Source organism: Equus asinus, chromosome 3 (genome assembly GCF_041296235.1).
Source record: "Equus asinus isolate D_3611 breed Donkey chromosome 3, EquAss-T2T_v2, whole genome shotgun sequence".
In the NCBI taxonomy this organism is placed as follows: Eukaryota; Metazoa; Chordata; class Mammalia; order Perissodactyla; family Equidae; genus Equus; species Equus asinus.
In genome coordinates this window covers 70295912-70440090 of record NC_091792.1, presented here as the reverse complement: position 1 = coordinate 70440090, position 144179 = coordinate 70295912, and positions in this window count along the sequence as shown.

Genomic DNA, 144179 nt, shown 5'->3' with positions numbered 1-144179 from the left:
GCTGAATTCAAAACCAAATGAGAGTTTCTGGAATCAGCCAGGTGAAGATATATCAAAACAGTGACACTATTACCGACAACGGCCAGGCTGGAGAATGTATCTCAATCAGCTTAGACCAGTTGGCTTGATATCATCCTACCCTGATGTTGATTATCCTCTCAGCCTCAGATGGCTCTGGAAATCAGGCCTTCTCTGTAAGCACACTGAGAGGAGGAGCTGAAAACAGCTGCTTCCTATGGGCAGGCTGGCCAGAGAAGGAGGAAGCCAGAGAAAGGGGAGGAGCCAGACGTGTTCTACGCCTTCTCCCAAACGCACCAATCACAGCCATCAGAGCATGAGACAGAGGTCCAGAGAACTCCCCTAATGGAAGAGCCTCCCCCTGGAACAGGACAAGTGGGGAATAAGCATCCTGTACCCAACACCTGACGTGTGTGTCCTTTACAGTTGATAAAGCACTGCAGGCCATTCAGAAGAAAGGTCTTTATAACAACCCTCCATGTGCTCCAGATTATGATTTTCCACCTCCTTCATCAATGAGAAAAACGAGGTTCAAAATGGTGAGTGAATTGACTCCCATCATTCAGTCAATACGTGGTGGAGCAGGAATCCAAACCAGATTTCTGAAAAAAATTTTTGAAACCAGGTTACAAAAAATATAAGAAACAGGTCGGTAAGACATTCTTGCAGCCAGAGTTGTTAATAACTACAGGGGAAGTGAACAAGCAGACTGAGTGAGTAGTACAGGTAGCCAGCCCGGGGAACGCTCTCTCATCTAACAAACACTCACCTCCTGCCTGCTGAAAGCTGTGCTGTTCACTGGGGACAGAGGTGCAAACAAGACAGACACAATCCCTGCCTGGTAGAGCTAGGGTCGCATAAGGAATTTTCTAGGACCCAAGGAGGCTCTTCAAGGTGGGAAGCATCTGCAGTCTGGGGCTCACGGGGATGCTACTGGGCTCACGTCCCAACAGGTCACTCCAGACTCAGGATCAGCACCAACTGAAATTGGCCTTGAGTGTGGGCTTTGAGAAAGCAGGGCTGGCCTTGGGGTCCAATGCAACTGAATGAAGGAGTTGAACCCTGAGTGCCCTTAGACGATGGTAGCCAGTATGGCCCGACCACAGTGAGATAAAGCTTCCTGCTCTGTTATTTCATCATTTCCTCATGTTCACATTTTTTCCTCTCTGGCTTATTTTATTTTTCTCTGCATCCCTTCATGAAGTTTATTCTCAAAAACCCCCAAATTTTATAGGATGAACCAAAATAAGGGAGAATTACCCATGCTCAGGCGAGGACTGCTAGAGAGGGACTGAGAAGTGAGATGCAGTGGTGGCCAAAGGCAAACCATGGAGACCCTGGGAGGACCAGTGCAGTGGGCAATTGTGTGGTACAACCCACAGAAAGGGGGATCCAGGACAGCACTCATGATTTCAATTCCCCTTGCTTGGTTTGAAAACCTACCTAAACCCAGAGCACTAGAACATAGGCACTTCCTTACAGGGCAGTCCAGGTCCTCCCCTTTTCAGGTTTGCTGAAAGAAAACAGTGACCAATGGCTGGAAACTACATACTGATGTCCAGGAAGGGAGGACTACAGAGCGGGCTTTGTCAGCATTTATCACTTTGTGCCATTTAGGGCACTGCTTTCCACTGGTGGAGCCTCACTGCTCAGTCATGTTTTTCTAGAGGCATGTGGTTTCCCCAGAGAGCAGAAGGAGCCTGCCTTCCCGTCTGCTTGACAGCGCTCTCCCACTGGGGCTGAGCAGCCATTTCACCATCAGCACTGTCCCGACTCTGTTCTATGGGTGATTGGCCACCTGGAGAGAGCACGGTGGGCTCAGCCCACGCCCAATGCAGAGGAGTGTTTGGCACAGGTATCTGATATCTTTTCAACGTTTAGTACCTATCACTCCTTTCAAGTCTTCCCTACTTGCCAAATCTGCCTTAGACTTGATAATAGTCATATGTGACTCCTGTTATCCTGATATCTCACATTTAAGGCTCTCTGGCTGGAGTTCTTTCCCCCACAAGATGTTTAATTTATGGACAATAAATACATCCAATCCATGGATACAGACCAATTAATTTTTTTAGCATCAGCTATTGTTACCTATTCAATAAGAATTACATAAGTAGCATGTGGAGTGAATCAACAAGTATGGATTTCCCTAAAGAGTGTATCTCTCGAGATATCCAGTATAATTAACCCCCTGTGTTTGCTATCAATTAATTAAAGGGGCTGGCCCAGTGGCCTAGTGGTTCAGTTCAGCGTGCTCCACTTATGTGGCCCAGGCTCAGTTCCTGGGCGCAGATGTACACTGCTTGGTGGCAGCCATGCTGTGGCAGCGACCCACAAACAAAACAGAGGAGGATTGGCACAGATGTTAGTTCAGGGTGAATCTTCCTCAGCAAAAATGAGCAAGATTAGCAACACATGATCTGGCCATTCCTCAGCAAAAAATAGATAAATAAATAATTAAAACCTCTCTATTATTTTATTTTTAGTTTCTCCAACAGCTTTATAGAGGAGTAATTGACATAAATAAACTGTACATATTTAAGTGAACCATCTGATAGGTGTCGACATATGGTACCTCCATGAAACCATCACCGTAATGCAAGAATGTTCTTGCACATGAACATAAATACCACCCCCTCCAAATTTTTCTCATTCCACTTTTCCTCTTACCTGTTCTCCTCATTCCACCACCACTATTCCCAAGGAACCCATGATCTGTCATTATAGATTAGGTTGTGTATTCTACAATTTTATTTAGGTAGGATTATACAGTATGTACTCTCTTTTGGTCTGTTTTTTTACTCTGCATAATTATTTTCAGATCGTCCATGTTGATGTTTTTATCAATAATTCACTTTTTTTTATAGCCCAGTAGTATTCTACTCTTTGGCTATACCACAGTTCAATTGTCCTTTCTCCTGTTGAATGATATTTAGATGGTTGCTCGTTTGCAGGCATTACAAATAGAGCTGCTGTGAACACTTATGTATAAATTTTTGTATGGATTTATGCCTTCTTTTCTCTTGGGCAAATATCTAGGAATGTAATGGCCAAATCATATGATATGCATATGTTTAATTTTTTTTTAAAAGTTGCTCAACTGTTTCCCAAAGTGATTGTAGCATTTTACATCCCGAACAACAATTTATGAGAGTTCAGTTTCTCCACATCCTCTCTAATACTTGGTAAGATCAATCTTTTTCATTTTAGCCATTTCAATAGGTATGCAGTGGCTTCTCATTGTGCTTTTAGTTCCCATTTCCCCAATAATTAATATTGCTTAGCAACTTTTCAGTTGCTTTTTTGCCATCTATATATCTCTTGGGTAAGGTGTCTATTCAAGTCCCTTGCCCATTTTTTTTTTTTAATTTGGATATTGGTTTTCTTACTATTGAGTTTGGAGAATACTTCCTATATTCCGAATACAAATGCTTTAACAGATATATACTTTGCAAATATTTTCTCCCAGCATGTGCCTTGTCTTTGCATTATTTTAACAGAGTCCTGCAAAGAATGGAAGTTTTTTATTTCAATGAAGTCCAATTTATCAAGTTATCCTTTTGGAACAAGTTTTTGGTGTCATACCTAAGAAATCTTTGCTTAACTGTATGTCACAAAGATTTTCCCTAGGTTTTCTTCTGGACGTTTAGCACTTTCAAGTTTTACAATCTAGGTGTATGATCCATTTTAAGTTCATTTATTATTATGGTAAGAGGTGTGTACAGATCAAAGTTTATTTTCTTGCATATGAATGTTGAACTGTTCCAGCACTATAGTTGAAAAGACTATCGGACTATCTTTTCTTACACACAATTTCCTTTGTACCTCAGTAAAAAATCAATAGTTCATATTTGTGTGGGTCTATTTCTGGGCTCTCTTTTCTAGCCAATTGAACTGTTTGTCTGTTTTTACACCCAAACCACGCTGTGTTGGTTACTGCAGCTTTCTAGTAAGTCTTGAAGTTACACAGTGCTAGTTCCTCAGCTTTTGCAAAGGTGTTTTGTCTCTTCCAGATACTCTGCATTTCCATGTGAATTTTTGAACAGGCTTTTCAGTTTCTGCCTAAAAACTTGTTAGGATTTTTATTTGGATTGCATTGTATCTATAGATCAATTTGGGGAGAGTTGGCATCTTAACAATATTGATCTGCCAATTTATGAACATGGTATTTCTCTTATTTATTTAGGACTTATTTAATTTCTCTCAGCAATGTTTTTTAGTTTTCAGTATATGGGAAATCTTTTGTCCAGTATTTTATATGTTTCATGGTATTATAAGTGCTATTTTTAAATTTTTAATTTCTGATTTTTAATTGCTAATATAGAAATACAATTGACTTTTGTACATAGATCTTATATCCTGCAACTTGCTAACTCCCTATTTCTAGTAGTATTTTATGTGTGTTTTCTATGTTCCATAGGATTTTCTAGATAGACATTCATATTGACATAGACACTCAAGTTGTCTGCATATAAAGAAAGTTTTACTTCTTCCTTTCTTCTTTTCCAGTTCTTTTTCTTGCTTTATTGCACTGGCTAGCACCTCCAGTTGTTGGCACCTCCAACTATTCAATGCTGAATAGTAGTGGTGAGAGTGCACATTTCTGATCTTAGGGGAAAAGGATTAAATATAATGTTAGCTTCAGGATTTTGTAAATTTCCATTAACAGGTTAAAGAAGTTGCCTTTTATTCCTAATTTGCTAAAAGATTTTATCAGGAATATATGTTAGATTTTGTTAAAGCATTATTGTAATTGCTCAAAATGAGTAATAAAGATTAAATATCTTAAAAATAGCCAAAGAAAAAGACACATTATGTACAGAGAGACAAAGATAAGGATAACAGCAGATTTCCCATCAGAAACAATGTAAGCACGAAGATAGTGGAGCAGCATCTTTTAAATACTGAAAGGATAAAACTGCAAACCTAGCAATCTATAACCTGGAAAAATAGCTTTCAAAAATGAAGGCAAAATAATGATCTTCAGACACGCAAAATCTGAAAGAATTCAGCACCAGCAGACTGACATTACAAGAAATGTAAAAAGAAAATAATACTAAATAGAAATACACTAAGGATGAAGAGTACAGAAAATGGTAGTTATATGAGTAAATACATGTGTATGTAATTTTTTCCTTTTTACTTAAATCACTTTAAAAGATAATCAATTGTTTAAAGCAAAAATATTAATAATGTAATGTGGTGTATACACGTGTAGAAGCGTAATATCTGACAGCAAAGAAACAAAGGAGAAATAGGCGTATACCATTGTAAGCGTCTAATACTACACATGAAGTAGTCCAGAATCACTTGAAGGTAGATTGCAATAAGTGACGGACGTGTCATGTAAACCCTGAAGCAACCGTTAAAATAACACATCAAAGATTAGAGCCAATAAGTCAACAAACGAGATAAAGTGGAATAATAAAAATTAGTTAATACAAAAGAAGATATAAAAAGGACAGATGGGGCAAATAGAAAAAAAATAGAATGGTGACAGATTTAAATCAAATCATATCAATAAGTGCATGAATTGTACGTTCGTCCAGATCAGGACTGTGACCTCTCCTCTTCCCCCGTGACACCTAGCACAGGTTACATGCATGGGCTTGCTGAATAATCACTATCTCATTTGGACTTTATAACATAAAATCGGCCTCCCCATTTTACTGAAGAGGCTGACGGTGAGGAGACGTTACTCACCAAGGTCACACAGAAAGCTGTAGCTGTTTATGACTATAACCTCCTCTCCAGATTCCAAGTCTGAGCTTTTCCTATGTTCCCAAAACTCCCTGTTGGGAGCAGCAGGAGGGCTGCAGAAATGGCATGGAGGAGAAGGAAGTAGGTGGCTCCGGAGGTGGCAGGCCCAAGGGGAGAAGCAGTCTCTGAGCTTCTTCTATTTGGCCTCCCAGCTCCCTGGAGCAGGAGTGTTCACCCCCACTCACCCCTCTGGCTTCTCCCTCTGTGCTCAGGGTGCTACATCGGCTCCTGCTGGCTCACTCCACAACATTTCCCGGGAGGTGAAATCTTCCCGGATCCACTTACAGAGCTATGCTTCCTCAGACAGGGCTGCGTGCACCTGGAGAATGGGAAGCGTTCTCCTAATTCACCCAGAGAGTCCCTCTGGGCTCGCGGTGGCTCTCCTATTCCCCGGCTCATCACTCAGTTGGGAACCCCATGAAAGTAGGAGCTGCTTAACTCCCTGCGCTCTCTCGCAGAGGGCTCTCAATCCAGGCCAGGTTCACTTCCGCGAGCCTTGCTGAACCCCATCTCAGTGCTGGGGAGGGTGCCTGGCGCTTCTCCTCTTGCCCGCCTTGGTGCACACACCTGCATGTGCACGAGCTGCTGTCGCCCATCACACCGCTGCTCTGCCTCTAGGATTGGGCTGTTTTCATCATTCCCTGACTTTCCCTCTCCTTCGACCTCCTCCCTCCCCCCAGGTTCGTGATCTCCCATCTTGAAGGGCGATCAGTGTTCCACCAGATGTGGCTTCTCGTATCCTTGACTTTATCTTAATAAATAATCCAACATATTTAGCAGAAATCATGGCATCTTTGTTTGGGGATTAGGGCTGGAGATGTATTTAAACCGTGCTGAGCTCTGGTAATCCTGACAGAGCTGAAGCAGTCCTGATAGCGCCACGGGGCCATGCAGTCTGTGCGCTCGCTCAGCTGCAGAGGTTATTAAAGCAGCTGTGTGCGCTCAGCACACGGCAGATAGGGGGAGATTAGTATGCGTGTGCACATACAGACAAAGGCTCACTCTGGTGGGAATGGGCGCATGCAAATACACCTGCCTGCATGCTCGAAATGCATGAACTTGTGTAATTATGCTCTCAAGCCTCTGAAAACTCACATGAACTTGGGTACACACAGGCATATGTGAAACATGTCTGTTCATGCACATGTGAGCACATATGCCCACTCATGCAATTTTGCAGGTAAATGTAAAGAAGTATCTATGCGTACACGCACACATGGCCACCCCCCTACATTTCTGCTGATACAGATATATAAACAAACATCTGCTCTGTAACCCTCCAGGAGAGGTGTGTTGCTGAGGACGTGAGTCCCTGAGCTCCAGATGTTTGCAAACAGCTCTGGGGCTGTCGTAGCTGTTTCGTCCTGCATTTGTGCGCAGCGGTCCCCTGGGTGTTTTGGCAGACGCTTTCTTGGCTGCCTTATGATGCCAGGAATTACCTGGAAACCCTACTAGAGCCAGATCAGTTCAGCTTCCCTTTGCCCAGGAGTGAGGATGCGAGGAGCTAGATGCACTAAGGCCCACAGTCTCCTATGAGGCTGCTGCCCCAACCTTTGGTAGCCTTGATGTTTGCTCCATTTATTCATGCATTCTCTCAACAGACGTTTCTTAGGCTTCTGCTGGGTGTCCTGTTCAATGAGTTGCACGGGATAGAAGCACGTATAAGGTCTATTTCTGTCTTTCAGGATCTTGTGGGAGGGGATACAAGGCCTACATACAAGAATTGGTTCTATAACAGTAAAATGCAGTTACATAATGATACAATCATGTTAAAGTTCCAAGTGAGCATGTGCAGGGGTCTCCAAGACCACATTTGGATATTCCCTAGGACTCCCAGGTCTTAGCACGTAATTGTAGTCACAGCTTATACTTCTTACAATGATATATGAAAGACGCACAGCCAGATCATTGGGGAAAAAGGTGCAGGCGGAGTCTGGAGGAATCCATGTCCAGGCTTCCTCACGCCCTCTCCCTCTCAAGACTGAGCACACACAGCACACTCCACCCCCGCAAGAAAAACGCAGCAACACGTGTGCAACGTGTCTGCCCAGAAAAGCCTATCAGAGGCTCAGTGCCCAAGGTCATTGTCAGGGCTGGTCACGTAGGCACAAACCCATGCCCGTGCCTCACACATACCAACTCCAGCCTCCTAGCAGGGAAGCACGTGTTCAACACAAACACAGTCTAGGCATAGCGCGCCACTCTTACCATTTAGAGAAAGTCTTCTCTGACTGTAGGGACCTGCTTACCAGCCACGTTCCCAGACCCCAGCCAAGGGCCCGCCTTGCAAACAGGCTGTCCTAAGGACAGCAGCCCAGAGATTTCTGTGCAGAGCAGAACGGGAGAGAAATACAAGCGTGAGCTGGGAAGCTTAACGGAGCAGAGGGCTCTTGAACTGGGTCTTTCAGGCTAGTTGAGATTTGAGCAGGCAGAGAGGAATAAAGGTGGAGAAGACGACCACACTCAGTCCCAGAGGAGAGCAGCAAGACAGCTGGGGAACGGGGCATGCGTCTCCACCTCTTCAGCAAGCTGGGGTGTCTGCTGGAAACTCCACTAGGCAGTGGGCTTTAGATCTGGCCTCAAAGAGCTACAAACGGCGAAGGGAAACAGACAAGCAGCCCAGCACTTTCAGTAGTGCGGCCAGAGGAGAAGACCCGGTCATGCCTTTGCAAGTCCTGGAGCACTCAAATCAAGCTGAGGCCTAAGGGACGAGTAAGGAGTGTGCAGGCGGACAAGAGGGAGAGCGCAGGGCCAAGATTGCCTGTGCAAGGCCTGGAGAAGAAAGAAGACAGTCCAACAGTGTCCTCGAACTACTGTCCCTGGCAGGCCAGGGTGCTATGGGTGCACTTTTTGCTAGTTTGCTTTGTTGCCAAAATAAGATCCCCTATCACAGGGCCAGGTTCACAGCTCTCTCGTTGTTCAATGCCCATCAACTATGTGACCATTTTATAGGCAAGACACCAGAGTTCCCAGCAGTTAGGGGCTTCCTTGTGGTTATCCTTGATGCTTCCTTTCTCTGACTCACGTCTTATCCCTCAGTGAGACCTGTTGTTTCTACTTCCACACACATCGGCAGCAGAACATCTCCTTCCGTCTGCACGGCTGCCACTGGAGTCCCAGTCACCAGCATCCCTTCCCTGATCTCCCTGCGGCAGCCAGAATGTTCCTTTAAAATGTAAGTCATATGTTTCTCTCCTGCCTGAAACCTTACACATGCTTACCATGGCATTTGGTGTAAAGTCCAAAGTGTTTACCACGGCCTAATACCACACAGAATGGCCCTTGCCCACCTGTCCACCCCCGGGGACCACTCTCCATGCTATTCACTGGACAACACTCACCCTGGCCTTCTTTCTGTCCCTGAAACACACCAACCTCATTCTTGCCCCAGGATCTTTGCACTTGCTGTTCCCTCTGCCTGGAACCCTCTTCCCAGACCACTAGGTTTATGGCTCCTTCTCATGATACACGTCTCTGCTGAGAGAGAACTCCGTCTCAAGTTCCCTCCCAATACCACCCCACCTCAATGACTTACTATTTGGTTCTCCATTGTTAGTTTTTTAATGTAACTATTGTAATTTGGATGTTTTTTTTCTTACTTGGAATTTGTTGTCTGTCTCCCCTCATTTTCAACATAAATTTCCTGATAACAGGGACCATGCCTATCTTGCTTATCCAGCACTTGAAAATATGCCTGGCATTGTGCTCAACAAATATTTGTGGGATGAACAAATTGTCACTTGGCTAGTGAATATCTGGACCAGAGCATTTCTAGAGCCCTGGGCTGGATCTTCTACCTGTGTTAGGACAGCACATTCAACCCCTCCGGCAGGGCAGATTGGAAGACACCTGGGGAGCGTGTCACAGGGAGGAGGCCTGGGCAGCCAGTGGACAGCAGGACAGTGGCCCTGAGGCAGCCTGTGGCCTCTCCACAGGCAGGACGGGTGTCTGTGGCCAGCGCCTCGATGAGGCAATGCCCAGGAGCTCAACTGGCCAAGCTGAGCAAAGGGACTTAAGAGGAAGGAGACGAGAGTTTGTGGAGTCCAGACAGGTGGTCGGAAAGACCGTCCAGGCTAACAGAACTTCTTGATGGGGAGGAAGACAGCAATGAGGGAAACTGAGTCAGGCAGGCACTGTCAGGTGTGGTAGCCTGGCACTAGCTGCTAGTCTGGACTTTAGGGTCAGAATGCTCTTTCCTGGGAGGACTGGCAAGAGCAGGCATGCCTGATCCAGGGGGAACCGTGGCACCCACCAGGGCGGCAGCTCAGAAGCCCATCTGCAAGGGGTGCCGTTGGTGGAATTAGGGGCATGGCCAAAGTTGGGGTGTTTGAGCTGGGGCTTGAAGGCAGCGGGCAAGGAGCAAAGGTGGTCTTGGCCTCAAGGCGCTCCAGGGTGAAGCCTGGGTGGGTCTCAGGGGCCAGGCGGCAGGACCCTGCACGTGGCAGTCCCGTGGCCACAGCTACAGCTGCTGGGAGGCAGCGTGGGGGCAGCAGGGAGTCAGGGCCCTCCCACCAGGGTGACAAGCACAACTTGGCTAGGTCATGCCTCTGCCAGCGCCAGCCCTGGACGGACTTTCTGGAACCAGCAAGAACGGAGGGTGGCATAGGGCTTCGGAAGCAGTTCCCTCTAGCAGGAGGGAGAGTCACACCAGCGGCCCTCCCCACCAGCTTCCGGCCAAGCTGCTCCCGTGAGGCTGGACCCTAGGGGGCTGCAGCGCTTCCATGGGCACTCTGCTCAGAGCCTGCGGAAGCAAAGACAACGTCCGCCTACATTTTGCGGCACACCATAGGTTTTCTCCAGCTCCAGAGGGTTAAATGGGGGAAGGAGGCGAGGGGGTTGGGTTCCAGGGCCTGTGGGCACAGCCCCTTCCTCAAGTGCAGTAAAATCTGATGGAAGAGCCCTGTCCGTCGCGTCTGGGGCCAGGTGGCCCGGCACCCCCACGCACTGACAGGGAGCGGTACTGCCCTGTTTGCGTGCCTGCAACTCCCCAGCAGACAGTGAATCAGACCTCGATGTCTCTGTGTGTGCTTTGTACCTTGTACTTGTTGGTAATGAATTTACAAATCCTTTAAGTACAGAAAACAGAGGCTTCCCACGAGCTGAACAGATGGGAAAGAAGGCTTTCAAAAGGCTTTTCAAAGTGGCCTTTTTTCCCCCCTCCAGGCTTAATCTCTCTCTATATCTACAAATGCTTTATTAGCTGAGGGTGAGGGGCAATGCGCTCTGCCTTCCTGTCTCTGGCTCTGTGGCAAACACTGGGCAGGCCTGCTCCAGCCAGGAAGCCATGAGTAAGACAGCACTGGGCCCTGGCCAGGAAACTTCGACATCCCCCATCCGGGAGGCACGTGCAACACAGTCCATGGAGGGAGGAAGGAAAGGGAGCGTCTTGCGAAGCTAATACTGATTTCTCTGGCAGGGTGAGAGCTCTGGACTCCTTCTGCACAGCAAGAGCAAGAGGGATTGAATGGGTTTGCTTGATTGCATTAATGGCCCCAGCGTGCTACCCTTCCCTGGTCCATACCCTCTGCCGTACCACTCTGCAGTGGGCTCCCACCTCGGATGGGGTCACATGCTTCCCATTGACTGGGAACTTGGTCATCTGATGCACTTTGGCCAATGGGATGTTAGCAGACCTGAGGCAAGAAAAGGCTTTAAATGGACTTGCCACCAAAGCTCCTTCTCTTGCTCCATGAGAAGGACATGCTGGGAAAGCTTGCTGCTTCCAAAGGAGGAGGAGACACACGGAGCTGGGCCAACCCCTGCCCACTGTGCGGGGACATGGGCCAAGACACACAAACCAGGTGCCGGTGGCTGCGAGACTAGAGGACAGTCTTACTTCCACCCTCCGGGTCCCCAGCAAGGAGCAGCCCACTTGGGGAACACAATAATTATGGAAATGTCTGCAGTTTAGTAAATGTACATTAAACAAAAGGGCAGTCACTACACTAGCCTCACAGAGTTGCTTTGAGGAAGCGGTGGGCACAGTCTTCAGCCCACGGCCAGCACTCAATCAATGTCAGTCAGCGCACCGTGTCTGCACACTGGCTTTGATCGTTAACGCGACCCGCAAAGTAATGTCGTCATCCCATTTACAGAGAGGGATGCTGAAGCATTCTACAGATAGGATGTTGAGTGACTTGGCCAAAATTACACAGCTGGATAAGTGGAAGAGCTGGGATCAAAACCCACTTCCATTCACACCTGGAAACGGTTCAAGAACAATGCAAACCAGGTACAGGATAAGTACACATCCAGAGTTAGAAGGCAAGAAAACGCTGAAAATGCCGCCAGGGAGAGGAGCCACAGTTCTCAAACCAGCACGACTGACAGTGGGGCTGGCTGACTCTGTTTTGGGGGCTGTCCTGTACATTGTGGGACGTGTAGCAGCATCCTGGACCTCCACCCACTCATGGCAGCACCCTCTTCCCCAAGTGGTCCCAACATGGCCCAACGTCCCCGAGGGGCCTAGTCAGCCCAGGTTGAGAAGCTGTGGCTTCGGATAACAGGGAAGGCTTCAGGGAGCGGTCAACTTACAGACGTCCGGCTAAGAGCCACATAGCAGAGCCCGGGCTGCAAATGTCAAAGACCAGGAGAAACTGAAGATAAATTAGGAGAGATCATTTCAGAGGGAAAGATAATCCTTTCTAGGAAAGTATTGCTGGCTATCTTAAACTAATATTCTAAGAAAGAAAATATACTTTTAAAAGTTTAGAACAGGAAACTTACAGAATACAATCTGGTTGTGAACTATACTGTATGTGTTTACTTTCTTGACAAACTTTACCAATTGTATATCTGTATTTATCAATAGAAGAGGAAACGTCCAAAAGTCCAACTTATTCTGGTACTTTCCTTTAGCTTTACAAAAAGTCCCCCAAATGGTCATCCTTGTCATTATTATCATTTCAGTTTCCCCAGAGACAGTGACAGCGTCCTGGGCTGCACCCAGCACGAGACCCGCCTTTGGCTGACGGCTGCCATGCCGGCCACAGTCCTCCATCTCTATCCTCACCTCATTTCTTGCTTCCCTTAATTTGGAAAAAAAGACATATGCTGACTTACAAGGTCTAATTCCTGTTTGAAAACTATCTTAGTCTCCTAGGTCTGCCATAAGAAAGGACACAAACTCGACGGCATAAAACAACAGGAATTTATTCTCTCACAGCTCCAGGGGCTAGAAGCCTGAGGTCACAGGTCAGCAGTGTTGGGTCTGTCCCGTGTCCCTCTCTGGGCTTCTGGTGGCTGCTGGCAATCCTTTACTCCTTGGCTTCTAGATGCTTCACTCCAACCTCAGTCTTGTCTTCACGTGGCACTTTCACTGTCTTTCTCCTCTTCTTATGAGGGCACCAATCATATTGAATTAAAGGCCCACCCTACTCCATTATCACCTCATCTTAACTAATTTTACCTGCAACAACCTTATTTCCAAATTAGGCCATGTTCTGAGGTACTAGAGGTTAGGATTTCAGTATCTTTCGGGGGGCACAGTTCAGCCCATAACAATAGCCTGTCCTGTGAGATCCACTTTTGGGCAATCTCCCCTTGGGTCAATCTACCCTCTTTATGAGCATCGCCCCTTCCAGTCCCTGAAGGGGTGGGGCCAACAGAGACCACTCTTCTGTAATCCTAGAACCCCCTACTCCTACATCCCTTCCATCCAGCCATGCCGCAGGGTTTTGTGGCCCCACTGCCCTATGCATTGGAGCTGTTCTCTGCAGCGGCAGGGGCGCTTGCCACTGCTCTCTCCACCCCTCCTCCTCAGACCCCCTCCTGAGCCTCTGTGATCTGTGATTGCAGAATGCTGACCAGAGAGGTAGGTTCCATCTGAGGCCATGAAGAGATTTTCCTTGGTTAGATGACAAGATCCTACAAGAAAATGCAACCTTTGTTCTGGCAGCGCAATGTGCTGTTTTTACCAGGTCCTTGGCCTTCCAGGAATCTCACACTCAAATTGGAAGGTTGCCCCAGTCACCAGGCGTGTAAAAGTTAGGACAGAATATAAAATGTCTAACTGGTAGGGAAAGAGGGGGAAGAGGAGGAATTGGAGGAGGCCCCAGGAAAGCAGTTTTGGGCAGGGAAGGTTAACCCCTCTGAAGAAAGAAACAGCAAGCCCAGGTAAAATCAAGGGGAGACACTTCTGAGGGCTTGGTGCTGAGAAAAACGGGATGAGGGCACATCAACGACACCTGCCTACAGCAGGGCACGCGCTGGCCCAGTGATGATGTCCCTGACGACACAGGAAGAAAAAGCACCAGCCTGTGCATCTGTAGCCCGGCTGGCAGGGACACAACTTAGCTCCCATCAATCTGCTGAATGCTGAGAGGAAAGACCCTGATAAGCACAGCTTAGTTCTCAGTTCTAGAATGTTTTATTGTGCCATGTCAAAATGGCCCAGTGACCAGGCAGACCCCTCCCAGGGAAATCCCAGTAGTCCTAACCAAGGGACACATCCAGGAGGAGTCAACGTTAGTGCACGTGGAGGAAATAGCCCTGGCTGGGTGGAGCAGCCTAGCTTGAGCCTCGCTGGCCTCATCTGTAAAGTGGGGACATGGAAAGACCTCTACGGTCCTCTCCCAGACACGGGGACCCTGCACAGGCCCAGGGACAGAAACAGAGCGGAGTCCCCTCCTTGTGCTCTCTCCGACCTGCTCCCCCTTCTGCTTCCTCCTAGATACCCTCCCACCTTGCAAACCAGCTGTGGGTTTCTTGTTAGAGCTCCAGCCTCATAAACGCCTCCATGGCCAGCCATTCATTTTCCACAAATGTCATATGCACACAAACTCAACATACAGAACCCACAACAATCCACTTCTTCCCCGCCCAAAATCTATTGTAAACATCTACATAAGACTACAATAGGGCTAAAGGCCCCATAATGAGGCCGTTGTGCCGAGTGAGCATCTGATTTGAGAGCGCCAGCGGTGCAGGGCCACACCTTCCCATCGGATCAGGCTGCGGCAGCAAGTACAGTGGCTCCCAGGAGGGCAGGGCACCGGAGGCACAGGCATCAGCCGGGCCAGTCGGACGGGCAGGGGCAGAAGCTGGGCTCACAAAGGAGGGGGCGCCCCTTATTCAGGCCCTCTTCTTTCTCCACCCCAAGGAGAATGGAAACTAAAGCTTGAGGACAGGGAGAGACTGAGAGAGAGTGTAAATAAAGCAGGCTGGAGAGCTAGCGCAGGGTGCAGGCAGGGGTTCCAGTGGGACGATGGGCTCTAAGGGAGGGAGTGTGGCTGGAGATGCGCAGGCTTGAGATCCGAGTCTTGTCTATAGGACCGACCTTGACCCTCTGCACGGCAGACCCTGGGAGGTCAGAACCTGCCTGATGTCCTCATCTGCAGGACAGGAGCCAGGCTCAGGGGCCGGGAATGGGCGTCAGCCGCATGGCTGGGTCTGCAAAGGAGCAGGGGTCCAGCGCAGGCATTCTCCACGTGGGGGGCTGCCTGAGCCGCCCCAGAGGCCTTCAAAGCCCAACACGCTGCCACCCTGCTTATCACTTTCCAAAATGCTCCTGCTACCTTACTCTTTCCAATACAACTTTTGGGCTACACTGAGCTCCCTACCTCGGTTCAGTTCTCTTCTCTAAAAAGCAGATGTTCCCAAGAGGAGTAACTCTCAAGATTCTAGGAGTGCCGGCACAGGGCGTGCTCAGGGGTGGAGGCACCAGAGGACACCTGCATCTTCAACTACGGACTCAGCACCTAGCAAGTGCAGACACTGAGGGAGGGGCGCACCTGCGTCCCTGTGGAACCCCGTCTAACAGGAAGGGGCCCCACACCAAGGGAGGGGTGCACCTGCGTCCCTGCAGAACCCCGTCTAATGGGAAGGGGCCCCATACTGAAGGAGGGGCGCATCCGCGTCCCTGCAGAACCCCGTCGAACAGGAAGGGGCCCCACAGTGAAGGATGGGTGCACCTGCGTCCCTGCAGAACCCCGTCGAACAGGAAGGGTCCCGCACCGAGGGAGGGAGCACCCACGTCGCCGAAGAACCCCGTCGAACAGGAAGGGGCCCCGCACCGAGGGAAGTGTCCAGGAACCCAGGGACCTGGTGGGAAGCAGAGTCAGGCCCACTCCTCAGAGGAGGAGGAGCCCCAGGCTGAGCCTTGAGGGATGGGTAAGACAGTGAAGCAAGGGCAGGGAGTGTCTGCTCTAGTAAGGAGCTCACAAAACGCAGATCGCAGAAGCCATGCCTGGCTCTTGGCACGGCTGGAACAGAACATGGCACCCAGAGAAGGAGCAAGAATTGAGAGGGAGCACGTGAGACAGACCAGGACTCGACCTGCCGCGACGACTGAACTTTCGGGGTGAGGGAAATGTCTTCCCTAGTCTAGGGGACAGTTTCCAGGGCCTCTTTGCCTAGGATTCCTTAGAATCGCAAAACTGCCCCCACCTTTTAGTCTTGGGCCGCTTACCTGCTGAGAGCCTTGCTCCCTCTCTCGAGGTGTCTTCCTCCTAGGGTTGGGACAATCAAGGGGGTCGACACTGGGCAAGCCACCTGAAGGCAGCTGGTGGCTCTCAAGATGGTTGAGGGCGTGAGGTGAGGAGGACGCTGGAAGGAGAGTGGCGGGGGTCCTCACTCTCCAGCCCCAATGCTGAGGGCTGTCCCAGCAGCATAGCGTGCGCACCGTGCAGTGTAGTGGATGGGCAGGCACACAGACTGCCCTGGAGCCGGTCACTCTAATCTCTGCTCCCCAGTTTCGCCCTCTGTGGAAAGGCCATCTCAGAACCTGGATTTGAGTGTTGTTGTGAAGATTAGATGAGAGAATGCATGTGATGCTTTCAGCCCGCCCCCTGGCTCAGAGCAAACTCTCAGATGGAAAAAATGCTAAGACCTTCCATGAAGACAACAGGACACAATGTCCTAATGAGGGCTTCCAGTCTGTATGGTGACACAAGTAACTACAACACAAAAGAAAATGCACGGTGCCTACAGAGATGGGGACACGTTTTGGACTGGCCTCAGAGGTGGCCATTGGCGGAATCACATCTGAAGGGTGAGAAAGCTTTGACAGGTGGTTTGAGGAGGAAGGGGCTCCCATAACAATAATGACCCTGACACGGCAGCGTGCACGGCCTTAGGTACTTACATTCGGGAGTCTTCCAAGCTGAATGTAGGCTCTGGGATCAGCACCTGAGTCCTCCATTTCTTTGTGTCCCTGGTGACCCTCCCTGCACCCTGCACATGAGGTGCTCAGGGAAAAATTGCCATGATGATGAGACACAGGGCTTGAGAGGAGAGCAAGCTCCTGTGAGAACCAGGAAGGGAGTCCGGTGCTCCAGGAAGGCCCCTAAAGATGCTCTCTGGCCTTAACAGCAGGCCAGGTTGCTGAGCAAATGGACCTGGATTGGAACCCTGACTTCTCTACCCCTTGGGCGTGTGGTCCTTCATCTGTAAGCTAGAGATAATGACTTAGCCCCTCGCCTGATGGGGTGCCAGGGGGATGAAATGAGATAATGCATGCCAAGTTCTTAGCACAGAATCTGGCACATAGACGTGCACAATAAATATTAGCCTAAAATAAAACGAAAATAAAAGCAAGTCAAACTCCTTAAAATGTTGCTGTTGCGCAGATCTGCTTTGAGATTGGTGCTAGAAGCTGGGGCCTCAGGCTTTTACTGATCTGCCTGGTGTCAGCCTGACTTCTGAGGAGAGGGCCGCTCAGCCCCTTGGGACCTTTCTCTTCCTGCTCAGTGAGGGCCGCTGATAAGAGACTTTCCCCGAAGCAGGCCTGAAGCAGGGAGGGAGATGACCAGGAACCTGCCGGAAGCCAGGGCAGGATTTACAAACTTTCCAACAGGAATCCAGCAACAACAAGCCCTTACCGGTGACAGGCATTTGACTTCTGGAAAAAACTCACAGCTCTATAAACAATTGTCAAAAAGTAGCCCTGGCCACTTGGGCCGGCCCAGCGGCTGAGTGGTTCAAGTTCCCCGCGCTCGGCTTTGGCGGTCCAGAGTTTGCTGTTCGGATCCCAGGCGCAGACCTACTCCACTCGTCAGCCATGCTGTGGAGGCATCCCACATGCAATGTAGGGGAAGACTGGCACAGATGTTGGCTCAGGGATGATCTTCCTCACACACACACGCAAAATGTAGGCCTGGCCAGTAACATTATTTCATTTTATTCACAATGAGGAAACTGAGGTTTGTAGGAAGCAGATTTTCCCTTATAACAAGTGGCCAATGAGGGACAGTAAGCCAGACCATCTAACTGTTGGTCTAGCCTCACTCCGCCTTCCATCTGGTTCCTGAAGTGTCCAGCAGGAGATGGAGGAGAACACAGGCCAGTGGCTAGCATGTGCCTGTGCTGCTGTTTGTGGCTAGGTGAGGGCACCGGGGAAGATCTGCCTTGGCCTGGTCAGAGCCCACTTGTGAGCACTGTTGGCACATCACACACTCAGTCTGTCTCCCAGTCAGAGCACACCCAGCACTCTCCAGACCCAAGTCAGCCCCCTCTGGGGCTGGTGCACTCGGCCTGGGGACAGGAGGATGGGTTTGAGGGCCTCTGGCAGTCAGCTGGGTTCTGAGTAAATCATCCTTGACTTTATGAGGAAGTTGTTGCTACTTCTTTAGCCAAAGGTGGTATTGACCATCACTGCTAGACCCCAAGGCTGAATAGTTTTCCGGGAGGGTCTCTGTTGAAGACCTCCATCACTCCCCTTCCTTCTCCTCCCCCCTGCTGTAGGTGGGGCCGCATGCTTTATCATCTACATGGGGATACTTTTAAGAGTGCTGCCTTGGACAGGATGCCAGGACAACAGGCATAAAATCAGCAGGCACCATCTGGGCAAACTGGACATATTGGTCCCCCAACTCAGCATCCCTCATATTTAATCCTGCTTCTTCTTGACCCTGCAGCTGAGACCCCTGTCTTGAGGGAGGAGGTCATCTGTGCCTTGATGCAATCACAGAAGAGCTGCTTCCACATGAGCAGCAATCAGCCAGGCTCGCAAGGGAACCGGCTCCCTGCCTGCATACATGTCCTCTCTCAGGAAAGAAAGAACCAAAGATGCCCATTTCAGAGACGGTGCTAGGGGGACAGGAGAGAAGAACAGTGCTTCTGAATAAAGGAAGCCTGCTCGGAAGGTGAAACACTCCAATGTTTGCCTCTCCTCTGCCCTCCAAATGGACAGGTTCTGCCCATCCTGCAAAGCCCAATTCACATTCCTCCTCCTCTGTGATGTCTGCCAGAGTCACCAGGCACCAGGGGCCCCTCCTCCTCAGATCTTTGTACATCTCACTCTCGAGACCAGAGGGCCTATGATCTCCCTGGTAATCTGCCTTGTCCAGGCCTCTAGTCGTTCATCCTTGAGTACGCCTTTTAGCATCCTAGGAGGACAGAGCAGTCTCAGAGCTACATTTTTGTAATATACATACACATGTGTATGTATACAAAATATATGTACTACATACTATCTATTTGTAAAAACATTTACTTTTGTATTACATATATTCCACTGTTTATATACATTCTACTAAACATATATACATGTAAAGATGTATGCGTACATATGTATGCATATATACATTTGTATATATAAATGAAAGAAAGAATGGATGTTTAGATGGAGAGGTGAACCTACTGAGTATAAATTTATCCCAAAATAATCAAAGGAAACGTCCCCAGAGAACAAGCAGTCACTTACCGGGCAGGGAGTGGCGGGGTTGCGCTGCGGGAGCTCAGGCGGAAGGCGGACGCATGGCTCTCCACCTCTGGACCTGTGGTTTGCCACCCGACAGTGAGAGGGTTTACCCAGGTGGTTTCCTAAGGCGTCTGACCTTGAGAGGTGGAAAAACACAGAAAGGAAGTAAAACCAGAGTCAGGGCCACTCTCAAGAGGACAGGCGGAGTGTGCCAGAACAGGTTGCTGACTCCTGCGACCAGTGTGAGCCATGTCCTTGGCACGTGGGCCATTAGAACTCACTCCTGAAGCTTCTCTTTATTGGCTTCTGTTGGGCTGCACCCCCTTTGCCAATCACTGCTTGAGACAGAAGACAGAGACTTGTTAACATTCCTTTCCAGATTCCTAAGATTCTGGGGATCCTTTTCTGGGTATCCCCTGTTCATTTAGGCAGATCTTTGTTTTTCAGGCTTCCTCCCTCCTCCTAAACTCCGTACATAGTGAGTGATGCCTATTCTTGTGTTTTTTTTTAAGATTGGCACCTGAGCTAACATCTGTTGCCAGTCTTCTTTATTTTCTTCTTCTTCTCTTCCCCAAAGCCCCCCAGTACATAGTTGTATATTCTAGTTGTAGGTCCTTCTGGTTGTGCTATGTGGGCCGCCACCTCAGCATGGCTTGATGAGCGGTGCTAGGTCCGTGCCCAGGATCCGAACAGGTGAAATCCCTGAGCTGCCGAAGAGGAGCATGTGAACATCACAGCTCAGCCATGCAGCCAGCCCCATAATGTCTATTCTTACATTCCCATCTCAAAGGCTTCTTTCCAAAATGAAGTTACTAATTAGAAATTATTTATACCCCCAAACATATGCATGTGTACTCTGCTCAGCACGTGGTTTTCATGAGCACCCTGGTGCACCCGCTGCTCTTTAAACTCCCCGTCACTCCAGCTCTCTGCACTGATGTCGGCAGGCGCCCTGCCCTCGAGTTCTCTGTCTGGACAGCGCTCATAATCAATGTGTGCCAGAGTCCGGTTACTTCGGCTCCATCCATCTTCCCAACATTGTTTGTCACTGGTCGGCGGCATGTTGGACAAAGTCATGATTGAGATGCCTTCCTCCACTCCCCGGGGAGGGGGAGCTGGCTCAGTGAGTGTGTGTGAGGATCCGTGTCAGGACGCCACAGAGACCCCAGCACTGGCACACACAGACACAGCCTCATCATAATCCAACAGAATTTTTAAAATTCTACCTGAGGATCTCCATGAGTCCAGGGGCTGGTAGGAGATCATAGGTTCTGATGCCCATGGTGTCTCAGCTCTAGTCTTTTGGGTGTGACTTACCCTCATTTAAAAGAACAGCTTTAATCAGTCATAAAACAAAAGCCAAGTAGGTGTGCCTGGAGTTTGGAACAAAGGGAGAAGTCTGACAGGTAATGTTGGAACCATTAAATCCACTGTTGCTCGTCTAATTTACAAATTGCAATCACCCGCTCAGGTGTAGGGCTCACTGCGCCCCTCCCCCCGCAGCCTGATGAGGGATTCCAGGCAACTGACAAGGGCTCCCTCCAGACGCGCAGGAAGTAAACTCCCTAATCTGCAAGCCAGTTCCCGCAGCAACTTCCCTAATAAAGCCTGAGGTGACACTGCCCCCATACATCTGGTTTTATCACAGATCTCCTGCACATCCCAGGAAAAGAGGAGCGGCAGAGGCCAGGCTGATCCCAATGTACTTGTCATATTTGTGTGAACGGGCTCAACGCTTAAGCCTTGGCCCCAACCACTCAGATGGTACCGAGGGCATAGCTGGGTTCTGATGTAGAACTAATTCTGAAATTGTTTAATTCATTTCTCGAGCAAACATTTACTGAGTGTGTACTCTGTGCCAAGCATTGGGTTAGACACTGAGGATGTTCACGTCTAGTGGGAAGAGAAGGTCGTGTGGACAGGTCATTACCACACACTACGGTAGGTACTTTAATAGAGGTGAGTGGCCAATTGCTGTGGGAATATGGGGAGGGCCTGACCATTTTAATCTAAGAAGGAGAGAAAGGAGGAGTCACAGAAAGCTCCAGAGTGGAGCAGTCTGGAAGTATAGAATTTGGGGGCCATATGAAATCTGAGAGGAAAACCTGGCTGGAGATGGATCAGCATATGACAGCTTCCCCTGCATTTTTCACGTGTAGTTACATGTCGGGTGGGGTGGCTCCTTTATTCTTCCCGGCTACCGGCTGAGGCTGGAGTGGTCTCATACCTGTTCCTGTAGTGTCATTTACCAACTGCTTAGACTCGACTCCAGGCCCCCTGAGTGCTTTGGAAACACTATTTTGCTTTAGTCAATGAGGATGGGACAGCCTGAGGAGCCTGAAGGACGTGGAGCCCAGCCGCAGGGGTGCTGTCTGTCAGCATACCCTTCTCCAGAGGGCTGCAGGCTGCGAACTGGGAACCACCCCCAGTTTCCCCGAAGTCTTCTGATTTCTAATTGTCCTCTCCTCCTAAATGAATGGTCTCTTAACACTCTTCATACCTTTTCAGATCAGAAACACCTAATACCCAGTATAATGTCTGGCATGTAATAGTACTCAATTGCTGTTTGTTAAAATTATTTATTACAATCATGTGCTCACAACCTCTAGGTCAGAGAGAGGTATATTTCCCTGAAAACTGTCACCTTCTATCTTCAGCAAGTACTTTGCACAAACACACAAATTATAATATTTACCTATAAGACTGTCCAGACATTAGAATATATACAATTATGTTCAATTCACTGTGCCGAGCCACAGAGATAAAAAGCCTGGCCCTATCCTTCTCTGGGAACTCACAGGCAAAATGATACTTGCATTCACGGCAACATTTTGCGCATTTTTCCTGATGGAGTGAGAAGATGAATCTTCCAGGGAAAGACACGCCCTGCCACTCCGCAAATCAAGAGCAAGGTCCAGCTGTTTTCCGGAAGGTGCCAGCATCTTCTAAGAACAAGGGAAATCTCTGGCCTTTCACATTCTCTTCCCTGGAAGGAGGCAGAATGGAAGTTCAGATACAGATGTGTTTAGTCATCTCGGATCCACTGGGCAACGAGAGGGAGAGAAACAGCCACATGAGGAGAACCTACCCTCCTCATACCTGGGTTTTGGCTTGAAGGACCGGACAAGACCATAGAGGCCTGGGGGAGACCCCAGTCTAGGGGGTAAGTGGCTCTCAGAGAAAGACAGCGCTAGTGGGAGAAGTTAGGTGAGGCCCCCTTACCTGCTCCCTGACCCTGTGCGGAATGGGAACGAGGACACTTGCAGGGTGGCGAGGGTTTTCCTGAAATGGCACAACAAGTCACTGCCCATTGCCAACCCTTAACTCCCCACCTGATGGGACCCTAAAAAATCTGCCCAAGATAGTATTACTGTCCTTCATCGTCTCATCATGGAGGTTGCCCGTCCCAAATACCCCAGATTCTAACTTATCTTCCTTTTGCACAAAACAGCTCCTTAATCATATTAAAAATATTTCACAAGGTTACTTTTATGAAAAATGGGTACAGAGGAAATGAAAAGAATCATAGAATTTTGCTCAATTATATGTATCTGAAAATCTGAAAAAATGCCTAATTTGCTAGAAAAATGTAAATTACCAAAATTGACCACAGTGGAGATAGACAATTTGAACAGATTAGCAAAGGAGAAATTTATTTGAATATATATATATAAATATACATACATATATCAAAAAGCTCCTGCAAGGACAAAAATAAAGCCAAAGAGTTTCACAGAATAATTCTGTCTAACATGGAAATAACACATCTCCAGTGCTATTTTAAACTACTCCAGAGCACAGAAGCAGAAGATCACTTCCAAATTATTTTTGTAAAGTTAGAACAGCATTGATAATAAAACTTGACAAATAAAATACAAAATAAACATGCAGATCAGTTCCCTCAATGAATACTAATACATAAATTCTGAATAAAATACTGGCATAAAGAACCGGGCAAAAGACAAAAAGAATAATTAACTATGACTAAGTGATGTTTAGTCCAAGAATGCAAGGATAGTTTGACTCTGTTGATATAATTGGCCATATTAAGAGATCAGAAGATAATCTCCAAAAGTGCAGAAAAGTTTGCAGATGAAAGTCAACAACCTTTCTGGGCCAGCTCTGGTGACCTAGTGGTTAAGTTCAGCGTGCTCTGCTTCCATGACCTGGGTTTAGTTCCTGTGTGCAGAGCTACACTGCTCTGTTAGCAGTCCTGCTGTGCTGGTGGACCACATATAAAAAAATAGATGAAGATTGGCACAGATGTTAGCTCAGGAGGAATCTTCCTCAGCAAAAAAAAAAAAAAAAAAAAAAAAAATTCAACATCCTTTCTTGACTTAAAAAGAGTTTTATGCAGACACAATCCCTCATTATGATAAAACTTCAGATATTTCAAACCAAAAGCTTTATGCTTAACGGAAAACCATATTATAAACATCACTATTAATGTCAGGAACTAAATAGTGATGTCTAATATTGCTACCGTCACTTAATATTGTTTTAAGGTATTATTCAATGCAACATAAAAATAAGAGTATAAACATAAAAGGAAAGTGTAAACTCTTCATGATTAGTAGAGTATATGACTGAACAACTGAAAGTTCCAGAAAATCTGTTATAAAAGAATTCCATGAGCTGTAGGGAGAGTAGGGCGTGGGGACAAAAAATCCGTATTCTTCTCATACAATTGCAAGTTATAGCAGATGAATAGATCTTATTTACAATAGCCACCCAGGAGATAATATACCCAGTATAAATGTAACAAATGTGTAAGAGCTGTGTGAAGAATAAAAAGGAACTTTAAACGCTAGGTGTAAACCAAAAGGAGACAAGAACAAATGGACAGACATACCTGTTCTCTCTTAGGAAGACTCAGTCTGATGAAGACGTCAGTTCTCTTCAAATCATCCTGTAACCTCAAAGCTTCCCCACCAAACGCAGGCACACCTTGTTTCACTGCTCTGCACTTTATTGCACTTCACAAATAGTGCATTTTATGCAAGACCTTCCACCAGCAAAAAGATTACAACTTGCTGAAGGCTCAGGATGGTTAGCATTTTTTAGCAATAAAACATTTTTTAATTAATGTATAATTGTAGACATAATGCTATAACACACTCAATAGACTACAGTAGAGTGCAAACGCAACTTTTATACACACTGAGAAACCCAAAAATCGTGTGACTCGCTCTCTTGCCACATTTGCGTGTTGTGGTGGTCCAGACCAAACCTGCACTATCTCTGAGGTATGCCTGTACACCAAATTTCAGAGGAGCTCAAGTTCACAACCAGCCAGTTCCGGGGGTCTAGAGGTTAAGACTCTTGCTCTCACTGCTACAGCCCGGGTTCGTGTCCTGGTCAGGGAACCACACCACCAGCTGTCATTCTGTGGTGGCTGCGTGTTGCTGTGATTCTGAGAGCTATGCCACTGGTATTTCAAACACCAGCAGGCCCACCCATGGTGGATAGGTTTCAGCAGAGCTTCTCAGACTACAACAGACTAGGAAGAAGGACCCGGCCACCCACTTAAAAAAAATTGGCCATGAAGACCCTGTGAATAGCAGTGGAGCGCTGTCTGAGGCAGCACCAGAAGGTGGGAAGATGGCATAGAAAGACCGGGCAAGGTTCCACTCTGCTGTGCACACAGTCGCTGGGCGTCAGAATTGACTCCGCAGCACTAACAATGACAAAATTTACAAGCAAGACAAAGTTAATAAATTATCAAGAAAAAGTAGAAAAACTCTTTTAAAATAACACAAAGAAAGATGAGGGGACTAATCCTGTCAGACGTGTTTCACTAAACGTATTGCAAAGCTACAGTAGCACACGCAGTATGATACTAAAAGTAAGTGCACCAACGAAACAGAGTGAAACCCAGAAATACAACCAAATACTACAGAACAATGTAGCACATAAAAGTTTACTACGTAAAAATGTAGTATGTGATAAATGTAATTTTGCATATTAGTGGGAAATAGATGGGTTAGTCAATAGATTTGATAGGGTAGCCATCTAAGAGAAAATTAAAGTTAGAATGCCTGCCTTACATTTTACAGATTGATCAACTCTTCAAATATAAAACATGGAAGCACCAATGCAGGGAAAGAGAAGAAGAGATTTTTTTTTTTAATAATATCAATTTTGAGAACCCATTTTAAAAAGATTCGACTACAATTTTAATTTATCAAGATAAATTTTGCTCCATAAATTTCCATTTTTTCTTAGTGACAAAAGTGCCATTAAAAAACCCAAAGAAAAATAACAAATGCAAACCTTTTCAATATTTAGCCAAACAAGTATATAAAGAACACTTGAGAATCAGTTAGAAAAAGACCAAAAACTCAATTTAAAAATAGGCAAAGATCAGGAACAATCAATTCACAAGAAAAAATTACAGAGATTCTAAACACTTCAAAAGATGTTCAGTCCTAAAGATGTTCACTGCCAGAAGGGGGGTGCGACGGAATTGCAATAATGTACCCTAGTTTACATATCATATTACCAACAAGTAAAAGATTTAATAGTGCTGTGTGCTGAGACTATAAGAAACCAGCTATTTTCATTCATTGTAAATCATTGTGCCACTTAGTACAACATTTTGAAGGGCAGTTGTACAATATCTATCAAAGTTAAAATGTATGCCTTTGAAACAGGATTCCATTACTAAGAACTCTCTGTGGATTAAGTTGCCCATGTAAAATCAATGGGTATATAGGATTATTTATTACAGCACCTTTTGTAATATGAAAATACTGGAAAAATCTAAATGTCCATCAGAAGGGCACTGTTTAAATACATTATAATATATACTTACCATGGAATACTATGCAGCCATTAAAAAGAATAAGGAGCTTTACATGTACTTATATGAAAAAACCCTCAAGATACAGTTTTAATTTTAAAAATCAAGGGGCAGCAAAAGATGCTTAATGTGCTACCTATTTATTTACAAAAAATGAAAAAAGAATAAATGGTCGTAAGTTTTATATATGCACAGAAATGCTCTAAGACATACAAGAAGTACAAAGGGATTACATCAGAGAGAGGAGGGGCGGCTGGGAGACAGGGCGCACATGAGACTCTCCCTTCTCTCCTACCATTTTCTACCTTGTTCATGTCACACTATGAACACGTGCCCTGTGTCCAGTCCTAAAGGCCCATGGATTCCTCATTCCAGAGGGACACTCATCTGTGTGGTGCTCTGTGTCATCTGGGCCAGCTCCAGCCTGGGATGCCCTGGCCCATCTGCACCGACTCCACTCCCATCAGAGCTCTCTATTCACTGATCCTCCCCACACCTCGTCTTTTCCCCTTCCTGTGCCCTTTCTGAAATTTTCTACCAACTGTAAGAGAGCATCTTGCCCCTCAACCCCACCACCACGGCTGCAGTCACACCCGCCCACGCCCGCAGGGCCCCTCCCTCTTCTGGATCCTTGGCCCTTCTGGGCTTGTTTCCTGTGCTGATCACACCTGCCCAGCTAGAACACGAGCGCCCTGAGGGCACAGACCTGTGGCACACGTGTCTGTAACCGCAGCGCCTCGAAGACGGCAGGTGCTCACCCAGCGAGGGGAGATCGATGATCTGCTGCTACTGCCCTTGTTGATCATCACACGCATCTAGCAGCTTCTGGGATGTGCTGTGAATCCAGACTCTGCAGGGAACCAAAGACCGGCTCTCTCTACCTGACCGGAGGGCTGACTGGCAGGGCTCACGTGCCTTCAAGCTTGCCCCTACTCTGGTTCCAGAGACCCCTTCCCAGAGCCTGTCTCACCCCTGCTCCCTCAGCCAGGAGCCACAGAGCCCTGGAACCCCAGGCTCTGCATCCCCGAAGAGTCAGAAATCCCTCTTTCTGCTGCATTAACGATGTATCCAAGATACACCACTGTCAGCCTTCAGGGTGTCAGGGGCTTCAGAGGGGAGAAGAGGAAAGAACACGCCCAGCAACATAACTGGATCCATCAGGTTGGTTTCAAAACTGCATGCACTTCCGGCTGGATGAGAGAGTGTGAAGATGCAGATGTGGAGGCTGGGGACCCAGGCCCCCAGTGTGGCGGTGGGATGCCTTTTCCTTCCTTAGTCACTGCTCCCACATCAAAGAGGCCTCCAAAAATGCCCAGGCGAGAACTGGATGACAGAGCAAGGTGTGGCAGAAAGTAACAGTGGGACAACGGTGGGCTTCAGGAGGCCAGAGCCTCTCCAGTTCACCCAGGCCAACACGCAGGGAGACGCCAGGGCCTGAAGAGGCCTCTCCCCTTCACGAGACCCAGTTCGCAGGTTGGAGGGTCAGTTGCTCATTTTGGGAGTGGATTCTGCTTCCTTTTCTTCCTGCCCCTCTTTGATCTCTTTTGGTGCAGTGCCGCTGTTAACAAAAAAATATAGTGTGTTTGAGACAAAGTGTGTGCAATTTCTCTTCCAGAAAGGAGGCCTTTGAAGAAAAGGCAAGTGATCAGAATAAAGAGAGGGAGCCAGGAGGGAGGGGTCAGCGGGAGGCAGGCGAGGAGGGGGTGTCTGGGCTGGGAGAGCCGGCTTTGATGTCCCAGCCTTCTGCAATTCCTTTATTTCCTCGTGGGGAGAGGGGACTCCTGCGAGGCTGGGGATTGAAGCGGCTGAGGAAGGGAGGGGAGGCCACCAGGCTTTCAAAGGACAGAATCAGATGTCAGTGACCTCTCCCACCCATCCCCAGAGGGCAGCATCTGGAGCCCCCTGGTAAGGGGTTGATGGGAAGAGGGGACTTCCCCAAAGACACACACACTCGCCCCTACTCACTCACACCTTCACATCCACACCCACACTCATGCACACAGTCAAACACTCACGCACACTCCCACCCATGCACTCACACTACCTCACCCATGTTCATACACACACACTCACACGCACACTCGTTCACACACTCTTACAGTCATACACACTGGCACACACACTCACACATTTACACCCACACTCACACCCGTGCACATGCTCACTGGCACGATCTCACACATATTCACACTCACACTCCCCACATCAGCTCAGGAGTACATACAATCACACATGGGTCAGCCTCGACAAGCCTGCGCATGCTTGATCAGCAGCAGCTCCTGCGATTCTCCTTCCCCGGAGCCTGTGGTCAAGGAAGGCTCGAGACCAGAAGTGATGCCTGGGTGGACTCTTAAAAGTTGAGTAGGAATTGTGGGAAGTAGGCGAGAGCAGAGGGAACGAAACATACACAGGTTAGGAGACGCGAAAACACAAGGAAAATTTCTCCAACTGTATGGACTTCCATATCGCTGAAAAGAACAGTACATATGGGGAAGAAGCAAGAGATGATTAAAGGGAGGAAAGAACCTTGTGCATCATGCTAAGGAGTTTAGATGTTCTCTCAGAGGGACCAAGAAGCCACAGAAGGATATTATGCAAGGGCCTGACATGATCAGATTTGTGGTTTAAAAAGATGACTCCTGCCGCAATGGAGAGGAGAGATGGAGTTGTGCTTGGGAAGTTGTGCAAGACTGAAGACCAGAGGACAGTCCACGAGGAGGGCATTCTAGTCATCATCCAAGCAAATGATGGGAAGTTGAGCTGGGCAGTGAGTCGGGAACAGGTGGGAGACACATTTAGAAGATGTAATTGACACGTCTGGGAAACTGATTCAGTGATGGGGTAAGAGGAAGGAGGGAACAGAAGGAAAAAGAAAGGGAGAGGGGAAATTCTAGATTTTTCATTTTGGTGACTGGATGGATGATAGTGACATTTGCTGAAAAGAAATATCCAGCAGGAGGAGCAGGTTTGCAGGGGAAGATGACAAGCTCACTTTCAGAGTGATTGAGTCTGAGGTGCCGGTGAGCCACACAAGAGGAGAAGCTGAGAAAGCAGCAAGGAGGCTCACAGGGGAGAGGCCAGTGCTTGAGCCAGGCTGGCAACACGGTGTCAGGTAAAGAGGTCCTGGAAGCTCTAAGGGAGGAAGAAGCTCGTCAGGCGAGTCCTTCCGTGGCCCCAAATCTGCAGCCATCATCCTCCTCTCAGCAAAGCTGCTGTAAGCTCAGCACTACCCAGAGTCCAGAAACCGGGATGGAGACCACCTTAGACAGAGCATCCATTCCCTCTCACTGCTGGGAGGAGGCAGCATCCCAGTGCTGGGAGATGAGCTCTTCCTCATACCTCACAGCTTGCCCCGCAGCCCAGACTTGCTTTCGGTTTCTACATCTGGCTGCTGCGCCGATCCCTGCAGCAAGTTCCAGATCTGATACACTGCCTCGTCTCCATAGGTTCTTAGGACTCTGATTAACCTTTGTGCACCATCTAATCTTGGCCCTGAGGTCCTGATCTGAGCCATCCAATGACTCTGCAAGCAACTCAGGAGGGTGTCTGGGCTAACCCGCCTGCAGTGTGACCATCTGGGCCTCACCTCTCCTGGAAGTGTGTTCCTAAGCTTCCTCCTTTCACAAGGCTGCCCCAGCAAAGTCTGCTTGCTTGACCAATGACAAGATGGCACCCTCATCAATGAATCCTAGGCTTGCCAGTGAGGTTGAAACTCCGTTCCTCCTCAGAATCTGGAGGCAGATGTCAAGCCTCTTTTTCTGCCCCTATTGTCTCCTCCGCCACAGGACCCAAAATCCTGCATAAGATAGTATCCGTCCATCTCTCTTTCATGCCTTTGTGTCTTTCCTTCTCTCCATCTGCTGCTGGACAGTCGCCATAGCACTGCCTTGATACGGGGCAGTCAATTAATAAGGTCCTGGGAAGGGGGTGATGGACACAGTGAGTGCTCAGTGATCCTGCTGAGGGACGGGCTCAGTTGGGAACGAGTCTGTGAAGTTGCCTTCCCTGCCCCAAGCTTCTTTCCTCCTTGGTTTCCTCCCTCTTTCCAACCTCTTAAAACAGCAAAATTCTATTCTCTCTTCTCCCTTTCTCTATTGAATCTGTTCTTAGAGCCTCTCTTGTCGTTAAACCACGAGATTGCCAACAGTCTAAATTGCTATCCAGCCAAGGAAACTGGCTGTGTGTGTGGGGATTCGTGGCTCAGTTCTTGCCCTCAAGAAGGTTGTGGTCCTGATGGGAGGCGGGGCTCAAGGTCTCCTGGGCGGTCAGAGGAGAGCCAGGCCTTGCTCTAAAGTCTGTGCTTTCAGCCACCTCACTGAAGGGCCTCTCCAGGGCAGGAAAGCAAAAATCTGCATGTATCAAGTACTTCCTGTGAGTACCAGGCCTTGCACAGGAGCTTGAACCAGGACTGTGTCTCATTTTGTCTTCAGGACAAGTCTACAAAGAAAGCATCAAAACCCCCATTTCCCAGATGAGGAAACAGCTGCGAAGACACAAGCAGGCAGGCTATGGGGACTTTGTGTGTGGAAGAGTGAGTTCAGTGCAGCGAGGGTGTTGGGGGGTTACTATGTAGGTTGGCAAAGTGCTTCCCCCTTCTGTCCTCAGTTTTCTCATTTGAGTGTCAGAGAGTTGGACTAAATGACCCCTGAGAACACTCTAGCTCCTTCTCTGCATCTCAGCATAATGCACGAGATTTGGAAAGCCATCCTCAGCTGGAGGAGGGTGCCCAACACATTCCTCTTGGGCCACATTCTCCCCGTGGGGAGGCAGCCCGGGTCTACTCTCCATGGCTGTCTAGTCTTCTCGCCCATAACGTGCTAGAATGCACTGAGATTCTAAGACAGGGTCCTGGAGGACCGGTGTCTTTATTATTGAATACCAGTTGAGAGGTATAACCTGTGTGCACCGCAGGACACTTGCTCGGGCTGCCTGCTCAAGTCTTGTGGGGTGGAGGTGGGGGAGAAAGCAAAACTGAGAGTGGGCTCGAGAGAACAATGAGTCAAATCACAGAGAAACGTGGAGAGCATTTCTTCTGGAGTTAGTTCTCTGTGGGCTGGGAGTGCAGGCAGTTCTTCTGTGCATCTTCCCACGAGAAAACATTTGCCATTCCTCTTTCAAGGAAGCACATGCAACAGCATTCAGAAAACCACAGATTTTGCTGTTTTTTTACCCTCACAGGAGGAGGCAGGATGATCCCTGCAGTGGTTTGCAAGCTGTTGCTTTGTCTGAGCAGTGGGACCCTCCAGACTCCGATATGTGGGAGGCGGGCAGCCACGTGTGAACTCTGTGTAGCAGGGCCCCAGGCGAGTGGCTCTGTCCTCCCCACTCCAGGCCCATTCACTCCCAACCTTGGCCCTGACGGAGCACTGAGGAGTCCCCAGGGTGAGTCAAGGACTGTTTGAAAGTGATAGATCAGCTCACTGCAAACAACAAAATAAAACACAGTCACACACCTCCACTCGTTTAAACCAGCAGAAATGTTAGGATCTTACCTAACGAGAAAACAAGAAATCCAAAGGTAGACAACTCCGTGGGCTCCACAACCTCATAAGGACCAGGTGTCTTTGTGTTTGTCTTTGATGCCCTGCCACATCCAGGATGCTCCGGACATAGACATTTTCTTTAGGTAAGTATGTCTCATGCAGCTGCCCTGGTGGCGAAGTAGTCAAGATTCGGCGCTCGCACCACCGAGCTCAGGTTCATTCCCATCAGGGGACCACACTACCTGTCTGTGGGTTGTCATCCTGTGGTGGCCGTGTGTTGCTGTGACGCTGAAAGCTATGCCTCTGGTATTTCAAATACCAGCAGGGTCACCCATGGTGAACAGGTTCCACTGGAACTCCCAGACTAAGACAGACTAGGAAGAAGGACCTGGCCGCCCACTTCTGAAAAAATTGGCGATGAAAACCCTGTGGAACAGCAGCGGAGCATTGTCTGATAGAGCACCGGAAGACGGGGGCATGGCGCAAAAAGACCGGACACGCTGTACACAGGGTCACTAGGAGTTGGAATCAACCCTACAACACTAATGACAACAACACGTGCCACGCAACATGTGATCATTCGACGTGCAGCAAATTATTTAGTCTCTTGGTTAATTCTCACCACAACACTTTGAGATGTCATTGCCCCATTTCACAGGCAATCAAACAGACGTGTTTAGTTCAAGTGGAATACATATCATTTCAATTCTAAGGCACACTTCTTTCACTTTTTAATATTTTTCCACCCCACCAGCCAATTAGTGAAGAGATAGGTGTTATTCAATCAGTGGTCTATGTTGCAACTGAGGACAAGTTAGCATTGTCATCTTCAGGAGCCGTCCACTGCTCACAAGGGGACCCAAACTCTGTCTGCCTGACTGCAAAGAGGATGCTATTTTCCTACGGCCATGTCACCTTGTCATTGCCTCCCTGTCGCACGAGGCGAAGACAGGTGTGGCTCTCAGGCTCAGGGCCCCTCCCAGGCCCTGGCTCAGATACCTTCAGCTGACCTAGGGCTAGTGTTCAACAGCAGCCGCTAGAACTGCTCCATCTGCTAGTGTCTGCTCTGATGGGTTGGCATCCACGCTGTACCAGTTATTCAACATTGTCAGTATCATCCGTGGCCCATCATTTTGCACCACCAAGTTGTCACCAGCAGATTCACATAGAAAATGAGCCCTACTGCACACACAGAATGGCACTAGGCTCTTAGACAGAGGAGGGAAGACAGAAAATCTGGATCCTGCTCTCAGAAAGCGCAATCCCATAGGCAAGGCCTGGTGTCTATTCACTAGGCACTTTGAAGGCAGCATGGTTCTTGCCTAGAGGGTTTAGACAGCAAGCTGACCTGAGACTGAGCGCCTCGCCTCAACGTGAGATGAAGACTTCCTCGCTCATTTCCATTTCTTAAAATAATAAGCAGAAAACACACCTCTGAGAGGCTGCATTCTACCAGGTGCTTTCATGTATTTCTCCTCGTTTAATGAGCAGTATTAATGCAGCGCACATTAAGTATCAAACAACGTGGAAGAATGAGCGGAGTGGGAAGAGTTCCAGGCGTGGGCTTTTGCTGTCAAGGAGTCGCAGGCATAAAGATTTGCCCGGGCGTGTCGTGCAGGAGCAGGAGAGCGCCTGGTTTGAGACCCACACTCACCCAAGCTAGTGTCCTGGCCTCGCCCCTCACAGTATGAGCGTGGGCAGGTCACAGCTCCTCTGAGCCTTGGCTAGTCCATGTGTAAAAGACAGGAAGCATGCTGCTGTCTGCCTGGGAGAACGTCTGAGGCTTCGGTGAGAGGAGGCACTTTAAGGCCCACCAGAGCCCCACACGCACCCGGCGCTCCAGACCCGCCGCCCGGCTGCGCTTGCATCTCCACAGGCATCATTTCCATTTGATGGGACTTTTATTCTGTCTATGATGACACATCTTTTCTTCTGTAATAGGCCTTTCCCGTGTTTTTTCAAAATAAACTTTTATTTTAGAACAGTTTTAGATTTACATAAAAGCGGCAGAGAGTACAGAATTCCCACTCACCCCACACTCAGGTTCCCTATTACTGAAATTCCACAGTACATTTGTCTTAACTAAGGAACCAAAGCCGCACTTTATTCAGATTACCCTAGATCTTACCTAACGACCTTTTTCTGTCCCAGGATTCCATCTTGGACACAATGTTACATCTAGTCCTCTTGTTGCCTTAGGCTCCTCTTGACAGTTTCCCAGATTGTCCTTGCTTTTGGCGACCTTGCTAGTTTCGAGGCACACCGGTCAGTGTTTCGTAGAACGGCCCACGGTTGGGATTCGTCTGATGATTTCCTTACGACTGGACCAGGATAGTGGGCTGTGGTGGAAAGACCACAGATGGAAAGTGCCTTCTCGTCACATCGTCGAGGGTTCCTGCTGTCAACTTGACTTGTCGCTGGTGTTGCTGACCTTTGTCACCTGGATGAGGCAGTGCTGCTCAGGTTTCTCCCCTGTAAATTTACTCCCAGCCCCCTTTCTCATTAGCTATTTAAAAAAATATCTTCTTGTGACACTGGGTGTGTGTGCTGGTCTGGGCTTTTCCCATCTGTCCAGGCTGCCGGTCATATGGCCCACGTCCCACTGTCCAGGGCTTCTTCACAGGATGGCAGCGCTTCTGCTTACACCACACTGTCAGGAGGTGACACTTAGGCTGTGGCGATCAACCATCTAAATGAATGGTGCAGACAGCAAGTGCTACGGGCTTTGAGCAATAGCCCAGGAAGCCCTGGGCACACGTGGAAAGGGCAGAACGACACTCCAAGAATCTCAGAGAGGGAGATGCAGAGAAGGCTAATGCCTGAGCCAGGGTGACCTTCCCTCATCCTCTGAGCACAGGCCTTTAGGAGCACCCAGGCCCACAGGCTGGAGCCCAAGGCCACAGAGGGGTCCTCTGCCAGGGTTTGTCTGACACAAAGCCAGGGACAGGAGGGCACTGCCCAGATAGGAGCCTTCTGGATGAATATCCAGTGAAGGGCCTGACTCTACCTTTGATGGCGGCCTAGGAAAGAAGTCCCGCTGACCTGAGCCTGGAGAGCTTATGGAATGGCAAAAGAGCGAGGGAGGACTGAGTGGACACCGCCACCATGGGACAGGATGTCAAGGCACAGATGAGTAAAGAGACTAGCCTTTGTCTCCATCCCCTTCATGGGCAGGGAGCCATGGGGCCGCTGTGGATCCCAGACAAGCGCAGCTGGCAGTGGGCTTCTCCTTCACAGCTGAGCATGCCTGAAGGTCAGCAGCTCAGAGTGAACACTCCAGCTGAGATCAGGGGCCAAGTGTGATGACTCAAAGGGACTCAGAAACAAGGAGGTGGATCTAAGGCAGATCTCGGGAAGTGAGGCTAAGGCTGGGGCAGAAGAGCCAGGGAGAGGAGAATGGAGAGACACGGGGAGTATGAACCGGCGAGAGACACTCTGGGAGAAGAGCTAAGGCAGACAGGACTGCCTCGGGCACTGCAGCCCTGGCCCCTGGTTGTGGTAACCAAAACCACCACACACATTACAAACTATTCCTGCGGGGATCCACAGCCAAACCCAGAGGACTCTGTTGATACAGTTACCACGCTCCACCACAGTGAGGTCCACACCACTGACCAAGCGCCCTGGGGCTGGCCTTTTCCCTGTGAACGTCAGCTCGTTGCCCTTTGATGCTTCCTGGCTCTCCACACTCTTACCTGTTTCCACCCGTCCAGCCTCCCCCGCTCCTTATCTTCAATGCACAGGCTCTTGCTGATGGAATAGCCCTCTTGCCTTTCCTGCGGACTGCGGACCTACGCCACAGCCACTGCTCACATGGTAGGGGCACCTGCTTAGCTCTTTGAGAAAAGGAACTGGAGGTCATTTTCTTCCTCAGTCCTGCCTCTCAGATCCTAGCGATTTCACAGGTGAGAAATTCTCTCTGAGCTCTATGTAAACAGACTTCTGATTAAACTGGGTAAGTTAGGAGATGAACACCAATACAAAGATTTTCATATTTTTTATTATAAATAGCCCAAATATTTGGTCTCATTTCCAGTTTAAATGGGTAAACCATAATATTGATGGTTTGCAACAGATATAAGATGGCTTGAGCTGCTCTCCCAGCTAGCTGAACCACTTTTAATGGAGAACATATCGAAGCTATAAATTCCTGCAGACAGGATTGCTATGCAATAGCATAATATATCTTCTATTCAATCTTTTATACATTATGTTTTGTCCTGCATTCCAGTGCATATATTTACGGATCTGGAGCTTTTCTGTGAAGCAGCACCAGGTACCACCTCTTTCCCTTCTTTCAGTGTTTCCACGGCCTCTGGAGATAGTCATCACTTGTTCATCTTCTCTATATGTGACCTGGGGTGTGGTCCTTTCATCCCTATGGGTGAGTTTCCTCTCTGGGAATGAGGTTTTGTGGCCCCAAACTTTCCCCGGCTCTTATTACTCAGTGGGAGGCAGAGGCACCAGAGAGAAAGCGTGATGCTTGTTCTGAGCAGAAGAGCCAGCCGCTGCTCTTTTGATAGCATCAGCCTCAGCAGATGGACCTCTGCTGCCATAATGCCCTTGTATTGTTGCCATGGCTTTCCCATCAGATACTAGGTCCTATAAACTAAGTAACTAAGTCTCTTGGTTACCACCCCCACTGCACCCACCCCAAACCTGCTCTGTGGGGCCAAAATATAGCCCCATTTTAAGGAAAAACAGCCCAACTGGGGTCAGCATCTTTGAGCTAGCTTGACCTGGGTCTGCCTCTCAGCTGTGCCACATCCTTCAAAATCTCAGTCATCTTCAGTACTGTTGTCAGAGGCAATAGTCCTTCCAGTGGAGTGCTGGTAAATATTTAACCAGCTTATTGTGTTGATTACCTTTGTTTGTGATGTGACTTATTTAATTGTAAGTTTGCTGCATTTTATTCTTAGTAACAGCTCTGTTCAACAACTGGCTCACTGGGTTTCTGAAAATTTAACAACCAGCTCTCAAGAGCTGTTAGGAAGGATCCGGCTCCAGCCCACCAGGGCCCCGGAGCGTGGTCATGAAGGCTAAGCCCCAAAGGACTCACACGTCCAACCAAAGCCTGGCACAGAGGAATCTTGTATTGGGGATAGGTGTCCATATTAACAATAACGGGAACAAGAATGAGGGGGAGTGGGAGGAGAGGATAAGGAGGAAGTTGGCGCCGAGAGATGACTCAGACCATCTCCAGCTTCGTGTGGAGGAAGGCTGGTGACCCCTCACCCTTCTGCGGTCCCGGTACCACCGGGAGCTTCATCATTTGATTCCCACTAACTGCGCTGGTAATTCTCCAAACGGCACGCACAGCATTTTTCAAATCCAAGGCCAAGAACCACATTCCAAAGCTAAATCGAAGTGGTTTTTGCATTACTCCTAGTACCTGACCCGCTGTTCCCATCTCTCCCTGTAACACAGCACAAGCCAACAGTGAGCAGATGCGCACAACCAGCCGTATTTTCACCAAGGTAGACCCTGAGTGATTAAAGCACGGTGACAAGAATAAACGAATAGAGCTTTTCTCCTTTGGTAAAGTGTGGCTAATATGAACACCTACCTCACAGGACTCCTGGGGGGATTAAGTGAGATAATCCGTGTGAAGTGATTAGCCCAGTGAATGTTTGCTGCAGCTCTTGCTGCTCTTGCTGGGCCCAAGGAAACCTAATCGAATGGTGTAAGTGTTTGGCAACTGTTGAGTAACGCTGATTAAGTGTCTGACAAGCTTTCATCTTCCCTGCATCGAGAACCTAAGAGATCCCAACCTCCCTCCTCAGCTTCCTATTGTTTTCCACCGTATTAATCAGCAGAAACAAAAGCTTCCTGACCTAGAGAGCCAAGGAGGATGAGCTTCCAGCACGACACACACGGAGAGGATTCTTATCTGCAGCGCCCCCACCTACGCCAGAGACAGAGGCAAGAGCACAGGGTCTGGAGTCCGAAGCCCTGGGCCTGACAACAGCCCAGCTGTCTGCTCACACAGCCCGTCTCAGCATCCTCGACTGTAAATTCCTGCAATAATTCCTGATTCAGACGGCTGCCGTGAAGAGTAATTCAAAATTCTTTGTAAACCGGACCGTATTCTACCCATGTTAGTGCTTTGTGTTGTCCATGTAGCAATGTGTGCCTTGCGAAGCATTTCACATCTATTATCTCATTTGAAGTTTACAGCCTTAAAGTAGGGACAGAAAATGGTGATTTGAAGTGGCTGGGTGGAGTTGCTGGGCTGGACTGAGAGATTCTCTCTGGGCTGAAGCAGGAAGAGCTTGGGAAAAATGGGGTGAAGCCAGATTGAGTTTGGACTTCACAGTGCAGGCAAAGGGATATTTAGGATCTTGGAGCAGAGAAATGCCACGTAATCGGATGTGCTGGCTCTTGCTGAGGTGACTCTCTCTTCTGTCTCTATTACCTCATGTAGAGAGAGCTGGTTCTTGGAGTTTAACTTCCAGCATTGCTTTCTCTCCCTCACTGATGTAACAGGATAATGTAACAGGATACTGGAAGGTTCTTTCTCTGATGCCCCAGAATTAACCACGAGATCCCAAGCCTGCAGCAGAAAGGCACCAAGAATGCCATCTTCTAAAGAGAGCTTCCGATGGCTACAGCCAGGCCCTCCCCACCCCACACCTAGGTCAGGGGGCTCAGCAGGCTCCGGATGAGCACCTCACAGAGGCGTGCAGGAGAGTACTTCTCCCTCCAGGGAGGGCTAGGGGCCCAGGAGAGCCCTGGGAGGGGCCTGCTGTGCCTACAGAGCGCCTGCTGTTGAGATGGCAAAGCACAGTGCTTTCAAGCACAGCCTGGGGTGAGCAACCCACCTTCAAACTCGGTTCTGCTGCTGCATCGGCTGCATAATCTTGACCAAATTGCTTAATATTTCTACGCTTCATTCTCCTCATGCGTAAAATTGAGATAATAGTAGCTGCCCCATAGGGTCATAGTGAGGATTGCGTATTGCTAAGGACTATTTGTGTCCCCTCAAAATTCACATGCAGGACTCTAACCCCCCAGTGTGGTGGCCTTTAGAGGTGGGGCCTTTGGGAGGTAATTAGGGTTAGATGAGGTCACGAAGGTGGGGCGCCGGGATGGGATTGGTGCCCTTACGAGAAGAGGAAGAAAGCTCTCTCTCAGCTTGCATACACACGTCCTCAGTTTTTCCCCTGGTGTGATCTACAGTTTGTCTTGGACTGTTATTTCTATTTTACTTAAGGTCAGTTTGTGCTTTTTCTTATCCTCTACAAATAAGCTGATCTGTTAATTTTTTAAAAATTTTTAACATTTCATTGGGAAAATTTTCTTCTTTTTTAGCTGTATTGGGGTATAATTGATATGCAAAACAATGAACACATTTAACAGATACATCTAGAGGAGTTTGGACATATGCATACACCTGTGATACCATCACCACAACCAAGGCTCTAAACATGTCCACCCCCTCCCTAGATGTCCTTGTGTTCTTGTGTGTGTTTCTTTGCAAGAACAATTAACATGAGATCTATCCTCTGATATTTTTAAGTGTGCAACACAGTGTTGTTCACTGTAGGTGCAGTGGTATAACAGATCTCTAGATATTATTCAACTTGAATAACAGAAGCTTTATACCCACTGAAAATTAATTCCCCGTTTCCTCCACCCACCAGCCTCCAGCAACCACCATTCTGTTCCTTGCTTCGGCGAGTTTGACTATTTTAGACACCTCATCAAAGCGGATTCATGGAGCATTTGTTCTTCTATGACTGACATTTCACTTCGCGTAATGTCCTCTAGGTGCAACCATGATGTCACAAATCACAGGATTTCCTTCTTTTTTACGACTGAATAATATTCCATTGCATGCATACACCACGTTTTTTGTCCAGTCGTCTGTTGATGACATCTGTGTCATTTCCGAGTCTTGGCTGTTGTGAGTAACGCTGCAGTGAACGTGAGAGCGCAGAAAAAACAGAACGACCATGGGATCCAGCAATCCCACTTCTGGGTAAAGAGCCAAAAGAATTGGAATCAGGGTCTGGAAGAGATTTGTGTACCTCCATGTTAATTCTTATCCCAATAGTGGTTTTCATTTCGGTGTCCACTCATACCTCTGATCTTTCTACTCCTTTGCTTTTTGTACACGACTCCCTCTGACCTGTTCTTAAATCCAAACTTACTCATTATCAGTAGAAGCAAGCCTCTGACTGCTTCCTGAGGACTCGCCATCACTGCCAAGCATTCATATGTAGAAATAAATACCACTTAACATCACGTTTTATGATTCCAAAGGTAGAAAATTAAAAGTGACTGCCCTTCCTACCCCAGGACCCCAGCTTTCCCTTTCCAAAAACAGCTACTGTTAGCTGTTTCTATGTATCTTTCTCGAGACATTCTACACATTTACAAGCAGATGGATGAAGACATTATAGATGATAGAGAGATAGAGAAAAAATTCTTCATTTTTTCTCGCATAGTTGGTCGCTGACAGTACCATCTATGTTACAATATTTCATGGAGATACTCTTTGCTCAGTGCCTGACAGTTTCCACATCCTCTGAAAGACATGGGTCATTCCGTTGTGTGGTGATCATCATTATTTACCTAGGCCCCTATTGATGGGCATCTGAGCTATCCACAATTTTTCCTTAATACATGCAATGATACATTAAATAACAACATCGTGCACATGTGCAAGTCCAGTTGCAGGACACATTCCTAGAGGTGGAATCGAAGAGTCAAAGGGTTCACACGTGTAGTATTAGTAGAGACTGTATGAATTATGTTCCCACCAGTGATGGCTAGGAATTCCCCTTCCTCAAAACCTGCCCAATACATTGTGTCATCAAGCTTTTTGATTTTTGTCAATCTGATAGGTATCTCACTATACAACATTAATTTGATTTTCTCTTCTCATGTGTAAGCTTCAACGTATTTTCATATTGGGGATTATTTGTGTTTCCTTTTATGTGAACTTCATATTCTTTTCTGAGGCTCCCCTTAGCCTTCTAGGCTTTTTTTTTTCCTTAATGACGTTCAGGCACACACAGTATTTGAGTTGCGTTACAAATATGTTCTTCTCTGTCATTTTATTTTATTTATTGTATTTTTTCTATGAAAAATTTTGTTATATTTTATAATCTAATTTTTGTCTTTTCTTTTTAAGGACACTGCCTTCTGTGTCAAACTCTAAAAGACTTTTCCCACTCTGAGGTTATTAGCAACAATAGGAAATTTCCATGAATTCTTCTAGCGTCTTCTTTGGTAGAACTTCGGTTCACTGGAATTTATTACGGAGTAAGGGGTGATTTGGAAAACAGATGTTACTGTTTTCTGGATAATTACATAGCTGTTCCAACATTCTTTATTGAAAAATTTCTTATGCCGTTTACCTCAAATGCACCTTTAGCAAAAAGAGAGATGGCGAAGCCCAGTGGTTGGGAGCATGCGCACTGGAGCCTGACCGCGGGTATGAATGCCAGGTCAGAATGCGCCGTGAATTCCCAAAGTGGCGGCTAGCGTGATTACTATCGTGCTTGCACGTTATTTCCCCTGTGCATTTGGTGCTAGTGCTGAACCTTCTACTCTAGTCCGTTGATCTTTCTAGTCATATGTCAGCACTACATGCTTCAAATTACAGTAGCTTTGCAATATTTTTATATTTGTATGTTATCATTTTAGTTATTATTATAACCAATGTCTTTCTTCCAAAAGTCATCTCTGTATATGAAGGCTTCTGATATCTGAATATTGTTTTTTACCAACCTCCTTACCAAATCCTCTTATAGTTCCTATAGTTTGTAACTGTGCTGCGTTGATTCAGTCTGCTCCCCCAGGTACACAATCTACAATCACTAACAATTCTACCTCCTCCTTTCCAATATTTATACCACTTATTTCTTTCTCTTATTTAATTACATGGGCAAGTACCTCCAGCAGCGGACATTCCTATCTTGTTTCTGACTTTAACGTGACTGTTTTAAAATGCTACTATTATGCATCATTCTTGCTTAAAGATACAGAATAGATATCAATCTAAGGAAATTTCTGTCTATTCTACTGTCTTAACACTTTTATCATGAGTGAAGTTTGAATTCCACCCAAAATGACTTTTTCATGGTATTTTCATTTTTATCTATAAATATTGTGAGTTATATTCATTATTCCTTTCAACAACTAAGCATTGAGTGCCTAATAGATGCAAGCACTCTTCTAAGTCCTAGGAATTCAAGAGTAAACAGAGAACCGCTCCCTGCCCTCAGAGAGCCCACATTTGGGTCAGGAAGTCTTTCAATGAGCAAATAAACACAAGGATGTGAAATATGATGTCAGGTACTATGTCAATGCTATTACAGTAATAGATTGCTTAATATCGCCTTATCCTTGCAGTCTTGTCTGGAGGTTTTATCATTGAAAATGGCTGGAAATCTTTCGTATTTTTCCAATGTGTAATTAAGAGACAAGAAAGGGAATTTCACCAAACATCTTTAAAGGCAGTGATTGAAATAAAATTCATTTGTGTGTCCCGATAAGTTCAGACAGTTCAATAACCTGATTACACAGATTTTTCATGGCATCGCATTAGAAATGCTGAAAAAGTAAGAATTAGAGAGCAGCTAACAGGTTCTTTCAAAAAGCACAATTTCTGTGAAAACAAGGAGCGTACGGGGTCATTTTCTGGGAAATAGCCAGTACAGACAAAATGAGAATTCAGCTTTCCCCGACTCTCTGTAGCATGTCACGCTCACGGTCACCTCTGAGAGGCATCGTCCATGTGCTGACGGTCCTGCCCCCTCATCTCCCTTTTCTAGACTTTCTCACCCACCAGAAAGAAAGGTGCCTGCAGGTGGAAGCCTCTGATTTCCCATGTGGGTCACTCCCACCTCCTTGGTACCAACGGGCTCTGTTTCTTTGTGTCTTTATTTTTGTCACAATACACTAATGCTTTCATTTATGTGTCTGTGGTAGATTACAGCAGACATATTGGCCCCCAATATGTTCACAACTCTCTGCACCCTGTCTGACTCTGGGCTTGGCCATAGGACTTGATTTGGTAAATGTGTCAATCACAGATGGTATGTAAGCAGAGGCTGTGCAGAGCCTCCTGTTCTTCATAACCCTGAGACCAGGTGAAGAGTCAGCCCACTGGGGAAGGAGAAGACTGTGGGGATGAGAGACAAGCCGCCTGGCTGAGGGCCCCGAGGCCAACCACCCTGCCTGATATGTGAGTGAGGTCGCCCTAGACCATCCAGTCCCAGCTGAGCGTGCAGATCACCCAAGCCAACCCGGACCAGAAAAATCACCTAGCTGATCTGCAGAATTGTGAGAAATAACAAATGTTTGTTGTTTTAAGCCACAAAGTTTTGGGGTGGTTTGTTACGAGCGCGAATCAGCTGCCCTCTAACTCGGTGGAGACCTCTCTGACAGCCAGGATGCCGCCTCAGTCACTGAAGGCGGGGTCTGCACAGTGCTGGGCCATCACGTCTGTCTGAGTAAACTGTTTAAAGTAGAAATCCTGAATCTCAGAAGGAGAGATTCTGACTGCACCCGCCCCAGGTCATAGGGGCTAACATGCTTCCACCAGCTCCGTTCTCTCCCTGGGATAGCACATATGACATTTATGTGGCTGTTTTGTTTAAACGTCTTCCCCATTGGACTGCAAACTCTGTGACAGCAGGGACTTCCTTTGTATTTTCTCACGGTGGTGTCGTTCAGCACCCAGCACAGTAAGGTAACAGGCACTTGGCAAATATTTGTTGAATAAATGAGCCAACACAGACTGGCACAGGCAGCGTGTGGCACAGTGGGAGAAGAGGCATTAATCACCTCTCTCCACCACACACAGCCTCCCAGCCCCTGCGGTTCCCTCCTGGCATTACCAACAGGTGTGCTTCCCCCTAAGGGGAAATGCTGTGTGTGGATCAGAGAAGTGGATGGTGGGGCCTGAGGGGACGTTTTTAGGAGTCAAGCATTGCTGGTCATCTTCTGCTGAATCGCGGCAGGCACTTGCATGCACCGTGCACAGTCGTCTCCAATGGGCACTAATCTAGAAAGTCCCCTGGTCAACGAAGGAGCAGTGGCTTGAAAGTCAGAGACTGGAGCCCCAGGCCCTGCTTTGCTGTGAGACCTATGTCAACTGATCTAACTTCTCTGGGCCACAGGGTCCTGTGCTGCCAGCCCAATATACCAGCTCAAAGGAACATAGTAAATACTATAAAATTGCTTTACAAAAATAGAAGCCAGAGAGGCCACCTTCAACTCCTAACAGGCTGTGTCTGCACGTTCCTGTTCAGATGGCTGTTTGTAGCCTTCTACATTTTCCCATGGAAACCATATTGAAAATGGCTAGGCTCCCCGGCTGCCACTCAAAAGCCTCCTTAAACCAAAGTGTAATGGAAATAACACGGATTTGTGAAGAAAAATGGCAGGAGAAAGTGTTGCAATGCTAGTAATTAAAAGAGAAAACCCAACTCTGTGCAGTGAGGAGCAGGGGTTGTGCTTCAGCTCGCACTGGAAGGATGTGGAGTCACCAGGGAAGCGGGGGGCAGCTCTCCAGGCGCTGCTCAGTCGCGGCTGCAGAGGTTCCAGTATCGAGTTGGTGGCACTGTTTCCCCCAAACTGCCGGCTTGTCCTCTTCTTGATGCTGCACCCTAGGTGTGTGCCCTTTGCTATGATTTGACCCATATTTTGAGTCACAGTGAAATGAGGAAGGAAAAGGAGGTTATCTGGCCAAGAGCTGAAAGAGAAGAAGATGCAAGAAGGAGAGTGTTAAGCCAGGGCAGCAGACCAGCATTTCTAAGACTGGCTGTGCAAGGTACTAGGCGTTTCTTCTCTGCTCCCTTGTTCTTTCTCCACAGCAACCTGCAGAAAGCTGTGTCCCCGTTCTGCAAAGGAGAGCGCCGCGGCCGGACTGGACGGCGAATTTGCCAGCAGGTTCTGTGACGGAGCCAGAGTTGGGTCTGAGGGCTGCCTGAGTCTACAGCCCATTTTCTTGTTCTGTCCGTTGCTGTGGGTGAGGAGGAGAGAAGGAAAGGGAAGCACTGTCTCTGAGGGGATGGTGAGGAGGCCGTTTGAGGTCCCCTGCAAGGCGTCAGGGCACCGTCCCCCCAGGACATCTCGATGTCAACCAGAGCAAGGTGTCGAGTGGGCTGTGGGCTCTGGGTGGGGAAGGGAAATGCACAGATAACTGGCTGAAACACGGGAGGTATTTAAAGTCAGGGCTTGTGACTCCAGCAAGAGCCAGGACAAATGTAAGACGCTACTAACCAGATGAGATGGTCCCCACCCTCAAGAAACAGTGGCCTAAAATCCATGATCCACAGCGAGATTAAATCCGCAGAGAGAGGAGGAAGAGAATGGTCTCAAAACAAAGCACAAACCCTAAAGGAGAGAGGTTAATAAATAAATAAAGCAAAATTAATAACAGAAGAATATGTGCTGAGTGGAAAATGCACCTTGCAAGCAAGACGCTTTCTCCTCGGGTAAACAACCGGGAAGAGAGCGCAGGGAGGAAAAGAAACTTGGCAAATTATCATTTTCTTTCATGTTGATCAACCCAGGGGTTCTCGCTCATGAAATTAAAAGAAATAAAATTCAACTGTAACCAGCTCCCTGGGGCTGCTCAGAAGTGCTCACGTGGCAGGGAGGGGGCTGGGGGTAGGAGGCGCATTCGGCTCCTTCTCATGTCGCTTCACTTCTGTGTACCTGTGATGACCGAGTTATTTGATCCGCAAGGATAGCAACACCTTCCAGACCCGGGACTCTGGTGCCCATTTCCTCAGGACTGTCCAACTGGACCAGGTACAGCCTCCAAGCTGAGGGCAGCTCTCACTTCCTTCCATGGCCGCCTCCTTCCAGCTCAGCCCAGCAAGTATGCACATCACCATTTGCTCTCTGTGTCACAGCACGAAAGTGCCACTGGGCGTGCAGACACTCCCTGCAGGGTACCGACCCTCGAGGAACTTATGACCCAGTTGCAGAGAAAAGGCCCCTGTGGAGAACAACCAGAGAACCAGGTTTACTCACATCCTGTGCACTCTCTGCTGAGCTCCACACCTGCTTCACGCCCTCTGTCTTGTTCCCACTTCCTTGGAGCCTCGTTGAGATTCCCACATTAGCAAGGCATGTGGCAACAATTGACCTTTGGGTCTTCCATCTGGAAGATAAGATTGATGTAAAAAGTGGAGATGACAATTAAACCTAGCTCTTGACTTTGCAAGTTAACTCTGCAAATAAATCATTAATTTGTTTTTTAAAGTTATTTAGAAAATGCAAATATTAACTCTTATCATTGATGGGTCAAAAGTGGAGCAGCAATTGGACTATTGGGCTCTTCCCAGTATTTGTGCTCACTACCAAGTGAAGTGTATTCTCGGGGGAAGAAACTTCTGGCTTAACGTGCAGAAATGATGATGTGCCCAGCAGTGCAGCGTCATTCCTGCCTGAGGCTTTGCAGCTCTCCCGGCAGGCCAGGGCCTCAGTACACCTGCTTTCCTTGCTGCTCCTCCTCTCCCCCGTATCCTTTCCTTGCCCTTTCTCTCTTTGTCTGTCTGTCTTTCTCTCTCGGTAAATGTGTGATCAACTGGGAAATAGAAACTAGAAAAAGAGGAGGAAAGCTGGTTTTGGAAGCACAAACAGTGACGGATTATCCAGGGCCCATAATTGCCAGCTTTCAAGGAAGCGCTTTACAAGCATGCTCTCACCACCCTGCTCCCCCAGCACTGTTGTCCCCTGGGTATGGAAGCAGAAACCAAGCCTCTGAAACACCAAGTGACCCGCCCCACGCCACACAGCTGGTAAGTGGCAGAACAGGTGACCTGAACCAACTCGGTTTCCTCAGAGGCCCACGCTCCTCCTAACACACAGCGCTTGCCCTCCACGCCCTTGCTTTGGCCAGCAAGTGTGGATGCTCTGGAGAAGAATCTCTGGCTATTCACTCTGGCATCTCTTCTCACCTTTCTGGGACCCCTTGTTTTAATCCCAAGCTCAGGATTTTTCACCAAAAAGATATTCACGGGCCTCAGCTACTCCAGGCAGAAAAAATCAAATTTAGGCTGCAGTGGCCCTGGGGGTGACTGGCAGAGAGGAACAGCTCTCTTTCCCACCCGAAGACCTGTCACCCCTGCCTCAGTCTCTCTGTCAGTCAAAAGGCAGTTGGAAGCCCTTTAGGGCACCCCTTGGACATCCCCCTTCCCAACCTGTGCCCTCACCCTTCTTCGAGACAGCTGCCACATAGGAATGCCCTCCCCTCCCGGCTGCCTGATTCTTAAGACAAAGAGCATTTGAGATGAAGTCCTCTATCCGGAGGGTCCTCCATGTGGCCAAGCATACCCAACACCTGGGGAGCTCTTACAACAGGTAATCCCTGGGCTTCATCTCTTGTGGTTCTTGGAGAGTAGATTTGGGATTTAGAAACTTCTGTTTTTTAAAGCCTCCTGAGTATTTCTGCTGATCAACCAACTTTGCACACTGCTATGGGCTGAATTACGCCCCCTCAAAATTCACCCATTGCATTCTTAAGCCCCAGGACCTCAGAATGTGACCTTATTTGGAGGAAGGGTCTTAAAGAGGGAATTAACTTTAAATGAGGTCCTATATGTGGGCCCTAACCCAGTATGACTGATGCTCTTACAAGAAGAGATTACAACATAGACACACACAGAAGGAAGACCATGTGAAGACCGAGGAAGGAGAAAAGGCCATCTGCAAGGCGAGGAGAGAGGCTTCCGAGGAAACCAACTGCCCACCCCTGACCTTGGACTTGCAGCCTCCAGAACTGTGAGAAACTCCACTTGTGTTGCTTAAGCCGCTCAGTCTGTGGTCCTCTGTTCTGGCAGTCCTAATAAACTCGCACAAGCGCTTCAAAGCTCGTCCAACCTTCTCCTGGTAAAGACGCAGAAGCTGAGCTCTAGGGAGGTCAACTGACTTACCCACAGCCACCGAGCAAGTTAGTAGTGGCCGAGGCTCAAACCTGCGTGCTCTGAGGTGTCCTCCAGGGCTCAGTCTATGACCCCATATTGACTCTAGGGGAAGAGAGCAGACCAGCCTCGACTCTCCACGAGGCCTTCCCTGAGGGCCAGCGGAGTCACACTGAGCCCTCACTTCTCCGAGAACCTGTACAATCAATTATCCGAAGCCTCTCTTCAGCCCTGGACAGGGCCAGCTTCCTATTGACAGTCGTCTGGCCTTCCCTAAGGGCTCACGTCCCTATGTTACTTAGAAAAGCGCTGGTCTTTCAATACGTAACTGATTGATTGACCTGGACATGGGCAGAGGAAGCAGAGAAAAGGAGATAGAGGATCCGCCTTCCCTCACAAGGCTTCTAAAAGGAGTGAGAGAGCCACTGATTCACTTACGTAGGTTCTGATACGGTATTCACCATAGAATTGGGTCTAAGTGTTCAAAAAAGGGTTACACTCTGGGGCCGGCCCAGTGACATAGTGCTTAGGTTTGCGCACTCCACTTTGGTGGCCCAGAGTTCACAGGTTGGGACACTGGGCGCAGACCTAGCACCAGTCATCAAGCCATGCTGTGGCAACATCCCACATAATCCCACATGCAAAATAGAGGAAGACGGGCACAGAGGTTAGCTCAGGGCCAATTTTCCTCAAGCAAAAAAAGGAGGATTGGCAATAAATGTTAGCTCAGGGCCAATCTTCCTCACACACACACAAAAAGGCTAGTCTCCATATCCATCCTTTGAAAACACCAATCCTCAGACAGAGGACACAGTCCCAATTCTGTCGCTAATTTTCTCTGTGATCTTGAGTCCATCACTTAGATTATTCAGGCGCTCATTGCCTCACATGGAGAATGGGAAAAAAGAAAATGCCTTCCTCACCTACCTTACAGACATACAGTGAATATCAAATAAGAAAATGTACGAGAAAGCACTTAGAAAAGTATAAAAATGTTATTCAAATATGAAATGTGACAAATTCTTCATGCGCAAAAGTATCTGTGGATCAGAATGAATCTGTCTGGAGGAAGCAGCAGCGATCATAACAGAAACGTGAGGTCTGATCATGGGCAGCCTGCATGAGTGGCTTTCAGATTCCGGGAGGGAACTGTGGTGCATAATGGAAAAAAAGTGGGACTGGAAACCTGGAGGTGAGTTTCTGGTCCCAGCACCACGAGGAACCATGTGTGTGACCTTACACAGACCCGTATCTCCTCCGAGGCCGTGTCTCCTCATGCCTAAGGTGAGGATGACAATCCCCACCTCATCCTCCAAATGAGTTATGGCAACAATCAAAGAGATTGTGTATATAATATATAGACTGCTAACATGCCTAATTTTAAAACAATACTATGTTAAATAGACTGAGTGGGACCGGGCAGAGGTGTCAGGGAAGAAATTAAAGATCAGGAAGATTCTAGTTGGAGAACCTACAAGTTTAGCCAAAAGGTGCTCTAACTGGAAAGTGAGTCAGAGAGTGCTGGACAGGACTTGGAAGTAGGGAATTAAGCAAGTAAGCAGAAGCATCCCAACCGAGAGAGAAGATGTAAATCCAGAGAAATGTCGGCAAGTGAAGACTGCGAATTTAAGAACCGCAATATCAGGGGGTTGACTAGAGTAAAGCTAAGCTCTTTTTCAGGCATAATACCTGAATAAAACATTCAGTAAGGCCTATATTTCCTCAATAAATAGGACCACTGTGAAAAGAGCTATAGCTTACATTATGGTAGAAGCTAAACCTTGGAGTGAGAAAGAAACTAAAGCCCCAATTAATTTTTTTGCCTTTGTCAATCTGAATTGAACAATGAGACTCTGCATCTGTAATTTGGCCACCTATCTATATAGTTTGTCCTTTGGTTGCTCTAAATATTCCTGTTAGGTGGTTTTTATACCCAGCTACTTGAATGTGTGGCACCCTGAAAATACTAAGGGGGAGACAACGGCAAAAACTGGGCTGTGTGCTTTGCATCTCTACTAGGCATTTATTAAATGTTCAATTCTTAGAATAACTCAGAAAGTTATAAAACTGTAAGTCTTACAACTAAGGAAAATGAAGCTCAGAGGTTAATATTTTGATAAAAGACAATAACTGAACCCAGAATGAAGCCCAACTTAGACTAACAAAGGCTTGAAAAATGGTGGCTTCCCTGTTAGAGGTTAATTTCTCTTAGGTAAAAGAAATCAAAAGGTAGCAGTCAGGGTGTCACAGTCATCGAGGACCAGGCTCCTTCTAGCTCCACTGTCTCTAAGATACAGTCCTCATCTTCATGGTCCTAAAAGATTGCTAGAGCTCCAGCTATCACCTCCATGATCCAAATTGCAGAATGGAGAAAAAAGAAGAAGTTGTCTCTCCTTTCTAAGAGACTTTTTGAAAGTCCCACACTAGACTCTCCCTTATGTCTCGTTGGCTAGAACTTAACTATATGGCCTTAGTCACACAGCATTCTGGGAAATGTAGTCTTTTATCTGGAAAGCAACATGTCCAGTTAAAACATGGGCTCTGTTACTATACAAAGGGAAGTATAACTACCAGGAGCAGCCAGGAGTCCCACCACATCACAGTTTACTATTCCAAAACCTGTGCTCTTTGTCAGCAGCAGAAAACCCCTAAGACTCGTCTGTTGGAGGATTTCCCAGATCCATCTGGACACATGTGATGTCTGCTCAATCTAGTCCTGCTGCTAAATATGAAAATAAAAGCAACATATTTTGATCATTGTTGCCATTGCTATTATTTAAGAGACGATTGAACTGAATGGGGCCAGTGTACAGTGAACATTGAAGAGAAACCCAGGTTTTCTTGTGTTTGTTCAACCAAGACTCAACTTTTATGTATTGTCATGAAAATTATGGACAGACAGGTTTCCAATGTAAACGTAATTTGGAGGCAAAAATACCAAGACTGGAAAAAGAACAGCTAAAATCTAAGTGAAATTTTTTTCTAGCCATTGGCCTTCAATCTTTCTAAACTGAACATTTCAAAAAGGAAACAGAGCAGAGATCAATTTTATAGCTTTGTGAAAACAGCTCTAGATGTATGTTGCACCTATAAATGGTCATGAAGAAATAACACAATTGCAACAAAGCACCTTACAATCACATGTGGCACTGGCACTCTGGAAAACAGGTTGAGCAAACCAAACGCCCATTGTGTTCACCCACTGCATCATCAGTCCTCTGCAGAGCTGTAGTGTCCAGCCAGGTCTGGGCCAGGGGTCCCATGTCCAGCCCAGATCCCATGGCGTCCTTCAGCATGGCTCCAGAAGCTTGTCCTGGCCCTCTTCTGCTCCATTCCAAAGCCAGACTAGATGAACTCTTTCTGGACTTGAGACATGGAGCCAGAAAACTGGGGGAGGTTCTGTTGGGGAGGAAAATTTCTCTTCCACCCTTCTAAGTTCTGGCTACAAGTAAAACTGACGTGAGACAGATGAACAGGGGAAAAACAAACAGAAGTTTAATAACATATGTAACTCCTGCATGGAAGAGATCCAGGAAAACTGAGCAACTTGCCAAAATGGTCAAAGCCACCACCTTAAATACTATCTTCAGCTAAAGACAAAAGAAGATACAGGAGGTAGGGGAGTCCATTATGGGAGGTTACCAGGCAAAGCTGGTAAAGGAGGGTCAGATTCTTGTGCAGATTTAAGTCCTTGCCCTTTCTATTGAAAAGAGTTTCTAGAGATTGAGTCATGCCCCCTTCCCAGCACAGCAGGGAGACACCCTTAGGAATGAAGATTCCCTTACACATGTAAATGTCTCTTATGAAGGGTAACTTCCACTTTTCCACTTGGTTTTCAGAGCTTCTCCTCTGTCTGCAGTTTCTTAAAAGTAATCAGCCTAAAATAATCCTTACACCAAAGAGATATATTTTGGGATGACAATTTCTGCTCCCCTATAGTTCCACCCTTAACTCCATCCCAAACTGTGTCATATCACCCTGGACATGTACTTTCCCCTGTCTGGACCTCGATGTCCTCATGTACAAAATGAGCAAGTATACCAGTTAATCAGAGGTCCTTTCAGCGCCAAACTTCAATAACACTGAGGAGGTCACAATGCAAGTTTTGGTGGACAAATCAGTGGGGTGAGGGGATGCAAGAAGTAACAAAACCATTGTCATTCTCTTTAAAATTCTCACATGAAATGGGTGAGTTTGTTTGAGAACTCTCCTCCAGTGCCCCCTCCTAACCCGCAAGAGCACCCAGGCACTAGCTGTTATTGGAGTTCACCACCCTGGAGCCCTGGGCAAGGAGGCCCTGCTGTGTTTGTCCAGACATGCCCAGGGGGTCCAGACAGCACAGGGTTCCGAGCTTGCCAAAAGCCAGGACTCTTGACTCAGACCACCTGAGTTCAAGTCCCAGATCAGCAGCTTCCTGCGTGTGGTCCACACACAGAAACTTCCCCAGCATTTTTCTCTCTTAGTTTCCTGACCTCAAAGGGGAGGCCATAGCACTCACTGTCACAGGGCTGCTGTCAGAATAAGTGGCACTTGAAGCTCCTGGTACCGTGTCTGGCACACACCCAGCACTTGAGCAATATTAGCTGTTACTAGAAGCCTCACTTAGAACACTTAGAGATAGGACCAATCCCGCACCCTGGAAATTCGGAGTTTGTGAACCTGCCTTGAGCCTTCTATGCCCTAAACCTCAGGATGATCCAGATGCATGAAAATATTTTGTCCCAAATCCGGCAGGAAATAGTCCACTGTCCCACCAAATAATTCAAAACCCAGATCAGAAGGGGTGTGTGTGTGTGTGTATAATGCAATGAAAGAGGTGACGGGAAAGAATTCTGTTCCCTCAGAATATGGGGGAGGACAGCATTGCAGCCACAGTCTGATGCTCCTCATCCCACATCTTTCTGGGCCATTTCCTTTCCGCACATGCACAGCTACTTCCAGGAAGAACCGGCAACCTACAGACATTTCCTGGACACATAACATAAAGCCCATTTTAGTCAATGGAAGCGACATCGCTGAAACTCTGGCGATTCTCATCTGGAGCTGACAACATGGTAATTTATATTCCACACAGCGTAACCAAAGAGCTTGTTATGCAAACACAGGCCGCCGATTTGACAAATCTCCTGGAAACAGAATTAATGTCTGTATTCTGCGCAAAGATGTAATTTATTTTAATATTTTAAAGAGATAATATATCTATATATTCAGGGAGTGAGATATCTACACACACAGTGACACGCGCATTTAAATAGAGTGGAGTCTGGGGGCTGCAGCTGGTGCACTGTGGCGTTAGGAGGTCCGAGGACCGCAGTGAAAATGGCACCACTGATTAGCACCAGCATCTTTCATCTGGGGTGTTTCCTTTTCTATTCCTGGTGATAATATAAATATTATTCTTTTGTGAAAATGTTTTCTTTATGGTGCCAGAGCAAAGAAGACATTTCATGATAATTGAGGTTTTTCCAATGGAGAGCAAGTCGAGCTCTGCCCAACTACAGAAGAAGCGGTAACTGGGTGACAGGCTCCCGTGGGTGTTTCCTATTCATCATATTTTCTTTTCTTAAAGGGAAAGTTTTTGTTAAAAGGAAAACCGGCCCTGATGGGTTACAAAGGATTGACCCTGAAGGTTAGAGGTCAGTAAAATCCTGACCCCACGCCCCGGCCATTGTGAGACCAAGAGTTTGGGGAGCAGTTCCAGAGAGGTGAATTTGAATGGTTTCCCTCGAGAAAAGTTTACGGCCCCTCCTTGGCGGGTGGGGGCTCTGACAGGTATCAGACTGCAGACGAGCCCACAGTCCTTGTTCTTCCCAAGGGGAAACAGAGGAGGAGCGGCCGCTCCCAGAGCCTCGAAGCCCTCGCCCTTCTCACGCTCCCCGCCCGCTTCCCTTTCACAACTATCATTTAAGGAATTAAAACCACTCTCCCCATTTCCCCCGAGTCCTTGGAGTGTGAGCACTCTCTCCTCCCTGGCCTGAACCCCTCCTGGGGAAACCCAATCAGACCTGCCACATCTGTTGTTGATGCATCGCTAAGGGGCCTAAACAAGAAATCAATGTTCCGTGGCCCAGGGGATCCATTTTGCTGTTTTCTCCCTTAATGCCATGTCAGGAGATGTCACCAGGAAGCCGAGCTGCTGAAGAGAGCATCAGTCCCCATTTGGAAAGGCCTCTGACAGCACTCAGGTGCGTGAGGCGGCGGAATAGGGTTCCCAGGAGGGAGCTGCTGGGGGTGGTCACGAGCCTCCTAAGCTCCCTTAGGTCTGCTGACAAGAGAAGCCAGCCCGGCTCCCTTCCATGGTGGGAGGGGCAGGGCAGCAGGGTTCCCCAGAGGAGACCCCATCTGTACCAGGGGCCAGCTGACAGGCCGAGGCAGCTCCCCTTCCCTCCTGATGGCACTCACGCCCACCCCCATTCTGTCCAGGTGCGTTTCTAGAAGCAAGTATATCCCAGGCTTTTACTGACTGAAGCTGGCCAGACAGCCTCAGAGAGCAGCCTTAGTTCAAAACGCCGTTTGTCCGGTTTCCCCTCCTCATACCTGTCGACTGACCCAGGTTCACGGCATGCCCGCTGACCGCCCAGATCACAAAGTGCCCAGAGCTTTCCGTCCCCCTCTGCCTGCCCCTCAGCTTCTCACTGTCTGCTGCCTCTGGCCTCCAGTGGAGCTCTGGCCACTTACTAGCCACACGGTGGTCATGATGTGGAATGCAGACTCAGACTTAACTGACAGTCGTGCAGCAGCAGGTCCAACATTGGCCTCCATGCTGAGGCCAGGTGCCGTGTGCTTCGACCAATCACTCAGAAGACCTGGGTTTCAGGCCTGGCTCCGCTGCCCCTTACCACCTCCAGGAGAGGGGTTATTGGCTCCGGGCAAACACCATCTCCTCATTTAAGCTCTGAAGACCCCAGCCCTTACCTCTCTTAGACAAGGAGATATTGGGTGCTCCCTCAACACCCGTTACTTCCGTACATCCGCAATGCCTCCTACCACTCCATCTTTTCTCCACCCGTCTGTGAGCTCCTTGAGCGCAGGGGCTGGTCCGTTCAGGGCTGTAGACCACACCTGCTCAGCACTTGGCGTAGAGTTGATACTCAGTTAGCATGGGTTGAACACAGGACTGAGTTCGAGGAAGAAAGAAGATACAGATTGCACACCGCCTGGCTTTTCACGGCCCTCTCCTGTGCTTGCTAGGGTGAGGAGGAGGTTGAAGACGCAGAAATGGCTGCAAATCACTTTGAGCTAAATGTCTATGTTTGCAATTCATGGTTCATAGAGGACATTTGAGAGCTTAGCAGAACTTACCAAGTATTCCCTGTATTATAGCAAACTAGGAATGGCAGTCTAGACCCCGCTTCTAAAACAGCCCCAACCAAATCATTTAAACCCGCACAGCAATTTCCACTTCCTGGAACGCTTTCCTGTGGAGGCATGCCTGTGCAAAACCCACCTCCAGTTTCCTCTGAGGTGGTCATTCCTTACACATCACAGAGAAGAAATCTAATTTACATTTTTGTTGTTGTTGCTTAAATACTCAAGCAGGATCAATGGGGCTGGGGAGGTCTGGAAGGACAGAGCCCCCACCTATGGTCACATCATGGGTCTTTCCCTGTGAGGTCAGTGCCCCGAGTGCCAGAGGCTGGAAGGTAGCTCACCCTCCAGAGAGAAAGCATAAGAAGGACCCTGCAGAAACCCGCTGCACCGACCTGTGGGGCAGATGAACAGCCACAGGCTCCTGGCCCTCTGGGGCTGCTCCAGCTCAGCAGCATCCACACTTTGCAGTAAAGCAGCTGGGAGGGTCCTCCATTCCCACTCAGCCATGCGGCAGTAGGAGAAGTGGAATTTTTGCCCTCTCCATCATGCAGTCCCAGAAAGGCAGGAATTTCTTCCAAACCTGCTTGGGCTTCCCTGGAGACGTGACCTCACGTGGAAGGGGTTCGATGCTGGAGACACCTAACCCAGAATAGAAGGAGAGCTGCAAAGGAGACCAGCAAGGCACACAGGCCAGGGCAGGCCCCAGAGGGCATGAGAACTGAACCGATGGCCCTCGGCAGACGGAGGGGCCCAGCAGCCTTTCCTCTGAGGAACAGCACCAAAATCTCTTCAGGTTGAAAAGATGAAAGTGGAGTTTGCCACACAAGAGAGGCTCCTAATAGACAATTTTTATCTCGACAGTGATGTCCTCTTAACTTTATTGACTTGTTGATCACCCAGAACTCGAGGTTAACCTCTCACTGGACCACACTCGCCACACCAGTGAATGGAGGAGGGTTCTGAGCGCTGATCAGCCCGGCAGAAGGAGGAGGATCCTGGTTCCTATGACTCAGTGGACTTGTTTCTCTTGCTTTATCTTCCTCACCCTTCATGCCCTGTATGGGGTGACAGCACAAAGGAAACTTATTTCTGATATGAAAGTGTCCTGGGACCCCGGCTCATTCTGAAGGGTTCGATGCTTTGAGTGGGGCAAGCCTCAAGATAAGGGGGTGATGGCATCATAGTTCTAGATGAGCAGGACTGTCACCCCAGGATGCTGACCTATGACAGAATAACAGAGGAAAGGACAGGCTTAGCAGAAGTGGGAGTCGGAACTGGGGTGTGAGTCTCCTAGGGGTGCAGGAGCGCTGAGCCAAGACAGCAGCCCAGTCACAGAGTGTGGCCGTGTGGCAGGTGTGCAGTAAGCAGGTCTTCTCTCCTCTGTGGTCTGATGCTTTGACAGCTGGGCCATGCCGACCCAGGGCTAGCCAAATCCTCGGGCAGTAAACAACTAGCCAGGGTGCATGCATCTCACACACACGCCATCTGATGCAGCCCCCTGCTCTCAGCCACCTCTACAGGCTCTCAGACCAACACTGCCGGCCACCTGCCCTAACCAGGCCAGGGCAGGTACCAGACAAGCAGAGACGGCCCCTAAGCCCCAGAGTTCCCTGAAACCATTCAGACTAGACAATCCTAAGGCTGCGCACCTGGCCTCGCCCAAGCCTTGCTGCAGAAACCACAACGAAGGCTCTTGCCCACAATGTGCCTCTTGTACACTCTGTCCCCTGACCGACCCCCGTGGCATGATGCAGCCTCTTCTTGTGGGATCTGTGAGTGAGACCAACTATCTTTCCAAAGGCAGTTGTCAGTCTCTTGGCCTCACCATATCTGAATATTAATAAAACCTCTATTTTAAAACAAGGTGTCAGGGAAAGCTGTGACTTGGTCGGCATGAAGGTGTCCTGGGCACTCACAGTCGCCACTGAGGCAGCAAGACCCTTCCCCACGAGCTGCTGGGCTGAGGCTGCAGACCCACTTCCTCTCAGGTCTGGAGTGCCTGGGAGAGCGAGTGGGGCTGAGTCTAGAAATAGGGGGCACTAGCAACCACCCCTGGGAGCAGAAGGGCGGGGGGACACGGTCACTGTCTTGGATTAAGAGACAGAAGGCCTTGGTTCTAGTTGTGGCACCATGGCTAGCTGCCCATTATGATTTGTGGAGGGGATTTATTCCCCTGGACATCGTCTCCTCATCTGTCAAATGGAGAGCCTTGTGCCGATTGTGTGTGGCTCATTGTAAGGGTGAAATGAGATAAAGATGGGCTGGTGAACTCAACAAGTAATTAATAAATTTGACCTATCAAATTGATCTTTTTTTTAACTTTCCAGAAATAAGAAACAAGAAGGGAGAAAACAGGGATGTGTGGGCCACTGCGGCAGTGGAGGGAGGTGGCGTCTGGGGACAGGCTGTCAGGTTTCTGCCTCCAGGCACTGGTGTGTCACTCTGTAGGGCTGCGTCCTCGATGGCCAGTGAAGGGGTCCGCCTCTCCACCAGACTGTGGAAGGATCTCTCCACGCAGACATCCTGACAGGGCCTTCACCTTCCCTCCCAGGAGGAAATTTGATAAGAACATGGGTCAAGGCTGGGAGGGGCCCAAGGATGAGGCAGGGGCCCTGGCCGTCCAGTCAGCTAATCCAGACCCATCTCTGAGCTCCTCTGAGGGACCCTGAGCCCATTACCTCTCCAGCTGCCCTTCCCAACACTGCAAGTTGCCCTTCAGGCTTCCTCATGAAGATGCCGTCCAGGCCGGGCTCTTTGATTCTGCTGTCAGCACAGGGCCACTGAGGGCCCACCAGAAGCCTGAGCCCGGATTCATGATTGCAAGCTGGACCATCTGTTTGCTCCCCTGGAGGGCACCCCACAGTCTCCATCCCGTCCTGTCTGCACTGTCCCGTAAATGCGGCAGGAGCCATGAGAGGGGCTAAACTCAGAGCGGAGGCTGCCTTTTCTCCCCTTTCTCCCTCCACTCTGCTCCTCTCCCTTTTACCCCTTCCCTCGGAGCCAGGCAGGCGTGGTTTTAAAACCGGCGCCCTGCCCGTCATGCACCAGCCGGACCAGGCACGTAGCCTCTCCAGCTGTCATCTGCACTAGCGGGTGGCGACGCTCGGGTTGGGTCGTGCGTGTGTCGGGAGAGAATGATTGAGCGTGAGGGTGCAGTGCTTGGTGCACAGTAGATGGCCAATAACCCACTCCTCCTTCTCTTCCTTTTCCTCAACTTCATTCTCTAGTCTTCTCCTCCTACATTTTTTTCAGAAAAACAGGGCTGTTCTTTAAACAACAGACCTGACTGTTTCCAGCCTCAGACAATCTGTGTAACACAGCAAAGGCCCATGCCACAGACTCGTCACCACTGCCCCCAAGGAGGGGCCTGGACTAAACACAGGATCCAGCCTCTTTGTTTCTGTTTTTGAAAAATCTCTCCCTCCCAAGGGAAGAGCCGAGGACTGGGAGACACATTAGGGAGGCGACAGAGAAGCGATGCTGAAGTCCCTCTAGAGATCAGCCCATAAAAACAATGCACAAAGCAACTCTCAGATCAGGCAAAACTGACAAAGGACGCGGAGTGGCTGCTGGCTGCCTCTGGGGACTCCCGCCGCCCTCAGCCGCGACTGGCATGCTCCCCCAGACTCCCACCACTGCTCTGGCTCCTGGGCCTAAGACGCTAGGAGGGAGGCATCCGTGGCTACTTGGACTGGGGGAGGCCTGCCCTCCACACAGCTGTGGGTCAGCCCAGCCTCAGGCGCCCTATGCTCCTGCCTTCAGTGGTGTCCTCACCCTCTGTCCTGCCAGGTGTGCATGCCACTCACTTCCCTCCTGGTGGCCCCAGCCCAGCGAGTGGCCCCAGCATCCCTTCCCCCACGCTGGCCTCCCGAGGTGGCTCTTTCCCCTCTTAGGGTTTTCCTGTCTGTCTCTCCTTCAGTTTCCTGTCATCAAACTACTTCTCTCCTAAATCCTAATCCCTCTCAACTAGGTGTCACATCTGAGTGAGGCCTGATAAATTAATCCCCGCTAAAATGTCCCCGCTAAAACTGACAGCAGCTTAATGTGCTTCCAGCTTAATGCATCTGAGAGTCTTCCCAGGGTGTTTGCATTTTCTCGGGGGATTCCTTCAGACACAGTGGACTGGTCCTCAAAGATGGAAATGATGCAGCCTTGCATGCCACAGGGAGGGCAGGAGAAAGCTTGAGGGCAAGTAGGGCTTTCCACGGATCATACCACCAAGATGGCTGTCTAGAGTGTTCCTCAAATATGTAGTGAGAGATTTCTCCCTACTGGGTGCTCTGCTAAGTACCAGAGATTAAGGAGGGAGAGAACACTGGGAGCGTCAGTAGTTTTTTATTTACCATTCAACGTTTGTCTGGGTTGGTAGAGTATACTAGGAGTTGACAATGGGTAGGGTTCATATGAAAGATGGAAAGCAAGGCAATTTCCATGCCCCTCTTCTGATTTTCACAAAAACCACCCCTAGAGCAGAGAACCAAGTGAGGCAAGCCTCCCTTATGAGAGGTGTGGGGTCTCTCCCATCACTGCCAGCTGCAATCTGCTGGGACTCTGGGCAGGCCCCCTTCACAAGGCCAAGTGTTCCCAGCACTACTCAGGCACAGTCTCATGGGGGGCAGAGGCAGCCACTGGGATCATCCTCGGAGAAGAGGGAAGGCAGGAGAGTTAAGGGGTCACACCGCCGGATCCCGTTGGAGAGGACTGTCCAGGGGTTGGAAAGGAGAAACTAATAGGCAGCCGGCAGCTGGCAGGGCTGATGACAGGCACTCCCATGGCACTCAGCATCCAAGGGCTCCCAATCCAAGGGCTCTTTCAGCTTCCACCAGGAGCTCTGCCTCCTCTGACTAAGAACAGCAAGACGATTCCCAGTCACCTGTTCACATGGGTTCCAAGTGTCTCCTCTTTTCCCAGGCAGGCTTGATTTCAAACACAATGTCCGTTATCTCTCCATTACATGATAGAGTATCAGCTGGTCAGATTATACGATGATATGTCCTGATTGTTGGTTCAGAAAATAGGCTTAATGAACCTCTCTAACCATCTGGTGGACTTGTCCCTTGGGCAGGATACAGGATTTCTAAGGAATGACCTAGAGGTATTTTCTCCATGCATTTTCAACCAAACTTTTCCTCCCCAACCACGCTTCTTAGGGGACACAAACTCCAGGACCTGAACATGCCCACACTAGTGGGGATGAAGGCAGCAAGCCCAAGGACCCTTCTCTTCTCAAAGCTGAATAGATCCTCCCTACTACTTGTGGGCATCGCCCAACCCTGAACTTCTCCAGTGACTCGTGCTAAGGAGAGCTCCCCCAGCTTACTGCCTCACTGCCTGCAGCCTCCTGGATCCCTGCCAAAGCCCATTAGCTTCAACCCAGGTCCACATTCTCTGCTGTACCTTCCCTCCAAGATTCCCGGGCAGGAGGGTCAAGGTGACCTTTAAATATTGCCTGTAAATGCCAGCTGTTGCTAACTGGCTCTGCACAGGCGTGTGGCTTACCCAAAAGCCAGCCGATGGCAGGCCTCAGGCACAGGAGAGGGGAGGCTGGCTTCTGGGGACAGATCTGCACCTGGAGCAGGCACATGGCACTGCACTCAGCCAGAAATGTCTGGTTGCCATGGCCAGATTCTTGCCACACCATTCTTGGGAGGGTGGTGTCTGTATTACTAAATGTTAGAGCTGGAGGAGTCCTCAGAGACCATCACGCTTCATGGTTCCTGGGAGGAAGCCGAGGTCTCAAGAAAGGGATCACATATATAATTTCAAGAATGTAATATCTGCCAAGAACTCTGAAACACTCTCACCTAACCCTGGTCCATGCTTTTTATTAAATGAATGATGGGTGGTTTCAGTTAATTCTCACAACAGCTCCATAAGGCAGACACCATCCTCATATTAAAATTTAAAAAATACATGCTCTATGTCGTCGATTGAGCTGCCTACAGTCACCTAGCTAATAATAAGTGAAGCCACAATTCAAATCTAGGTTTGCCTGACTCTAGAACAATTTCCCATGGTGCATCCTGCACCCCGTGCTGCACTCCTTCCCTCTTCTATCATCAGGGACAGTTCCAGAGCTGTCGATCGCCCCATGCCTCCCGATGGTTTCTCTGAGTCTCTGGCTTAATTCAACAATTATTTATTTATCAGTTAGCATCCTCCTGTTCTACTGCCTGAAGCTTTCATTTCCTGTCACCCAGCTTCTATGTGTTTGTCAGAACGAGCCGCCTACAGGAAGAGTAGGAGGGAAGACTGAGGGTGAGACCCCCCTCTCAAGAGTCCTCTGATTACTAGGCTAGGATCAGCAAGGGCTGTGGAGAGGCTACATTGTTCTCCTTGCTCTCCTGGAAAGGGGAGGCCAAGATCCAGCACGGGCCCCTGAAGAACACCCTGCAGGGGTCAAAAAAGGAGCCCCTGGGCCAGATTCTAGTGTGACTCCAGCTGAAACTAATTCAGTTTCCTGTTGACTCAGTGAGTAACACACTGGGCTCTTGAATGTGCTATTATGGGTGGGTCATGCAGGACCATGCCCTCAGTTTTCTCCCAGCCATCTCATAAATGGGTACAAGAGAATTCTTGAAAAGTAGAAGTAGCCACTGGCTGACAACACAGTCATGCTACCTTGGTGTGCAAATCAGGGCAGAGTCACTATACACAAAAGAGTCCTGGCACTTGGTCCCTCTTTCCTGCCCTCTGGGGAGACCGGAAGAGTCACATGAAGGGGCCCCCAAGAGGAAGGTATGACTTTCAAGGAAAAATAAGAAATTTGATTGTTTAAGGCATTTCTTACCTCAGCAGTAGTTGTCACATTTGACTACTTTTAAGTGTCATGAGGCTATCAAGAAGCTGTTACTTGTAAGTAATCAATAAAACGGGAGTCAAACTGGACTCAGTGAGTGATGGCACTGACCAGGCTTCTACGACGGCTCTCTTCATTCATTCATTCATTTATTCGTCCCTTCACAAACTCTCATTCTCCTTTGGGAGGATGAGAAGATGAAGACGCTGTTTCTCCATCAAAAATTTTACAGTGCATCTTGTCAAGGGAAAGAACACGAGCTCCGGAGTCTTCCAGGTCCGGCCGGTCTGCATTCAGAGCAGCCGCTGGCCTCGGAGGCTCCTGGCTCTGCCGGGAGACCAGTCTCCCTGGATCTGTGGCTTCACCACTGTCTTGTCTTCACTCTTGACCTTTACCCACCAACTTGCATTTTTCCTTCAATAATATCAAGATGCTTTTTAAAAAATGTTTCCCAATCCCATGCACACCTACACTCTCTCTACTATCAGGGGATCTCCTGAATTGAGGGGAAAATAATCCAAATAACGAGAAAAGGACTTTTCCTCATTATAAACTTGACATGTTTGAATTGAGCGTTTGGGTAGATAAGTGAGAGAACTCTCAGCTCCCTGCTCGTTAAGAGCCTACAGGGATGAGCATCAGAAGGCTGTCCTGGTTACAGGGCATCTCTTAGGATTCCGGTGCCCATAATCCAGCCACTGGCCAAACAAACAGAACGGACAGGCGGGGAAAGTGGCATCATCTCCCAGGGAGTCTCAAGCCTGCTTATGATTTTCTGATTCCATGAAAAGAGAAGACTGAGACTCCTTTTGTTTGAAGTGGTTGACACAGCATGTGCTGATCTTCATATTGGCTCAGTGGGTGACATTCTGTGTTTATTTTCCATTCCAGCGAGTGAGGCATACAGAGGAGCTGGAAAGGACGTGTTCTAGCTGCCCCAGCGTGCCTCTGTATTTCCAAAAGAGTATGCATCCATGGGGCAATGTAGAGAGAAAGGAACAATTGACTCAGGGAGAAAAAAAGACAGAAGGATGTTCATGAGTAAAGGCAGTCTTCCTAGGGCAGTAGGAGCGGGTGGAGCAGGACGGCCGCTAGTGAGGCTCAGAGCGGAGTTTATAGCTAGGGGAGGAGTCTAAAATGCAGGTAAATAAGGTTTTAGAGCTAGGAGGAAAGCTATTTTTAACTGAACAATCAGAATTTCTAATCTCAGGGATGGAGAGAGAGTCTGCGTAGTGGGGGAGCAGCCCAGCGCCGGTCCTGGGAAAGACATGCCGGAGCATGGGAAAGTAGTGGAAAGTAGAAGTTTAGTTTGGGAAGATTCTGTGGAAAGCATCCTGGAAGGACACCGACATCGGGTATGTAAAACCCAGCTGTGGGCTGAGGACTCAATCAGAAAAGATTTTGCTTCCTCTGTTTTTAAGGAAGATGAGCGTAATCATTCTAGTCACTCTAGCTTAAAAGTGAAAATGAGGAAAGAAAGCAGGACATACTTTTATTTTGGGACGGGGAAGCTGAAGTGTCTTTTGCTATTGGGGAAATATTTGCTGCTGCTGTGCTGAGCCTTTGAGGTTCAAACCAGCGAGGCACTAGACCTGTGTGACAATTCTCCACGGCCTTACCTGGGCCCCTCCAGGCCAACCAGCTCCACTGCACAGCAAGAAGGCATCAGGCATTTTACTAAAATACAAGAGATCCCGAGAGCACGATAAAGCACAGCATCTGTTCCTCCTCCATTGGGTACAGAGTGGCACATGACTTCACCAAGCCAATCAGAGGACTTGTCAGGGTTTCTGTGGGAGCCACCAGGAAATGACTTTCTTCATTCTCAAAAATCGGAAGTTGACCGGAGCCCCTGCAGTCGCTTTTCAAGCCTAAGAGGAGTCTGCCTGAGAGTGGAGGCAGTATAAAGAGGGCGAGAGATGGAAGGAGAATGAATCGCAGCAATGTTGTTTGAGCTCCAGACTTAGAACTGGACTTCTCAGTTTTGAGGAAGCCAGTTTGGGTTGGATTTCTACCACTTTAAACCAAATGAGACCTAGCTCATACAATAATTGCATAGATCTATTGCAAAAGGTAGCTTCAATTGGGACCCTTGCCAGGAATATGGAACTATTTATTCAGGGCTTACCTACTAGCATTTATCGCACTCTCAGAATCTCTTGGAATTTTAGTAAAATGCCTGATGCCTTCTTGCTGTGCAGTGGAGCTGGTTGGCCTGGAGGGGCCCAGGTAAGGACGTGGAGAATTGTGACACAGGTCTAAAGCCTCGTCGGTTTGAAGTTCAGAGGCTCAGCGTGGCAGCAGTGAATATTTCCCAAAGAACAAAGAGTCTTCAGCTTCGCAGTGACCACGAGCCGCCTTCCCACCTGGCCCTCCCGGTGGTGGGTACACATACTCCACTGGATTCTCACAGGAAGAAAATGAGCTGTCGCAGAAAGCATCCTGATCACGAGTCAGTCGGCTTTTGATTTGCATCTCACTCCTCTAACTGTGTGACTGGCCACAAACCGACAAACCTCTCTGGGCCTTGGCCTCTCCCTCTCTCCATGGGAATGGCACCTTCCCCCACTGCCCGTCAGGGCTGACCTACAGATGCTAAGGCGGGAGCACCATGAAAGGCCTAAAGTGCTGCTTAACTAGGAAGCACTATTAGGAAAACTAGGCATCTCTTCCTGCAGACGCACACACTGGCATTAGCTTCCCTTTTAGGTAATAAACAAACAAACAAACAATGAGTCGTTGGCATAATCGCAGCTAAATTGGAAACGCTGGCATTACACAGAACAAGCTACTATCCAGAGAAGCCGAGAGGCCTCGGATGCACAAAATCATATTTCCCCAGGCGTAGGATTAATTAAAACTATCAAGTGTTCCCAGCTTTTTGAAATTAACTTTGAAAGTGTTTGGTGTGAAGGGATGGAGAGAGAGGCTGCGTCGGCGTGGGTGGGGGGGGAAGCAGCCCGGGGCCGGCACTGGGAGAGACGTGCCAGAGCTGTGTGCTTACTTTATTCTTCTTAGGAGAAAAGGGAGAACAGACAGAAATGCGAAGTGTCTTTAGGAAGGACCACAAAGACAGGAGCAGCTCTGCGCCACTTCCGCCTCAGATGCGTCCCTGCTCTTGCTTCTCCGGTGAACACGGGTCAGCAGGCAGAGCACCAGGGCAAGGCCGGGTGGTGTGGAGGGAGCGGGGCCAGCGTCGTCAAAGGAAGGATCCATCAGCTACCCGTCTCCCTCTCCCTTTCTGGGCTGTGTTCTCATTTAGTCTTTTCCTTTTCCTTCCTTATGAATAAACTCATTTCTGACGCTTTTCCACACTCTTGGACAAACAGTCGTATTATGAGCAGAAGCAGCAAAGAAGCGCACCGGGAATCCTGCGTCTAGTTCTCGCTCCACCATTTAGCAGCCCGGTGACCTTAGCCAAGCCACCTGCTTCTTCCGAGGACTCAAATCCTCACTGCAGGAGGGGGAGGAGAGCTGAGGCGTTTCTTCGTCAAGAAGCACAAGTGAGACATGGGAAGAGAACCACATAACACAGAAAGGGATGCCGTGGGGGCTCAGAGGCCCCAAAAATTCTTCCACATTTCACATTTGCTCAAACCACCTTAAGCCAGTGCAGAAGGCATTGCGAAGCCCTGGTGGTGATGGAAGCCAAGCCCTTGACAGACTCAGGATTGACAAATGCGTCCTTCCTATAGGAGTCTGCTTTTACCTGGCAGGGAAATGCGTTCTCCTTTCCTTTTCCTCCCTGTGATGCAAACCCTCAAAAGTGCATTCAGTTTCCTTTCCCTCCGCTTTGGCAAGCTTGAGACCTTCTCCCCTCTCTGCTCACCAGCTGCTTGTCTCTCAGCTCCCCTAGATCTCAGGAAGCAGTGCTGTGGGTCCCTAGAAATATACCTCTCACCACCTCCCATCTCCTCGCCCTGGGTCTGCATCCACAAAGCATTATGAGGCTTGGAGGCTCCACCTTCTAGAACTAAGCCATCTGCTTCTGCATTGTGCACTAAATTCCTCCTTCCCTTCCCAGCATATTCCATCTCTACCCCACGTTAGACGTCTTCCCCTCTCCTTCCTGCCATAAGTCAGAATGCGGTCAGGGCCCTCACTCCTGCGCTCAGCCATGTGCTCAGGAGGAGCAGCCCATCACCTTCCCCTGGTACAAAGGGTTGTCTTGATTGGTCTGAGCCAACCGTGATGGTCCTATTCACCTTGCCAATGGCTGAGAATGGACATATCAATTCTGGCCAGTAAGACATGAGGGGATGTTTGCTGAGGGCTCCTGAGAAAAGTCTCCTCATTTTGAAAAAAAGGCATAAGGAGAGAAGCCATTTTCTGCCCTTCCAAGTCTTCAGGTGTGAATACAATGCCCGGCCATGACAGCAGCTGGGCAAGGACAAGCTCTCATGTGGAGGATGGCAGAACAGAAGGAACGAGCGCCCAGAGCCCTTGACGCTACTGAACTGCTGCCTTATCCAGCCTGGGAGCCACCCTGCCTCAGGAAGTCTTATTACGTAAGACAACTTTACCATTGTTTAAGTCCATCTGAGTCAGGATGTTCTCTCAGTTGTAGCCTGGAGCACTCAACAGATTCGCCAACTCCGACGTTTCCCTCGGGGAGTCTCCTCAGTCCTGCTTAGTCTCCTCATTCTAGGGGTGGAGCTTGTCGACAGCATACGGGGCTGGCTGCCGTAGGCTGTGCTGATGCTGCTGGGAAGACAGGGCCCACGACCTCACGTGGGAGGCCGGGATCTCAACGACACCCCACAGAAGGACAAAGCCGGTTTACTCTTTTCAGTTGTTTTCAGTATCTTCCCATCCTAGCCAAGCTGCATCATCTCTTGCTTGAACTATTACAACTGCATTTCTAGCTCATTCCCTTTCTACTAGCCCTGTCTCAGCTCAGCTGTTGTTTTCATTGCCATGAGAGCGAACCAAGGTCCACGTCCCACAATGGTCCATCTCCTGCTTAATAGCTCCCTATTGTATACAGGATAAAGTTCAAGCTTCTTTGAACTTTAGCCTTATGGCAGGCTGAAGTTCCCCATTGAGTATGACGTTGGATTGCGTTGACTGGTTCCAGGTCTCATTTCCTGTCTCATGTCCCACAAGACTATGCCTTGCCCTCTATGCTCTCATAAGACCAAAGTTGACTTCACATTTTTTGGTGTCCGGTGCCTCCATAGTCATTCCCACACAACTTCCTGTGCCTAGAATGCTATTTCTTCCTTCTGCACTTGGCTGATCCTGATGACCCTTTGAGGTTCAGCTCAGGCCTCGATTCCTTGTAGAAGGCTTCCCTGAACCTCCTGGACATTCTAAATACCTACTTCTGGGCTTCCACAGCACCCTGGGCATATCTAAAGCACAGTATTTACCACATTACGTTAAGTATTTCTGTTTGAGTCAGTCTCCCCCACCATATTCCAAGCTCCTTAAATAGAGCAGGAACTAGTACTTACTTATTTCTGTACATCCAGAAACTAAGGTTATACCTGGAACATAGCAGGATCTCAATATAGACGGACTAAACTGAAATTTTGAATTTTGTGTTGTCAAGCACACACAAATGTTTAACATGAAGAAACAAAACAAAACATGCCCCTGGAGGAATGACCAGATAAAAGAGAAATACATCATTCACTGCCGCCATTTACGCATACGGAGATATTCCTACAAAGGGAGCCTGGCCTAAGAGCTTGATGCAGGACAAGTTAACGAAAAAGAGTTATCTCAAAGCTTATACTAGTCCTTTGTGTTCTAAAATTGGAGATAGGGTAGCTGGTTCTATTGTTTAAAAAAAATTTAATGGCCTTGTTAATAAATAACAAAGCCTTGGCCAGACTGAGCACAAAAAGGTTGAAGCAGAGATGACTAACTTGTCTGCTCAATAAGGAGAGAAGAGTTTATGCGTGGGGCTGGCAGCCCAGCCACAGCCACAGAAAGAGTGGGACAGTGACAGGTTACAGAAAAGTGGCAGGAACGGCCAAAGGACTTCTGGAAAAGGATGTGCTATATTCAGTGTTGGATTGTTTCCCGTGCTGGGCTGGGCTGCATCCACCTCTGTCAACCCCACGGCTGCAGTAAAAGCCTCACCCGCACGTGTTCCTGTCACTGCTGCTCCCAGGACGTGGAGGAGGGAGGGTGGCCCCTCCCCACTGGGTGAGTCAGAGAGCGGACACAGGACTTTTTCTATTTCTGTGAAAAATGCCACTAGAATTTCCATAGGGATTGCACTGAAACTAGACATGTCTTTGGACAGCATGGACATTTTAACAATATTAATTCTTCTGACCCATGAACACAGGATTTCTTTCCATTTGTTCTGTCTTCTTCAATTTCTCTCATCAAAGTTACGTGGTTTTCAGTGTACAGATCTTTCACCTCCTTCGTTAGATTTATTCCTTAGTATTTCATTGTTTTCGATCGTGAATGCATTGTTTATTTCTTTTTCAAGTGTTTCGTTGTTAGTGTATAGACACACAACTATTTTCTGTATGTTCATTGTGTATCCTGCAACTTTACTGAATTTGTTTATTCTAGTAGTTTTTTGGTGGAGTCTTTACATTTTCTATATATAAGATCATATCATCTGCAAACAAAGATTATTTTTGTTCTTCATTTTCTACCTGAATGCCTTTTATTTCTTTTTCTTGCGTGATTGCTCTCGCCAGGACTTCCAGTACCATGTTGAACAGTAGTGGTGAGAATGGGCACCCTTGCCTTGCTCCTGATCTTAGAGGAAAAGCTTTCATCTTTCCCCATTGAGTATGACGTTGGCTGTGAATTTGCCATATACAGCCTTTATTATGTTAAGGTAGATTCCTTCTACATTCAATCTGTTGAGCATTGTTATCATGAAAGGATGTTGTACTTTGCTAGATGATTTTTCTGCATTTATTGAGATCATCATATGATTTCGTATGTAGCCACAAAAGACCTCAAATAGCCAAAGCAATCCTGAGAAAAAAAACAAAGCCAGAGGCATCACGCCTTCTGATTTCAAACTATACTACAAAGCTATAGTAATCAAAACAGTATGGTAGTGAAATAAAAAGACACATAGACCAATGTAACGGAATTGAGAGCTGAGAAATAAACCCCCACATATACAGTCAAATAATATTTGACAAGGGAGCTAAACATACTCAATGGAGAAAGGATAGCATCTTCAGTAAACGCTTTGGGGAAAACTGGATAACCACATGTAGAGGAATGAAATTGGACCCCTATCTTATACTGCTCACAAAAAATTAACTCAAAATGGATTAAAGACTTAAATTTAAGACCTGAAATCATAAAACTCACAGAAGAAAACATAGAGAAAAAGCTCTTTGACATTAGTCTCGGCAGAAATTTCCTGGATGTGATAGCAAACGCACAAGCAACAAAAGCAAAAATCAACAAGTGGGACTACAAAAAGCTTCCGCACAGCAAGAGACACAACCAACAAAATGAAAAGGCAACCTACCGAATGGGAGAAAATATTTCCAAATCATATAAGTGATAGCAAAAAAAAGAACAACCTGATTTAAAAATGGGCAGAGGAACTGAACATATAGTTTGGGTTTGTCATATAAACATACAGATGACCGACAGGCACATGAAAAGATGCTCAGCATCACTAACCATTAGGGAAAGGCCAATCAAAACCACAATGAGATATCACCTCACACCTGTTAGAACTGCTGTTATCAAAAAGCATTACCGAAAAGACAAGAAACAACGACTTTGCAAGGGTGTGGAGAAAAGGGAACTCTTGCGCACTCTTGGTGAAAATGTAAATTGGTGCACCCTTTGTGGAAAACAGCATGCAGGGTCCTCAAAAGCCTAAAAATAGAACTAATATGATCCAGCAAGCCCATTTCTGGGTATAGATCCAAAGGAAACGAAAACAGGATCTTGAAGAGCTACCTGCAGCCGCATGCTCACTGCAGCATTGCTCACAACAGCCGAGACATGCAAACAACCTGAGCGTCCATCGACGGACGAATGGATGAAGTGGCTGTGGCATATATATGCAACAGAATACTATTCAGGCGTGAGAAAGAAGGAAATTCTGCCACTTGGGACCACTTGGATGGACCTTGTAAGCATTAGACTAAATGAAATAAGTCAGACAAAGAAAGATAAACACATGCCATCACTTACACGTGGAATCTAAAAAAGACAAATGGAGAAACAGAGGAGAGCAGGGGTTCCTGGGGCTGAGGGGTAGGGGAGATGCTGCTCAAAGGGTCCAAACTCCCAGTTGTAAGATTGACCAGACTGGGGACTAATGTACAGCACAGTGATTGTAGCTAATGGTACTCTACCATAGACTTGAATATTGCTAAGAGAGGAGATCTTAAATGTTCTCACCAGAAAAAAAGAATGGGCAACTATGTGAGGGCATGGAGGTGGTAGCTAACACTATGGTGGCGATCACTTTGCAATTTATAAATGGATCCAATCATCACGTTGTACACCTTAAACTTACACAATGTTATGTGTCAATTATATGTCAATAAAGCCAGAAAAACAAAGAGTGGACAGAGCAGCCACACAGCGCTGCAGCCAAGCAGGGACAGACAGCGCTGTGGAGCAGAGTTCCGGAGTAGAGAGCTGACCGCAGGGACGACTATGCCGCAGGGCAGGGCTCTGGGGTGAGGGCTGACCAGGGAGACTCAATCTCCACCCCAACACATGCACTACCCCGAATCAAAATGCCGGGTTTGATGCAAAGTATCCACCAGTGCAAGTGATGGGAGCCTCAAATCATTTCATTTATATAAAGGAAAGAGCGGTCCAAGACCAGAGGCCTTGGGAACACTTGGATTGCATATTTAAATATACAAATGAAGAAGGAGCTGGCCTGGTGGCATAGTGGTTAAGTTCCTGTGCTCTGCTCCAGGGGCCTGGGGGCCGCCAGTTCAGACCCTGGGCACAGACCTACACACCTCTCATCAAGCCAGGCTAAGGCAGCATCCCACATAAAAGAACTAGAAGGACTTACAACCAAGATATACAACTATGTACTGGGGCTTTGGGGAGAAATAAAAAAAAGAGGAAGATTGGCAACAGATGTTAGCTCTGGGCCAATCTTCCTCACCAAAAAAACCCCATACCTTTAAATAAATTAATTAATTTATTAATGAATTAAATAAATATACAAGTGATGTGAACTTACCATATATGTGTACATATGTATATATATGTGTGTATATATATGTAAACATTTGGATTATATATTTTTAAATTTTAAAACAAATCAGTGGTTAATTTGTTAACTATGAATTAACTACTATACTGTTTCAACCTTAAATGAAATACTAAATCTTCAGCAAAGAAAAGATAACTAAATGAAAACACAAAGAAAAGTGCAGGTTTTTACTTGACTTGTAAGTTTTGATCTTGGAGCCTCACTTAGCAATTTTTTTTTTCCTATTGTCAGCTTTTTGAGGCAGTTCCATTCAGAGTGACAGCTCCCGCCAGCACCCTCCGCATCTCACTCCTCCTTGCAGGGTGTCTTCCTTGACCTGTGGAGTGAGTGGTGTTTTGCTTTGTTTTCTTTCTGGAAAACCTTTAGGAAACACACTGTCCAGCCCCTCTCCCCTACCCGCTGGAGAAAGCCCTCCGCCCCCACACCTGCAGATCCCGGTGGCGTTGCCCCACCTCCTGCTGCACAGGGCTGTGCCTGGGCCTCTCTGTCCTGACCAGCACTCTCCTCCCACTGCAGCCATATGTCACATCCCCCACTTGCTTACCTGGGAGCTTGGTGTCCTCAATCCACACGAGCCCTGAAGTCGTTTGCTGCCTCCCACATGAGTCTTGGCTGGATTTGTGCCACTGTCAGCCATCCCCGGCATCTGAAGAGCTGGACTCTCATCTGCGTACGCTGGATACCACTGAATGGAGCTAGAGCTCGCCACGCTGGTGACCACAGCTCCTGGGTCTGCCCTGCCCGGCCGCCTCCCACGGCTCCAGGCTCTGCAGCCAGCCCAGCTCCTCCACTCAGGCGGACCCAGCTGCCCTGCCCAGCACTGATGAGCCCTTCCTGCACTTTCCACTGCAGCTGAGAGTCCTCCTCCTCTGCCGACTCCGGCAATGTCCTCAGACTGATGCTGGGGAGATGAGTTTAGCAACCTACCATTTTCTGGCTTTACTTTCTTTTATATTCAGACTGTTATTCAAAAGCAAAGTTTAGCCCACATGCATAGCATCCTTGTGTATATATGTGTTAGATCTCTTCTCCACCTGTTCCCTGTTGCTTCATTTATCCAAATACAACCCAGACATTAAGGCTCCCATCAAGACTTGCCTCCCTTCTAAAGACTTTCCTGATGCTTTTAAACTCTCCTGGCCATTTTAAACTCTTCATTTCTTCGGGCTATACAATTTAAACCGTGATTTCACCAGAAACTCTCCTGCCCTTTCCTCAGATCGTTTATATACGTCCAAGTGTGTGTGTACATGGGTGTGTGTGTGTGGGTGTGTGTACGTGTGTGTGTGTTTCCAACCAAGACTCTAAGTTCTCTGCATGCAGGGGTCACGCCTTGCTTTCTTGTCTCCCCTTCCCAGTTCCTTATATGATTATTGCCAAAGAAGGAAGAGTTTTGACACAGAAGAATTAGGTGTGAACTTTTTCCAGTGGGCCGACTTTAAAATGTCCAGGTAGACAGGATATAGGGCAGGAAGGGCTGGTGAAGGGACTGATGGAAAGCAGATGAGCTTCTTCGCAGAAGCTCTAGAAGCATCATCAGAGGCTCTGGATTACCCTTCGCTAACTTTGGCTCTGGATCTCAGACAATAAAAGCCAAAGCCCAAGAAGCGTTTCCAGCCCATGATGGCTGCATTCTCCTGGGGATGATTCTGTGCCCAAAGCACATGATTTCCAAACCCCCACTCACCATGAAGTCATCTCCACTGCAAATCAGGCAAGGATTGGAGCCAGCACGCCTCTTGTTGGGGAGAAAACAGATGGCTGGACCAGAGAAAGCTGACGGAAGGAATCACAAAACAAGCATCAATCAACCCAAGCAGCTCGGGCTGGCATGCAGGGTGCTCTGGCCGCGTCTTAGCGGCTTTCCTAATTAAGGATGAGCTGCAGAGCTCATCAGCCACCCTAAGTCCCTGTGAAATGCGGCAGGTGGCATTTGAGAGCCCCCTCCTGCCATGACTTCCCAGTTGTGCTGAAGAGGGGCATATCACAGCCGCCAAGGACAGACGCAGAACCGAGGAGGAATTTAAAGGGACATTGTGCCCTAAACCATGCCTTCCTGGCCTCATGGGCTGTGTCTCCAAAGCCATCCTTCCGCTGGTGATGCAACCTGTGGCTCAGTGAGCATTTTGTCTCTTATGAGATGCAAATTCTTTTAGGAGAAGGGCTGCCTGTCACAGCTTTGGTGGTTCCCAGAGCACTCAGCACAGTGCTAGAAACAGTGACAAATGTTTCATTGAAATGTGGCCAGCTTGATCCATTGAGTCTTATTTGGATTCCTAAATGTTCCATATTCTAGTGCGTTTTGTATGTCCTACTTCTCTGTGCCCTTAACCTCTTCCACTTTTAATAATTTACGTGTATTTCTACTGTTCCTCTCACATCTATAAAGTCTTTAAGAGGCTACCAGGACTGACATGTTACTCTAGATCCTTCTCTTTATCTTCCCAGGAGCTGAATTGGGACCAAGTGGATCGTGGGCTCTCTATGCACGCTTGCTGCCCTGAACCAATGTTTAGGGCTGAATGTGGACATGGGCTGCATGTGATTCTCTGAGGCCTTGTGTCCTCTCTTACCTCTTGTCCCATTGCTGACCTGTGCCAGGTGCAGTGTAAGGCACACCCACACTCCAACTGACTCCAGTCCCACCTCAGCGGGGTGACAAGTCCTTGGTTCCCCATTTTGTGATCAAAAGGAGTCAGTGGCCCTCAATCAAACTCAGGATAGTCATTTCACCCAGAGTAGTGACTTCTCGTTCTTAAGCTTCCCACTAGTGTCATCCTCACATGATGACCACTTTTGTGTTACTAAACTAGATGAAACCTACAACACATCCAGCATAGTCTGGCACATGGTAGGTGTTCAACCTGTAGTCATTGCTTTATTATAAGATTTTTTATTATAAGCATTAAAAGAGGTTTTATTCATTTTCTTATTAGATTTTGATTTCCTCGGGGCCTTTAGGTTCCCAGGGCTGAAAAGGAAAAGAACAGAAAATAAGGTACTTTTTTAAAATAGATGAAACATGGTTATGACCTCACAGATTTCCTCCTAAGCGTTTGGACTTTAGACCACAGAGTGACGTAATGATGCTTTGCCCACAGATGGAGCAGTTGCTTGTTTTCAGGCCACTCTGGAGGATGCACACTCTGCCGTTGCTCTCTCCTGTGAAGTACGATGTTACCAATCTGTGGATAGCAAGAAAAGACTTGAGAAGCAGGCGTGACAAATCCAGAGAGAAGCAGGTGGGGCAGAACGCCAGAGTGACAACTTTCAGGTGAAACTTCACGATGTCCCTGGGAAGTGAGGCAGACAGGGGCGCAGAAATCTAACGCTCAGTGACGACAGGTTGGGGACAGGTCCAGGAAACCAAGAAGTCGAGGAGAGTCATGCTCTAATTCTGCGGACCAGACTCCATTCCTCTCAGAAAAGACATGGCTCTGGGGTCGGCCCAGTGGCCCAGTGGTTAAGTTTGGCACACTCTGCTTTGGAAGCCCAAGTTTGCAGATTCACATCCCAGGTGCAGACATACACCACTCACCAGCCATGCTGTGCAGCGTCCCACATACAAAATAGAGGAAGACTGGCACAGATGTTAGTTCAGGGCTAATCTTCCTCACCAAAAAAAAAAAAAAAAAAAGATGTAGTTCCAAGATAAGTTTTGTTTGTACTACTGTGTATTGCACTTTTCCTACTGGAAACAGAATCCAGGATGCACTCAGGAACATTATGGGACTGTTGGAAAAGTTGGAAGACCAACTCTAGACGTGTTCTCACCCTACCTGGGTCAAGAGAAGGGACCCGGTGAGGGTGGGCTTCCAAATGTAGTGCATTCGGATGTACATTCCAATAGAGACCCCAGGAGAAGGACTTGGACCTGCATAGGCTGACTGCCACGGTCCTTCTCTCTGTGTCTCACCCAGACGCCCCCCCGCCCACCTGCTTTGAATCTGAAGCTCCGTGCTGGCTCTCCCTGAAAGCCTGTGGGTGGACAGTCTTTCCGGAAGGGGAGAATATATAATCTATAAGTGAGGCGTATAAAATAGATTCTGCAAGGGTGTAGAGAAAGCCATGAAGGACAGATGCATAGTTATTAAAGCAGAGAGAAGGAAGCCCCTAGCTCAACGGGCCTGTGGTCTCACAGTCTGCTCCCCTCTACGACTCTACAAGGCTGGCACACTGTTTAGCCAGCGAGGATACAGCTGTGGGAATCCTCAATGGAGCAGAGCCAAGAATGTAGCTGGGAGAAAATCAAAGCCACGCAAAGGCATCAGAAAAGAGAGAGACGTTCTTCAAGTCAGATTGGGCCTCGCTTCTCCGCCTCCACTTGACAGGTTTGCCCTCAAATTAGTTAAAAAGTCAAATCTGACTGTCATCCCAGTATCTGGTGAATGAGCAAGCTGTTCCTAAAACATCTTACATGTGCATAATGACGTTATGTTTCCCGAGTGCCTTCCCATCCACCGGCTCATTTGAACCTCATGACAACTCTATGAAGGCGGCAGGGCAAGGACTGGGGGGAGGCTGGACGCCCGAGTTCACACCCCAGTCCTGCCACTTTCCTGCTGGTGACCTTGGGCAGAGGTTAACCTCTCCATGCCTCTCCTTCTTCCTCTGTATGGGCACGACGTGGTGCCTGCGTTCTTGGTTTGTTGTCAGGAATAAATGAGTTATGTGTGAAACAGTTATAAAGTCTGACAGATAATAAGAACTGAAAAAATATTACCTTTCAGTATTATTGGTCCTATTTTATAGATAAATCCTGGGTCTAACAGGACACGAGACCTTCTAGCAGACATAGAGAGAATGAAGCATCGGGAAGAGCCTTGTAGCTGCCAAGAGCTGCACACGGCGAGGAGCAGTGCGGCCTCTGTGTCTGCCCAGCAGGGCTGGGGCTGCTGGGCCTCCCCTGCCAGGCTGCGCTCTCAGACACCCTGCAGAGGACGGGCATCTCCAGGCCTCAGCACAGAGGAAGCCATCAGCTGTGCTTTTCCCAGGCCCCTGCATCCTCCAGCTCCCGCCAGGACCGCCCGGCCTCCAGGAAAGGACAGAGGAGCAGAGGCTCACAGATAATCTTCCCAGAGAGGGTCAGCTGTCTCCACAGCCCCAGAAAGCCGCGCCAGAGCCCAGCAAATGTTCCGAGGGGCAGACCGGCCGCCAGTCCTCCCTGACAGCTAGACATTTCCGCAGCCCTGGAGCGTGGCACAACCTGTCAAGAGTCAGTTTGATGTTTATGGTTCAGGAAGGGGCACAGGGCTGACGGGATCTGGACAGCACAGTAAAGCCCGAAGCTTCCACTGAGGCACAGGATGGGGTTCCAAGAGAGAGAGAGAAGGGAGGGCCCTGCACGCTGGGCCCTCTAGGAGTTGTCGGAAGTCCCCACCACGTTATTTTTCAGGCAAAGATGCTAGAAGGGAAAAAGAGCACAAACTGGCGATGTCAAATTTTCACTGACCCACCAAGCACACGCCGAAAGCCTTCCAGGACGGCTGTGCCCCGAGTCCTGAACACCACGAGGCGGAGGGCCACAGCTTCACCTCTACTCTGCAGGACCCGCAGGGACAGGGCATGGTGGCCAGGCTTTGAGCCCCTCCTTCTTCTGCTAGCACCTGTCCCGCATGCTAGGGCTCTGCATAACACTTCACAGGAAGCAAGCGAGGCTCTCCAGCTACCAGGACACACAGAAGAAAATCAAGCCGGTGGCAGCGGCGGCCCACGGCACGGGTGGCCCTCTCGGGCCTGATTACTTCACCGCCATGTGTCTGTGCCGCAGGCGCACCCGACCAGATACCAAAGGACACGGGTTTCAGAGCCAGTCCTTTTAAGTCCTCCTAACGTTCGCAAGGCAACTGAAGAAGGGGCAGGCTGACCAGAGGCACTGAGCTGCAGCAGCAGGCGCTGACAGGGCGTGTGCTCCACGTCCAGAGGCCAGATGGTGCAGGAGAGCAGGGCGGCCGTGGAAGGGACGACAGGAGGGGCGTGTCTTGGAGGGAAGGCTCCGAAGCTCCGGCGTCTGGGAAGCCAGCGATCGGCCGACTCGGGGCAGAGGGCTCCTGTGTGGGAGCAATGGGGCGGCGGGAAGGCATGGGAAGAGCCATTTCCAGAGTCTATTCAAAGACTCCTGTGGCCGAAGGGGAGCTGAAAGCAGGACAGCTGCGACCTGAACGAGAGACAGAGGTGGGCTGGCACGGCTCCCAACCTTCTCACCCAGGTCAGCCAGGGTGGAGAGAAAAGAAGGCAGTGGGGGAGAGCAAGAGTGGATAATCAGGACACGAGAGAGGTCTCGCAGCAGGCTCTGTCTGTCACGTTCCATCCTCCAGCCCCACCCCACATACACATGGCCTGAGGCAAAGACAGGACTGGAATGGAGGCCAGAGGAGGCCAGATGGGAGCGTGGGCCAGGCCAGTCACCTGGAGTGGCCTCAGGAGAACTCAGACAGAATGGGAGGAGGGGGAGGGGGCCCACAATGCACGGAGGGGGCATTTCATCTGAGTTGGAGCCCCTCCCCACACCCTGACCGGTGCCCTCAGAGGCAGCAGCCCTGCCAGTTGGGTGCACCTGGCGGAAAGCAATCCAGTCAAACCGTCAGTGAACAGACCCCTCAGGCAGTGAGCTTCCTCTGTTGACTTTTGGGGCATCTTGATGGCGGAGCTGGAGAGCCTGACACCGGCCCCTGGCAGAACACAGGAGAAACCACAAAGATAGCATCCCTGGCACTGCCCACGCAACTTACCCAGACTTAGAGCCTCCACGCCTGGGCTGACCTCTGCTCTCCCTCCACCCCGCCCCCCACCCGACTAACAGACACAGGCGCAATGTGGGAGGACGCCCAGTGCCCGCAAGGTCTGGCATGCACGCGGCGCCCTCTGCCTTGCCCTCAGACCAGGCCTAGAGCGGTAAGTGAGGAGGATGGGGCTGCCAGGTAAAATACAGGAGGATACTAGTTAAATTAGAATTTCAGGTAGACAACAAATAATTGGGGCGGGGGGGGGGGTGGTATAAGTATATCCTAAATATTGCATGGCACATACTTATACTAAAAACATACTCATTGCTTATCTGAAATTCCAATTTAACTGGAAATTCTGTGTTTTTATTTGCTAAATCCGGCCATCCACGAGGATGACAGGTGGAGGCTGGGGTGGAGGTGGGGGGCAGGGCAGGGAGAAATAAGCAGGCCACAGTGCCCTTTGTGAAAAGAAAAAAGAAGAACTTAGTCAAACGCTTTAGTTAGTTGCTAAAGTGGCGAGATGGATGAGCCAGGCAAAGGTCTGAGGAAGTCACCTCCATGCACACCTCTTCCCACGGAGACTCAGCTGGACAGCATTTTGAGGCAAGATCTGCTAAAAAGGATGATAAGGCAACGGCCTCACCAAACTCTTCCTTACATATTTGTTTTACTTTAATACTCAATATATTGATATTTAAATTATTTAGTACTCAAAAGACTCCACAAAATGGTATTGTAATTTCTATTTTACAGAGGTTCAGAAAAGTTACGTGATTTGCCCAAAGTCACATAACTTTCAATGACAGCGCCAGGATGATAAGCCAGGCGTGACCAGACCCCACCTGTCTCCACCACCGCATTCCCGGGCACCCTGTAACCACCCAGCCTCGTCCCAGACCGTCCTTAGCACTGGGTAACAGGATTGCTTGAGGTGGTTGGAATGCTCTGTCAGCACTCTCCAGCGTAATAACCATGAGCCCAGACAGCAACGTGATGGGAGGGCAGCTGGTGAGACTGAACAGCAAAGTCTTCATCTAATTTTCATTTCATTTCTGGCTCTCAGGTGGCCCTCCAGGCCCAGATCTGGCATTTCCTGGACACAGCAATGGTTCTGAGAAACACCAAATGCTCAGAGTCCTGGGGCTCTTGGGAACCATCCTTATCTACCTTCTCACTTCCGAGATGGAGAATCCAAGGGCCAGAGAGGGCACGGGGGCCATAGGTCTTGGTATTATTTTAGTGACAGAGCTAGGACTGGAGAGGAGGGCTGAGGACAGGAAAGGAAGAACTCGGCGGTCCCCAGCATACACCGGGCAGCTCTGGAAGTGCCCAGCGGGGAGCATCCTCTGTAGTCGGAAGGGATGTGGGAGCAGCCGCAGCCCAGAGATCCCACAGAGACAAGTCTATCCAGCAAATGCAGGGGATTTGAGAGACAAGGGGAAAAGACAGCATTAGCACAAAACCTTGCTGAGTATGCTCCCCCATCACCTTGAAATTATAATTACATTGGCCCTTAACATCTACGCACCTAGGTGATTACAGCTGCCTACAGTTTCCCACCACAGTGGGATATTAACTTCTTATTGCACCCTTTGACAGTAGCATAGAGAGACAACCACAGCATCAGGGAAGCCTGGGGCTGTCCCCAGATCAGCAGCCCCAGTGACGTTCCTCAGGGACAGCCCTGCCTAGTCAGCCCCCCACCTACCGGGGACCACCAGATACCCTTGTTCCTTTTGTGTGTCCTGCATAAGAGCATCCACCCCAGGGCTGAGGGGGCTGGACTGCAGCTCAGCTCCCTTGCTAAGCTCTGCGCCACAAAACAGGTCTGTCTCTACTTCCTTTGCAGGCTCCCGGTGCCCAGGGCATGCCCTCCTCAAGTCTGGGAGTGGCCAGGCTCTCCAGCTCTCAGTCTGAGGAGGACGAACTGTTACCTTGAAGGTGACTGTGGTGTAAAGGAAAGACCTGCACGCTAGTCCTGTTCTCGGCAATTGTGCAGAGAGCGACCTTGGACTGCCACTTCCCCTCTCTGGGGTTCAGGTTCTTAGTTGTAAGATGAGAGAGAACACCTGCTCTGCCATCCGCATGGAGGTGCCACACAGAACAAATGAGGTCATGTCCTCAGAAGTTCTCTGCTCTCTACGTCCTGCACCACGTCAGGCTTTATTGATCGCTGGCTCTCACCCTTAGGGCTCTTCAGGAGGCTGAGCTGCCCATCCTCTTGGCCCGCCAGCCTTGTCCAGGCACTCACAGGCTGTCACGTGCTGGTCCCCAGCATGCTGCAGATCTGAAAATCCGACGGGTTCTGTGGAATCTCAGGAGCCACTGCAACTGGGGAAATATACGTTTATATGTTAATTCTTTAGACCTTGAAAGCGTCCATGCGTACACTGGTACATGCCCCAGGTGCGCTTCGTGACCTGTCAGTGATTCGTAGGGAAGCCACTGTTCTTACTTTGCAGAAAAGGAAACAAATTCAGAGGAGTGAAATGACTGCTTGTACGGAATAAATTTGAGTTTATATTTCTGCAGGAGACATAGCTGGGAGAGAGACTCTTCTCCCCATTGGTGGTATTCCTGAGACCCCAGGTCCAATAGACACTCAGGCATCAAACACTTGTTGAATAATGAGAAAATGAAGGAGTGGATAAATAAACAAACATCTCAAAGCCGTCTCTAAACAGCAGCAGGTCTGGGATTCAGGCAGCAGGAGAGAGCGCGTGCTGAGGCCATCTGAGCAAGCAGAGCCAGCCTGCGCTGCTGAATCCGGCGGCCTCTTGCTGACCTGCCGCCCAACACAGCAGACGCAACGTTTGTTTCATGGACTGGCAAACTCAAGTTCAGAGAGGCAAAGTGAAAGGCCCAGTTTACACAGCGAATCAGTGGGCAAACTCAGAGGCAACCCCACCTCCGGGGGTCCAGCGCAGGCTTTGGGGCAACAGCCTGCACAACCTCAGCCTGGGGCCTCTCTGAAGATTTCTCAGCTCTGGATAAATAAGTGGAATTTCCGTATCCCTGAGCAGGATGAGAACTACCCCCAAAAATATCAGCAGACCTCCAAGCAGATCTGATGAAAATCTCCCAGCAGGGGCTGGGCTGGGGAGTGAAGGTGAAAACATCCTGGGGCCAGCCCAGGGGTGCAGGGGTTAGTTCACACCCTCTGCTTCAGAGGCATCAGATTCCTGGGTTCAGATCCCGGGGGCAGACCTACACACCGCTCGTCAAGCCATGCTGTGGTGGCGTCCCACCCACAAAATAGAGGAAGATGGGCACAGATGTTAGCTCAGCAACAATCTTCCTCAAGCAAAAAATAAAAACTCCCAAGTCAGAGTGTGTGTGTAACGTATTTTCCCTAGAGGACTTAGTACAGAGATCATTTTAATTAACTATGCGTTTCATTTAAGCTTAGCGGGCAAGTCATTGTACATTAAATATAATACCAGTTAGTTATTAAGAACATATTTACTTCTGACTTAACAACCACAGCAGGTTATAGATACGGATTTCTGTTAAGCCACAGTATGATACACTTGTTTGGAATAATCAAGTATTCTTTACTCAAGATATAATAATTGCCTTATTGAATCTGAAGAAGATCTCCTCCTGGTAATTTACGGCAAGCAAATTTCTTCATTTAGTTACTCTGTCCCGTTCTCCCAAAGCAAAAAGAAGAGGGAGCAGGAGAGAGAGATCCTAGAACTCAGATGTTTGATTTCAGGGAACAGCTTGCCTGGTACAGATTCATGCAGCCTTCCATTCTGAGACAGCCGGACAGTGGACCAGGCAGAGAAGCCCAGAGAATGGAGTACAAATAACAAACAATTGTTTAGTTGCAAATGCAATGCTTGGGATGTACTTATGCTAAATGAACATTCGTGGTTGATCTGAAACTCAGATTTAACTAGGCATCCTGTATTCTTTTTGTTCTGAATGTTCAGTCTGTCCACCCCAGCCCTGATGGGCCATGCATGTAGGGAGCAATATGGAGGAAGTCCCATGGCCTCCCCTCTCACCCTCATCCTCACTCAGGTTCTCCATCTGTGAGATGCTTCAGGCGGGTGAAATGAGCTGGGGGGTTGGCACCAGCTGCTACCTTCACGCCAGCAGTGGGAAGAGTCCCCCAGCTCCCATAACAGAGGCCCTGCTCAGCAGTAGCCTCCATGATGTTCTCTCTCTCCTGCTCAGCATCCACTGTGGGTCACAGATCACATGGTCGAGGAGCCATGAGGCCATCCTCCATCTGACAGATGAAGACAATGAGCCCCAGGGAAGCAAAGTGACTTGAGCAAGGTCACAAAGCCAGTTGGTGGCAGAAGCTTGGTTTTATGGTCATCATTCATCACCATCCCATCATTATTTATTGTGATTAACTAGCATCTGTTGAGTGTTAGTTATGTATGAGGCCCTTTGCTCAGAAAATCCACTCAATAACCCTATGAGAAAGATATTTTATGATTTCTATTTTTTATAGCTGGGGTCACAGTCTCAACCAAGAATCCGTAAGTTCTCTCCATGACATCCCATTACTCTTTCCTCTTTGACTTGTCTTCTCTCTCTTTACATCCTCTATCCTCATCTATCAATAAACCTGTGGTATCAAACACTTACTAAAGCCCGACACTGAGCCAGGCACTCTGGTGGACAAGCAAAAAATAAGGCAAAATGAGAAATAATAAAAGGTGATACTGGATAGGGGCTGACAGCACAGACCATGGAGCACCACTGCCTAGATTTGAATCGTAACATCACCACTCACACACCCCAAGCGTAGGAAAATGACGTAATTCTTCCGGGCCTTCCTTTCCGCATCTGTACAACGGGATGGCACTAGTGCTTATCAGCCGCCTGGCACATGGTAAGCACAGTATAAATATTCATTCTTGCTGCTGGTAAAACAAGGTGTCTGAACTCTGAGAATTGAGCAAGTAGCAGAGGAGACAGAGTCTGAGGAGCCGGAGCATAGAGGTAGGTCATGCTGGGTGGATGTAAGTGCCTTCCCTTCCTCGGCTCCTCTTGAGGCCACTGGGGAAACACACCAGGTCAGCAAGTGTTGACCCCACACATTCTATCAAACCTCAAATCCCGTGTTAACCTAGGCCAATTAATATGACCATCAAGTTCTAGGGTTTTCAGAAGAGTTCCACTTCCAAGCATCTTCTTACATTATGGACATAAATTATGTAAAAGTATTCAAAATTACAACATTCATGAGTCCAGATTACTCCCTTCAGCCTGTCTTCCCAACCACAAGAAGCACATCAAACTGTTGTCAGACACCCCCATTAGGTCTGACATTAAACTGTAGTTACTGAAATAAATGGCCTGGTATGTATGTATTTATTTAGTTAATTACATCAGACTTTGTTCCAAAATGATTGAAAGGTAGCTTCCAAAAATACACAAAGAACAAGATATATATTATTGGCCATTATAAAAGTAATTGGAATTTCCAAAAATAAAATTAAAAATACATAGAAAAACTTAAGACCAATAACGAGAGGGAAAAATTAAAAATAAAATAAAACTATCAAAGACAGAACAATCAAAAAGGTCCCATGACAAGATGGTTTCAGTAGTGAATTCTATCAATCTCTTAAGGACCAAATAATTTCCACATTACAAAAATTGATCCAAAGCGTAGGCAAAGAGTAAAAGCTAACTGAGTCACTTTATGAAATTGGCTTATGCCTGATACCAAAAATGTAAAAGATGGACCAAAATAAGAAACTATAATTTCACTTATGAATATGGATACTAACTCCCTAAGGAGAATGAATACCGCAGATGGCGTGCAATGGTACATTAAAAGAAGGGTCAGCTGTTACCAAAATGACTCACCCATGAAGGCCAGGACAGGGTATTAATAGGAAGTCTCTTAATATAAAATACCACATCAGTAGGTTCAATTAGAAAAGCTTAAAATAATCCTAGAGGCTGCCCAAAAGCTATGCAATAATATTTTTGGTGAAACGTATTTAGAAAAATAGAAATGAAAGGGAATTTCCTTCATACAGCAAAGACTATCAGGCTCAAACTGACTGCCTGCATCCCACCTGCTCAAAGTGGGTGTATCGGTCATCTGCTGCCACAGTGATGCTGCGTAGCAGCCATCCCCAAACCCAGTGGCTTAAAGTAACCAGGATTTATTTAGCTTCTAATTCTGAAGTCCAGCTGAGTGGTTCTTCCCATGTTGGCCGGGTTCACTTTCGTAAAGAGAGTTGACTGGTTTCAGAGTGATCAACTAGGACGACTGGTGTAGCTCAGCTCCGCTCCACGGTCTCATCTTCCAGAAGGGTACCCCAGGCGCATCTTTTCTATGGATACGGAAGATGCAACAGTGGCCAACCAAGCTTTCAAAGCCTGAGTGTGCTTTATATTTGCTAACATCCCGTTGGCCAAGTCACATGGCCAAGTTCAGTGCCAGGGTAGAGAAGCACCCCAGAGTTACATGGCAGACGGCATAGTCAGAGGGGGAATGAAGAATCAGGGCCATTTGTCAGTCCACAGCATTAGGCTTCCCAGAATAACAGCTCTGGTGCATGATAAGAGACTTTATGTTAAAAATTTTATTTTTATATAAAAAATATTCCATGATCAAATAAGTTTGAGGTGTGCTGGGTGTAGCAATAACAATGTTAAGCAGGTTTCTGTATAATAGGACTTCTCAAGCTTTGACGAATGTGTCATGAGAATTTCCAAGAGAAGTTCACAGCCTTTCCCAAAGCAGTCTGGACACAGAACCCCTCTGTTTTCCACAGACCATCTGGAGGATCAAATGCTTACAGGACACATTTGGGGAAAAGAAAATATAATTTTTTTTGGCATTCACAGAGCAAAGCAAAAACAAAGTGAAAACACCATAACACACCCAGAAATAATCCTAATGATAAATGTGTAGGATTTATATAAAGAAAACTTCACTAAGAGATATAAAATAAAAATTTAATTAAATGGAGACACACCATCTTCCCAGAAGAAAAAAATCAATATTGTAAAGAAGGCAATTCTTTCTAAAGTGATTTATAGATTTAACATAACCCCAACAAAAATCTCAATGAGATAATAATACTCAAGTGTTGGCAAGAACACAGTGGGAACAGACATTTTCATACACTGCTGGTAGGAGTTTAAATGGGGGCAATGTTTTTAAAAAGCAATTTAGAGCCTTAAAATTGCTCATACGTGTTGACCTAGATCTGGAAATATACACCAACGAAATGATCAAATGTGAACAAAGATGTATTTGCATGGATTTTCATTACAATGCTGCTTAAAGGAAACAAAAAAACGCAATAACATAAAAGTCCAACAATAGGGGAATCATTAAATAGATTTTCAGGCTTTTATATTAGTGAAAATTACACAAGATTAAAACTCATGATTTCAAAATCTAATCAGATATGAAAGTGCTTACAAGGTGACTTGTTGGGGGGAAAAGCAGGATACTAAAATGTATGGCAATATGATCCCAGCTATACTATCCATGTTCACAAAGAATGAAAACCATGAAGAAATAAAACACAATGCTGATATTTCTCGACTTAATTTATTTTAATTTTCTAATTTTTATATAATAAGCATGTAGTATATTTATGCTTTTTACAAATTATTCCAGTATGTTTTAAGGATGAGAAAAATTTTAAACACCATCTTCAAAATAATAAATGAGATCAGCCAGATAATGTTGCAAAAGGAAAATCATTGAGGGGGGAGAGGGGTGCACAAGAGGCAGGATTTATCCTGCTAAATAAAAAATAAATTATAAAATACTATGGCAATGGTTCAAGAGTTGACATACCAATGAGCAAAAGTCCCCCAAACAGACTACAAACATACCAAAATCTGACAAATGATAAAAGTATCATAACCCAACAGGAAGCACTGTTCTTAAATAAATGGTTTTATAAAAATTTACCATTTGGGAGAGAAAATACCCTACACAGATAAAATACATTTTAAAAGGCTTAAAGAATTAAAATGGGGCTATTAAAATATAGAGTAACAATATAGGTGGCCAACTGAACTTTGCTGTTGTTAGTGCCATGGAATGGATTCCAGCTCCTCAGACACTGTGGACAGCAGAGCGGAACCCTGCCCGGGCTTTCGCGCCATCCTCCCATCTTCTGGCGCTCTATCAGACAATGCTCCACTGCTATCTGCAGAGTTTTCACAGCCAATTTCTTTCAGAAGTAGGTTTCCAGGTCCTTCTTCCTAGCCTGGAAGCTCCGCTGAAACCTGTCCCAGTGAGTGGCCCTCCAGATATCAGAAATGTCAGAGGCAGAGCTTTCAGCATCACAGCAACATGCAGCCACCACAGAAAGACACCGACAGACAGGTGGTATGGCTCCCGGACAGGGAATGAACCTGAGCGAGGTGGTGAAAGCATGGATCCCAACCCCTAGACCACCAACCAAACGTAGAAAGGATAAAACTCTTGTTTTTGGTGAAGAAGATTGGCCCTGAGCTAACATCTGTGCCAACCCTCCTCTATTTTGTATGTGGGATGCCACCACAGTGTGGCTTGATCAGCCGTGTGTAGTTCCACACCTGGGGATCCGAACTGGCGAACCCCGGGCCACTGAAGTGGAGCACATGAACTTAACCACTCCACCAGCAGGCTGGCGGAAAGGATAAAACTTTTAAAGCATAACCTATGGAATAAATCATCAAAGAAAAGAATGATTGATTTGACTATTTAATAATTAAAATATTCTGAACTTCAAGACGATCAAGCAGAAAATTAGAAAGCATCAAAACCTGGGGAAAATATTTGCAAGAAGTAGAATCAACAAAGATCTAAGGTCCTTCACATATGAAGGACCCCCACAGATCCCTCCAGATGGGAACCACGTCGTGCACAGCTGTCTCTGAAGGAGGCAGACGTGGGTGACTCCAGGCTTCCCTGCTGTGCCGTCTCTCGAACCTCAGTTTCCTCACCTGTCAAACTGAGCACAGCCACCCACGAAAGCCATCGTGAGGATCCCAGGAGGGAAAGGATATAAACTCGCACATATCTAGTGCTCTCATTAGTGAGTGCTTAACAAATGTCAACTAGAAGCATCTCATTTATTACCAAACATCCATCTGGTATCTTCTGTGAGCTGGACGCTGTGCTAGGCATGAGGGACAAAGGAGTTCACACACGTGAACAGACGCATACACAGGCAAGGACCATGGAATGTGACCTGTTACAATGGGGTGGGGACAGGGTGACACACAGCAAGGAAGTCTGTTCATCCCATTCTCCAGGAGGCACAGAAGGCTCCTAGAGGTGGTGTTTTTAAGCGCAGTTCTAAAGGACGAAATGTTAGGCAGGCAAAGGGAACGGAAGGGCAACTGAGAGAGAGGGAACAGCATGTGTGAATGTTGGGAGCTGGAACAGTACAGAAATGATTCTTAAACCATGGAGTGATCACCACTGCAGGAGAGTGAAGCTTAAGGTGGAAACTGGAGAAAGAAGGAGCTAGAGGGGTTAGCAGGGGCTCCAGGTGCTGGGTTAGGGCATCCGGACTTTCACACCGAGGGTGACAAGAAGCCCTGAAAGGGTTTTAAGTAGGGTGTAAGGTGCACAGACTTATACTTTGAGATGATCTCTCTAGTTGTAGTGTGCAGAATGTGCTGGAAAGAGCCAAGATCAGAGGCCGAGAGTCCAGTTAGGAGCTAACTCATTGCCGGAAGAGAGGATGGATGCTGAGCCAGGACACAGGCAATGAGGATGGAGCGATGTAGGCAGATCTCAGGGACATTCGTGAAATAGAATAAACAGAGGTGACTGATTGAATGTAGGGAATGAGTGGCAGGGGTTAGTTAAGGATGACAGGCAGAAATCTCAAAGCTTTCATAACGATGACAATAAACAAAAATGGCAAAGGTCAGGAAGAGACAATTCAGAAAGAAAACACAAATGGGAGCATGAAAATAGACACATGAGGGGCTGGCCCCGTGGCTGAGTGGTTAAGTTCGCGCGCTCCGCTGCAGGCGACCCAGTGTTTCGTCGGTTCGAATCCTGGGCGCGGACATGGCACTGCTCGTCAGACCACGCTGAGGCAGCGTCCCACATGCCACAACTAGAGGAACCCACAACGAAGAATACACAACTATGTACCGGGGGGCTTTGGGGAGAAAAAGGAAAAAATAAAATCTTTAAAAAAAAAAAAAAGAAAGAAAATAGACACATGAGAAATATTCAATATTAGGTATAATTAAAGAAATGCAAAATAGAAAGGAATATAATTTATCACCTATCAAATTGTATGTATTAAATTTATATTCAGAAATATAAGTTATTTTTAAGGCTCTCTTTTAGCGTGTATGTTATCCGGACACAGTAGGAAAGGAGAGGTCATTTATGGTTCTACGTTTCTTCTACCTGAAGGGTCCACCTGACAAGTCTTGATGGAACCCGACTAAGCACAGGCACCATGGTGAGTGCCCAGGATGCAAAGCCAGCTACAAACCTCTCCAGTCCCTCAGGGCAGTGCAGAACATGTGCTAAACGTCATTGGTTCCAGGTAGTGTCACTGGGCTGTTGTTAGCACAAAGTGCAACAAGAGGACAAAGGTGGGGAGTGAATGGAACTTTCTGGATGGGAAGAGGTGTCAGAAGAGAAGATGCTGGAGCCAAGGTTCTTCAAGTTCTGGAGTAGATACGAAGAAGAAGGATGTTAACCCCCATTCTACTACAGAAACTCAGGGACAGATACAAAAACAAGAGTTTCGGCTAAAATCTCTAATCTATCGACTTCTCCAATTGGGCAAATCAAGATTCTGCTGACTGATGGGGAGGCCTTCTTTAGGGAAGGCACACAAGGGTGCACTGCCATCCAGTGGCAAGACAGGAAGTACAGCCCAGTTGTTTTCCATATTCTCCTAAGCCACTGCTGAGAAGATCTGAGAGCCTTTCAGGGGAAGGAAATGACTCCAGGTAAATCAAAGATGGTGGCTAGGAGAGAGACGGCAGACGTTTTGTTTAACCTCCTAAGGAAAGATGCCACCTTTATTACATATGCATTTTTCTAAGAAGTGCTAATGTTTGTAACTAAATGCTTCTTGCTTCTCTCCTCTCCCATCCCCATGATTGATGGACACAAAGCCTGGTTTAGGTGCCAGAAAAGCTAAGTAGACTGGATAGGTCCATGGCACGTTCATCCATCTGAGTGGTAGAGTCCAAAATTTATGTCTTTGTATTTTAAACAACCTCATTCTTGATGTATTATTATATGTCATCCATCGTTATGAATTTCCAACTCTAGCTATTAGTTATTATACCAAATCTTGGAATAAGATCATGGAACCAGAGAGACCCAGGACATATTTATTCAATAAATATTTCTTTCATAGCAGGCGTTATTCTAAATCCTAGAGATATGAGCATGAAAAGACCTCTTCTCCTCCTACAATCAAGAACAAGAAAAACACAACCAGATTTAAAAACAGGCAAAGGGCTTAAATAAACATTTCTCCAAATAAGATATGCAAATGGCCAACAAGCACATGAACAGATGCTCAACATCACTAATCATTAGGGAAATGCAAATCAAATCACAGTGAGATACCACCTCACACCCATTAGGATGGCAAATATCAAAAAAGAAAATAGCAAATGCCGGAGAGGATGTGGAGAAATTGGAGCCCTGTGCACTCTTGAGGAGAATGTGAAATGATGCAGCCACTATGGAAAACAGTATGATGGTTCCTCAAAAAACTAAAAATAGAACTACCACGTGACCCAACATTTCTGAGTATTTTCCCAAAATAACTCAGCAGAGTCCTGGAGAGAGATTTGCACTCCTGTGTTCCTAGCAGATTATTCAAAGCAGCTGAAAGGTGGAGGCAATTCAAGTGTCCGTCAGTAGATGAACAGACAATCAAAACGTGGGCCATCCACAGGATGGAATATTATACAGCCTTCAAAAGGGAAGAAATTCTGACACATGCCACAACATGGATGAAACTTGAAGTCATTATGATAAGTGAAATAAGCAAGTCACAAAAAGACAAATGCTATTTGATTCCACTGATATGAGGTACCTAGAGCAGTCAAATTCATAGAGACAGGAGGTAAAATGGTAGCTGCTACAGGCTGGGAGAGGAAGTAATGAGGAGGAATTCTTTAACGGGGACAGAGCTTCAGTTTTACAGAATGGGAAGAGTTCTAGAGATTCGTTGTACAGCAAGGTGAATATATTAATACTACTGAACTATATACTTAAAAATGATTAAGATGGTAAATTTTATGTTATGTGGATTTTACTGCAATCTTTTTTGAAAAAGATTTATTCTCTATTTTCAGATCTGTTCTCTATCTTCAGCCAGCTTACAGTTTTACACTAGTAAGATGATTTAACACTCCTCAGTCTAAGGCCTCACACTGCTATTCAGTTTAGATAATTCATTCCCATATAAATGGAATGTCTTCGGTGTAGATGCCGCTTTCCTGCTTTTTCTATAAATATGCTGGTCTGGACCTTCTGTAATTTACAGGTCAGAAACCAGAGACTTCATGAAGGGGATTCGTACAGTGTTGGAAAGCTACCGCAGAGCCCAGGAGGGCCCCTCTGCTTCACCTCAGACACCGTTCTCTTTTGCCTGGAAGGGACCTTTGATCACACTGTCGCCAGCATCTCACAAGGTCATCAGTTTAGACAAACACACTGGCAGTTGGTACCCTGCAAAACACAGTGGTCAAAATGGGTGCCTCCATCTCATCAGGACCCTCCTCCTGACTCTGAGGTTCAGCAAAGGCAGGGGGTCCTGCAGAAGACTGCCTCATTCCCCAGCCGCTTTGAACCCCTCCTTTCAAATGGCAGGGAGAGCCCTCTGGCCTGTGAGCCCCTGGCCCAGCCGCTATGTGGGGGGAGGGGGGAGCAGGCTTAGGAAAAGACAGTCTTCTTTCCATCAGCCTTCACGTCTACCTTGAGCAAGTTGCTCAGAACGACTCGAAGCTGCTGAATCTTGGAGTTACAGAGAGAAGAGTCTTCCTCCTGCTCTGCACAGCAACATCCAGGCGCCGTCCACCCTTAGAGCATGGAACACCAGCGACACAGGCAGGAAAGGGGAGGGGGAGAGACGGAGGGAGAGAGGCAGCATCGGCTTTGGAAGTGACCTGGCAATCTAAAAGTCCCTGCCTCATTTCCACCACCCCCTCTCTGGGAGCTTCGTAAATGGCTGGGACCACAAGCCAGGGAAAAGCCCCGGGCTGCCCAGGCCGCAGCCTCTCTGGCCAGGCTGCCTCCAGATGTTCCAGCCAGACGTGCACAGGCCCGCCGGCAGAGCCCTCGCTGCCTGGTGTCCCTTCTCCCTGTTTTGCGCCTGACATTTGGAATTCAGCCAGAGTCAGGCTTATTCGTATTTTGTAGGTCACTTAGATTCTGGTATTTTTAGATTCAATAACAAAAATAGCTCATCCTTCCCCCACAAAAGCTCCTGGCCTTGTTGTCCCCGTCCTCGGTGAGGATGGCACCGTCACGTGGTGCAGAGGCGAGAGAACAGACTCCGCATCAGGTCAGAGTCCTGGGTCCACTAGACGATGCATTAGCTATGCAGCCTTATGCAAGCTATTCAGCCTCTTGAAGACATAGTGTGTGTGCTGCAAAATGAGCAATTGGGTGGGGCCAGCCCCGCGGCCAAGTGGTTAAAGTTCCAAGTGCTCCACTTCAGCAGCACAGGTTCATGGGTTCGGATCCCCAGCGCAGACCTGCTCCACTCATCGGCCATGCTATGGAGGCACCCCACATACAAAGTAGAGGAAGATTGGCACAGATGTTAGCTTAGGGCTAATCTTCCCCAAGTAGGAAAAAAAAGAGGAATATCAGCAACGGATGTTAGCTCAAGGTGAATCTTCCTCACCAAAAAACCCCCAAAAACCAAGCAATTGGTAATATCTATTTCAAAGGGTTGTAGGAATCAAATAAAACAACCTACAAATAAACTATGCATTACCACACAGTTGCTATATAGGTCAGAGGTCGAAATGTGTGTCCTTGTGCCCAATCCAGCCCACTTGATGCCTTGCTTTTAAACCATTAATGTCTCTAAATAGGCGTGTGCTCTCTGGGTGCCCACAGACCCTCCTTCTCTATATCCTCTGACACCCAGTCTATTTCAACCACATTTGCTCCCAGCTTTGTCTGGAAAGCTTGGATTTGAGAGCCCTGACGTGGAAATTTAAAGGTAAGCAGCATGCAGAACAGGCATCTGGCTGGTCTGCCACCTGGTAGATCCAGAAATAGGACTTTGCTAGGACATCAAGAGAGAGGTTCTCCGTCAGCGCAGCCTCAGACTCTCCCGGCTGAGAGCAGAGGTATAGAAGCTCAGAGCTGCTCCTGAAGACCGAGCACTCTCCTGCCGCTACCTCTATAATGAAGATATGCTAGTACGAAGCATCGCTACCATCACAAGCTTCCTTGATCTATGTAGTACTGGCCCCAAAATAGACACAGCCACAGCACGTGCTAGAAAGCCTAGGGACAGAATTGAGCACAGGCAGGAACTGAGGATCCAGGAAAGGCGGCATTTCCCACCCGGGAGGAGATGATGGATTTCTCTCACAAATGAAGTTGGGGTAATTTGTTAACTGTTTGTAAAAACACAGCTGCTTCACATTGAACTCTTCACACTATAAACCAACAGAAACGCCAAACAAATAAAAGCACTAAAGTTTTTTATTAAAAATACATAGAGAACTAGAAGAAAATCTGAGTGAATATTTGTCTGCCTTCATGTAGGAAAGGCACGTCTAAGCACAAAAGTAAAGGAAGAAACTGTAAAGAAAAAAAGCACAAGCCTGACTACACAAACATTCAAGTATTTCTAAAGTTCTAAAGATACTGCAGACAAAATTAAGGGGAAATAGCAAACTAAAAAGAAAAAAAGAAAGCAGCCCAGGGCTGGGGGTTCAGTAATGAGCAAACACATGGGACTGCGACCCTCCCGGAGCTTCCAACCCGAAGGGCAATCAGGACGCCCTCGAACGCATCCTCGTAAACAGCTGTTAAGGCCCCTGGAGACCCGGAGTCAGATGGCTGTCCACCGTCGCCGCAGGTCTCTCCAGAAACGCTCTTTGCGCCCAGAGCCACAAGCCAGCAGCGAAGCCCTGGGGGGCGGGGGAGGCGGTGGGGGCGGGGGAGGCGCTGCCCGGCCCGGGCGCGAGGGCGGGGCGTCTGGGGAGCACAGGGGAGGGATGCGAGGCGAGGAGGACGGACAGCAGCAGGCAGGACGTTTGTATTTTCATTGCGGTCACGGAGTTAGTCTCTGAGCCGGTCTTATGAACCAGGGTCACAAGCTTCCAAGCTCCAACAGGCTAAGGAGCAGAGAGCAGAGGGAGTTCACGGAAGAGGCAGAACCAGGGCGCCCAGGGAGACAGGGGTGACCAGGGCCCAGGAAAGAAGAAGTGACTGCCAGTGGGCCCCAGGGCTGTTAGGGGGTAAGGGAAATGCTCCAAAATTGGATTGCTGTGATGGTTGCATAACTTTGCAAAATTAGGGAGAAATCATTGAATTGTACGTTTAAAATTTGTGCATTCTACCTCAATAGCACTAATGAAAAAACGGAATTCAGGGGCTGGGCCCGTGGCCAAGTGATTAAGTTCATGCGCTCTGCTGCAGGCGGCCCAGTGTTTCGTTGGTTCGAATCCTGGGCAGGGACATGGCACTGCTCATCAAACCACGCTGAGGCAGCGTCCCACATGCCACAACTAGAAGGACCCACAATGAAGAATACACAACTATGTACCAGAGGAGGGGGGGCTTTGGGGAGAAAAAGGAAAAAAATAGTAAAATCTTTAAAAAAAATAATAGAATTCAACCTCTCTAGTAAACAAAGAAATAGAAATTAAACATAGTGTCATTTTTTGCCTTTCAAATTTGCAAACAATTTAAGGAATAATAACATTCAGTGTTGGTGAAATGTTGGGAAATGGGCATTTATATAAAATTCTGATAAATATGATAAGTATCAAAGACTTATTACTTTGTCACATACCTTGGAATTTAATATAAGGAAATAATCTTGCATGTGTAAAAAGCTTTATATGTGAAAATTCTTTATCACATAATTATTTATAAAGTTATGAAATAGAAAAAGTTAAAAGTTGAGCCGCAGACATCTGTTTAAATATGCAATGATACAGTGCTATCTACTTAAGAGAATGCATAGTTACATGAAGTGGTCATAAATTAAGTGAAAAGTTATAAAACAGCATAGTACGATCCCACTTGGGGAAATAATAAATGCTCATATTGAAGGCCAGGTGTCTGTATCAGTCATCGGTTACCAGGAAGTGCTGTGTAACAAACCACCCGAGGCATAAACAGCAAGCACTCAGTTTTGATGTGTTGCTGGGGTGTCTCTCCATCAGGATGCAAGAAATGGGACTGCCAGGGAGGCTCAGATCACATTTGTCTCAAGCTCCCGTGCTATCGAGGCGTTTCTTCTCACGGCCAAAGCACAGGGGGTGAGCACCACTGCACAAGCCTGTGCTGCGTCATTTCTGCCCACATCCCACTGGCCACCGTCGAGGGGCACAGAGGTACACTGTCTGTAAGGGAGACACTGTGAGTCTCAGGGGTGGGAGGCATTGGGAGGGGCAGTGCGTGGCACACAATATCAGAGCCTACACGTTACTACCACGCAGTGCTGGCGATGGGATTCCGTTCGTTTTTTCTTGCACGTATCATCTTGTTCAGCTTTCTCTGGGTTTAGTTCCTGCTCATGCTGCACGTGTCTGTGGGTCAACAGCCATTCTGTTTCACATGTCTTGCGTGTTCAATAAAGAAACTGCTCCCGTCTGAGACAGATTGTGGAGAAAAGAACAGTAGCCGAAATCAGAATGGTTCTTAAAGCTTCTGCTGGGACATTGCATGTCACTTTCAGTCACATTTCATTGGTCAAGAAAGCTCCTATAGCCAAGCCTGGAGTCGTCACTGGGGGAGGGGTCGTTAGGCTGACACTGGGAGGGGCCTGTGACGCTCATGGCGAGGGAAGGAGCTGGAAGGGCAGTGAAGACTGCAAACAACGAGCAGTGCAGTCTACCACGTGTTGTAGCATTTCCAGCTTTCCTGTGATGGCCTCGTAACACCTTTATTTATATTTATTTAATCATTTATGTATCTATTTATTTTTGCTTGAAACTTCATATGAGCAGAAAATTTACTTTTTTTTTTCTTGAGGAAGATTAGCCCTGAGCTAACTACCACCAGCCCTCCTCTTTTCCTGAGGAAGACTGGTCCTGAGCTAACATCTGTGCCCATCTTCCTCTGCTTTATATGTGGGACGCCTACCACAGCATGGCGTGCCAAGCAGTGCCATGTCCGCACCTGGGATCCAAACTGGTGAACCCCAGGCCGCCGAAGTGGAACGTGGGCACTTAACTGCTGTGCCACGGGGCCGGCCCCCAAATTTACTTTTATTCCTTTTTGTTTTCTTACTTTTTCTTACCTTTTCTTTCTCAGACATGCATTCACCCATCATTCCATCCATGCCTTAGAAGGCAAACAGCAGCCTCTCCCCCTTTCCTCCATTCCTCTGTTGATCAGTCACCAGAACCAAACACTTTCAGTACTCATAGCTGATTTGTTCAATATTTCTCTCCATTCCTCTAAATTACATGCATGTCTAGCCAAGTCCTTGAATTTTACCAATGTTGGGCTTGTCTCCCGACTTCTTATGAAAGTTGAGGCGTGAGCTTGGTCTTATCCCCTCAAGCCCACCACATGGACATTCTCTCATCCGGTCCCCACATTCCCCAATGCAGACAGGCTGTAATTGGGGTTGCCGTATTCACCGAGCGTCCGTTATTGTCACCACCGTGCAGACACGACGCATGGCTGCGCCTGGGGCACACTGTGGTTACTCTTCCTTCTCAGCACAGTTTTCTGTTTTGTCTTTTTTAATTTTACTGTCTCATTTGTTCATTTTTTGTGTGTTTATCACATTTCAGCCACAAACTCTCCGCCTGTTGTCTGAATCTCCTTTCACTATATTTGGACCCATTACTCTATTAGCTTCTTTTTCTTGGAGAAGTCTCTCTCAGAGCCTTCTCAGCTGCTCTGGTCTGCGCCACTTGCCCTCGATAGGTCCTGGGCCCCTGTTTCCCCCTCATCCTAGGCTTCCCTTTGCTGATCTCCTGTGTACAGACCTGTTTCTCATAACTCACGTCCCCCTCTCGCTCAGTGTGCCATCTCGTCTTGGTGGAGCATGGCTTCCAGTAGCTTCCCAAGAAGAGGTGCCTTGGAGGTAAATATTGTGAGACATTTTATCAGGGATGAAGACAGTGCCTCTACCCACTCTAGGTCCTTCTGGCTGGGCTGTGAATTAAACTGACGTGAGACAGAATAACAGGAGGAAAATCAAACATGTTTAATAACAGGTACAGGTGGAAGAAACCCAGGAAAACTGAGCAACTCAGCCATCTGGCCCAAGCTGCCACCATAAATATCTTCTTCAGCTAAAGGCAAAGAAGGATGTTGGGGTAGTGGTTTGGGATTTCAGAGGGGGGGGATGGAAATGCAAATATTCGATAAACAAGTTTTGCTGGGCCAAAAATGGGTTTATTGGTGCCTCTCTGTCACACAATTTTGCATTAAACTTGGCTGTCTTAGGGTCTTGGCCCCTTCCTGGAACAGGCCTTCCATGTTAAATTCTTTCAGGCAGTTTAGGGGAAGGTCAAATGTTCTTCCTGCGTCTTCTGAGCCTTTGTTGTCTTCAACCCGAAATAATCCTCATACCAGAGTGGCGCATCTTGGGGCAGCCTGCCCTGAGCCCCATCAATTTTGTATCTGAAAATGTCTTTATTCTATCCATATACATGATTGAGAATTTGAATGGATATAGCATTTCAGGCTGCAAATCATTTTGCACCAAAATTGAGTAGTCCTAACTTCCAGTGTTGCTGTGGAGAAGTCAAAGTCATTCTGGTTGCTTGTCCTTCGTGTGTGCTCTACCCTTTTTTCCTCCATGGAAACTTGTAGGATCTTCTTTCAGTCCCAGTGTTCTGAGATTTCTCAAAGGTGTGCCATGGTGGGGATGTTAGCCCTCATTGTTTGAGCGTTCACTGGCTCTTTCAATCTGGAAACTCATGTCTTTCAAATCTGGGAAATTCCTTTAAATTATTTATTTGATGATTTTATCCTTTCCGTTTCCTCTGTTTGCTCTTTCTGGAATTATTATTCAGATATTAGTCTGCCAGGGTAGGTTTTCTAATTTTCTAAATCATTTTCCTCCTGTTTTTCACTTTTTTACTTTGGCCTCTACTTTCTCTGAGAATTCCTTAACTTTATCTCCCAACGCTTCTGTTAAGTTTTTATTTTCTGCCATCATAGTTTTAATTTCTAAGTGATCTTATTCTCTGAAGGTTCCTTTGTAAAATATCATGTTCTTGTTTCAGGATTGCAATATATTCTCTTATTTCTCTAAAGATATTACTGATGGTTTTAATTTTATTTTTGTACTCTTTGTGTAGTCTCTTTTCCATCAAGTTGCCTTTTTCTATTTCTTTATTCTGGTGTCTATTTTTCCTGTGGAGGTTTTCTTCAGGTCTCTCATTCTCCTTAGCTGTCTGGTCGTCTTTAAGACAGGGAGTCTAGAAGCACTCAGTGCGCGATGGGCCTCGGTGACGTCCTGTCACACTGGCTATGCTGGTGGACCTGCTTCATTGGGAGACTCCCACCTCAGTGACTTTGTTCCATTCTTCTTGGACTGGATTCTTCCTGGGCCGATTGGATCCCTGGAGAAGCCCTTTCTAGCCTCTTGCTTGAAAGCTAAAGTTATAGCTGCCAGGGTACTGGGGACAATGGGAAGCAGACTAGAGTAGGGGTCTCACTGGGTCCCCCTGTTTTCAGTGGAAGCCATGTAATGAGCCGTGCTTGGAATTCCCACATCAGAGCTCTTCTGCTGTGCCCTTCTAGGAAATAACCTCTGGTCTCCGCCGGGATGGGGAGTCACGGAGCTGGACAGTGTGGGAGAGAGGATTTTGGGATCGAACTTCTTCTAAAGAGACATAAAATGAGTCCTCCTGCTATTAGGCCCTCTCTTCACGCCTTGTTTCAGCCATTCCTGCTGCTGCCAATTATTAAAATGTTTGAGGGTTTGTAAACATAAATTGGGCTGCTTCTCCATTTTCTTCACTGCCTCTGTAGAATTCCGTCTCCTTGGCCCTGCTAATTTACTGCTCATCCATATACTTTCCACCTCCAAAGATTTTTTGCTGTTATCTCCTCACCCCATTTCATTTTCGTTCCAGATTCATGCCTTTTTGAGAAATCCCTTTACTATGAGTTCAGCAGAGTTTCAGAAGGAAGAAAAAGTAGATGCATGTGTTTCATTTTCTGTTGCTATCCTATAGTTCTTGCTTTAATATTAAAATAAAATTGCTTATAAGGAAGTTTGCTTAGTGATCCCAAAACCAGAATAAGAAGAGGTGAGAGACTTGAATGTTTAATGGACTCAGGTGAAGATAGCCTCATGCATCTATCTACTCCCTGGGAACAGGTGGTCCAGCCAACGAGACATTAATATTCAAGTTCTTGGACAGTACTTAGATGGTGTTGGGGCCCAGGACAGGCCACCCCAAAATAATCTAAGCTTCTGTTTTAAGAGAAAGAAGAGCAAAACACTCGTGAAGCATGCGGGAGGAAAGAAATAGTGAAGATGAGATCAGAAAACAATGACATTCAGAACAAAAACAAGAGAGAAAAACGAATGAAAGAAAAGAAAATCTCTTGACAAACCTCCAGCAAGACTGAAGAAAAAGATGACGTCTATTGCTAACATCAGACTCCGCAGACGTTAGGATAGTGTGGCGTCTATTGCTAACATAAGACTCCGCAGTCGTTAGGATAGTAAGGAGTCACCATGCACAACTCTACACACATCAAGTTGACAACTTGAATGAAATGGGCTAATTTCTCAAAAATCACAAACTACCAAAATTCACCCAACATGGGGCAGATAATCTGGATAGTCTTATAATTATTGAAGAAATTAAATCCACAGGTAAAAAAACTCCTGAAACAGAAAATCCCAAGCCTAGATGGCTTCACAGGCAAATTCTACCAAACATTTAAGGATTCTACACAATCGCTTCCAGAAAATGAAAGAGGAGGGGACACTTTTAAACTCATTTTATGAGGTCACCATTATCCTGATACCAAAATCAGACAAAGAAAGTGCAAAAAGGAAAATTATAGATCCATATCCCTGACGGATATAGACATAAAAATAACCGCCAAAATAGGGCCGGCCCCATGGCCCAGTGGTTCAGTGTGCTCTGCTTCGGTGGCCCAGGTTTGGTTCCTGGGTGCAGATCTGCCCCACTCTGTTAGCAGCCATGCTGTGGCAGTGTCCCACATACTACAAAATAGACGAAGATTGGCACAGATGTTAGCTCAGGGCAAATTTTCCTCTGGAAAAAAAAAATGGCCAAAATATTAACAACTAAAACCCATCAATATATAAAAGGAATAATACACTATGACCGGTGGGGTCTATCCCAGGAATGAAAGGCTGATTTGATATTTGGAAAAAAACAATCAAATCCACCATATGAACCATCTACTGAAGAAAAACCATATGATCATACCAATTGATGCAGCAAAAGCATTTAAAAAATTTAACATGCATTGGTGATAAAAATTCCAAACCAACCAAGAATAGAAGGAACTTTCTTAACCTGATAAAATATGTTTATAAAAACTCTACAACTAACATAATATTTAACGGTAAAAGATCAAATGTTTCTCCAAAGATCAGGAACAAGGCGATCAAGTCCACTCACCACTTCCATTCCATACTGACTAGAAGCCCCAGCAAAATAACACAGCAAGAACAGTAAATTTAAGGCATAAAAATTGGAAATAAAGAAATAAAACTGTCCCTATCTGTAGATGGCGTGATTTTCTGTGTAGAAAATCCCAAGGAATCTACAATAATAATACTGAAAATAATAAATCTCTTAGAACTAACATTAGAGTTTAGCAAAGTTACGGAGCACGAAGTCAACACATAAAAATTTATTGCATTTCTATATACTAAAATATACAATTTGAAACCAAAACAATGCCACTTAGAGTAGTTCCAAAAGACTGAAATACTTTGGTATAAATTTAATATAACATATGCAGAATCTGTCTGCTGAAGACCACAGGAGGCTGATGAAAGAAATCAAAGATGACCTAAATAAATGGAGAGACGTCTTCTGTTCACGGACTGGAAGTCTCAGTATAGGCAAGGTGCCAGTTCTCCCCAAACTATAGGCTTAATGTAATTCTATTAAAGTCTCCACAAGGATTTTTGTATATATCTTGTAGAATAGACAAGCTTATTCTAAAATGTGTAGGTAACTCGAATAGCTAAAAGAATTTTGAAAGAGAAGAGAAAAGCTAGAGGAATCCAGTTACACGATTTTATGCCATACTACACAGCCGCAGTAATCCAGACAATGTGGCCCTGATGAAGAGATGGCTCACACAAATGGTTTCATTTTTTATATGTGTGCAAAAGTTATTCAGTGGAGAAAGGTAGTCTTTTCAACAAATGCTGTTGGAACAATTAGACATCCTTCTGCAAAATAATAATAAACCTTACCATAAACATGGCACCATATACAAAAATTAACTTAAAATGTATCATAGGGGCCCACCTGGTGGTGCAGTGGTTAGGTTCACGAGTTCTGCTTCTGCGGCCCCTGGTTCGTAGGTTCGGATCCTGAGGGTGCAGCCAGCGCCACTCATCAAGCCACACTGTGGAGGCATCCGGCGTAAAAGGAGGAAGGCAATAGATGTTAGCTCAGGGCCAACGTTCCTCACACACACACACAATACATATGTATATATATTCTCATAAATCTAAATGTCAAAAAATAAAATTATAAAGCTTTTAGAAAACAACAAAGGAGAAAATCTCTGTGACTGAGAGTGGCCAAAGCGTTCTTCGACAGGACCGCAGGGTGCGCTCTGGAAAGGGGAATTAGAAACTGACCCACGTCAAAATCAAAGCTCTTTTTAAGACACTGTTAAAAGAACAGGAAGACAAGCTACAGACTGGGAGGAAATATTTGCAAATCACATATCCAACAAAGTACTCGATCCAAAATATAGAAAGAACTCTCAAAACGCAGGAGTAAAAAAACCAAAAACCCAGATTTAAACATGGTGAAAAGACTTAACTGATACTCAACAAAACACATGTCACATAAGCACATGAAAAATTGTTCAACATCATTAGCCATTAGGAAAATGCAAATTAAAGGCACGATGAGATACCGCTACATACTTACTAGAATGTCTAAAATAAAAAATACTGATAGTGCCAAGTGCTAGCGAGAATCCAGACTTAGCGAGAACTCAGACATTGCTGGTGGGAATGCAAAACGGCAGAGCCTCTCTAGAAAGTTGTTTGGTGATTTCTTATAAAGTTAAACGTCTATCTATCTCCACATGATCCAGCAATCCCACTCCTGGGCATTTCCTCTGGAGAAACAAAAATTTAGGTTCACACAAAACTTTATACACGAGTGTTTATAGAAGCTCTATTCATAATTATCAACCGAACGCCTTCAATGGACGAATGGATACGTAAATCACGGCACATCTACACAACGTGGTAGCACTCGACAATAAAAACAGAGCAAGCTGTCGATACGTGAGACACCTTGGATGAACTCAAAGGCGTCATGCTGAGGGAAAGAAAGCAGTCTCAAAGGGTTACATACTGTCTCATTCCATTCATATGACATGAGGGAAAGACAAAGCAACAGTGATGGAGATCAAATCAGGGCTGGGCAGGTGTGACCAGCAAAGGAAAGCACAAGGACGTTTTGGGAGGTGATGGAACTGTCCTGTATCCTGATTGTGGTGATGGCCACATGAATACAAGCAGGTGCTAAAATTCATGAAACTGTACACCCCAAACACACTCAATGTTACTGTTTGATAATTTTAAAAATAAAATTAAAATTAAACTAAACAACAACAACCAACACATGGTGACTGGGGAGGAGGGCCTTAGCAAAGTCTCCCAGCCAGGCAGGACGTAGCTAAGACAGCTCCGACTTTTCTGAATCCCAGTTCGATGCAGAATCGCTCTGTCTGAGTGGTCTTTAGACTCTCCATCGACCTTGTACACACATCTAGTTTACACGTCCACCAAACAAATCTGGCCTCCCTTCTCAACACACAATTCAACAGAAGTCCTCTTTGTGACTGTCAGCCTGTGTGCCCTGCAGGCTCCAGGAAGCAGGCTCTAAGACAAGGCGGGGAGAGAGGGGAGCGGGAGCCTGCATCCCTCCCCACCCCATGCAGGCTCTCAGGAGGAAACAAGGAGACAAGGAGACGGTGGGCGGCTTTTAGGTCTCCATCAGAGCAGGAGGAGAGCAACCCACAGCCCAATCAGACTCGTCCATGAGCGTGTCTGCGGCTATTTTTGCCTGGTGAATAGATGGCAGGGAGTGGGCCAGGCTGGGCCTGTGGCCATGTGTATTTGTGTATATGCATGAGCGTGTGCGTATGAGAGAGGGGAGAGCAAGAAGCTTTACAAGAGAAACTGAGTGGGTGGCTGCCACTGACAGGGTCTGTGTAGACAAATACGAGACATCAAGCAAGCAATTACTGCAATCAAACCCAACAGGTGTCCACCTGCGTCAGCAGAGCTGTCCCTGCTCCCCCACGCCTGCTGCACAGGAGCTAGTGGGCACCGGGCCTGGGGCAGGGGCCTCTTTAGGCTCCTGGGGGTGGCGGAGAGCCCCTCCTGACACAGGGAGAACACAGCACCCAGAAACGCTACATAAGCTGACCCCTTGTCCAATAAGCAGATCAAGCCACGTAAGGAAGCTGATTGAAGCCCGTTTTTTGAGGCCAGCGCTGTCCCTCTGCCCAGCCACTGGCCCTCCCCTTCGTACCCTCCTGTTCCCTTCTCCCCTTCTCAAAGAGTCTAGCCAGTGGAGGGGCCCATGTTTCCCTGCTCCTGTGTCAGTGAGAGCTCTGGGAAAAGGGGGTTCATTCAGCATAGCCTGGGGAATCGCAAATCAGGGTGTAAGAGCTCCAGTGACAAAACCACTGTGTCCCTGGGTCTCTGGCCAGTAAAGCGTGCAAGGAAAGACACAGCAATCCAGCTTTCCCCAGAAGGCCCTGTGGTCCACCCCAGGAGTTCTGAACCTGGCTGCATCACGACTTCCTGACTATCATTTAAAAAATACAGACTCAGAGTCTCTGGGGTTGGAGCCCTGGAGCCTACATTTCAAGCACCCCAGGTGACTCTGCTGTGCCCCTAAGCTTGGTATGAGGAAGGATGTAGGCCAAGGAGACAGGAGACTGGAGCTCTAGGCCCCCTCGAGTCATTGCTGTGTGGACGGCTCTAATCCTGTGGGCTGGTCCCCAGCTGTTCAGTGGGGAAAACGGCGCAGTTAAACACAACCCTAGGGGCCTGGGGCTGGCTTCGACCTAGTTCAGCATGGCTGGAACGTCCACTAGCTCTGGCAGGGGGCACTTTCAGACAGGAGTGCAGCTCCTCTCCCAGCCGAGTCGAGGAAACACCCTCTGAGGGAGAGCTACTGCTCTTGATACCTGAGATGAGCTGGGGAGACAAAGGGGTCTGCAGTCCCGGGTCCCATCAGACAGCTCTGGGTGGGAGGAGCCTGTGAGAGGAGGATCAGCGTCTGGCAGTGGTAATCTCTGAGGCAGGTATGCGACAGTGGGAGTGACCCTGGCACAGAAGTGGACTCTGGCCTGTGTAAGGCCCTCCGTCCAGAGCATGGGGCCATGGCAAGGTCGATAAACTTGAGTCAGCTCTGCGTCCCCCAGTCCACAGACTGAACCTTCACAAGGGGGCAGTTACGAGGGTCACAGGAGCCTTGGTGGGAGGGGACTCTGAGATGGCAAGTGGAAGGTGCCATTCTCCTCCTCCCCCAAACCACAGGTCTCCGGGGGTGCTGGCCCTTCCCACACTCGGAGTTGAGAGGCTGCAGCTCAACCTGGGAGCGGCGTCATTACACCTATAATGGTGCAAATTACATCATCCGTAACGTTTTTTCACACCGGGCTGGTTTCAAACAGCTGTAATTTATGGATGTTCTTGCGAGAGGAATTAGTCAATATATTTGTTTTCCTTTGCTATACAGCCACAGGAGCGCGTCAGGCGTGAGGTTTATTAAGCCTTGCCAATTTTCTGCCACTTCTCAGCACTATAGATTTTGCTCATGGAGTGGGCTGGTTCCACCGCAACCTAGAAAATTCATTGCAAATACTGAGAAGCCTTCCAGCTCTCAACACGGGCTCTGTGAGCAGAAGCAGCGTTGGGAGCAAGACTCCTGGTCCTGCAGTGGGGCTGTGGGGGAGCGAGGGGAGCACCCAGCACCAGGGAGGAGGAGGCTGTGGGCCGCAGCACGCCTCCTGGAGTCTGTGGGCTGCAGACAGGCACAGGGCCTAGGGGGCCAATAGTGCCCCTTCCACTGCATGTGGCTTCAGCTGTGAGCACGCAAGCTCCACATGGTGAGCAGTGTGGACAGCGATGGTGGTCAGCCAGAGCAGGGGGCTCTGGCCACGCCAGGTGGGCCCCAGGTCAGGAAACGATGCCATCAACCCTGCCCCTCTCCCCCTAGCACCCTGAAAGAGGGCGTGGCTTCCAGGGTTAGCCCAGGGCACCTGCAGATCCAACGAGGCTCCCTGGGGGCGAGGCGGCCTCCACCTTCAGGAGGTGAAAGTGACCCTGTGGACTGGGAGTGGCGGTCCTCAAACGGCCGGGTGTGTGATGACCAACTTGTAAAACGCAGGTTCCTGGGCACCCTGGCGCAGCGAGCGATCGGGAGTCCCGAAGTCCAGGACTCGCGCTTTGTACGGCGGCCACCACGCCCGGATTCAGCCTGCAGCCCGCCGCCAGCGCTCTCAGCCTACTCTCCTGTGTCCTGTGTCCCAGCAGAACGGCGCCCCTCCGGCGAGGCGAACAAAACCATGGACTGCCCGGTGGGGGCGGCGGCGGGAGGTGCGCCCACGGGCCGACCACGCCGCCACGTCTCCCGGTCCCTGACCGCAGTCGGAGCGTCACGTCTTGGTTAGGCGAGCCGACGGTCCTTAGGCAGGCTCCCTGCGGGAGGGGACAGCTTGACCAAGGCTCAGGGCCCGTCAGGGGCAGGGCTGGCAGGGCAGGCAGGTCTGTCCAGCTGCAAATCCTGTGCTCTTTCCAGCCTGGTGCCAGGCCCCTGCCAGGCTCCACCTGCCCCAACTCCCTCGAAAGAGTATTTTCAGGTGAGTGCTGCCCTCCTTTCCCTGTGCTCTCCTTACCAGGTCTGAGGACTTTCTCCGCAGGAAGTCACCTCTTCCTTGAACAACATCACGCACCGGCTGTTCTGGTCTCAGGACCCAGACTGCTTGGGGTCGAAGTTCAGCTCGCTACTTTCTAGGTGTTGGTGTCAGGTGAGTTGCTGGCCCTCTCTCAGCCTTTGTTCCTCATCTGCAAACGAAGACAACCCTTACACTGACGCTCAGAGTGGGGTGTGGTTTACCTGAGTTAATACATGTATGCCACGCTCATATTCCGCACTTTAAAAAGGTGCGCTCTCCTCTCCGACCCCCTGCGCTTCATTCAGCAATCACACGCTGTCCGACTGCGTGCAGGCTGGCCATGGAAAGGACTCAAGTAATCTAATCTGGGAGATGAATCAGGACTGGGCCCCAGGCACTTGAGTTGTTTTAGTTTTCATTCCCAAGAGGGGAAAGACACGACACGTATGCATGCATTAGCGTGCACATGCGTGCAAGCACACACACATCACTTTGGGTCAGCAAATTTGGACTACTAACATCAGGGGGTAGTAGGTGTGGCCTGAGAGGGGCTGGTCCACAGAAGAAGTGGGCACACACGGCATCTGCATCCCACTAGGAATGAGAAAGAGGTGGGTCACGGAACCGATGGGTCAGTGGAGAAGGAGCCTGGGAGCAAGGTGGGCCTGAGTGGGAAGAGGCGGGTGGCTGGGGGCAGGCACCAGGGAGGGCACTCTGCATGCACATGAGAAACCTCTGGTGACACTCGTTGTCAGGGATGGGGAGGGGTCAAACAGGGACTGAAAAGAAGTCCCATAACCACATCCAAACACCTGCACGAAAACGCCCACATCAGAGCATTCTGCATACACGCATGGACACACACAGACATGCACACACAGATACACACAGAGATACACAGACACACACACACATGCACAGGTACACACACAGACATGCACAAAGACACACAGATACACACAGAGACACACACATATAAACACAGAAATACACAGAAACACAGATACACCCAGTAGACACGGACACAGAGACACACACAGTGCTCAAGCATGGCATCCCCAGGCCTGTCTGGCCTGTGTGTCGTCCACAGGCATGGCTGTCTGAACATAGGAAATGGGGCAAGAAATTCAAGTTCTGCTGATAAAATCAGGGATCAGGAAGAATCAACTGACTTATATTTACACGGAAAACCAGAGAGCGCTGAGGCTCCGAGAAGACTGTAAAACAGAAATCCGTGTGTGCTGTAATCCTGTGCATATTGACTCTGCCACAAAAACTGACTCTGCGAGTAACCAGGCCCCTTGGCAGCACCTGGGGCCCAGGAGCCAGGCTGGTGTTGACTTATGTTAATGCCCCGTGTAAAGCTCCTCCAAGAAGGTGGAGACACGGGAGAGGGGGGAACATGCGGGGGGCTGGAGGGGAAGCTGGCAACAAGCTGGACACTCATCTCTTCGAGGCCCCCCTCCTCCCCTTGGACCCCTCTGACACACACTTGCCTGACCCCTGGGGCCTCTCTCTGGCAGTTACCCAGATTGCAATGAAATTGAAAGGGTTTAGTGCTTTCATATCTCTGTCCCCTCCACAGCGTACACTCCAGGAGGACGTGGAGGGTGCCACTCTGCTCACTGGTGCCCTTCGAGCGCCAGCATACAGTAGATGCTCAATAAATACAGAAAATTAGAAACGGGCAAATAAATTAACACACAGGCTGGAGTAAGTGAAGGCAGCTAGATGCCAAAGACAGAGACCAGTGCACCCTTTAGGTGGGGAGGCCCTGCCGTCACCTGAGACAGCTCAGGTGCTGCTTGGCGTCCTGGCCCTACCCGCCTCGTTGCTGGCCCCCCTGCAATGCTGGGCTCAACAGACTCTGCTTCCCTGGTCAGAGTCTTGCGTTATCTTGATGCAAAACAAGATCTCCACAAGATTATACATCTAATAGGTCAAAGCTGAGGCAAAATCCTACCAAAGGGACGCCACGGTGGAGGGGATAATGCCCAAGGGATGGAGGCGGAAATCCCCAACATGGGCCCTTGATAAAATAAGAACGATTTCCATTCCGTATTCTGATTCCTCGCTGTGCTCCTCACCCTGACTTTTCCGTTCCCCGCCTCAACCGATTCCCTCTCCTCCACAGCACCCAGGGCCCTCCCAGACCCCTCTGTCCATTTCACTCCTCTCTCACAAAACATCTGTTCTCAGATTAAAGGCTTGGCCAACAGCTGGAATTTATATTGCAAAATGCCAGGACTTCCACTTCCAGCCAAGATGGAGTAAGAGGAACCAGATTTACCTTCCCTCCTGAAACCAACAAAAAAACAGACAAATATATAAAACACCCGTTCTCAGATATGGGACATGGGGCAGCACAGGACAATGGACCCTAAGGGAGGGGAAAAAAACAAGATGAGCCTGTGACTGCTCCACCTCCCTTCCTGGGGGGCGTTTCCAGGCAGCAGGGCTGGCAGAGGATCCCCGCAGTCTCCTAGAGTTGAAGAGACAAACCTTGGAGTCCAGGGGGACCCAGGTGTGGCAGGCAGCCTTTAAAGGCTGAGGCTGACTCCCAGTGACCTCCACCCCCCGTATTCACACCCTGTGCAGTCCCCTCCCACGTCGTTCCAAGGCTCGTTGTGTGACCAATAGCATCCAGCACAAGTGATGGTATATGAGCACGGCAGGTGACAAAAAGACTGTGGCTTTCGTCGTGGAGACTCTCTCTCTCTCTAGCTCCTGTCCCTTGTTCTGGGGGGACTTAGATGCCGTGACACGTGAGCTGCCCTGAGGAAAGGCCCCCATGGGAAGGGACTGAGGCCTCTCGTGGACTATCATGTTCATGAACTTGGGAGCAGACTTTCCAGCACTTTCCAATGACCACAGCCTCTGTCAACAATCTGACTCCAACCTCGTGAGAGACCCTGAGTCAGAACCACCCAGCAAAGCTGCTGCCAACAGCTAACCCACAGAAACTGTGAAACATTTTTGTTTTCAATGATACCATCAGAAATCTACACAGATGGGGGAAGGCATGAGAATTAGTAAAAATGTAGGTAAATATGAAATACTTTCATCTTTATTTTATAAATCTCTTCTAAAGATAATTGACTATTTAAATGAAGCATAGTAACATGATATTATGGGTTTTATGATACATGTAAAAGTAAGTACAGGACAATGATGATACAAAGGCCACGAGGGGAAAATTTGGGTTTTACTGTTATAAAGTTTCTGTACTATACATGGAGTGGTATAATATTATTTGACATTAGACTATGAAATACTAAAAACGTACACTGTAGCACTAATGTAATCACTGAAAAAGGGAGAAGATAGCTAATAAGCCAACAGAAGAGATAAAATTGTACAATAAGAATTAATATAAAAGAAAGCAGAAGGAAAAGGGGAACAAAGAAAAGATGAGACAAATAGAAAACAAATTTCAAGATAGATTTAAACCCAACCATATCAATAATCACATTAAACATAAATGATGCAAATATCCCAATTAAAAGACAGATCATCAGATTGCACAAGCAGGGCAACTTTATGCTGCTGCCTATGAGAAATCCCTTTTAAATATAAGACACAAACAGTTTAAAAGTAAAAGTTTATGGGGGTAAAATACCATGCTAATATATATCACAAGAAAGCTGGAGAGGAGTGGCTATATCAGTATCAGATAAAGTCAATTTCAGAGCAAATAACATTGCCAGGGATACAGAGCGTCAGTTCACACTGATAGAAGAGCCAGTTCTTGGGGAAGACATACAAGTATGTTTGTGCCCTAATAACAGAGCTTGAAAATACGTGAAGCGAAAACTGATGGAACTGAAGAAACGGGTGAGTCTGTGGTTATAGTCGGACACTTCAATACAAGGAGCTGGGTGGAGGTGCAGGCTTGTGTAGGGCCCATCACACCCCAGCTATGAGATCAGGGGTCTGAGGTGGGAGGAGAAAGGGGCTGAAAATCAACAAAAGCATTCTGGTCGGACAGGAGGGGGCTGTGCAGGTCAGAGCTTCAGAAGGAGAAGTCGACAGAGGACAAGCCATCTTTATCCTCCTCACATGCGTGATGGCTTTGACTTCTACACGTCTCAGGGCGGCGAGCACCTGTAGGGTGCTTTCATTCCAGAGACAGGCACTGCTTCCCTACTGGCAGGACGTCCTAGCCCGTGCCCTACGCTTCCGTTCCACAGCCCAGAAATGGAAACATTTTTCTTTTACAACTTTCTTGAGGTATAATTTCCATATAATAAACTCCTCATATTTAAATTTTAAAATTTGATACACTTTTTATGTACCCATGAAACTATTATCACAGTATGATAATGAATATATTCATTACCTCGGAAAGTTTCCTCATTCTTCATAGTCTCTTCCTCCCACCCATCCTGCCCCCACCTCAACTACAGGTGAGCACTGATGCGTTTTCAGTCACTGCAGAATAGTTTACATTTTCTAGAATTGTATATAAGCACAATCATACAATATGTGCTCTTTTTTGTCTGGCTTCCATAACTCAGTATAATTTTTTTTGAGATTCATTAATGTTGTTTCATATATCAACAATCATTTTCTTTTATTGCTGAGTACTATTCCACTGGATGGATCTAACATAATTTGTTTATCAATTCACTAATTTATGAACCTTTGGGGTTTTCCAGTTTGGGGGTATCACAAACAAAGCTGCTGTGGATTCCTGGAGCAAGTCTTTCCAGGACAGGCTTTTATCTCTCCAGGGATGTACCAGGAATGGATGACTGAGCCATGGGGTATGTGCATCTCTAACTTTTTAAACTTTTTCAAAGTGGTTATACCACCTACATTCCCACCAGCACTGTCTGAGAGTTCTGGGTCACCCACATTTCACCAACACCTGGTATGGTCAGTTTTTTTTAATTTGAGTCATTCTAGGGAGCATGTAATTTCAGCTCACTGTGCTTTGAATTGGCATTTCCTTAAAGACTAATGACGTTGCAGATCTTTTCATGTGTTTATCTGCTATCCATATGTCTTCTTTTGTGAAGTGCTTTTCAATTCTCTCCCCACTGTTTTCAGTGGAGTCTTTGTGTTACTGTTGAGCTGGAAAAGAGGATAAGGAGAAAGAGATAGAGAGGCTCTTTTTGATGGGGTGACTAGAGCAGGGCTTTCTTGGTAAGGGATGTTTAAATAGGAGCCCAAAGGAAGTGAGGAAGTGAGCCACAAGCATATCTGAGAGAAGAGCTTTCCCAGCAAAGAGAAAGGAGATGCAAAGGCCCTGAGGCAGCAGAGTGCTTGGTGGGCTTGAAGACTAGCAGGGGGCCAGTGGGGCTGGGACAGAACAGACAGAGAGACAGAGAAGAGATGAGGAGAAATTCACATAAGAAAATCTACTTCACAAAGCATTAAATGAGACACTGAACCTTAAAGGACCCACCACATAGTAGACATTCCATTCAAAAGATCAGTTTAATCTGAGTATTTACTCACTAGGCTATGCCCATACTATCCCTTTCTTAAGCCTAGCTCCTGGATTCTTGGTTGAAGCAGCTCTTCATCATTCTAGAGCTTCTCTTCTCTGGTGCCGCGCCTCCCCAGGCCCGCAGATGCCTCCTGTCGGGGCCTGACCAGAGGTGGGCAGTGGCTTGGACCAGGCAGCAGGGCAGGATCATTAATCAAGAATTATTCAAATGATTTGCTGGACTTCATTTACCGTTATGATGGGACATAAAAGTTTAAGGGCTTTCACCAAAAAAGCCTATGATCCAGCTCTATTCAAGTTCTAATAAATCTGCAAAGAGGGAATTTATCACCTCTCGGTAAAGGTGTCTCTTCTGCACTATCTTCTGAAAACTTGGAAACCCCAGATATAAATCTCAGCATTGGGCTTCCCATTTCTCTCCTCAGGGGATGGCTCCAGAATCTGGCATGGATGCCTCCTGGCTCCCCTTCTCTGTTCTCAGGGCCTTGTCTCTCCTCTCCAGGCCTTCCTCCTACAGGTTCAGCTTCTCTTCATCCTGGGGAGCCCCCAGATTTTCTGGAGAAGCTGCATATGTACAGGAAAGCCTCTCTGGGCCTTAGTTCCTGCATCTGGGAAATAAGGCATTTGGACCACGTGACCCGGAAGGTGCCTCCTTTTTCCAGTGACCCCAGGTGGGAGCAGCTGCACACCACTGCTGTCTTTGGAATCTTGTTGGGTGGGGGCTGAAGGATGAGGAGGTCAAGGTCAGGTAAAGACATGAGGAAGGAGCTTCCTGAGGGCAGCTCAAGGCCCATCATGGGAGGCAGGGAGCGTGAAAGTGCAGACCTCGCTCCCTGCAACAATAGAGTGGAGCCGGAAATCATGCTCAGTGAAGAAGGCAGACCCAAAGGCCACTGCAGTGTGATTCCATTTATCTGAGATGTTCAAAACAGGCAAATCCAGAGACAGGAAGTAGATTAGTGGTTTCCAGGGTCTGGGGGCAGGGGAAATTGGGGCTGACTGCTTGTGAGAACAGAGTGTCTTTTTGGGGTGATGGAAATGTTTTGAAATTAGATAGTGGTGATGGTTGCAAAACAGCGAATATGCTGAAAACCACTGGACTGGACCGTTTCAAATGATGAATTTTACATTATGCGCATTATACCACAATTAAAAAATATATGGCTCTTTGAAAACTGCACACCTTGGCAAGGTGAAGGAATTGGCCGAGCACAGTGGGCAGAGACCCTGCCTCAAGGGACCTGGGAGCTCAGCTAGCTTAGGTGAGGGCGAGGGGCTCCGACCAACCTGCTGCCCAAGGGACCGACACGCCTCCTTCTGGGAGCTCTCGCCTCCCAGTGCAGGGCTCGCTCCTCCCTGGGACAGAGAGCGCTCAGGGTCACCAGCCTGCAGCCCAGGAGGCGGAGCCTAAAGCTCAGAGGCAGCTCTTCTCCAGGTGTGAGTCCAGGACCACCTGCATCGGAGCTAACTGGGGCCTTGTTAGAAGCAGACCCCCAGCCCCATCCCAGACGGACTGCACTGGATTTTTATTTTTAACAAGGTCTCCAGGTAATTCTTTTGTACACTAAAGTTTGAAAAACATCTTGAGCCAGAGTGCTTGTCAAACTCTAAAGGGCATACGAATCGCCTGGGATCTTATTAAAATGTAGGTGATTCTGACCATCAGTCTGGGGCAGGGCCTGAGACTCTGGTTCCTGCCAAGCTCTCGGGCCATGCTCCTGTGCTAGCGTGCGGATTCCACTTTGAGCAGCAAGGATTATAACAGTTTCTTAAACTCGGCCGCATATTGCCATCAATCACCCGGGAGGAAGCTTTAAAAACCCCTGAGACCTGGGTCTCACTCTGAGATTCTGAATTGGCCTGTGGGGTGGCCTAGGCATCAGAGTTAAAAATATTCCCCCAGCTGATTGTAAGACGCAGCCATAGCTGTAAACCACGGATGCAGAAGGAGACTGGCGTTCTTAGCAGATGTTCAGGTAGATTAAGACGTGGAGGTCCAGGGCGAGCCAAGGTCTCCGTAGACACGGGAACAATGCAGAGGGTGGAAACTGCTTCAGCTCCTGGCCTGTACACGCAGGAGCTACCTAGCCTCACTCCTGGAGTCGAGAGCGTGAACATGGTCATAGAATGACTGTCTCCAACCCAGCAGACGTGGGGAGCACTGCGCTCCTGCCAGTTTCCTGCCTCGGTCCTCCACGGCTCAGATCCTGGGCCTGAAAGTGGGGTCCGTCAGTGGGTCCAGCTCGAGGAAGCTATGTGGGCAGAGGCAGGGCCCAGGGCCCCTTCCCAACCCAGAATGTCCCGCTCGGTGGAACCACCTCAACCCCAAGGGACCGCATTGCCAGGGAGGCGTTGGGGGCACACCATCAAGGTGCCATCTGTTTGACTCCTTCACCCCTGGCGGCCCCACAGTGTCCCTAGCAGAAGGCTGAGGAATGGGGACCTTCACATTCATCTAGGCTCGCATGGGGGGCTCCTGGCATTTAGGGAAAGACACGCACGCCAGGAGGAAGAAAGATGTGGAGAGCAGGACGCTGCCGGGGCGTTTGCCAGGAAGACAGAGACAGATGTCAAAAGCAACACACAGCACATCGGCAGGATGGCACCAAGCTGCAGGGAGCAGAAACACAGGCCGTATTTCAGTAGGAAATAAAAATGTGTCTGTAATTAATGATCCTCTAGGAACACACGGCCCTTATTAATGTAGCGATTTGCAGAAACATAACTCACTAGACGTCAGGCTTGAGTTGTCAGAATGGTTTTTCAGCTGGCGGAGGGTTCAGAGAGAGCGAGAAGTGGAGGAGGAGGAGGCGCAGATGATGGGCTCCCAGGGGCCCAGGGCTAGGGCGCCGGGAGCGGGCAGGGCTGGGCTGCGGCAGCCTCGTTGATCTGCTGGACGCCGAGGAGAAGCACCTGCTTCTCGCCTGCCTGCGTGCCCGCCTCAGCATGGCGCTCATGGAGACTGCCTGCACAGGCTACGGAGCCAGAGGCCCTTCACGTCCAGCCTCTTTCCCTTTGCTGGGTGACCTTAGCCGAGTTGCTTGATGTCTGTGTGCCTCAGTTTGCCCATCTGTAAAAAAGAGTATAATAATTGTACCTACTCATGAAATTAAGCAAACTACTTTAGCACAGGGCCTGGCACATACTAAGTGCTAAATAAATAGATTTTAATTATTGTTGGCAGATTTCACCTGTGTAGAAACAGGAATGATGGTAGCAGCGTGGGGTGCAGTGAGGATTTCTGTGGCAACACCTTGCTAAGCTATTTCCCCAACCAGCGGTGTGAGAGAAAGTGTCTTGTGACAAAACAGGAAAGAGCAAAGCAGAAATGGCCTGTGTTCCATATAGCACACAAATAGGACCCGATGACAAAAATAATGACGCTACTAAATAGAGGAGCAGAGGTGCTGTGTGTCCTAAGCCAGCAGCCAGCAGGCAGGGCCAGGCTGAACGGTGAAACTGAAAGGAAAAGGGACAGGAGACCAGGGACCAGCTTCCAGTCCTGACCTGCTTTACTATCTGCACGGCCTTGGGCTATTTGCTGTTTTGACAAGCATTTCCTCATCTGAAAAATAACTCACCAGATAATTTCAAAGGGCCTGTGTAGTCTAACTGTTTTTTTAAATTCTGTGGTTGAAAAGGGAGAACAGCATACAGGCTGGGTAAATTTGGAGACTGGATCAGGAGAAAATGAGACTGTCCACCGAAATTCCCATGTGCTCCTGGGCAAACCCGCGGGTCTGGGGCACAGATGCTCACCTCCGCAGTCCAGACGTGGCCTCACTATGTGCATGTGAACTGGCCCTCCACCCTGCTCCTGACCTGCCCTCCCAGAAAGTCCTGGAGAAGGGGTCACATTCCCAAGTCCTGCCTTTCCTGAGCTCCATTCAGGGGCCCATGTGGTCCCAAATGGCACCAAATTGGACCTTTTCTCCACAAATTTTAATTTCTCTCTTTGGTATCATCAGATGCTCTCACTGGCTCCATCCCTTCAGTTTATTAGCACATTCAAGTCTGTCTTATCCTAAGACAAATAAACAGAGAAACATTCCTTGGTTTTGCTTCTCTATCCCTGGATTCTGTCAGATCTCCATCCTTTCCCTGGCAGGCAAGGATCTCGAAAAATAATTGGCACAAGGTATCTCCATCCCTCATTTCCCAATCGCTTTCCAAACCATCACTCTGGGTTCAATCACTACCATTCCATGGAAACCACTCTGATCACATCCACCATCTACATCCCTATTGCCAGCTCCAAGGAGCCTTTTCTATTATTTATCTTAATCCTCCTCTGAGTTTGAAAGGTTGGCCACTCCCATCTTTTTAGAACGTACCTCCTTTGGTTTGCATGGGGCAGGTGCCTCCTATCTCTTCTCCTGCTTCTCTGGTTGGTTGTGATTGCTGGACCCTCCCCCCGCACCCACACTTTAATTGCTCATATTGTCTAGGATGCTGCACTTGCCCACCTTCTCTTCTCATTTTACATCCTCTTTTTACAAGACATTAATCATGCCCATGGTTTTCACTAACATCTAGTTACTTATGGTTTCCAAGTCCTTATTTCCATCCAAGACCACTCTCCTAAGATATAAAACCTGCAAAAGATAAATCCGCACACTCCACATCTGTGTATGAATTTCCCATAGATATCACAAACTCAATATTTCCTGGAAAACCATCTCCTCATTATCACCCCCACTCCCACACTCAGCTTTCTCTTTCTCTTGTGTTCCCTGTATTTGATGGATTACACCCCAACATCCACACCGTCCCTCAAGGCCAAGAACTGTGCATCACTCATAACCCCTCCACCCACCTTGTCCCCAACCGTCTCCAAGCCCTGCAGACTTACCTCTGAAATATCTCATCTGTGAGTTCTCTCCCCAGTCCACACCTCCCGCCTTAGTTCAAGCAAATCTCTCACCTGGATGTGTCAATGGTCTCCTAACTGGACTTGCTGTCTCTTGATACCTCCAATCCGTCTGCCTCACACCACAGTGATTGCCCTGCAGATCTAGTCATACCTTTTTCTGCACTGATTGCCCCTTATTGACTTTCCTCACCTGTAAGGTCAATGCCATCACCCTGGCATATCAGACTCCCCATCTGAGCCACCCTGCTCCTTTCCTCTGGCCCCATCACACTTGCTGAATGACTTTGAATTCTCAAGGACACTGGGCACTTTCATGTCTCCAGGACCTCTTTCCAGAATACTCTTAATCCCTTGTCTGCTGGGAGGCTAGGTGTGGGGCTAGTTACTTACCTTTTCTTCTTTCACTCTTTTCTGGATGTGGCCTTTCTGATTTATGTAATCTGTCAGCCACTCTCTCATCCAGCCAGACGCCCCTCCTGGACCTCCTTTCCTGCCATGGCTTGCTCCTGATGACATCCTAGTGAGACATTAGCTCTCAGAAAATGCCAGAGATTTCTTGAGGGGAAATGATCAACGAGTAGTATGTGGAGACATTGTTCCTCAGTGTTTCTTCTCTTTAAAATTATATTCATCAGGCAGCGTTTGTATTTATTTCTCTTAGACAGAGGAAAACTAACTAATCCATGATGAATCTATACATAAGTAATATAACTGATTTTTATAGGTAAAAACAAAATATCAAGGTTGTAGTATTATCTTTTAATTGGTAATACTTTAGGAAAGACAGGGCACAGAGCTGGACTACAGGTCCTGGCGGCAGCTCCCAGAACTGCTCAGAGCAGGGATCTTGGACTCATGCTCCCTGGAGAGCCTCTGTCAGCAGTAGGGAGCAGCAGGCCGTGGACGCTAAGGAGCCACCCAGCCAGAGCAGGCAGCCGTGCTCCCCTCCAGATAGGAGCTTCCACGCCAACTCTGTGTTCCAGCTTTTCTAAGAATTCAAAAGAAGTTAGATATTTGATTTGCTCTTCTTTTTTCCTTGTTTTCCTGTTTGTAAATTAGGCACTTAGATTATTGAGTTGAGACCTTTCCTCTCTTCTAACTTATGCAAATAAGCCTATACATTTTCCTCTAAGCCCTGTTTTAGCTGCATTTCATAAATTTCAATATGTCACATTCCCTTCTCCATCAATTCAAAATTTTCCTAATTTCCCTTTCTATTCAAAATTCAAAAATTTTCTAATTTCCCTCTTTGATCCATAAGTTATTAAGAAGCTAATTTGTTTAATTTCAAAATATTTGCTGATGTAACAAATTTCTTTTGTTTTTTTATTTTTAATTTAATTCTGTTGTGGACAGAGAACATAACTTTGAATAATTTCAATCTCTTTGTATTGATTGGGACTTTTTTAAGGCCTAACATATGGCCTTTCCTGAACAATGTTCCATGTGCTCTTGGCAGAATGCACATTCTTCTCTTTGAGGTGTTATTTTCCATAAATATCAATTAGGTCATGTTGGTTGATAGTATTGTTCAAGTATTCTATATCCTGGCTGACTTTCTGTCTAGCTGTTTTCTCAAATATTGTAAGTGTGGGACTGAAATCTCCAACTATAATTGTCTACTACTTCTATCAATTCTGTCAGTTTTATATTAATATATTTTTAACTTTTTTATTGTGTGTATACATTTTATGGTGTGTATACATTTTAACTATTACAGCTTCCTGATACGTTGGCCCTTTTGTTATTATGAAATGTCCATCTTGTTCTTTAACATATTTAAAATCTACTTTGATAATAATACAGCCACTCCAGCTCTCATATGGCTACCATTTGCATGCTATGTCTTTTCCATCCTATTAATTTCAACTAGCTATTTTTTTGAATCTGAAATGTTTTTCTGATGGATAGCATATAGTTGAATCTCGTTTTGGTTTTTTTTCTCCAGTCTGACAATTTTTGCCTTTTCATTGGACTGTATAGTCCATCCAAATCTAATGTAGTTGTTATGTTTGGATTTATACCTGCCATCTTGTATTTGTTTTCCATCTATCTCATGTCTTTTTCCCTCTATTTTCACTTTATAGCCTTCTTTTGTTTTAAGCAAAAATTTGCTAATTCCTCTTTTGCCTTTAATTCCTTTGCTTTAACTATGTTTTTTTAATGATATATTTTCATTTATTTTCTCAGTGGTTGCTCTATGAATTATAATATGCATCTTAACATGACATACTTCAGATTACTATTGACTTAATTCTAGTAAAATATAGCAACTTTGCTTCAGCACAGCTCCATTTCCTCCTCCTCTTCTGTGCTATTATTTTTGTATGTGTTACATCTATATATTAAAACCCAAAATATAGTGTTATAAGCATGCCTTTATGAAATCATCTGTCTGTTAAGGAAATTAACAGAAGAAAAGTAAAGGAAAATATATTTGTATTTTCTTTTATATTTGTCCACATATTTATCATTTCTGGCTGTTCTTTGCTCCTGTGGATTTTAGTTGTCATTAGAGTCATTTTCCTACTTTCAGGACCCTTGTAATGCAGCTCTCCTGCTCTCAGTCCTTGCATTCTGGGGATGTTTTTATTTCACATTCAGTTTTGAGGTATACTTTTGCTGGGTATAGAGCTCTCCATTAACAATATTTTTCCCAGCACGTAGAATATGTCATTCTGCTGCCTTCTGTCCTATGTTGTTTCTACTGAGAAGTCATAAATTAGCCATCCTGCTGTTCCCGTTTGTGATGAGTCACTCTCTGTGGCTTTCAAGATTTTCTCTTTGACCTTGGCTTTCAACAGCTTGACTATGATGTGTTTAGGTGTTTGTCTCTCTGGGCTTATCTTCCTTGGAGTTCCTTGAATAGGAAATTCAAGGATGATCAGTATATTTAATGCCTTTCACCAAATTTGGGCAGTTTTTGTCCATTATTTCTTCACATATTTTTTAGTCCTTGTATCTCCTTCTCCTCGCCTTCTGAGACTCCCGTTACACATATCTTGGTATGTGTAATGTTGTCTCACAGGTCTCTAGGGCTCTGCTCATTTTTCTGCTGCTTTTTTTTTTCCAACCCTTAGATTGCATAATTTCTACTAACGTATGTTCAAGTCCACTGATTCTTTCTTATGCCGTCACAAGTCTACTATTGAGCCCATGGAGTGAATTTTTAATTTCAGTTATTATACTCATCAACTCCAGAATTTCCATTTGTCCTTTTTTAAAAGCTTTTCTTTTTTGAGATTCTTTTTGTTGAATCATTGTTATCATTTTTTCCTTCAACTTTTTAAAACATTTATAAAAGCTGCTTTGAAGTTTTTGTTAAATATCTTATCTGGACCTACTTCAAGTTTGTGTCTATTGTCCATATTGTTTTGTTTTGATTTCTTCTGTTTTCTTAAGTGTGGGTCACACCTTCTGTTGAATACTGGATATATTTAGTAAATATATTGTAGCACCTCTTGTCAGACTCTGACACCCCACTCTGGGCCACAGAAGCTCCCCACCAAGCCTGGCATATATCCTTACCTGGTTTTGCTGTGTCTATGGATTTGGGACTGAATTCTTCAATAAAGGAAGGGGTTAGAAGGAATAGGAAAGGAGAATAGGAAGGAGATGAACCTCTTTACCTCTTTGAGCCTCAGTTCCCCATTTATAAAACAGAAAAAATAACTCTGTCACAGGTTGTTGTGAGGGTCCAACAAGATGATATATAATGACAACATTTTACGAACTCAAAAACATTACACAAACACGAGGGAATAATATTATATTAATATTATTTTATCATTGTTTTCTTTCTTCAGCAGTCAGACAATTAACTTCAAATGTACTGTCTGGGAAAAGAGTCAGGAATAAGAAAAAAGTCAGGAGCAAGCACCTACAAGAACTATGTCTTTGACAAAGAGAAAATCACAGGAAGAGAGAAAAAGAGAAGAAAAAAAACAGAGAGAAAAGGAAACTAAAGGGAAAGAGAGGGGGAAGAAAGAGAAAAGAATCACCTTCACACTTCTTCTCTTTATCTCTCCAGAAACATGACCCAAGTCATTATTAGTGTTGGTAACCTTTAGTACAAGTTTTAAAGATCCCACAGGGCCTAGCCATCTATTTATTCTTGTTCTAGAAATCAGACCCCCTGAGAGGCCAGCGCCGGTACCTGGCAGAGAGAGGAGAAACCTCCGCTCTAGCTGCTAGGTAATGGGGAAAGTGGAAGCATATGCAGAAAACGGGTTTCCTTAGTGCACGTCCCTCCCCTCCCACTCCGCCCCTGCTCCCTTACTTCCTTCGCTCGCCACATCCCTGCTGGGCCCTGGCCACATTGCTTTGGGCCAAAGGTAGCAGTAGTCTGGCCAGAATCCAAGGAGATCCAAGATGAAACAGAAATATCAGCCTCCTGACCTGCTGGGGAGCTGCAGGATGGAGTCACTGTGCGGAGATGAGGGCAAGACAAGAAAGCGATACTTCCTGTGTGTTGGGGCGGCTTCTCTTAGCTTGCAATCTTGTCTCAGTAATGGCTCCTAGCAATTATTAGCTCTCCAACTTTTGGAGAGCACATTCATATTTATTATTTGTGTTTGTTCATGAGTAATATTCCTGGAAATCCCCAGCTGTCTACAATAATTTCATTTTGAATATTTGAGTTGTTGTCTTTATACTCTAAAAACAAATTATATGAAATGTATATTTCATATAACTGGACAATCACTTTCATATTGAGTCTGGCACATCATTTTGATGCCCAAGCTTAAATTTGTGTTAATAATCACGAATAAGAAATACTGTGCTAATTGTTCTGAACTAAAGAGAAAAGAATGCTTAATTACTGAATAGAGGCCAAATACTGTCACTTAGAAGAACTGACATTAGACAGCCAGTACCATTGCAAGCAACAATCAATTTTCATTTTATAAAAATCCATCCCATTTAGTTAATTTTGCTTATTTGAACTTTATTAGTTTTGTGGTTTTGTTTGTATTTAATTACAAATTTGATTTGCTTTTTTTTTTTTTTTAAAGATTGGCGCCTGGGCTAACAACTGTTGCCAATCTTTTTTTTTTTTTCTTCCTGCTTTTATCTCCCCAAACCCCCCCTGTACACAGTTGTATATCTTAGTTGCACATCCTTCTAGCTTGGGATGTGGGACACCGCCTAAACGTGGTCTGACGAGCGGTGCCATGTCCGCGCCCAGGATCCGAACCCTGGGTCGCCGCAACGGAGCACGCGAACTTAACCACTCGGCCACGGAGCCAGCCCCTGATTTGCTTTTATAGTGATATGAGAAGCTAAAGGATAAGGAGTTTATGACTAGTTTTCTGTTTGTAAATATGTAAGTAGAGATAAAATAAAAAATTCTTTAAGGTAACAATGTTGGGGGGAGTACAAAAGTATTTTTTCTTTTAAGAGGCTTATATTTATTACTAAAATTTGGGAGTGGGGAGTGTGTATCATTTCCTTGCTCATCCCTACAGCCCAGCAAGAAAAGTAAGCAGGGAAGATATGCTTATTGATTGACGCCAATGTCCAGAGATGCTGACTGACAAGTCCGAGATGGCACGACAAGTGCAGGATTATTAGCCAGGGATTGGACTCCAGGCCAACCTGCCCTTTGTATCACGCAGGCTTCTTTCTTGGCGGAGGTCATGGAATCACAGAATCTGGGCATAAGAGGAACTCTAGGGCCATTTCATCCTGCCCTAACACAGTGTAGGAACCTTCCCTACACTATTTCTAGCAGGTGGTCTGTAAGCCTTTGCTTAGAAAGCAACAGAGACAAGAACATAACGACGCTACCATGGAGCGTTTTCCACACAGTGACATTATGTAGCAAAAAGGGCACAGAAAATGTAGTCACAGGTACAGAGTTGGGGTCACAATTCTGCCACCAGCAATGAGTAAGTATAGATAACGTTATTACGAGTGCTGTTCTAATTTATCCCTCACAATAACCCTACTACTATCTATTGGTTAATTAATTTGGCGCTATTATCATCCACATTTTACAGATGAGGAAACTGAGGCAGGGAAAGGGAAAGTGGTTTTCCCAGGCTCTGTAGTTAAGTGGCCAGTGGAGCTAGAATGCAAACCCAGGCCATCTGATTCAGCAGCCTGTGGCCATGGTGGCCATGAGCACATGCTCTCAGCTCTCCTGCTTGGAAAGAATTACTGATGGTGACCCCAGTGTCCCCACCTAGGCAGTGACTGAGAGAGGCAGGGACCCTAACCCAGGCCCGTTCTCAGGAGACACGGGACTCTTAGGATGGGTGACTTTACCTCAAAGACGTCCTTAGCCCAGGCGAAACTTTCTTAGAAATGCGCTCGGTCTGAGACTCTTACCATGCAGTTCTCCTCCCTTCCCCGTTCCTTTCCCCTTTGCAGGGGAAAGACCTTGTTGTGGCCGAGTAACATCTGCCGAGGACGTCCACTTCCTAATCCTCAGAGCCCGTGAATAGGTTACTTATATGGTGGAAGGAACTCTGCATGTGGGAGTAAGTTAAGGATTTTGAGATAGGAGATTATCCTAGATTGTCACAAAGGGATGTATGAAATCACCCTTATAAGAGAGACACAGGAGGATCAGAGAAGGGGATGTGACAAGGGGAGCAGAAGCCAGAGTGACGTGATTGTGGCTCTGAAGAGAGAGGGCCGTGAGCCGAGGAATGCAGGCAGCCTCTAGAAGCTGGAAAAGGCAGGGACGGATTCTCTCCTGGAGCCTCCAGAAGGAGCCAGCCCTGCGGACGCCTTAGCCAGGGAGACTTCCTGACCTCCAGAACTGTAATAAGCAATTTTGTATTGTTCTAAGCCACTAAGTTTGTGGTAATTTGTTACAGCAGCATAGGAAACTAATACAGACCTCCACCACGGTCTGATGGCTCCTTCCACCTCTTCCAGTTTCCTCCCCTTTTCCCCTGACAGGTGTTTCCCCTCACCTGTCTCTCGCACATCTCATCTTGTCTTGGCATCTGCTTTTAGGGGGATCCAAACTAACACAGGTGGTACTGAGAGTGAGGTCTGAGAAGACAGGCAGTAAGGTGGGGACCCTGCACTGGTCCACTCCCCGACCCTGAGTAGTAAGCAATACAAGGATAGGCGGTAGCAAAGGGGGCACCCAATTTCTATAAATGCTGCTGATGCTGAGCTGGGAGAACATCTCAATGCAGGGAACATTCTTGCAGGTGGGAGAATGTTCTGGTAGAGGAGAACACCATTACACAAACAACGAATCAAGCATTTGAAAATATGAGAAAACTGTCAGAGAAAATGGAGGTGGCTGGGTACTGATAAGTTGTGTTGATGTCCTGAGAAGGGATAATGAGAAGCAAATAGTTAATGGTCTTGTGTGCAAGTTTACCAAAAAAAACCCTATATTCTGTAGTGGAGGAGCACACACTGAATCCTCTGACAAGGCAGATCTGTCACATTAACATCAGGGCATTGGTGGGGAAAATCTGGGACCCTGAAACATCTGGATAGGTGCCCCTGCAGATGTTAGCTCTGTGCACTCCCCTGAACCCTCAGAGCTTGCAGAGGGCCCACTTTTCCCCAGCGAGAGCTAGCACTTTCACGCTGAAGAAAGATGCTGTAATGGACTCCCTCCCACAAGGCGGCAAGTGCCCCAGGAGCTGCCTCCACGTCCTCTCCTGGCCTCTAGGTACCTAGGATTAATCTCAACATAAGACTCTTGCTACAGAAATGCTGAGTGTAAGAAGGGAGGAAAAAGACTATACACCGAAAGTGTTCCAAGAATTATCTGGCAGGAGCCAGCAGGAACCAGGGGAGAACAACTAAGGCTGGATTTTGAGGGTGCTTTATCGAGGGGCCAGAATATAAGGTTAAATAAGAAAGAATTCACTGATTTGGGGTGCTTTCTTGGCAGACAAGATTTAACACCTAGCAAGAACCCATGGGATGGGACAAGCTTATTGCTGGGTAGGGAGCAGTTCTTAGAATGCTACAAAATGAGAGAGCCCACACTGGTAAAGTAGAAATAGCTGAGTTGTCCTAGCAGCAGATGGAGGAAGAAATGAAGAGGCTGAGGAAAACGGACCTGCTAGAATGGATACGTTATGTGAGGCCAGAAGACCCACCAGAGGACTGCGGTCCACAGAAGAGCCTAAAGGGCAGCCAAGGGAGCTTGACTCACAGACAGCTGTGGAAATGGCTGATAGAGTATGGTGTCCTTAGAAGCAAAAGAGACAGGCAGCCAACAAGGATGCTGCTTAGCATCAATAACCCCAAAAATGGCAACAATGGAGGGGGAGGAGGAGGCTGAGGCTGAGGGTGGTCATTTTAATACGAAGTCACAATCCGTTACTCGGTTCCCGAACCTGAGCCAATATTCAGATCCAAAACCCATTGACGGAGGAGGAAGGGCCCTGTAGTACTCTGACAAGTATATACTGTGATGACTCCCCCAGTCCCTTTCCAAAGGGACCTATGGCCATTTATCTGGGTGACTGTACACTGGAGAAAGGGGAAAACAAGGTATTGTAAAGATTATTAGACACAGGGTCTGAGTTAACACTGATATTCAAAGACTCAAAGCATTAACCATTCCTCCTGGTAGAGTGAGGGCTTCAAGGGGCCAAGGAATATATGGAGTCGTGGTTGAAGTCTGACTCCAGAAGGGTCCCCTGAGTCGATGGACCCATCTAGTAGTCATCTTCTGCCTGTGAGTGTGTATCTGGAATTGATATAGTTGGCATTTGAAACAACCTCCGTCCTGGGTCGTTATCATAGTGGGGAAGCCAAGTGAAACTCTGACCTGCCCTCCATTGGCCACAATAGTAAATCAAAATAATACTGCATGAAAATCAAAAACAAAGCTGGTGGAGGCATCACACTTCCTGATTTAGAAATATATTACAAAGCTACAGTAATCAAAACAGTATGATACTGGCATAAAGAGAGACATTGACAACCGGAACAGAATAGAAAGACCAGAAATAAATCTCTGCATATATAGTCAACTGATCTTCAACAAGGGTGCCAAGAATACAATAGGGAAAGGATCATCTCTTCAACAAATTGAAAAACTGGATGGTCACATGCAGAAGAATGAAATTGGACCCTTACCTTATACTGTACACAAAAATCAGCTCACAATGGATTAAAGACTTAAGTGATATGTAACTGTAAAATTCCTAGAAAAAAACATAAGGAAAAGCTTCATGACATTGGTCTTGGCAATGATTTAATGGATGTGACACCAAAAGCACAGGCAACAAAAGCAAAATCAGACAAGTGGGACTACATCAAACTAGAAAGCTTCTGCACAGCAAAGGAAGCCATCAATAAAGTGAAAAGCAGCCTTCGGAATGAGAGGAGGCATTTGCAAACCATATAATTGATAGGGGCTAATTTCCAAAATATATAAGGAAGTCCTACAACTCAGTAGCACAAGTTAAAAAAATAAATAATAGGCAAAGGACCCAAATAGACATTTTTCAAAAGAAGACACATGAATGGCCAAAAAGTGTACGAAAATGTGCTCAACTCCACTCAACATCAGGGAAATGCAAATAAGAACGACAATGACATATCACCTTACACCTGTTAGGATGGCTATTATCCAAAAAAAAAGAAAAGAAGGAAAGAAAAGAAAAAGAAGAAAGAAAGAAAGAAAAGAAAACAAGTATTGGCAAGGATGAGAAACGGGAACCCTTATACACTGTTGGGTGGGAATGCAAAATGGTGCAGCCACTATGGAAAACAGTATGGAGATTCCTCAAAAAGTTAAAAATAGAACTACCAGATGATTCAGCTATCCCACTTCTATCCAAAAGATTTGAAATTGGGATCTCAAAGAGATATTAGCATACCCATGTTCATGGCAGTACTATTCACAACAGCCTAGATGTGGAAACAACCTCAATGTCCATCAAAGGATGAATGGATAAAGAAAATGTGATAGACGCACACAGTGGAATGTTATTCAGCTGTAAAAAGAAAGAAATCCTGCCATATGCAACAGCATGGATGAACCTTGAGGACATCCATCACTCAAGTGAAATGAGCCAGTCACAGAAGGATAAATACTGCATTATTCAACTTATATGAGATACCTAAAATAAACAAACTCATAGAACCAAAGAATAGACATGTCATTCCAAAGCCTTGGGGGAGGGAGAAATGGGGAGTTGCTAATAAATGTGTATAAAATTTCAGTTATGCAAGATGAATAAGTTCTGCAGGTCTGGTATACAATATTACACCTATATATAACAATACCATATTGTATACTTAAAGATCTGTTAGGATAAGAGATCTCATGTTAAGTGTTCTTATTGTTTGAAAAGCAATATTGCATTCCAGATCCAATGACAGAGATTGGTGCCATCGTCAAAGGCATAAGGAATGTATGGAGAGCGGCCCTTGTCTACGATACCTCCATTGATTGGCCAGTCTGGGCACTGCAGAAACTGCATGGATCCTGGAGAATGACTGCAAACTAATGCAGGCTTAACTCAATTGTAGCCTTAATCATAGCCGCTGGGCTAGACATAGTATTTTTATTAGTGCAGATTAATAAGGCTTTAGGAGCATGGTAGGTGGCCATTGATTTTGGAGATGTGTTCTTTTCCACTCTCACCAGAAAAGAGAATCAGACAGTTTGCATTCACATAGGATGGACAATAATTATTATTTATGGTTTTGCCAGAGCCGTGTTGGTTCTCCTCCCATTTTCCATAGTATTATCCAAAGATATCTGGACTGCCTGGACACTCCACAGAGCACTACACTTACCCGTTACATTGATGACATCAGGCTGATTGAACAGGATGACAAGAGTTAGTCTGCTACAAGCCTTGGTAAGCACGTGCTCCAGATGGGGGTAGATCAGCCTGACGAAGATTCAGGGGTCTACCACTTTAGTGGTAGGATGTCCAGTTTTTAGGGTGTCCAATGGTCAGAGATGTTCCACAATATCCCTTCCAAAGTAAGAGACAAATTACTAAATCTTACATCTCGATCACAAGAAGGAAGCATGGTACCTGATGGGCTTCTTGAGTTCTGGAGGCAGCACATTCTTCACCTTGGGATCCTGGTCCAACTAGTATACTGAATAATATGGACAGATACCAGCTCCAAATGGGACCAGGAGCAGGAAAGGGCCCAGTGGCAGTTGCAGGCTACAGTCAAGCAGCCTTGCTACTTGGGCCATATAATCTGGAAGATTCTATGCTGTTGGAGGTGTCAGTGATAGGAAAAGACCCAGGATGGAGCTTTTGGAAAACCCCAGTTAGAGAAGGACATCACAGGCTCTTGAGATTCTGGAACAAGGCCATGGCACCCACAACAGAGAATTATATACCTTTTGAGAAATAGTTCCTGGCATGATACTAGGCCTTGGTCAAGAAAGAACACTTGACCGTGGGGTACAAAGGGACCATGTATCCTCTAGAACTGCCCATTGTGAGCTGGGCTCTGTCAGACCTGCCAAGTCATAACGTCAGACATGCCCAGCAGCAGTCGTCATATGTTGGAAACGCTACTTCTGGATCAAGTGAGCAGGATCAGAGGGTCCAAGTAAGCTGTGTGAGCGGGTGGCCCAGAACCCCATGTCAGCAGCCAGAATTGCACCAGCCTGGCCCTTTAGCTCACACCTAAAGCCACATGAGGATCCACTATGACCAGCTGAAGGAGGGCAAAGCCTGAGCTTGGCTTATGGATGAGTTGGTTTGGCACATGTGTGCAAGCCAAAAATGGACAATGGCCACATTACAGCCTCATTTATGGGTGGCCTAAAAAACGGTGAAGAAGGAAATTTTTCCCAGTGTGTGGATATGTGAGCAGTGTACCTGGTCATCTATTTTGTGTAAAAGGAGAATCAACCCAAAGTGAGAATATATAGAGATTACTGGGCAGTGGCCAATGGGCAGGGCATCTGGTCAGGATTCTGAAGGAGAAAAGACTACAAGATCAATGACAAGGAGGTCTGAGGTAAAGACACATGGATGAACACATCAGGAGTGGGCACAAAGTGTGAGTATTTTTGTATCACAAATTAATGCCCACCAGAAAGACCCCACCACAGAAGAGGCACTTTCTACATAAACAGACAAAATAAATGACTGAGTCATTTTCCATTGGCTGGGCTTCATCACTGGCCATCTTGGGAACTGGCCTGACAAGCACATGAATGGAGTAGCCACAGTGGCAGACACAGAGGCTACATAGGGGTCCAACAGTATGGACTCCCCTTATCAAAGCTGATCTAGATATTGTGGCTTTGAACAGAGACCAGTGCTGAACCCCTGAGACAGCATTACTCCTCAAGGAGACCAAACAACCACTTGGTGGTAAGTTGACTATGCTGAGTCCCATCCATCCTGAAAGGGCCAGTGGTTCTTCCTCATACAAATGATCCCTGCTTTAGGGGTGGGTTTCCCTTGGCTGCTCTCGGAGCTGCAGCCAGCATCACTATCCCAGGGCTTATGGACGTCTGATCCATAGGCATAGAGTCCCATGTAGCTAACATCCAACCAGGAGAGCCCTTTCACAGCAAGCAGTGGGAGTAGGCCTATAACCATCCCCAAACACCTGGCTTTATAAAATGCTGGAACGGCCTTCTAAAGATATAGCTTACACACCAGCTCAGAAGAAACACCCTGAAAGGATGGGGTGCCATCTTCAGGATACGGTAACCACATAAATCAGCGACCTCTATATGGTGCTTTATCCCAATAGGAAGAATATATGGATGTGGGAACCAAGTCATGACAGCAGTAGGCCCAGTGACCTCCAAGAGGATCTTGTGCTTTCTGTCCCTGCAACTCTGGTCTTCGTAGAGTTGGAGGTCCTGGTATCCAAAGGAGACACATACCTTCCAGGGTACATAGAAAGGATCCCATTGCACTACAAGCCATGTCTGCTGCCATAGCCCTTTGGTTTCCCTGTGTCCAGGGACCAGCAGAAGAAAAGTCATCATACTACCAAGGATAATTGACTCTGATCAGTAGGGCTGCTTCTACCTAATGGCAGCATTGAGGAATATGTGTGGAGCCCCGGTGATTCACCCGGGCACCTCCTGGGACGTCCTTGCTCCCTTGTACTGGTGATTGCCCTTTCCTGGTCTAGGAAATTTCCAAGCATTCAGACTCCTCAGGAATGAAGGTGTGGGTCACACCAGCAGGTAAGCCCACAATATCTGCTGAGGTTGTTGCTGAAGTTGAGGATGATTTAGAAGGGATAGTGGATAATGAAGAGGAGGGAGGACCAGGTGCAGCCTCCAGGTCAACTGCAGTAATGGGGTATTAGTTTGTCTCCTAACCTCTTTCTTCTAAGGTCATGCTTCCCATGGGCCTAACACAGGGCTCTTTAGCTGAATACTGCACTGCATTGTCTCTAGTGACAGGTTTTCTCAGAACTTCAATTTCTTTGTCTGAAATGGGAATGACAATGTCAGCCTTGGGTTATGGAAGAGGATAACTGAAAATGCTATATGAAATGTGAACGGCTGCGTAAAGTTAACCTTTGTGCTGAACTTAAAAATCTCCCCCTTCTAACCTCTACCCTTTGGTCTTTGTTCAGTCTTCTAGCCCTGAACAGGGCAAGTCCAACCTCTCTCCTGTAGGTCAGCCTTTTCAATACTTGAAGACAACACTGCTCCCAGGCCCCAGGCCCAGTCTGAAGCTGACACTCTCTCCCTTCATGCTCTTCCTCCTGCAGCCAAGTGACTCACCTTTCTGCTCGCTCCGATTGTCAATGTCCTTTCAAAAACATGGCGCTCATGATGGCTCCCCATACTCCCCGTATGGACTGACAGGCACACAAAGCAGAGGACCTGGTGCCTCCAGGGAGCCAGTGCGTCTTCACCTATGCTACAACCAAGGTCTGCATTTGCTTTTCCTTTGCACCATCACACTATTGGCTGTGGGGTTGACTGTATATATTACGTAGTGTCTTAGTCAGCTCCATCGGCCATAAAACAATACCACAACCCGGGGCTGAAACAACAGAAATGTTTTTCTCATGGTTCTGGAGGCTGGGAAATCCATGAATAAGGTGCCAATGGGGCCTGGCTTCTGGTGAGGGCTCTCTTCTTGGTTTGTGGGTAGCAGCCACGTGTGTCCTCACACGTGGAGAGGGAGATCTCTGGTGCCTCTTCGTGATCAGGGCTCTACACCCATGATCTCATTTAACCTTAACCACCTCCTCACAGGCCCTGTCTCCAAACAGTCACGCGTGGGGTTAGGGCTTCAGCATGTGCATTTCAGGGGGCACAATTCAGTCCACAGCATGTGGACCTGAAACCCCTGATCTTTCCCTGGAAGCTTCAGTGCTGGCAGGTGCCGTCATTCCACATGTGCACAATTGAGCATAAAGTTGGCAGAAGTTTAGAATCTGAGTTTTGAGTATCCGAGGACGGATAGCTGCTCTTCATGTTTCCCCAGCAAGCTTTCCACTTGGGGAAGGGCCTTCCTCCCTCCCTGTGATTGCTGAGGAATGCTGAGTAAGCGCTTCCCTGCAGCCTCTGCCCTCTGCTCTGCCTAAAGACCCAGCGTTTCTCCTACATCTCGTAGTTCTGTGCTCCAGAGGGGCCAGGACCTCCACCAGCCCCGAGGGATGAGACCCACGTGTCCTAAGCCCAGCCCAGCACCCCCCAGGCAGACTGCTTAGGCAGTAGGCTTGGTGCAATCCTGGCCAAGGAAACACGAGGGGGTGTTCGCTTAGCAACTCCTGGGAAGAGTTCTCCCGGGTGATCGCTTTAAAAAGAAGAGAGAGAGAGAGAGAGATGCAAGAGAGAAATACTTCCTTTGCAGCTTCAGGAGGTGGTGCCTGCAGTCACGCATGGGCCTGCCAGAGCCATCTAGAACCAATTGGGGGAGGGGGAGAGTAGCTAAGAAGATGAGCCAAAATATTGAGATGGCAGCATGAGCCCCGATGACATCATTGAGCCACTGAATTACCCGCTCTGGAGCCACCCTGCCTGGCGAGTCTTTTAAAGGTGAGATTTAAGACATCCTGTTGTTGAAGAGGACTGCGGGTCCCGAGCTTTCCCTGGTGCCTCTTGTTTCCCGGGATCAATTGTTTGGTACTTCCTTTTATTCCATGAGCTGCCCAGTTTCTCTACTATAAATCCCTTTGAGCTTTTAAGTTCACCATTTTGATTTCTGTTGCTTAAGACTGGGACCCTGAGCGCAGCGCTGTTCATAAGGAAGGGGAGACAAGACAGAGACGAATGTATGCCGAGAGAGGAAGGACAGCCACACACGTCACCTAGATTAAAACAAACAGCCATTTCTGTATACGGAAGCACATTAATGGCTGAAATTGAACTAATGAAAGAGGCATAATTAGCTTCTGAGAGCGGAAGAAACCAAGCTATCCCCTAATGAGGTCTGAATGGGCCTGTCATTAGCCACACGGCTAGGAGCCGACGGAGGAGGTGGAGCTCAGGGAGACACAGGGAATGGGCAGGCTGGCAGGCAGAGGGGGACTCGGGTGGCCTGTCCTGGACCTGCCAGATGAGCTTTGTCCCAACAGGAAGAGAGAAGCCGCCTAAAGAAAAGAATGCCCAGCGACAGCGGGTGGGCTGCACACAGGACCCAGCCCCTTCCCCTTGCTCCTGTGCATGTCCCCTTCAGGTGCAAAGGGCCACCAGTCTGTCCTGGCCCTCAGCCCAGTGCCTCCCAGGGTGAGGTGTGTGGGTGCAGGAGCCTCAGGACCAGCGAGGCGTTTCCAGGCTCCACGCAGACTTCCGAACTGAAGCTCTGGGCGTAGGTCCCTGCAATCTGTCGTGCAAGAAGTGACCAACATGTCATTAGGCCACTGATGCAAACCCCTAATTAATTTGCAGTTTTATAGAAGCCTGTGGGAAAAGGGCAATGACTCAAATAAATAAATCTCTCATTTCGAAATCTCAGGCACTATGGCTCAGAAATGGAGAAAACCAGACAGGAGACAGATAGCTACACCCCATGGATGACAACGGCTTCCGCCAAAGAATGACAGTCAAGCCCTTTCTTTGCACCCATACCGACTTAGGTACACTGTCTTCCGTTCTTCCAAACTGCCTTCCGCTGCATCCTGCTCGAATGAGTGGGTCACATGCCCTTCTCCTCCACCAGGTCAAGCGCTCCCTTGAGGGCAAACACTGACTTGTTCATCTCTCCAGCCCCAGAGCCCAGCACAATGCTTGGGACACAGTGGAGTTCAATGAGCTCAACAAAAGTCAGCAAATACTTTACAGCACTCTCTTCGTGCTCAACACTCTGCTAGATGCTTGACTCATATTAACTCATCTAATCATTACAACCATCCCATTTACAGATAAAGTAAAAGCTCAGAGAGGTTAAGCGCCTTGTTTCCTCATCTGCTCATTAAAGTTATACCATTGAAAACACACAAAGCATTTAAAACAGTGTCTGGCACTGAGTTAGCAACAATATGTTAGTTGGTACTGTTATCTAAATCATAATACTCCTAGAATCGTGAACCCTTGGAGTTTAGAGGAGCTTTATGCAGGGTCAGTATTCAACCCCATGTGACAGTGTTTAAACTTCTGATAATCATTCAGAGCACCTGTGTTCTGCCTGTTGTTACAATGCAGTCCTCCCACGGAGGGAGGAGGTTATGGCTGTGGTGTAAACAACCAGATCTTGACCATAGGCGTGGATAATAGGCAGTAGTATGACTTTTCAATCTTTTGTTTTTGTTTTTATTTTTTAATTTGTCTAAATTGTAATTAATTTTTAAAATATATACACTAAAACTAGTGTTTAAAAAATGAATAGAGAATTGTGATCTGATGCTCTTTTTACTGATTTCTGTTACTTTCATAATCTAGGCTTCATTTTATCACCGGGCTTCAACTTAGTTTATATAAATACATTTTTCTTGACAATATGGAAGACACAATGTGGACACTAAAACCATACACATTTGCTGCCCTTAAGAATCTTATCATGCAATGTGTGGGGGACCCATGGAGGGCTGGACAGGAGAGGGGCCGAGGCAAGAGGTCAGACAAGGATAAGGACAGAATAGATGTTTCAAGGAACTTGCAAACTGGTCCAGGTGGCGCAGTCAATAAAGATCTTATAGAAAAGCTGTCTTTGAGGTGAGCCTAAGGGAACCCTGTAGATGCCAACAGGTGGTGATGGAGCAGTGCCTTCCAGATGGAGGAAGCAGACTGGGCAGGAGGTCCGGACTCATGCAGAAGCTGCTAACCAGTCCCTGCTCTTCCCTGCCAGCAGCTGTCCTCCGCCTCGGCCCCGCTGGGCTTGCGGCTAGTTCAGGGCAGAGCCTGGATGTTCCCTCTGGCTCCTCCGTGAGTCCACTCTCCCTTCCTTGGTCTGGCTCTCTCCCTCTCATTCCCTCTCTCACCTCCCCCGATCCAGGCGATACCTCATGACTGAGATTCTCTAACAAGACAAGGGGAGATGTAGCCTCCTCACTAACAAGAGGGGAAAGCTGTCTCCTCCCAAATTGATCTGCAACTATTTGAAATGCACACAAACTGTAAGGGTTTCTCTCAGCAGAGGACTTGTCCCCAGCAGCTGGTGTCACTTTTCCCCCCAAAGTGATGAGGAGATAGGCAAAGAAATATATTTCTTTTCTTACAGCATCAAAACTTGATGACTATCGTTATTTACTGTAAAAATAACATTATGCACTCTGAAAGAAATGTTAAAAGATATATTTTAAAGACAAAAAATCTCACCCATAATCCCACCCATAACTTTAATGTAATCTCAGCACCCTAACAAAACTGTTAGCCATTTTTGAATTCCCTCCCAGTCTCCCTCCACATGCACTGATTTCACATACGTGTAATCATTAGCAGAGCTAATTTCGTGAAAAACTTCTATCTCTACAAACAACCCAAGCTTAAGCATTTTAAAATGAACTTAATACAACAGGATGACTCTGAGTGACACCAATTCTGAGTTGTTGTTGTTGTTTTTCAAATGTTGAAACACAAAAAAACAGTGGCCTGGACTTGGAGCAGTCCCACCTGGACAGGAATGAGCACCCAGACTTCGGGAAATGTGCTGCGGGACTCTGACGACCGACGGCACTGGCAGGCCGAGCCCGCAGCAGGAGTGGCTTCTCGAGAACAGAAAGACAGTTCATCCCGCAGCTGGGCAGGCTGCTGCGAGGGAAAGGCCTTCCTCTCCTGGCTGGGGTGAGCCTGAGCCAGTCCCAACACCCTGACAGCTTCAGATGCTGCTCCCGGACACGAGGAGGTGGCGGGACCCCGTGAGGAGCCCGCCCGGGGAGGTCCCAGTGTCTCTGGGCCTGTATGTAGTTGTTATCACTCCCTGTTTGGTCTTCCCGCTGTTACCCCCAGGCTTTTAGCAGAGACACTTAGAGGTTACAGCCTGTCCTGGATATCTGAATTATCCCAGGGCTGCTGGAACAGATTACCACAGATCTGGTGGCTTAAAACGACAAAATGTATTCTCTCACAGGCAGAGGCCAGACGTCTGAAAACAAGGTGTCGGCAGGACAGGGCTTCTTCCAAAGGCTCAGGGCCTCCTTCCTTCCGTCTTCCAGCCTGGCTCCAGGTGCCCGTGGCTCCTGTCACCCCCGCCCCATCTCCCCCTTCACATGGCCTTCTCCTCTGCGTCTGTGGCTCCTCTTCTGTTTCTTAGGAGAGCACTTGCCGTGGGATTTATGACCCACCTGGTAATCTAGGATGATCTCCTCTTAACATTGCTAACTTAATTAATTGCGTTTGCAAAGACCTTTTTTTCTTGGTGAAAAAAGCCACATTCACAGGTTCCAGTTGATTCTTTTTTTGTGTGGAGGGGCAACCATTCACGCTGCTAGAGTTGAGGTGTGGGGAATTAAAGCCAGAGATTATACCACCTCTGGGACAAAGTAGACAAGTGGAGAGCAGCATTCCCAACCCTGCAGCCAGGGGCGGGACAGCAGCTCCAACAGGGGACAGCCGGGCACAATGCGGATGTCAGAAGGGTGTAGCACCGTGACAAAGAGACCGAATCCCAGGACCCAAGGGACTGGGGATTTCTCAGGGATATCTCCCTATGAAGGCAGTGGGGCAGCAAGAAACCACTTTGAGTTTCTGGTACTGATTCTGCTTCCTTCCAAGATGGCCATGCAGTAGGAAGACTATATCCCTCCTATAAAACCATGTGGGTCCTCTCGTCTGGCCTCCTCGCATCCTCACTGCCTCACAAAATAACCAGTATCTCTAGGGGAAAGACACATGCCAAGATAAGAAGACATTTGAGGGCATCACCATTTCACAAGCAAGGGTTCCAGTACCGATTCTGACACGTGTGGGGTTTTCTTCCCCACACCGACGAGCAGTTCTCCAAACACTAGCAGGCTGTCCTGCAATTCAGCTCAGTTCTGAGACTATCTACCCAGAGATGGGTCAGATCCCACAAGTTAAGCACGCAGTCCTAGAAGACTACCCCCACCCTTCAGACACCAATGCCAAGTCCAGGTTGTCACCTGTGCTTCTGACCAAGTGGTTATAGATCAGAGTCCCCATGATCCCCTCCTTGGGTTCACTTAATTTGCTAGAGCAGCTCACAGAACTCACAGAAACATTTTACTTCCTAGATTACCAGTTTATTATAAAAAGATATAACTCAGGAACAGCCAGATGGAAGAGATGCGAAGGGAAAGGGATGTGGGAATGGGCGCAGAGCTTCCATACTCCATCTGGGCAAAACCTCCACGTGTTCTTCAACCTGGAAGCACTCCAAACCCACTGTTTTGGGTTTTCTGGAGGCTTCCTTACATAGGCAAGATTGATTAAATCTTTGGCCATTGGTGACTGAACTCAGTCTCCAGCCCCTCTGCCCTCTCTGGAGGTCGGGGGTGGGACTAAAATTTTCCACCCTTTAATAACATAGTTAGCTCCACTGGCAACCGGCCCCCCTCCTTAGGTGCTTTCTAAAAGTCACTTCATTAATGTAATGTAATACACCTTTATGGCTCTCATCCCTTAGGAAATTCCAAGCATTTAGGAGCTCTGTGACAGAAACAGGGTCAAAGACCAAATACATATTTCTTATTATAAATCATAATATTACAATAAGAAAATCAGTATATTAGATTATTGTGTGCACTAAAAGTAGAATAACTAGAAGAGAACAACCAATTATTTAAAATTAGTCTAAAAAAATTGTTTGCAAAGAACAATTTTTAAAAAATTAATATAGCTCTCACACAAATTATAGTGAACACATATTTTAACTCAGATTTATGTAGCTCACTAAAACCAACTGAATGGTAAAGTTGGTTCACATGAGAATTTGAGAGATTGGCTATGCAGTCAAGGGAAGAAAGATTACTGGACTATGACTGCTAAATCAGGCCCAAAAGTGGTCTCATGGAGCGAAAGAAAAAAAAACCTGTAACCTCTCAGGTTATCTTTTTCTGCCAGACAGAAATTAGCTCTTATTTATCAACAATCTCAAGGATGAGCCTGACATAGCATGAGCCCTAATTAATTATAAGCAGTAAGTGAAAAGCACACGCTCCTGGAGAGTCAGGCAGTCCCTGAATGGGATGAGACCGTGCTCCAGCATGACACTGAAAGGGCTTCAATTATCCCTCACCTTAGTTCCAAGTTTTGTATAGTTTTTCTTAAGTGAGATAAGGGAAGGTATAAGCCATATGAAACAGAAAGAAGAAAGTGCAAAAATAGAAAAATAGAGGCATTTGGCATAAAATATGTAAATGTTTTTAAATAAATACCGCACTATAAATAAACAGCAGAAGGAATTCAGCTGAGAAAGGAATTTGTGATTTGGAAAACCAGATTGAGGAAATCTCTCAAAATAAAAAATTACTAATAGAAAATGTAAAAGAAAAGCCAAGAGAAATGGAGAATGGAAGTTAAAGTACTGGTATTTAGATTAAGAAGAAATCACAGAAAGAGAGAGCAGTATAAATAGAAAGGAGAAAATATTTGAATGGTGAAGATATATTTTCTGGAATTGCCAAAGGATGAATATCTCAGATAGAAAAAACCCATAAACGCCAAAGAAAGGAGGTTAAAAAACACACACAAATACACTTCAGAGAATTTTAAGGACATGTATTTTATAAAGAGAGAATATTATAGAAATTTAAAAAGAGAAAGAAGAGAACATTCAAAGAAACAAGAATCTGATTGATGTCAGATTTTTTAAAAACAACACTGGTAATATTTCCTAAATTTGACCGTTTATCCATCCTGTGACCCAGCACTTCCACTCTCATCATATACTCAAAAGAAATTTCTTAGCGTGTACAAAGAGTGATATATACAAGAACATTCGTATTGTCACTGTTCATCACAGCAAAAGATTTGAAAACACTCAAATGCTGGTTGACAGGCGATGCGTGAACCAAGCGTGGACCAGTCACATGACAGATTATAAGCAGAAGTGAATAAGCTATATTAACTTGCAATGATATGCATAAATCTTAGCATTTTAATGTTAAATGGAAAAATAACCCCCCAAATTACATAGGTCTTCATATTTTTATAGAGTCTTAAATAACTAAAATCAAAATAAGTGTTGAAAGACCACATATAAGTGAAATGAAACCATTTAAAAAGCAAAGCTTGGGTGGCCCAGGAGTCACAGGTTTGGATCTTGGGTGCGGACCTACACACTGCTCATCAGCCATGCTGTGGTGGAGTCCCACATACAAAATAGAGGAAGACTGGCACAGCTGTTAGCTCAGGGACAATCCTCCTCAAGCAAAAAAAGAAGAAGGTAGGCAACAAATGTTACTCAGGGCCAATCGTCCTCACCAAAAAAATAAAAATAAAAAGCAAAGCAAGAAAATGATTGACATAGGGCTCAGGATAAGGTTTGCCTTAGATAGGAGGAGCCAGATATTCCATGGGATGGGGCAACCATATGGTTCCACATAGGTTATTGTCAATGGCCCAGCTTTTATGTGCACTGATGGCTTTGTGCACGCTCATTACATTATCAAAAGTAACTAAATAAAATTGCATGTTCCAGTGATGACAGTGAGTGGTGTACTAAGGATGTAATTAATCCATTTCTGTGCATCTAAGGTCCACAGAGAATTTAAAATAGGAAAAAGGGAAAAAAGGGTAATTTGGTGGAGATATCATCAAATATGAGGTCTCTTGTGGAGAACAGGAAAAGTCAAAAAAGAAAAAGTAAATGGAATAAAATAGCAAGTAAAAAAATAAATAATAGCCATGGGGGGACTTTCCCTATCATCTTCTGGGTCACATATGTAAGATATCTGTGTGATACATGACACTAAGGAGCCATTCTCGCCTCTTCATGATAAAGCCAGTTAACATGAAAATGCTCTGTCCACTATAAAGAGACATTGCTAAATTGAACTCTGTTTCTAGGGCAGCTCCTACCAGAAGGCAGTTGCTAAGTTTCTAGAGGGAACCAGCTCTGGGAAAACTCTTAATTAGCCTAGTCATTCCACGCACATTAAATGGTTACCGCTCTATGGAAAGCAGAGAAGAGGAGTCAGACTGATGTTCTCCGGATGTAAGAAAAGCACACAAGGTTTATGGTTCCCAGTGGACCAGACAGAGGTTTGTAGCTAAGAGAAGCTCAAAGCAGCTCCAGACTAGAGAAATAGGACAGGGTACTCCTTGGTTTTTGAAGAAGCAGCAAGACTACCCCTGAAAAAGAGAAGCGAATCATCAGCTGCAAGAGAAGTTACAAGCTGAAGTCCCAGACTCACAAAGCTGGGCTCCAGAAATTAGGAGAACGTTAACAACCAGAGTAAAATTGGAGTCAAGTCCCAAAACATAATATAGGTTATTTAGAAGAGTTACAGAAAGAGTTAGTCACAGTTAAATGTGCCACATAATTTTTTTTCACTAAAAAATTCTAAACTATCTCAAACTTTTCAGCCACTAAAACTAAAAGGAGTGACTTTGGGTTTGTTTTTTTTTTTTTTTTGAAGTATAATTGATATACAGTATCCTATTAGTCTCAGACATATATCAAGTGATTTTGATATTTATATGCATGATGAAATGATCAGCATGAAAATTCTAGTTACCGTCTGTCACCATACAAAGTTACTGTAATGTTATTGACTATGTTCCCTAGGCCACACATTACATTCCCATGCCTTACTGATTTCGTAACTGGAAGTCTGTACCTCTTAATCTCCTTCACGCATTTCACACACCCCCCCCAACCCCTCTCCCCTCTGGTAACCACCAGTTTGTTTCCTGTATCTATGAGTCTGTTTCTGTTTTGTTTTGTCCATTTGTTTATTTCGTTTTTTAGCTTCCACATATTAGTGAAATCATATAGTATTTGTCTTTCACTGTCTGACTTATTTCACTCAGCAAAATACCCTCTAGGTCCATCCATGTTGTTGCAAGTGGCAAGGTTTCATTCTTCTTTACGGTTGAGTAATATTCCATTGTGTATATACCACATCTTCTTTATTCATTCATCTATTGATGGACACTTAGGATGCTTCCATAGCCTGGCGATTGTAGATAATGCTGCAATGAACGTAGCGGTGTATATATCTGTTTGAATTAGTGTTTTTGTTTTCTTCAGATAAATACTCAGAAGTGGAATTGCTGGATCATATGTTAGTTCTACTTTTAATTGTTTAGGGAAACCCTATACTACCTTCCTTTGTGGCTGTACCAATTTACATTTCCACCAACAGTGTATGAGGGTTCCCTTTTCTCCACATCCTCACCAACACTTATTTCTTGTCTTTTCATAATAGCCATTCTGACAGGTATGAGGTAGTATCTCATCGTGGTTTTGATCTGCATTTCCCTGGTGATCAGTGCTGTTGAGTATCTTTTTATGAGCCTGTTGGCCATCTGTATGTCTTCTTTGGAAAAATGTCTCTGCCCATTTATTAATCAGGTTGTTTCTGTTTTTGATATTAAGTTGTGTATGTTCTTTATGTATTTTGGATATTAACCCCTTATTGGATGTATGATTTGTAAATATCTTCTCCCACTCTGTAGGTTGCCTTTTTGTCTTGTTGATTATTTCCTTCACTACACAAAATGTTTTTAGTTTGATGTAGTCTCATTTGTTTATTTTTGGTTTTGCTGCCCTTTCCTGAGGAGACTGGTCCAAAAATATATTGCTAAGACTGATACTAAAGAACTGACTTCCTATGTTTTCTTCTAGGAGTTTTATGGCTTTAAGTCTTTAATCTATTTTGAATTTATTTTTGTATATAGTGTAAGATAGTGATCTACTTTCATTCTTTTGCATGTAGGTGTCTAGTTTTCCCAACACCACTTATTGAAGAGACTGTCTTTTCCCCATTGTATATTCTTGGGTCCCTTCTCATAAATTAATGGACCATATAAGTGGGGATATATTTCTGGGCTCTCTATTCTGTTCCATTGATCAATCTGTCTATGTTTGTGCCAGTACCATACTGTTTTGATTACTATCACTTCGTAGTATAGTAGTTTGAAACCAGGAGGCATGATACCTCCAGCTTTGTTCTTCTTTCTCAAGATTGCTTTGTGTATTTGGGGTCTTTTGTGGTTCCATACAAATTTTAGAAATTTTTGTTCCAGCTCTGTGAAAAATGCCATTGGTATTTTGATGGGGATTGCATTGCATCTATAAATTGTTTCAGGTAGAATGAACATTTTAACAATATTAATGCTTCCGATCCATGGGCATGGTATATCTTTCCATTTATTCGTGTCTTCTTCAATTTCTTTCATCAATGACTTATAGTTTTCAGAGTACAGGTCTTTCACCTTAGAAAGAGTGACTTTGAATCCCTAAGTGTCCAAGGGCATAGCAGTGGCCCACCACAAGCAACTTTTTTATTTGAAGTTCCGTTTTCAATCTTAAAAATTCCTATAAATTTGTATATATCCAGTTTCATAGAAAAATATTTTTAGTGCCTTACTATTAAGCAAAAGTTAATGTTTCAGGTCTCGCATCCCCTGACGCATTGACACAAACTCCATTTTGAGAAGAATTGCATTAATTATCTTTTTTCAGTTCAAGTTTTACCTATTTGATTTTTATTTAGGAAAAATATGTATTTCTGATACGTACTTGGAAATTCAAAAGCATAATTCCCAGAAGGTTGAAGAGCAATGGAACAGTTGCCCACATTCAGAAGCTGGCTCTCCTATTGACTTCCTGTGCCCATTCACGTCTTCATCTGTACAACGGGGACTTTCACACTCACCTGAGACAGGGACTTCCCCTTCTTCCTGGGAACCTCGCGAGACCACCTGCCCCAGCTCCCCTGCAGGTAGGTCTGGCTCCCTTCTGATGAAAAAACACAAGCAGAAAAGCCCCCCATGTCCCTCTTGTTCTTTCTTCCCCTTTCTTCAGGCCCTCTCCCCTCCCTGGCCGCCTGCGGAGCCATGTGTGAAGACTGAAGGACCCTCGGCAGCCCAAGTCCCCATGCACAGATCTCCTGACCTGGGCTCCACTTGCTGGGCTTTTCCTTTGTAGGAAATAAAAGTGTATTGTATTAAGCCATGGAGATATCAGAGTTTATCTATTACAGAAGTTAAGCATTACTTAAAGTAATACACACCTCTCGAAAAATGTGTTGAGGAGTGAGTGAGATAATTCACATAAAGTAAGTAACACCTCGAGTGTCATGGAATGTGCACTCCTGTCAACTTGAGGCCATGGGACCCTGGAACTCTGCTGTCACATCCTATCAATCTATGTCTTAAATTGCAGGGTAAAGTTAACTGCAAATAACAAAGTCACGGAATCAAGCTGTCACAAATTGGCCTCTGTGCTCCTAAGGCATTTGAAGTATGTGTATTGACAGAAAAAAGCAGGAAGAAATAAAGAAAGAAGAGGAGAATGTAACTGGAGTTGGAAAATAATATTCAAATGAATTTACAAACCTAGTTTGGGCCCAAAAGGGCAGGAGAAAGAGAAGGGGCTTTTGCTGTGTTCTGTTCTCTGCCAGTTGGAGGAATGAGAAATTCACATTGGTTGTCTCATTTCTTCTTCAGGATAATCCTATATATTATTCTCTCCATTTACGATTGAGAATTGGTGCTCCAAAGCAACGAGATTCACAGGTTATAGGCAGCACAACTGGATTCACACCTGAGTTGTTCTGGTTCTAATGTCTCTGCTCTTTGCGATGGAAGCCTTTGACCTCTCGACACTTCTGATTCCGTGCTGAACGGGGGCCAACCGCTCTGCTCGTGGGACAGGGTCTGTGATGAAACAGGTCATTAATGAAAGCGTTAAGTGTGATGCAAACACAGAGGCCATTTAAAATGGGCTCTCTGAAATGGAAGCAGGGCTCAAACAGAGCCCACTTTCAAGGGGGCCTGGTTTAAACGGCCAACTGCTGGAGAGGAAAGGCATTAAAGGAAGCGCCTTTCTGCTAGGCTTGCAAAACGTCAGGTTCATGAATTCAAGAGCAGATTAAAGAGGAGAAAACAGGGCTTTAGACTGCAGCCTCAGGAGTTTCCTGCTTCGCTCAGGCCAGGAGGCTAGTTTTTCCACTTGTGCAATTAAGCTATGCTATCCAGCCTCGCTCTCAGTTTTCAATTAATCTGCAATAATGAATTTAATGACTAAAATGCATTTGGTAATTGAGGTGCCTGCTGGCCAGGTCACCTCCCCGTGCCCATCTGACAGCAACCTTCCTCCACTATACCAAGGAAAAGTAGGGTGGTAGGGGCCCTGTCCCACCCCCACCCTGCTGCTCCCCCTGACTAAGTGGAATGCCCCACAGACAGGAGAAGGAGCTGCCCGGTAGAGAAGGTCTCAGAATACTAAGTCACAGACAGAAATTGCTACTTGGGGCACAACCTTTGATTTTTGCTTCTAAGTGAGAGCTCATGACATGTCCCAGCCATATTATCTCCCTGGCCTGTGGCAGCTGTGATAGAATGGGGAGGGCATTAAACTCGGCTTAGGACGTTCTTGATAAAGATCCCAGGCTGTTACAAGCAGGTTGACTTCGGAGAGTTAGCACCTATCTCTCAGTTTGCTCATCTGGAAAACGAAACTAATAGAAGTGACTCAGAGTCACAGTGAAGGGCGAACACATGTGATGGGCACTTGTCTCAATGTCTCCTTCTACCCTGAGGGGCGTGATGGGGCTGCGCAGGGGAGCAGGAGCTGCAGACGCACAAAGTAGGGAGAATGGGGGTGGGGCGTGGGCTAGGCATAAGGAGTCCACCGGCAGGAAGCAACAGGGAAGTGATGGAGGAGGAAGTGCCGACAGGCAGTCGAGATTCACTGAAGGAAATGAGCAGATAGTTGGAGAAGGAGATGTAAGGAAGGATAAAAGCAAGTGGGAGTGGTGCAGGGTCGGTGAGCCGCGGGGTCGGTGAGCCGAGAGTCGAAAGAAAGATTTCTTGGACTCTCAAGGTCTGGCAGTAGTGCTCTTTTATTCAGAGAATAGTGTGGACAGGACCCATGGGCAGTCAGAGCTGCTGCCACTGCCATTGCTGCCGCTGCAAACATGGGTGGAGAGTAAGGCTAAATTTAAGGCATAGGTATGTGAGTTATCTCTTTACAAGACAAAGGAAAGAATATGTAAAAAGAGTTGTTAAAATGGTATCAGTGTGGTAGGGTTCTGGTTATGGGGTGGTCCTATAACTTTTAGATAAGAATCAAACCAGATTGAGTAAATGGCAGAAGCCACCGCTTAAATATTATCTTCAGCTAAAGACAAGGAGGATATTGGGGCAGGGGTTAGTTACATGAGGTTGCCAGACAGTAAACAACTTAAGTCCTTGCCTTCCCCATTAAGAGTTTCCAGAGATAAGGTCATCTCCCCTTCCTCCTGGTGCAGAGGGAAGACACCCCCACAGATGGAGACTTCCTTCACAATTGCAAATGTCTGTCATCAAAGGGCCAGCAAATTCCACTCCTCAGAGCCCCCTTCTCATCTGCAGTTTTAAAAGTAACCAACCTAAAAATCCTCAACAGGAGGACGGAAGAAACGCTGGGGGCCCATCCTGTCCTTCTGCTCCTAGCCTCTCAGCCACCGCAGATTACAAATTCACAAGGTACAAGGACTGCAGGGGTTGTATGTAAAGATGGGCTACAGAGCTCTCCAGACCTATTTAGAGTTGCAAGAATTTTTTCTTTTTTGGCAAAAAAAAAGGCTGACAGGATCAGCCTTCTGCCTGCATGGGACAATATAATCTGCTCGCTTTTGGAAGCAGCTGGGAGCCTCAGCCAGGAAGCCAGCTCTGGGAAAAGGCAGCCCAGGCCTTCTGCCTGATCACAGCACTGCCCTCGGGCTGCAGTTCACAAAAGAAAGAAAGAGGCCTTGAATGCAATTCCCCAGGGGAAGGCAGGGGCCTGGAACACCTGCCAAAGTAGAGGGAGCCTCATCAGGTCCCTGAGGTCAGACTCGGATCTCCCCAGGTGGGAGTCCTGGGCCAAGAAGGGAAGGTTCTGGGAATTTGACTTGGCTTCAATTCTAAGGAGAATGAGCTACAGGACAATGCTGGGGTCCAGGGACTGGGAGTCAGTGAGGGCATCCCAGAATAGGACACCACCTTGGAGAACGTCAGTGGGTCAGGCCAGGAAAGTACACAGTGACTGTGGGATGGTGTTGTCTTTGCTGCCAGAGACATCAAGCCTGATGCAGGGATGAGGGCCGTTGTCAAGGGACAGCACATCCCAGCTTTCCCCTCCTTCATGCTGGAAGAGGATATAAGTCACGTGGGCTATCTTCCTGAAGCTGAATTGCCTCTGTGGATGTCTAACTCAGGCTGGAGGTTACCTGCCTCTGGATTCACCATGCTTGAAATGGGGAATCAATTTCTTAAAAAATCATCTGCCCCAGGAAACACAGCTCAGGTACCGAGAACGTCAGAGGAAGAACGTCACGGCGGGGGAGGGGAGGGAGTGACTGCCTTGATGGCCTGATGTGTCAAACTTATGGGTGGGTATCCAAAAATATTGGCTGCTCTTCATTCATTCATTCAATAAACATGTATTGAGTGCCTCCTTTATGACACTGGTCTGCCATATATATGCTATGAGAAAGAGAGAAGTCCCCTGCCCTC